Raw genomic sequence first — 144179 nt, 5'->3', positions numbered from 1 at the left:
GCCATTTTCTTATTAACGCCCCATTACCACGCGGATCAATACGACCCCATAGGCCCTCTCAATTTCCAAACCACTATTTCCAAAATATATGACTATCTTTGTCTGAATCAGTTGTATCCGAAGATGTTTCGCAATTTTTTATGTATAACACATTTAAATTTCCTCATTGTTTTTGCACTGAATACCACTGGCGTCCTCAAGACCACTTCTATAGTGTTTTTTTTCTTTTCTTCTTATTTTGCTTATAGAATGTAATATTGATGAAAACACAATTATGATATTTACTCTGAATAAGTGTAACGTAAATTCCTTGCTAGTGGTTTTATGACGCCCAGTGGTACTGTGTGAAACGCAGAATTTCTGATATTAGAAAGGTTAAACCTCCGTCACTGTCTCCACTCGTAATTCACCATTCAGAACTCTGTACTCTCTTACAAAACACAAACTTCTGACTGTAGTTTCATTCATTAGCTTTTTCAAACGCTGGCTGAATCCATAGCGCCCTCGACGGTGAGAGTTCATCAGAGACAAGAGTATCATCAGTAGTGCTCCAGGGAAGTGTGGAGGCACTCCTGTTTCTTATATATATATATATATATATATATACCGACACATTATATATCTGCGACTGTTCGCTAATGATGCTGTGGTGTATGGGACAGTGTCGTGCTAGAGTGACTGTAGGACTATACAAGACGACATGGAAAAAAATTTCGAGTTGATGCGATCATTGCCGTTTAGCTCTAAATGTAGGAAAATATAAGTTAATGCATATGAGTAGAAAAAAGGAACCCATAATCTACGAATACACAATTAGTAGCGTGCTGCTAGAGACAGTCACGTCGATGAAACATCTAGGCGCAACTTTGTAAAGGAATATGTGTTTGGGATCCACACCAGGTTGGATTAAAGAAAGAAATCGTGGCAATTCAGACGCAAACTACTAAATTTATTACCGGTGGCCTATAACAACATATAAATACTACGGAGGTGCTTCGGTAACTAAAATAGGAAGCAATGGAGGGAAGGAGACATTATTTCCTGGAGCACTATTTAGAAAACCGGCATTTGCGGCTTACTCTGAACGATCCTACTGCCACCAACGTACATTTCACGTAATAACAATGAAGATCGGCTTAGAGACATTAGGGCTTGTACGGAGGAATACAGGTAGCCGTTTTTCTCTCTGTCTATTTGCGAGTTCTCTGCCTCGTGATGACTGGGTGTTGTGTGATGTCCTTAGGTTACTTAGGTTTAAGTAGTTCTAAGCACTAGAGGACTGATGACCATAGATGCTAAGTCCCATAGTGGTCAGAGCCATATGAACCATTTTCTATTTGCGAGTAGAACAGAAAAACAAATCACTAGTAGTGGTACAAGGTACCCTCCGCCACGCACCTCACGGTGGCTTGAGGAGTATGTATGTAGGTGTAGATGTATACATGTATTGTTGCCAAGCCCTGTGTAAAGCACGTGCTCTTTTCTGTGTTGGAAAACTATATAAATGAATGTCAGCTGTCCGCCGCACGATGTGCTAATCACTACTAAACAGTTCCATTGCTGTGTTTAATATGTCCTGTAACATTACACATTTTTCGCATATCCACTCAGTTCCAAAGTTAAGTGTAAAGTCCACACCGGCGTCTCTGGTAGTGTTCTCGATCTGCATTCAATGCGCTTTTCAGATGGTTCAAATGGCTCTAAGCACTATGGGACTTAACATCTGAGGTCATCAGTCCCCTAGACGTAGAACTACTTAAACCTATTTAACCTAAGGACATCACACGCATCCATGTCCTAGGCAGGATTCGAACCTGCGACCGTAACAGCACCGCTGTTACGGACTGAAGCGCCTAAAACCGCTCTGCCAATATTTTGTTGGCGAATATTTTGTCGGAAGTGATTCAGGATCTCCGAGGGCTCAGCATTTCGGTTGATTTATCATCCCCACTTATGAGTGTATCTGATTTGTTAGGTAAATCATTTGACGACGGTGTTGTTTGTAAACAAACTCGTTTCCGTCACTCACGGTACTTGATGTCGGCAGTGCTAACGTACACTTCATTCTTCGCCATAAAGTTGCATTCCGTATTGCCCAGTCGTGTCACCGTTTCGTTTTTCCCGTAGTGTTCATTTTACGACATGGTTCAGTACGGACAGGGTTAACCAGCTGTAAACGTTACAGATTTGAAAGAACTATAACGTGGATGCCGTCGCGTCCGTAACTTCTGATCGTACCGTCTCGACCGCTCATACATTGCATTCAGTAAACACAGGCAGTGTAAGAGGTACGTAATTGTGAACTCTTCGTTCAGTAAAGGTATGCATCTATACTGATGTATATCACTGCTGCCGCTCCAGCCTTCTATACTGACGGGAAAAAATTGCAACACTGAGAAATAGTTTATGTAGACTAATGAAATTTCAGGTACACATTTGTCTTGGTAATATATTTATGTGATTAACAGGCTAATGCAAGTGCGAGATAATCCATTGTGAATGTGAAATCCATGTACATTAATAACAAGTGTAGTGGCCAAAATGTTAAATGTAATCAAGGACAAGTGCCTGCACTGTGTTGTGCAAGAGCTGAATTTCAGTTTGTGGGATAGTTCCATGCCTGTTGCACTTGGTCTGTCAATACAGGGATGGTTAAATCTGGTTGTGGATGGCACTGTCCGATGATGTCCTATATGTGCTCGACTGAAGACAGATCTGCTGATCGAGCAGGTTAAAGCAACGAGTAGAGCATGTTCGGTTGCAACAGTGGTATGTGGACCAGCGCTATCCTATTGGAAAACAACCCAAAGAATGCTGCCCATGGCCGGCCACGGTGGCCGTGCGGTTCTAGGCGCTGCATTCCGGAACCGCGGGACTGCTACGGTCGCAGGTTCGAATCCTGCCTCGGGCATGGATGTGTGTGATGTCCTTAGGTTAGTTAGGTTTAAGTAGTTCTAAGTTTTAGGGGACTGATGACCTAAGATGTTAAGTTTCCATAGTGCTCAGCGCCATTTGAACCATTTGAACCAATGCTGCCCTTGAATAGCGGCACAACAGGTCGACTCCTCACACAGGCATACAAATTTGTAGTTGGAGTGTTGTGATAGTAATGAGAGAGCTCCTACTGTCATCAGAAGTTGCACCCGACACCATAAGTTCAGGTGCAGGTCCGGTGTGCCTACAACGAAGAGAGGTTTGTTGCAGGCCCCCAACTAGCCTCATTCTAACCAGTACTCGACCGTCACTGGCACCGAGTCAGAAATAGTTATCGTCAGAAAACACAACAGATCTCCACCCTGCCGTTCAATGAACTCTCGATTGTCGCCACTGAAGTAGCAAATGGCGGTGGTCTGGAGTCAGTGGAATGCTTGGTATAAGGCTTCTGGCTCGGAGCTGCCCTTGTAACAGTTCTTTGTGTCACTGTGGAGCCAACTGCTGCTCAAACGGCTACTGCAGTTACGTGCGATGCGGCAGAGACATACGAGCTGCGACAATAAAGTGATGAGACTGATTTTCTTTGCAAGATGTGGCAACCCTGCAGGCTTGTGTAGGCACAATATCTTTGACGTTGGTCTATAAGCTGCTTCAGGTGCAAGCAGCACATCGATGCAACTGCTCAGTCGTGAGTTGTGCTGTAATAAGTTAACACGTGTTTGTGTCTCTCGTCACGGAAATGGAACAGCATGATATTGCGCAATGGTATGACATTTCTTTTTGAGTTAAATTTGGTGAAAACCTGATCACAACCTACAGTTAGCTTCAGAAGACTTTTGGAGAGGAGATTATGTCAACAGCTCAAGTTTTGGTTGGCATAAAATGTTTAGTGAAGGCAGAACGAATGTTGAAGATGAAGACCGCAGTGGATGACCATCAACCTCACGAACGGATGTCAACTTGGCCAGGGTGCGTGAACTCGTACGATCTGATCGAAGATTATCCGTGCAAATGATTACAGAAGAACTGAACATCAATCGAGAAACGGTTCGTCTAATAACAACTGAAGAACTTGGTAAGAAAAAGATTTGTGCAAAAATGGTCCCCAATAATCTCACACTACAACAGCGAGAAACACTAAAAAATGTGGCATCCGATCGGTTAGAGCCAACGGAAATAAGTCCATAATTGTTGAGCTGTGTTATCACTGGTGATGGAAGTTGTCTTCTTCAGTACGATCCAGAGACAAAATTCCGAAGTTGGCAATAGTGCTCAAAGGGGTCGCCCAGACGAAAAAAAGCTCGAATGGCAAAGTCAAAAGCGAAATGCGTGCTACTGTGCTTCTTCGATTCCAAGAGAATTGTTCAGAAAGAGTGGGTGCCTCCTGGACAAACAGTTAACCAATATTACTACAAAGAAATTTTAGAAAGACATCGCAAAAGGGTTCTTCGTCTCCGTGCCAACATTGCTGGTAATTGGATTCTGCATAAAGATAATGCGCCATCCAATACTGGTCTCTCAGTACATCAATTTTTAACCTCAAAACAAATTTCAGTACTGCAACAGCCACCTTATGAACCAGATACCGTTCCGTGTGACCTTTTTTCTATTTCCAAGATTCGAAACGGCGGTCAAGGGACACCATTTTCAAATAACACAAGACGTCCAAAATGCTTTGACGAGGGTCTTGGAGGATATTACAGAATATAAGTTCCAGAAATATTACCATCAAAGGCAGAAGCGGAGGAAAAAGTGTGTGCAATCAGAAGGGAACTAATTTGAAGGAGACAACACTAAAGTTGACTAAAACGGTATGTTGTTGTTGTCTTCAGTCCTGAGACTGGTTTGATGCAGCTCTCCATGCTACTCTATCCTGTGCAAGCTGCTTCATCTCCCAGTACCTACTGCAACCTACATCCTTCTGAATCTGCTTAGTGTACTCATCTCTCGGTCTCCCTCTACGATTTTTACCCTCCACGCTGCCCTCCAATGCTAAATTTGTGATCCCTTGATGCCTCAAAACATGTCCTACCAACCGATCCCTTCTTCTAGTCAAGTTGTGCCACAAACTTCTCTTCTCCCCAATCCTATTCAATACCTCCTCATTAGTTACGTGATCTATCCACCTTATCTTCAGTATTCTTCTGTAGCACCACATTTCGAAAGCTTCTATTCTCTTCTTGTCCAAACTAGTTATCGTCCATGTTTCACTTCCATACATGGCTACACTCCAAACAAATACTTTCAGAAACGACTTCCTGATACATAAATCTATATTCGATGTTAACAAATTTCTCTTCTTCAGAAACGCTTTCCTTGCCATTGCCAGTCTACATTTTATATCCTCTCTACTTCGACCATCATCAGTTATTTTACTTCCTAAATAGCAAAACTCCTTTACTACTTTAAGTGTCTCATTTCCTAATCTAATTCCCTCAGCATCACCCGATTTAATTTGACTACATTCCATTATCCTCGTTTTGCTTTTGTTAATGTTCATCTTATATCCTCCTTTCAAGACACTGTCCATTCCGTTCAACTGCTCTTCCAAGTCCTTTGCCGTCTCTGACAGAATTACAATGTCATCGGCGAACCTCAATGTTTTTACTTCGTCTCCATGAATTTTAATACCTACTCCAAATTTTTCTTTTGTTTCCTTTACTGCTTGCTCAATATACAGATTGAATAACATCGGGGAGAGGCTACAACCCTGTCTCACTCCTTTCCCAACCACTGCTTCCCTTTCATGCCCCTCGACTCTTATTACTGCCATCTGGTTTCTGTACAAATTGTAAATAGCCTTTCGCTCCCTGTATTTTACCCCTGCCACCTTTAGAATTTGAAAAAGAGTATTCCAGTCAACATTGTCAAAAGCTTTCTCTAAGTCTACAAATGCTAGAAACGTAGGTTTGCCTTTTCTTAATCTTTCTTCTAAGATAAGTCGTAAGGTCAGTATTGCCTCACGTGTTCCAACATTTCTACGGAATCCAAACTGATCTTCCCCGAGGTCTGCATCTACCAGTTTTTCCATTCGTCTGTAAAGAATTCGCGTTAGTATTTTGCAGCCGTGGCTTATTAGACTGATAGTTCGGTAATTTTCACATCTGTCAGCACCTGCTTTCTTTGGGATTGGAATTATTATATTCTTCTTGAAGTCTGAGGGTATTTCGCCTGTCTCATACATCTTGCTCACCAGCTGGTAGAGTTTTGTCATTACTGGCTCTCCCAAGGCCGTCAGTAGTTCTAATGGAATGTTGTCTACTCCGGGGGCCCTGTTTCGACTGAGGTCTTTCAGTGCTCTGTCAAACTCTTCACGCAGTATCGTATCTCCCATTTCGTCTTCATCTACATCCTCTTCTATTTCCATAATATTGTCCTCAAGTACATCGCCCTTGTATAAACCTTCTATATACTCCTTCCACCTTTCTGCCTTCCCTTCTTTGCTTAGAACTGGGCTGCCATCTGAGCTCTTGATATTCATACACGTGGTTCTCTTCTCTCCAAAGGTCTCTTTAATTTTCCTGTAGGCAGTATCTATCTTACCCCTAGTGAGATAAGCTTCTACATCCTTACATTTGTCCTCTAGCCATCCCTGTTTAGCCATTTTGCACTTCCTGTCGATCTCATTTTTGAGACGTTTGTATTCCTTTTTGCCTGCTTCATTTACTGCATTTTTATATTTTCTCCTTTCATCAATTAAATTCCATATTTCTTCTGTTACCCAAGGATTTCTAGCAGCCCTCGTCTTTGTACCTACTTTATCCTCTGCTGCCTTCACTACTACATCCCTCAGATTACCCATTCTTCTTCTACTGTATTTCTTTCCCCTATTCCTGTCAATTGTTCCCTTATGCTATCTCTGAAACTCTGTACAACCTCTGGTTCTTTCAGTTTATCCAGGTCCCATCTCCTTAATTTCCCACATTTTTGCAGTTTCTTCAGTTTTAATCTACAGGTCATAACCAATAGATTGTGGTCAGAGTCCACATCTGCCCCTGGAAATGTCTTACAACTTAAAACCTGGTTCCTAAATCTCTGTCTTACCATTATATAATCTATCTGATACCTTTTAGTATCTCCAGGGTTCTTCCACGTATACAACCTTCTTTCGTGATTCTTAAACCAAGTGTTAGCTATGATTAAGTTGTGCTCTGTGCAAAATTCTACTAGGCGGCTTCCTCTTTCATTTCTTAGCCCCAATCCATATTCACCTACTATGTTTCCTTCTCTCCCTTTTCCTACACTCGAATTCCAGTCACCCATTACTATTAAATTTTCGTCTCCCTTCACTATCTGAATAATTTCTTTTATTTCATCGTACATTTCTTCAATTTCTTCATCATCTGCAGAGCTAGTTGGCATATAAACTTGTACTACTGTAGTAGGTGTGGGCTTCGTATCTATCTTGGCCACAATAATGCGTTCACTATGCTGTTTGTAGTAGCTTACCCGCATTCCTATTTTCCTATTCATTATTAAACCTACTCCTGCATTACCCCTATTTGATTTTGTGTTTATAACCCTGTAGTCACCTGACCAGAAGTCTTGTTCCTCCTGCCACCGAACTTCACTAATTCCCACTATATCTAACTTTAACCTATCCATTTCCCTTTTTAAATTTTCTAACCTACCTGCCCGATTAAGGGATCTGACATTCCACGCTCCGATCCGTAGAACGCCAGTTTTCTTTCTCCTGATAACGGCATCCTCCTGAGTAGTCCCCGCCCGGAGATCCGAATGGGGGACTATTTTACCTCCGGAATATTTTACCCAAGAGGATGCCATCATCATTTAATCATACAGTAAAGCTGCATGTCCTCGGGAAAAATTACGGCTGTAGTTTCCCCTTGCTTTCAGCCGTTCGCAGTACCAGCACAGCAAAGCCGTTTTGGTTAATGTTGCAAGGCCAGATCAGTCAATCATCCAGACTGTTGCCCCTGCAACTACTGAAAAGGCTGCTGCCCCTCTTCAGGAACCACACGCTTGTCTGGCCTCTCAACAGATACCCCTCCGTTGTGGTTGCACCTACGGTACGGCCATCTGTATCGCTGAGACACGCAAGCCTCCCCACCAACGGCAAGGTCCATGGTTCATGGGGGGAGGTAAGCAACATTATTTTTTCACATCAGTCTCATTACTGTATTGTCACACCTGGTATGCCAAACACGATGATCTTCCCTCTCAGTAATGCCAAGTGTCCGTCCAGAGACCGGTCCTCTTGCCACCATACATCCTCGTTACTACCGCTGCCAGCAATCACGGACAGTGGCAATATTCCTGCTAAATCTTTCCGCACATATCACAGAGGGAACATCCAGCTGCTAGCAGCCGTATTACACGACCTGGTTCAAACTCAGTGCAGCGTTGTTAATGACGACACTGTCACCTAAAAGACATTCTTAACTACGAACAACTCACCTCTTTCGATCTCACATGTAACTAACGCTCACGACCGTTATAGTGTGCGCTTAAACCAAACCTATTTTGCTTCCTCATAGTGGAGCTACTTACTATTGCCATTCTTATACGACTGGGGCGAAATTTTAATAGGTTTACCTTTCAGATGTTACCAACTTTCGTTTATGTCACACAACTCCTTATTGGTGTTCTGGCAGGCACACATCAGTTTTTCTTCTCCCAGTCTAGCTTTTCCCACATTATCCAATGGCGCGTGCTCTTACTATTGTTAACAGACGTTTTGCCGCTTTACTCTATTTTTGACAGGGTCAACAACAATCTAACTAACTGGATGACATCCTGTCGACAGTGAGTCTGTGTTCTCAGACACGAAAGTGCCGGACATCTCCTGTCTCATTCCACTTCAGAGATACCCACCTTTTTTATTGCTTAGGGTCGAGAAGTTCCGAGAACACTGACTTCATGCTGAGGACAAGACGCAGCAAAGCTGAGTTCTTTCATTCTCAACTTGTGGAGTGTCCATACGGTACCAGCAGCCTGTTTATGTTAAAAACAAAATATATCGGCTTCCTGTCTTTTAGGACGCTACATAGATGGTGCCTCCTTGGCAGGATTTGGCCCACGAACAACATTCTCTTTTGACTTCCTACCTGTACTCTGCCCAACCTGTGCACAATAAATGGTTCAAATGGCTCTGAGCACTATGAGACTTAACATCTGAGGTCAGCAGTCCCCTATAACTCAGAACTGCCTGAACCTAACTAACCTAAGGAAATCCTACACATCCATGCCCGAGGCAGGATACGAACCTGCGACCGTAGCAGTCGAGCGGTTCCGAATGGAAGCGCCTAGATCCGCTCGTCCACAGCGGCCGGCGTGCTCAATTGAACTCCCAACTACATTCAGACAGAACTCCAGAAGAAGAATTTAATATGTAATACGGTTGGAACTTAAATAGTGCAAATATTTATTCACAAGCGATACAAAAGAGTTACTTGTTTGCTCCAGTTATTGTCCTTCAAAGTGGTCACCAGCGGTGTATAGAACCCGTTGCCAGCCATGTGGAAGGCGTAGTATACCATTAGCAGAGCCTATTCTGTTGATGGTGCGAATGGAGAGATCTAAAGTTTTTGTGATTCTAGTGTATGACTATGATGGTGTTGTCCTAACGCATTACGTTCCTCCGCTGCAGCCCGTCAATGCACAATATTAGTGTTTGTTTCTGGAGCATCACCTGTGACCAGCTTTGCGAAAGAAGCGGCGACCTACTATGACGTGCCTTCCCTCCTTCTTCACTAGCCGGGATGAGACGCGACTCGTAACGATGTTCGTCCCCGTCGATATGACGTGGAACAGCACCTGTAACTCCAATAAGAACGCAAATCCTCGCGTGGTTTAGAAATATTCTGTTATCTGTCCGCAACAGTCTGCTCAGATAGTGCGAACTGGTAAACTGCAATCGTTTATTTTTATTTTTATGCCCGGTTAGTTTCGTGATGAAATAATATCTTGATTCTTGATTTCATCATTACGGTCGTTTTTCACATCAAACATAGCGAGGATGAAATTTCGCTGTCTACTATTCCGTCGCTATGCCGTTGCTACGTCCAGTTATTAATAACGATCCAACGTAACTCCCGAGATAACTTATGTTGGAGTAGATGTTTTTTTTAATACGCCGTAGTACTGGTTTAAGCTAATCACTCTTCACTGTCCATGATTCATGTACTCACTTAGTCACTTAAAATGTTTAAAGAGTCAATTAATTTCCACTAATACGCATTGTATTGTCCGTTTATTGAGTTAGGTGACACGTAAGATTTACCTCTTGACTCAGATTTTATTGTTCTTTCTGTAATTAATTGTTTGTCCCTACAATACACGCACACCGGTATGTCATTCAAGATTAACTTCTGTTCAGTTTAGTAATCGTGACGCTCACGACAACTTTTGACTAATCGGCGTACTTGTCTTTCTTCGTGTCTTCGTTTTATTGTGCCCTACTCAAGACTACGAATAGTTTTTCTGTCGTTGATCCATTGCTCTCAAGATGTGTAACTGTTCATCAGTACGAAGGCTAATTCCGATAAACCAATATCACACAGCAGAAGTCTAACACTCGTCTTACTATACCGTCGCTTTGAGAAGATTAACTTTCTTCAGCCGAATGACTAAACAATACTTCAATTCCTATCTCATGAATTATCAAACTTCCAAAACTGAAACAATCTAATAGCGTTTGCATCCAGGCAGCTATCGCAAAAGTACTCTAGAGCGACTCAAGAACACCTAATTAACAGAACATTTCCATAATCGAGCAGCATTGTAGTCGCATTGAATTTCCTTTTCGATGCAGCTACAACTCTCTTCCATGGTAAATGTCATTGTTGACTGAATTAACTTCTTGAATTCAACCTTCGTTCATATGATTTTGAATGTATTCTATAGATGTTAATGGTGTTAGGACAGCAACCAGCCACAAATACTCTTTGAGTTCCTTTATTCAAAGTGTGGGGCGGCGAAGAAGTTGTCGAATGAGTTGTTTGAATGTTCATTTCACGTAACAGACTATTGCCGATGCACCATATGTGGGGCGGCGAAGAAGTCGTTGTTTAATGTTGAATGAAAGTTGAACATTGCCACCTTAAATCACGCGAGCCGGGCAACTAATTTGGTAGCCACTCAGAAAGCGAAGGGAAACTTACTGACCTTAGTTCCCAGTCTGCACGGCCACATTCCTGTACAGCCCAGCTAAACGAAAAATATCCATAGTTCTTCACGGGATTAGGGCTGCTTCAATAAAATTTTAAAGTTCCAAACAAGATTTTATTATCTTAAAGGCTCACACAAATTACTCGAAACTTCTGAAAATGCTAAAGACATTAAATATTGTTAATTCAGCCAATCGTTTAATAGTTCAGAGGCGACTTCTACAGCAAGTTCCTCCCGAATAGTTCATTACTCTAACTAACGGTGCTCTATTAATAGTTCGCAATAATGTTAAAAAAAAAAAAGATTAATGCTCGCCTTAAAAGTGGAGTTAGTCACCACTTGCCACGCGGAATTATACTTCACACGGACGGCACAATAACAGTTTGTTACCGAAGTCTAAACGATCCAGGACGGTGTACAGTCCTCGCGATTTTCAATGTCCGTTTACATTGCTAAGTACGCGCATGTCACAGCCCGCTATGACGTCACCCGAGGCGAGGCGCGATCGGACGTTAAGCTCGCGTGGACTAGGCGTTGGTCTAATGCGGAGTGAGCTTACTACTGCCTCTGCCGCTCTTTTTATATAGCTCCGGCGCGTACCGCCAAGAGAGCATCTGTTCTTTCCGTTCATATGCAGATGCCTGCGGCCTCCAAATGACCGCTATCTCAGGCACATAATCTTAAATATCACATTTAATAATAGCTTTACAAACTTCTCAATTTTTGTATACATACATCTGAGCAGTACAGAAGCACGTAGAAAATCTCAGCCCGCTAAAATTAAAACTTTACTCTCTAGAATTTTTACAATGGAACTAACGGTAGATTGTTACCTCTGAACCATAGCTTTATCAAGACTTGTATCAGCTGTTAATTATGCTACAAGACTAAAACTTGGTGTAGCTTTGTTAATTGTCCTATCTGATCATTGGTCTTAAAGAATTTGTTTTATTATTAAAATTTAAAGTACTTAATCTATAATGCTTATGTACATTTTACTCACAAAAGTAGTTTTTACTAAATTACTAAAAAACTAGAAGAGGTAACTGATTGTGGTATTTCCATTATTATTATTAGGGTGAACTGAAGCATCCTACCAATTTTCAATATTGTAGCTCTATTATTTCGCGCCTCTCATTTTTCCGAAAAACGCGGATTCTGGAGTCAATTTTAGTTTTATGGTTTTGGAAACCAGCACCACTCATTAATGACTTCTTACTGCACCTTCTCACCAAATTTTGGCTTCCTAGCGTCATTATTTAGCGCCTCCTATTTTTCTTTCAAAACGTGAATTTTACGTAAACTACTAATTTTATAACATTAAGATTTGTTACCTGAAACATTATTACATAGAACTATACTTTAACAAAGTTTTACACACAAATCTTAATTTTTACTTTTATGTTAAATGTGGTGCAGTACTATATGCAGGCGCGTTACGATGACGTGACGCTACTAGCAGTGAACTAGGGTAAGTCCCGTGCACTCGCTCGCCTCTGTATCTTATACATGATACAGCGCTTGCTTTGCTTCATCACCCCCTTTTTAATTTTCGTGAAAATCTATTTTTGAACAAAATTAAATTTCTAAAAGAACAAACAAGCGATGGATTACTTTAGTATACCTCTTTCAACTTAAGTTGCTTCTTCTTAGGAAATTCCTTATTACTACATACACAAAATAACCATACTCATATACACATAGAAAACCTAGTACAGAAGACATTCACAAATTATTTACATACATTTACATGGAAATATAAATTTTTCAATGGTTACAAAATAGTTATTTTTTTTCTTTAAAATCAGTCTCTTCCTGAAAAAGAAAATACACACGACTTTTATCACTGCAACGCACTCACATTTTTCTTTTACTATAATACTCGGCACTGTGGTGGGTGTCCTATTGTAACACTCATTTAATTTCACTGATTGACAAAATTGTGGGAGGAAATTGTATTCACTGTGGTTTGCGTCTCTACTTCCAATCTCCCTACCGCTTGTTGTCAGTCATTCATGCAGCCTGCATGTCCCTGAGAAACAGACAATACAGTCTAAGTTTCTGTTTTCAACTTATATCTAAGGTAGGACAAAGTACATTTTATAATTTATATTCTGGCACTATTTTACTAATTGTGAAGTTGTCAGAAAGACATTTAGCACTAAGTCGTATCTGATACAATAGCTCCTACTTTCTTCTTTCATAAATAATCTTTTAGGTTCCTAAATAGTGAAAATTCTTTTAGCAAATTAATATATTAAGATCTTGCTTCAACTTAGAAAATTGAGTAACCTTTTAGTTTTAATGTACTCTGGCTTAATTATCGTATGGATTAGTTCATCAAAGAAGTCATTTGCTGACCAGCACTTTGCTTTATTGTATGAATTACTAAAGAAATTAGTTATTTTCAGTATACCGATTCCAAATTTCTGCATTTTCCAATACTTGTGTGTTTCTGTTGTCTGTTTAACTATTTATTTGCCTCAAGCAAGATTTAGCGTTTTTCACCATTTCACGAGACGTGAGGGAATTATTCTTTAATCCTACATCATTTACTTCAATTTACTTACTTCACTTCTTCACCTTATTCATTTTCTCCCTTTTCTTCCAGATTCAAAATACTTCATTTCTCCACTTCTTTTCTCCCTTTTCCTTTTGTCAGCCTATTGACGTCCTGTTTATATATATTTGGTGCGATCCTCACACCACTTCCACACATCTCCATTTATTTAATTCTAAAACGCCATTGCTTGCCTCTATGAGCATTACCTTCTTACGCTGTTTTCCTTCAGACAACCTTATTTCTAGCAACATACTACCTTCTGCATAATCTCATGGATTATTCATATTCATACCGTACTTCGTATACTGCAAAGTGTCTCTCTTAGTTGTAGTTTCTAACCCTTTACAATTACATGAAATATTTTAATTTATTTATTTTAGCCATGTTTGCCTCTTATTGGTACTCAGACTTTTGTTTTGCCATTCACTAGGTAGATCCTTACTAAGAATACTTAAAACCTAATAGCATATATACAACATGAAGACATATGTGATTCTTACCTGTTATGATAGACCAGAAGAAGGGAATGAAACTTGAAAAGGAAATAAAGTTTCACCCAGCTGGGACTGCACGGTACGCCAAACCGTGTATCCGCCAGAGAGTGGCAGACTCCCTACAGTAATTAATTACTGTTAATTTTAAATTCCTTTAGGATGTGTCTCTCTTCAACCTTAGCACTTTCCTCATTCTCACTGAAAACCAAATTTTCCTGCAAGTATCCTTTATTCTTTATTACTCTAATAGGCAGTTCCCAAGTTTCATTACTACCGCCTATATGACTTCCTATAAAAGACTCTCTTATCACTTTAGAGTCAGGTAAAGTTAAAATTAAGTTGTTCTGATCAAAATTGATCTTTCCCTGGTACTTTGATAAGAAATCAGTACCAATCAACATATCAACACTTAAGCCTAGCACAATCAAACAAGGATGATCTATTACTACGTCATTTATACCAATGGGTATCAAAGCTTCGTGTTGAACTGGTCTAGAGACTTTTCCAGTAGCACCTATAATCTTTAAGCCACTTATTTTCATAACTGTTAACTTCTCTTTATTGGGTATGGTGTCAAAAAATGTTTGTGATAAAGCACTTGCTTCACTGCCACTGTCAAGCAGACAACGCACAGTGACTCCTGATATGTTTACTTTGATAACAGGGTGAGTTATTTTACATTGAACAGGTTGCTCACACACCTCGTCTAATAAATCTCGTTCTATGTTCTTCCAGCTAAAGTAATTCTGAACAGTTGCAATTACATTTACTTTTACATCCTGGGGCTCATCATGCTCTATAATCTTAGCTGCTTTCTCTAATCTGTCCACTAACTTTAAATCGAAGCATCTGACGACTTTTTCTACTTTTGTTTGCTGTACATCAGCCAAACTATCCTCTACCTCTGAGCAACTGCGTCCCTGCGCAATATTGCTGTTCATAAGAATGTCGTCACCTTCAACCATTTGTGGCACGTTTACACAGCTACTAGATTCTTTCACCTCGTTACTATTTCTACCCCCTTCATTCATCATTTCCTCCTCTCTAAAGTTTTGCAGTACTGATTCTACTTCTGCTACTTCTACTTCAGCTTTTGGATTGCCATTTTCATCGAAGATGTAAGCTTTTACTTCATCATTATTCCCATCAGACTCAAACCCATTATCTATTTCTTCCCCATTATCTACCTTGAGTTCCTGTTCTTCCTTGACCCATTTTTCTAGTGTATCCAAAATACTATCCACTATTTTGTGAGAGTGGCTTAACACATCACTGGTATTATCTGTATTCATTTCGTCATCCATGTTGTCTGTCTGTGTATGTTGGCTGATTGTCTGTGGTTCCGTTACTGGCTGTGTTACTGTTACCGCCTGGTGAGCGCCAGTTTCCTCATAGACGGGATTTAGTTTCCCACACGCGGCCTGTTGTGTTCATCTGTGACACCACTAGATATAGTAGCATCATGACTCCCTTCTTGTCTTAATGGCATAGTATTTACTTCTCCACTTTCGTCATAGTAGTTGTTACGAAAGCGTGGTGAGTATCTACCCCCTCTTCCTCTGCCACGGCTTTGGTTTCGATAGTTTGTTTTGGTGTGCCTAACTTCCATATTTCTAACGTTCACGTTTCCATTATTTTGTACGTGATTGTTAGAAGATTTGTTATTCTGCTGCACCTGCTCCTCAGCAGCAGCTACTCTTTCCACTCTTTCCAGATATTCAATAAATTTGTCTATATTATCTCTAGGGGCGGAAATGATCCTCTTCTGCCAGTACCACGGCAGCTTACCTTCTAAACCCATAATGATCATATCTGGCTTCATCTTTTCTGTCAAATGTGACAGTCTTGAAACCCACTTCCTAGCGAAATCCTTTACTGATTCACGCCCTGGGAAAAACTTCTTACCACTCCAGAATTCCCTTAACACATCATTTTGTTTGTTATGTGACCAGTATTCGTTGAGAAATGCAGACTTAAATTCAGATAAAGTTTTACATTTGATCATTACATCCGCTGACCATCGCAAAGCATCACCTGACAAATGACTTCTTATAAATGAAATTTTTTCTCTTTCTGACCAAGTGTTGGGGAGAACATCCTCAAAGTCATTCCAAAATTCAAGAGGGTGAATGTACTTATCAGGATCAAAGCGCAAAAACTGTCGACACCCTATAAAAGCGGCGTCAACTGAAGTCACATGCTGTACAGTAGAATGACTAGAATTAACAGAGGTTACTCTATTTTCTAGGTTAGCAATGTTAGTATTTAATTCCTCTACTTGTGACTCTACTGCTTCTATCCTGGCAGAACATCTTTGTTCCACTGCACCACGAATTTCGGTACAGGTTTCTTTTACTTTCTCAATGTTTTTCTGACAAGTATCTACTTTAATTTGTACCTCTTTAACTTTGTCAGAGCAAAGTTTGGACTCGTTGCTCAATCTTTCGGACAACCTCACTTCCAAAAGTTCATCTGCCTCTTGATAATTTTTTTGAATTTGATCTATTTCACATTTGAAAGTACTATGCATTTTAGTTAACTGTTGCCCTACTTTTACTTGAATGTCATGATGAATAGCATCTATCTTATAATTCAAACTATTCCATTTTGATTGCAGTTCTTCTTTTAGTTCTTTATTACTATCCTCAATTTTAGCCTCAATTTTATTTTCCAACCCTTTATTACTAACCTCAATTTTATTCTCCAACTCTTTATTACTATTTTCAATTTTTGCCTCAATTTTATTTTGGTTTGATTCGAGTTTGGCAAACAGTATTTGCATCCAATCCGGAGCTTCTACCTTGATACTTTGTATCTCTTGACTTGACTGAGCTGGAGATATATTGAGCTCAGTTTCACTACCTGACAAAGTTAGCAACTCTACTGGCTCCCTTTTGACTTCTATTTCACTTATTGATTGCATCCCTGCACTCTCATTTAAATTAAAGTCATAATTTACTGGTGACAAATTACGTTCTAGTTCAATATTTGAGGGATTAATGGAACCATCCTCATTAAACTCAATTCCTGATCCTGAGGATTCTTGGTCAGAGACCGGTTCCCTTCTGAAATGTACACTACTTTCCATATCTTTTAGTTTGTTAGCAGCAGTTAATAAATATTTTAAAAGTCTTTGACTTAACTTAAATGCTTGATTTCGACGAATGATGTCGTCGCGGTGTACCAGCAATCGTGATGCGACGCGTCGCGACGTATTGAAGGCAGCAGCAGCGGCTGTAGCGTCGAGTACCGCCACAGGAATCGCCTACTGCAATAGCTCCAGGGGTGGGGGGGGGGGGGGGGGCAGCAAGGCACCGTTGACCGCTCGGTGCAGCCGGCAGCTGTCTCGCAGATCAGCGCAGCTCCGCGATGACGCACCGTCTTCCTTTAGTCTCAGCGCCGTCGGCAGCCGCGATCCAGCATCGTCGCCTTCCTCACCATCGTCACTAACCAACGTACAGCGGTAGACACTTATTGTTTATACACTACACCCGCCTTTACTGGTAACACTGTTCCCACACTAGTTCAATTCAGTGTCCTGTTATTGCCTACCGAGTTCGTTAATTTATACCAATCGCTTTCACACATCGAGCACTTTTATTTGCTTTTAATTCAGTTTTCCCGGCCGATAAGCACCATATGTGGGGCGGCGAAGAAGTTGTCGAATGAGTTGTTTGAATGTTCATTTCACGTAACTGACTATTGCCGATGCACCATATGTGGGGCGGCGAAGAAGTCGTTGTTTAATGTTGAATGAAAGTTCAACATTGCCACCTTAAATCACGCGAGCCTGGCAACTAATTTGGTGGCCAGTCAGAAAGCGAAGGGAAACTTACTGACCTTAGTTCCCAGTCTGCACGGCCACATTCCTGTACAGCCCAGCTAAACGAAAAATATCCATAGTTCTTCACGGGATTAGGGCTGCTTCAATAAAATTTAACGTTCCAAACAAGATTTTATTATCTTAAAGGCTCACACAAATTACTCGAAACTTCTGAAAATGCTAAAGACATTAAATATTGTTAATTCAGCCAATCGTTTAATAGTTCAGAGGCGACTTCTACAGCAAGTTCCTCCCGAATAGTTCATTACTCTAACTAACGGTGCTCTATTAATAGTTCGCAATAATGTTAAAAAAAAATTAATGCTCGCCTTAAAAGTGGAGTTAGTCACCACTTGCCACGCGGAATTATACTTCACACGGACGGCACAATAACAGTTTGTTACCGAAGTCTAAACGATCCAGGACGGTGTACAGTCCTCGCGATTTTCAATGTCCGTTTACATTGCTAAGTACGCGCATGTCACAGCCCGCTATGACGTCACCCGAGGCGAGGCGCGATCGGACGTTAAGCTCGCGTGGACTAGGCGTTGGTCTAATGCGGAGTGAGCTTACTACTGCCTCTGCCGCTCTTTTTATATAGCTCCGGCGCGTACCGCCAAGAGAGCATCTGTTCTTTCCGTTCCTATGCAGATGCCTGCAGCCTCCAAATGATCGCTATCTCAGGCACATAATCTTAAATATCACATTTAATAATAGCTTTACAAACTTCTCAATTTTTGTATACATACATCTGAGCAGTACAGAAGCACGTAGAAAATCTCAGCCCGCTAAAATTAAAACTTTACTCTCTAGAATTTTTACAATGGAACTAACGGTAGATTGTTACCTCTGAACCATAGCTTTATCAAGACTTGTATCAGCTGTTAATTATGCTACAAGACTAAAACTTGGTGTAGCTTTGTTAATTGTCCTATCTGATCATTGGTCTTAAAGAATTTGTTTTATCATTAAAATTTAAAGTACTTAATCTATAATGCTTATGTACATTTTACTCACAAAAGTAGTTTTTACTAAATTACTAAAAAAACTAGAAGATGTAACTGATTGTGGTATTTCCATTATTATTATTAGGGTGAACTGAAGCATCCTACCAATTTTCAATATTGTAGCTCTATTATTTCGCGCCTCTGATTTTTCCGAAAAACGCGGATTCTGGAGTCAATTTTAGTTTTATGGTTTTGGAAACCAGCACCACTCATTAATGACTTCTTACTGCACCTTCTCACCAAATTTTGGCTTACTAGCGTCATTATTTAGCGCCTCCTATTTTTCTTTCAAAACGTGAATTTTACGTAAACTACTAATTTTATAACATTAAGATTTGTTACCTGAAACATTATTACATAGAACTATACTTTAACAAAGTTTTACACACAAATCTTAATTTTTACTTTTATGTTAAATGTGGTGCAATACTATATGCAGGCGCGTTACGATGACGTGACGCTACTAGCAGTGAACTAGGGTAAGTCCCGTGCACTCGCTCGCCTCTGTATCTTATACATGATACAGCGCTTGCTTTGCTTCAAAAGGAACTTTTGTAACTTCTGAAATGTTATTAAGTGAATTTTGTATGTGATAGTATCAGCTGAAACATAAACAACATTCTGGACGAATTGCTTTCATTATTAATTTTTAATAGACCACATAATTACTCAGTTTTCTTCGTTATATGTCACGTCTACAGTAGACATTTATGAAGATAATAAATTTTTCAACGGTTCATTAAAGTATATACACCGCTCATCATTCATTATTCGTTAAAACTGTTTATGAGTAAGACCCCTTTCCCCATTCCTGCGACTGTTGTTTAGTGATCGCATTATGCAGCCACCAGTGCACGATTTACGAATCAACTCAATCAAGCGTCATACCACTGATCTCTCCCGTTCCGACTTGACAGCCTTGTATACCTTTACAAGAGCTAAGGAAATTCGTGGCAGTTACAACAACAAGACTGGGCTGAAATTCTGCCGGATTAACGACGAGGACAGGTGTGCAGGCTAGCCTAGATGAGGCTCTCAGGTGGTTCCTCACACCTGAGTACAGTGAATACTGGGATGGTACCCACGTCGTGTGTTACGCGATCGCTTTTGGCAAACCTGTCATGTCTCATAATTACATTCCAGTGGATTAATAAGTCAAGCAAGTCTAAATTAACCGCAAGCTACAAAGGAGAGTAGCAGTATGATTTAAGTTAATGTCAAATATCATCGCATCCAGTTACTTGATATACAGAGCAACCACAGCTTGCGCTGTATGCACTAGAATTGTCGTGCAAAATGATGGGTGGTGTAACGCCCAAAGGACAGGAAACCCCCGTTAACAAACATTGTGGAAACAAAGTAGGGAAGTGAGTCATCTTGACAGTGATGGCAACTATTGACAATAAAATCTACACCAGTTCATAATGAATTGCAATGGACTCTTTAAGTCGTTATGATTGATTCTAGTTTTTGTTACATACATCGTAAGTTTACGTGCACCTGCGGAAAAAATTGAGATTTTATCTACATACTTTATGGCAGATGAAGTACGGCCATTGACAGACTACAATGGCTTCGTATTCCACGTGTTGGCCGTAACACATCCGTTTCGATTGTTTAATTTGCGTTCCAATATTTAGAGCAGCACATGGAATGACTGTGTGTTTCTCACTTTAAATCTGTGCTAACATAGCCAACTGACTGGACGTTCTTCCAATATGACAGTATCACTTTCCGATTGCGGAGTACATGGTACATGCGTTAGAAATCAGTTTTACAGTTTACGGTAGTTAAACGAACAATAGTAACTTTACACGACATGCAGATTGCTCATACGTACTGCTTATCCCTTCTCATAGCAGATGTGTCAAACGTAAATTCTTAAATGTTGTACAGTTGTTCCTTCTAGTTAAAAGTAAACTTAAACCATGTATGACAGTGCTTACCGACTTAAGAGTCGATATACAGACAATATTCTTATAAGGATCTGTTGTAACCTATGTCGTTAGCGAAACGTTGCCTTGTTACTTTAAAAATCTTAATGCTGTATTTATAAGTGTAAAAGAATTGTTTTGTGGGCCTAACTATCGCATGCTTAGTTACCTAATATTTTTCGAGAAAGTAATATCTGAACTGAGCTTTAAATCTAACCATTTGCGAAGGGTGATAACCGCTAGAGGGAATGTGCGTGAAGGTTACATTCGCCTGTAAAATATGTAACAGACATCTTAATGTATTGCCGTGCTGTACCCTGAGACGAAACGTACTTAATGGCACAAATGCTACATAGATCTGACCTCTTAAGTCGTGCGTTTATTTTACTTTTTCACTAATGATCTAAGTGGCTCGGTGTTTCCTGAACGTTTCCGACGAGGTATAGCATGAGTTCAAGCTACACAACCATGTGGAATTCCTTGTTTTCTGTCCTATAAGCACTTCTTGTTGTCCTTGTTCATAAGCGCTTTGCTTTGGAAATGACAGTGCAGTAATAACGTCTTTCTACTACCTAGCGTATCTAACGTAAACCATGTTCAAAACAGAGTTGCATCAACCCAGCAAAGCAGCGTTTCGAATAGCTCGAAGCTCCTGGGACCTCACGTGTGGCGGCTGGAGGACATGCGGCGGGCATCCATTGAATTACGGCTGAAGGTGAGAGCAGAGCTCGCTCCCGTAATCACATTTGTGGCGCCTCTGATGCTTCCCTGCGACCTACAGCTCAGTTTGCTTTCGAGTCTTACGCGCTGTTCACTGGCAAAATCCATTTCAGAGTATTTACCTTTGTGAACTACATAGTTAACCGGAAGGCTATATAATATGTATGGCTTTGATCTCCCTGAGCCCCTGTAACCAGTAAGACATTGGGAGCATCGGCAAGCTTACGTATAGCGTATTCTCCTCCATTTGTGTGAGTGAAGTAGAGGTTGAAGGTGTGCTTCAAGTTCGGTCATTACTGTAGCTACTCACCCTTCTGAACCGGGAATAATACGTCGTAATTCGGTTTTCCATTGTCGCTGGTTCACATTGTGCCACAAAAATTATTGTAACTAATTTTATTTCTTTTAAAACGAGTTGTTTGGTAAATTGTACTTCCATCTTTTTTGTATTAATTTCTTGGCTATATTGTTAGAAATATATACCTTTTATTGATAGCAAGTGGCCAACCATTTGGCAAACTTCTAACTTGAATTTTAATGCTCATTCCTGTTACTAACCTGTTTAGTACCTTGTTTAGTACCTTACGAAAACCAATGTTTTCATTTCGTCTTATGAAAATAATAGCCTGTTCCCTGCAATTTCTCCCGTGTATGTGTTCGACACTTATAATGAGCACACTCTGGGGCGACTAGGGGATAGTAAAATAGTAAGAAACATAAGAATATTGGCAATCTTTGACGAGAGCCTGAAAATATTTCTGCGATGAGCCAGAGAGTGATGGAGAACATACTGACGACAATTTCGAGTCTGCAAGCAATCTTTGACGAGAGCCTGAAAATATTTCTGCGATGAGCCAGAGAGTGATGGAGAACATACTGACGACAATTTCGAGTCTGCAAGCCCACATTCTTCTTGTACTCACTGAACGAATTTTTTTCTCTTAGTTTACTCAACGGGATCAGGAAGTATGATTACAAATGAAAGTTTTGAGTTCAAACTGAATTATATTCTGAAAAAGTTCACACGTAATACACAATAATATTTCTGATAATACGAGGGTTTTTTTCTTCAACAATTCTTTAATGAACGTAATGTGAATTACACACACATCCTATTTTTCCACGTAATCTCCATCCCATTTTATGGCTTTCCTCCAGCGCAAAACAAGGTCATGTATGCGCTGTCGGTACCAATCCTTGTCCTGGTAGCAGAGCCAGTGCATCACTGTGTCAACCACCTCCTCATTGTCCTCAAAATGTCTTCCACGTACGGCATCCTTTAACGACCCAAACAAGTAGAAGTTGGAGGGGGCAGGGTTAGAGCTGTAGGATGGATGGCGTAACACTGTCCAACTCTGTTCTGCGGTGTGTTCAGCAGTCCTCAGACTTGTGTGAGGCCGAGCGTTATCGTGGTGCAGCAAAACCTCTCCTGGGTTGCTGCGGCGTCGAAGCCTCCGGAAGCGCATCTTGAGGTTTGTTAATGTGTTGACATATGCTTCTGAATTAATGGTACCACCTCTTGGCATCACATCAATGAGAATTACACCTTCACAGTCCCAGAATATGGAGATCATGACCTTACTGGCGGAAGCAGTGAATTTGAATGTTTCCTTCTGTAGAGAGTCGAAATTGCGTCATTCCATCGACTGTCGTTTTGTGTCGGGCTCACAGTGGAGAACCCAGGTTTCATCACCTGTCACCATCAGGGACAAGAGGGCCTCCCCCTCAACTTCAAAACGTTGCAACAAATCAAAACAGATGTCTTTTTTTTTTGCGATTTCTGATCCACTGTTAGACACTGCAGGTCCTATCGTGCACACACTTTTGAATATCGAAGATTGGGGATAATTGCGTTCACACTGCCTTTGCTGATAGACATACGCAGCGCCGACTGCCGAGTCTGTCCTCGCGAATGACAACATCAGCTCGCTGCAACATGTCAGGTGTGACAGCTGTGAATGGTCTCCCCGACCACGCAACTCGTGGCGCTCCGGCGAAACGCCTTCTGATGACCTCAACCCTCCGTGTCCAGTTACTAACTGGACTTCTGTCGACAGCAGGTGCTCTACAGACTTAGAACATGCGTTTGTGAATATTCCCCAAAGTTTCTTTCCCTACAACGGGAAATTCAATGACTGCACGTTGCTTGCAACCTACATCAACTAAAAACGCCATTTTGAAAATATTCTGCAGCTACATTGGAACTGAGAGTGCGGCATTGTGGCAGAGGCAAGTATTTATTGCATTCGACGCCACATCGGGGTACTGGGGCATCGGAGATGGGGATGAAATGATGATGAGGACAACACAACATCCAGTCGGGAATCGAACCTGGTCCCTTAGCGTGGCATTCGGCCCCGCTGACCACTCAGCTAACGGGGCGGACTGCAGTTACACTATCTGGTAGAAATGACGGCAACTTGGCGTGCTCACTCAGGAGACTTCATATAATACATACGTAACGTTTCGCGTTCGTAGAATTGTTTTCGGCTGAGAAAAAAATACGATGCATTACTTTCTTGGCAACCTTCGTAACAATAGTAAAGTTCCTATCATAAACAGCATTAGTAGCAGTTCAGAGGCGACCTCTACGGTCAGTTCCAATCAAACTATTCACTCGCTCTCACTTCTAATCATCAAAGATAGTTGCTCATCACAGAAGTTGAAAATAATCTAACCACGTGCTAGGCGGTATTGATAACATTGCCAGCGTCACACAATCAGTTCACTTCTTACTTCTACCGAAAAGATGTGTTCAGTTGCAGCCTGGCTGTGACGTCATCCGTGGCAGCGCATAAGCAGGCGTTAAACTAACATGGAAAGAGTGATAGCTCCCTGCGAAGTCAGTAATTTGAAGAAATCTAAATAAACCTGAACGGTGTACAGTTCTCATGAGGTCACTTTCTATTATTGCTGAATATGTGCGATTCGTAACGGCCTGGTTGTCACGTCATCCGAGGCAGCGCATAGACCGGCGTTTGACTGACGGTAGCAGAGTGCGATGTTAAGTATCACTGCCTCTAAGGCCGTATTTAGACATGGGCGCAGTCTACGGCGGTTCGAAAAATGGCTCTGAGCACTATGGGACATAACATCTGAGATCATCAGTCCGCTACAACGTAGAACTACTTAAACCTAAGTGACCTAAGGTCATAAGACACATCCATGCCCGAGGCAGGATTCTAACCGGCGACCGTATCGGTGGCGCGGTTCCAGACTGAAGCACCTACAACCGCTCGGTCACTACAGCCGGTGCGGACGGTGGAAGGAAATACCTGCCGTCAATTGCATTATTCCCGGGTAGCAGTATCTAAACAGCCTCTTTCTCTGAGACATATTATTTAATAACCATGTTGTGTACCCATTCACAATAATCGTAATTTTTATGTGAATGGAGCTAGGTTGACTTTAATTACAGAAAAAGTCTTAGCTCGACTGCATTTCAACATTGCCAGCTAGAATTTTTGGAACGGAATTGACGGTGGAACATGACCTCTGAACTACGGCTCTAAGAGACCTTGTATTGATTGGTATTTGCATCAAAGCCTTCCATCTTGTTATAACGGTATTATTTAAAGGATTTAATCAAGTGCTGTAATCAGAATATTCTATTATTAATACATATGATACTTAGTCTGTTACAAATAGGAACGTGTTTGTCCCAAATTTAGTTTCCGGTAAATTACTCGAAAACTATTAGAGGTAGTTTAATGGGGTCGCATAATTAATGTTTTTATATCGAACTAAAGGTTCATAGGAATTTTCATATTTCTAAGTCTAGTATTTAGTGCCTTCAATTTTTCGTAAAAACGCCGATTGCTCCGATCAAGTTAAAACTTGTAACAGCTGATTTTGACATACATTTGCACATTGTGAAATATTTTTAGCTTCCTAACTTTATTATTTAGTGTCACTTATTTTTGCTTAAAACGATGTATTAAGGAAAACATATTCATCTGATCACTCTGAGATTTATCAATTTTGAAACTGATAAACTGCAACACATATTGACAAAGTTGGGGAAAGCTACTTAAATTTTTAATTTCGAAATGGTTCTCTTGGCTCTAAGCACTATGGGAGTTAACATCTGAGGTCATCAGTCCCCTAGACTCAGAACTACTTATACCTAAATAACCTAAGGACATCACACACAACCATGCCCGAGGCAGGATTCGAACCTTCGACCGTAGATGCAGCACGGTTCCAGACTTACCCACCTAGAATCGCTCAGCCACAACGTCCGGCTTTTTAATTTCATCCTTAGATGAAGGCGCAATACTTATACGCCATGTAAAAGCGCGTTATGATGACGTAACACTAGCCCCGCCTCTCAAATGATACAGCGCTTGTTTCCTCACATCTCCCTCTATGTATGTTTATAAAATATTATTTCTGAACAAAAATAAATATTAGAAACAATCATGTAGTATAGCTGACCTCTTTTAAAATGAAATTGATGTTAGCAAAATTTCTTTATGAGACAGTCATAAAATAACCATATATGTACACTCCTGGAAATGGAAAAAAGAACACATTGACACCGGTGTGTCAGACCCACCATACTTGCTCCGGACACTGCGAGAGGACTGTACAAGCAATGATCACACGCACGGCACAGCGGACACACCAGGAACCGCGGTGTTGGCCGTCGAATGGCACTAGCTGCACAGCATTTGTGCACCGCCGCCGTCACTGTCAGCCAGTTTGCCGTGGCATACGGAGCTCCATCGCAGTCTGTAACACTGGTAGCATGCCGCGACAGCGTGGACGTGAACCGTATGTGCAGTTGACGGACTATGAGCGAGGGCGTATAGTGGGCATGCGGGAGGCCGGGTGAACGTACCGCCGAATTGCTCAACACGTGGGGCGTGAGGTCTCCACAGTACATCGACGTTGTCGCCAGTGGTCGGCGGAAGGTGCACGTGCCCGTCGACCTGGGACCGGACAGCAGCGACGCACGGATGCACGCCAAGACCGTAGGATCCTACTCAGTGCCGTAGGGGATCGCACCGCCACTTCCCAGCAAATTAGGGACACTGTTGCTCCTGGGGTATCGGCGAGGACCATTCGCAACCGTCTCCATGAAATTAGGCTACGGTCCCGCACACCATTAGGCCGTCTTCCGCTCACGCCCCAACATCGTGCAGCCCGCCTGCAGTGTCGCGACAGGCGTGAATGGAGGGACGAATGGAGACGTGTCGTCTTCAGCGATGAGAGTCGCTGCTGCCTTGGTGCCAATGATGGTCGTAAGTGTGTTTGGCGCCGTGCAGGTGAGCGCCACAATCAGGACTGCATACGACCGAGGCACACATGGCCAACACCCAGCATCATGGTGTGGGGAGCGATCTCCTACACTGGCCGTACACCTCTGGTGATCGTCGAGGGGACACTGAATAGTGCACGGTACATCCAAACCGTCATCGAACCCATCGGTCTACCATTCCTAGACCGGCAAGGGAACTTGCTGTTCCAACAGGACAATGCACGTCCGCATGTATCCCGTGCCATCCAACGTACTCTAGAAGGTGTAAGTCAACTACCCTGGCCAGCAAGATCTCCGGATCTGTCCCCTATTGAACATGTTTGGGACTGGATGAAGCGTCGTCTCACTCGGTCTGCACGTCCAGCACGAACGCTGGTCCAACTGAGGCGTCAGGTGGAAATGGCATGGCAAGCCGTTCCACAGGACTACATCCAGCATCTCTACGATCGTCTCCATGGTAGAATAGCAGCCTGCATTGCTGCGAAACGTGGATATACACTGTACTAGTGCCGACATTGTGCATGCTCTGTTGCCTGTGTCTATGTGCCTGTGGTTCTGTCAGTGTGATCATGTGATGTATCTGACCCCAGGAATGTGTCAATAAAGTTTCCCCTTCCTGGGACAATGAATTCACGGTGTTCTTATTTCAATTTCCAGGAGTGTATATATAGTTAGGAAAACATGACGTAATGGATTGTTATATAAGTTATGTACATAAATTATTTAGAAACATGAAACAAAATTTTAGATTGTTCCAAAATTACTTGTTATATAAATTTTTCTTTTTGCCTCTGAAAGACAAAGATAAAAATTTTCGCACTTCATTACTCACGTATTTAATTACAACCTTAGGCATCTTTGTTTCTCCATTTTATCTTCGTCAACGTAGTGACCTTATTATTGCACATATTGTTGGTGTGATTCTCACACCACTTCCACAAATCTCTTTTAACTAGTATCAAAACACTTTTACTTGCTTCTAGTGGCATCATTTTATTATTCCTTTTACCTGCAGACAACCTTACTCCCAACTGAAAATTATTGATTTATGCAGAGCCTGTTGTTCCAACTTTGAAAAAAATTTCAGCTTCTGTAACTTCTCTTAATTCAAAGTATTCCGTATTTTGAAGTTAATAACCGTTTTTAGGGAGCTTATTTATTTACCTTAGCCCTGATTTTTCTATTATTAGTGCTCCAAAGTTACCTAATGTTATTTTAACATTTACAATTTACTGTTGAAAACTACCTCTCATATTGTCTTGTAAGTCATCGTGTTCGTATAGTCATTTTCGGAAACCATCATTACTCACTAGGAAGACATTACAAACTAATAACCTATGTACAACATGAAGACATATATTCCTTAGATAGTATTACAGGACTGAAGTCCGAACCCGGTAGCTGAGTGGTCAGCGCGACAGGATGTCAATCTTAAGGATCTAGGTTCGATTCCCGGCTGGGTTGGAGATTTTTCCGCTTAGAGACTGGGTTTTGTGCTGTCGCAATCCTTTCAAGTCGCCGAAATGGCGTCAAATCGAAAGACTTGCACCCGACGAATGGTCTACCCGACGGGAGGCTCTAGTCACACGACATTTTTTTTATTGGACTGAAGAAGGGAATGAAACCTGAAAGGGAAATGCAGTTTCATCCAGCTGGGAGCGCACCGTGCGCCAAACTGTGTATCCACCAAAGAGTGGCAGACTACCTGCAAAAACTGGTAGCTGTTGTTTTAACATCTTCGGATCTACAGTGTTTCGTCGACCCACCCCTTTTTTACTCTTCGGTTATTCCAAACGGTATGCGTTTTCATCAGGTTTATGTATTGTGTATTGAACCAGGGACCCAGAAACGAGGGAGAGGCTTCGTACCACCGTAACCCTCAGTGGTTCTCAAACCCACAACAGGCCAATCCCACCGCCACCCCACACCGAACCCAGGGTTATTGTGGGGTTCAACCCCTAAGGACCCCGACCCTCCCTGGGAACGTTTAATATCAGATGAGAGTAACCCGAAATGTTTGCGTGCTAGAGTAATTATGGTGTACGCATATGTGGAGACTGGTTGCACATCAATCGCCGACATAGTGTAACTGAGGCGGAATAACAAGAATCAGCTCGCATTCGCCGAGGTAGATAGAGAACCGCCTTAAAAACCATTCACAGTCTGGCCGGCACACATGACCTCGACACTAATACATCGGGCGGATTCGTGTCGGCGACATTCGTGTCGCCGACCACAAAGCCTACCCGTTTGGGAAGACTACGTGGCAAGCCAGGCAGGCTTTTCATGAGGCTTACTACCCAGAATGGTCCTTGATAAACTTGCATAAACGTCTTTGTTTCCGCTGAAATTCTGATAGGTGTTTCTTTATTTTTGATTATCACTAGTTAACCAGGGATAAGACTAGTAGGGGAATTTTTGTTCCATGCCCTCTGTTTCTGTCCAAGGCTCCTTTACGCATGTTTGTCCTAGCGTGTATCTTCTCCTACTCTAAAGAGCTCAGGCAAGGAGAAAAGCCTGTAGCATCATGTTTAAGACTATTGACTATTTCTTCAAAGTTTTTGATATGATCTGTCCAAGTCGAAAGCTCCCTGACACTGTAATTTCTACACAATCTGTTTAACTCACCAAAACTCTCTCGCTCATATTTACCTGCGTAAAATACACCGAGAGATTTATATGGCGAATTCCGGCCTTTTCAAGACATTATCCGCTAAGAGACTCTTAGACGTGCCAATCTTTACAAAACAGTCCTTTTCTAGTTTGTCTACCAGAGTTTTTTCTTTAGCTCTCTTTATCAGGTATTGATTGACATATTTCCTAAAACACCAAAACATGAGTACATCCTGACATGTGGAAAAATCTGGTCTACTGCCGGATGTTTGTGTCGCTCTGGCACAATATTTCGGCCATGTAGCTCGTTGCCTTCTTCAGGTGCTACCTGACACTGCCGTGTTGGAGGATCTTGTCCAGTATTTATGCCCAGAGGGTGCTGGATGCTCTCTTTGCCGTCCGCGCCCGCCTGGCGCTGCTTGTAATGTGTTGTCTCTTCCCCGGTGTTCCCTCGGACGTCCGCGCCCGGCTCGTCCACCATCTGTGGTCGTGGCAGTTGTCTGGGGCCGGACCCGCATGTGGTGTTCCGTTCGTTGTCCGCGCCCGCTTTGCGGTGCTCCCAAGGTGTTGGCACTTCCCTGGTGCTCTGACGGACGTCCGCGCCATCCTAGTCCACCATCTGCAGTTGTGGCAGCTGTCTGAGGCCCGTCTTGCGTCGGGGCTCTGTTCGCGGTCCGCGCCCGCCTGGTGCTGCTTGTAAGGTGTTGTTTCTTCCCCGGTGCTCCCTCAGACGTCCGCGCCCGACTTAGTCTCCGTCTGTGGCAGCTCTCTGAGGCCTGTCCTTTGTTGGGCGCTCCATTCGCGGTCCGCGCCCGCCAGGTGCTGATCCTGCGGTTTTGGCACTTCCCTGGTGCTCCGACGGTCGTCCATGCTCGGCTCGTCCATCATCTGCGGTCGTGGCGGCTGTCAGAGGCCCGTCCTGCGTTGGAAATTACGTTCGCGGTCCGCACCGCCTGGCACTACTCCTGCAGTGTTACTATTTCTTGAGGAGTTTGTTGGTTCATTTCGTTGAGCCCTAATAAGCTCCAGAGCCGGACTCCACGCCGAGCTGAGCTGGTAACCGCTGTCTCGGTTTATTAGGTTGTCAGTGACCTTGATCTCGATGGCCTCCTTTATGACACTGTCCAAAAATCTTGGCGTCTGTGTCAGTTTTGGTGTTGTTGCAGTCCATTGTGTGGCCAAGCTCCAGACAGTGCTCCGCTATGGCAGATTTTGTTGCCTGTCCGAGTCTGGGGTGCCTCTGATGTTCTTTGCACCTGATATCCACCGTCCTGGTTGTCTGGCCAATGTATGACTTTCCACACTGGCACGGGAGGTTGTAAATGCCTGGTTTACGTAGCCCTAGGTCGTCCTTCACACTCCCTAGCATGGTCCCAATTTTGGAGGGTGGACAGAAGATACTCTTTATATCATATTTTGAAAGAATTCTGCTGATCTTTGAAGAAATGGGTCCAGTGTATGGCAGGTGTGCCACCTTCTTCGCCTCCTCTGGCTCCTGTTGTGTACCCTGTGCTTGACTGGTAGTACGAAGTGCCCTTTGGATGTCTTTGGAGGAGAATCCATTTCTGCTGAACACCAGCTGTAGATGTTCTATCTCTGTGGCCAGACTTTCCTTACCTGACAGAGCTCGAGCCCAGTGAACTAATGTTTTCGAGACTCCATTCTTCTATGGCGGGTGGTGGCAGCTACTGACTTGAATGTATGTCAGTGTGGGTGGGCTTACGATACACGCTGTGCCCCAAAGTGCACTTACTTTCATGACAGTTAAGTCACTCTTATTGGGAAGACAATCAAAAAATGTTTGGGACAAAGCATTTGCTTCACTGCCACTGTCAGAAAGACAACACATCGTTGTTCGTGAGATGTTCGTTTTATAACAGGGTGAGTTATTCCAGTTTGACCAGGTTCTTCATAAACATAATCTAATAAGTCCTTTTCAATCTATTTCCAGCTAAAGTGGTTTAGTTAAGTTGCAAGTACATTCACGCATAAGTTTGCGGGGACATCAATCTCTAAATTCCCAGATTCCTTTTCCAACATGTCCACCAGTTTTAAATCAAAGCATTTGATGACTTCCTCTGCTTCCGTTTGCTGCACTTCAGCTAAACTATTCTCTAGTTCTGAGCAACTGCGGCCCTGCGCAACATTGCTATCTATAACACTGTTGTCGGCTTTTACAGTTTGTGGCAAGTCAACACACATAATGGGTTCCTTGTCCTCATTGTTATTGCTAACGACTTCATCCATCAACTCCTCTTATCTTCAGAACCTAGCAAGAATGACTCTACTTCCTCTACCGAAGCTTTAACCTTCAGATTGACATCATTGTCGAAGACGTAAGCCTCTACCTCATCTTCGGCCTTAGCAGATTCAAAACCGTTACTATGTTCTTCTCTATTATCTACAGTGTTCTCTTTCTCCCCCTTGACCCTTTTTTCTACAGTGTCCAAAATCCCATCATCTGTTTTGCACCTCTCATTTCGTCAGCTGACCACCGCAATCTTCTGACAAATGACTTCTTATGAAAGAAATTTTCTGTCGTTCCGACCATGTGTTAGGCAAGAATCCTCAAAATCATTTCAGAGCTCTAATGGGTGAATGTGTTTGTCTGGATCAAAACGTAAAAAATTGATGACATCCGATGAAAGCTGCATCAGCACAAGTAACATGCTGTGTAGTAGTATTACAAAAAGTATCAGAGGTTACTCTATTTTCTATCTTAATAATACTAGTGTTTAGTTCTGCTGCTCATAGCTACTGTTTCCACTCTCTCCGAAAATTTGTCACCAACATCCTCACATACTTCCCCACAGTCAGATTTTACCTTCTTAATATCTTTTTGACAAGCATTTATTTTAGTAATTGCTTCTGAAAATCGGTTAGAGCAGAGTTTGGGTTCATTGTTTGTTCTTTCTGACAACTTCCCTTCCAAAAGTTCATCTGCATCTTTGAAATTTTTTGCGAACTTCGCTAATTTCGCTTTTGAAAGTACTATGCAATTTATTTAGCTGGTGCCCTACATTGACTTCCAGGTCATTGTGGTAACAATTTTACAATTTAAATTACTCAATTTTGTGGACGTTTCATCCTATAATGCTTTATTACTATCCTTCAGTTTTCTACTAATATCCTTTAGTTGTTTGCTGCTAGATTCAATCTTACTGTTTAACTGTTTACTATATGATTCCACCTAACTGTTCATTCTTTATGAAACGATTGAAGTTTAGCAAACAGTAGCTGCATCCAATTTGGTGCCTCTACATTGCCACTTAGAATTTCCATCGATTTTAAAGGAGTTTATAGCATTCCCTACCTTGGCTGAATTTCAGTCATATTGAACTCAGTTTCATTATCTATCACTTCTATCTTTTCCTTTTTGAACCAAACTTCAATTACCTCCGCATCAGGAAATGATTCTAACTTTGCAGTAACATTAAAATTCCTTTGAGATTCTACTTTTGACAAATCACATTCCGATTTGGGATTTATTACTTTGATAGAACCATCCTCATTAACGTCAGTTTCTAATTTTGAGGATTTACCGTCAGTGACTGGTTCCATCTTAACTTTCACATTATTCTTATCAATGTTTTCCATTTTCCGTCGCCTACTGGAAGCAATTAACAAATACGTTAAATATTCTTGACTTAACATAATTGCTTGATCTCGACGAACTGTGCCAGCGCAGTGTACTAGCAAACGTGATGTGAAGCGTCGTGGCGTGATGGCCGATTCCCTTTAGAGGGCGGCAGCGCGGCGTGCGGCAACGGCAGCGGCAAGCGTGAGGCGGTGGTGTGCGGAATTGGTGTTCCCACCTGGAAGCGGCAGACGCTAGCGACAGCCAATGACAGATAGCCAATGAGGTACGGTTGAGAACCCACTGAAAGGCAATTCAACGTATAACTTGGAGGTACGGTCATTCTTCAACGTAGCACGAAACTGTGGCTTACAATGTGCAGTTGCAGTAAATTTATTTCAACATCTCTATGAGTATTTATTAATGAAACAATCATTGAAATAGTATCACCATACTCAATTCCATCTCTAAGCTGCCACTAACATTACCATAGCAAAGACAGACGTAAAACAAAAACCAACCAACCGTAGTGGTACAAGTTTACATGTCTACCAACACCACAGATGATGAACAGTTTGGAAGGTTGTACTATAATATAAAGAAAATTAGTCAGATTGTTAGAGGAGACAAAAATTCCAAATATAATGAAAAACTGGAATTCGGTACCAGGGATAGGAAAATGAATAGCAGAAGAACATGGGCTAAGGGGAAGGAATGAAAGGGGGAGACGCCTGGAAAAATGTTACACTGATTGTAATTTAATCATCGCTAGCGTTTTGTTCAAGGATCATGAAAGACGGATGTGTAGATGGAATACAGTACACTTTTTGAAACGAGATTTTTAATTCTAAAAGATTCGCAGTTGCAGATATAGACTGACGATAATTTACTGCAGATTACAATGGAAGAGACAGATACATGTAGCGAATGAAGAGATGTAACGTAAGTAAGTTAAGACCCACAGTTTGTCGATAATCTTAAAGAGAACATTAGGCAACGATTGACTGAAACATAGGAGGAATATGCAACATGAATGGATATCCTTTAGAGAACAGGCAGTGATAGCAGCAGAAGATCAAAATGGGAAATAGGTACAGTAGAAATCCTTGCATAACACGTTATATTGACTTCAATTGACAACAGGAGAAAATACAAAAAGGAGTAAATCAAGTATGCAATAGGACATACAAATGTTTAAAAATTTGCACTGACAGAAAGTGTAGAATCGTAAATCACCAAAGGCTTTCCAGTTGCACTAGGAAAAGGCTGATGTTGCATGTTGGACGATTAAAGTTAAAAAAATCTTTCGAGCAAAGAAAAGCAACTGTACACACATGAACAGTTCAGATGGCAAGCCAGAACTAAGCAGAGAAGAGAAGGTTGCAAGCTGGGAGGAATATGTGTATGTGATGGGAGGGTTGAGGGGGCGGGGGGGGCGGAAGGCTATACAAACTAAAATGTGCACAATGTTAGAATACTGTTCCTACAATTATCTTAGTAGATAGACTGAAGAAAAACCAAACTACGTTTATTTGTAGATTTAGAGAAACTGTTTAGAAATCTTGACTGAAGTACACTCTTACTAGCCCTGGAGGCATCGGCGATAAAACACAGGGACATAACATTACTTACATCTTGTACAGAAACCAGACTGCAGCTGTAAGACTTTAAGAACTTGAAAGGGAAAGTACTTGCGAAGACAGAACTAGAGAAGATATAAAACATAGACTGGTAATAGCAAGAAAATCAGTCCTGAAGAAGAAAATTCGTTGACACTAATTATAAATTCAAATGATGGAAAATATTTTGTGAACGGAACGTAGACTAGTATGTGAGTGAAATGTGGACTATAAACACTTCTGTCAAGAAGACAATGGATGCTTTGGAAATGTGGTGCTAAACGAGAATGCTGAATATTAGATATGTAGATCGTATAACTGATGACCAGTTACTGAATAAAACTAAAGAGAAAAAGGAATTATGAGACAGCTTGCCTAAAAGAAGCGAATGATGGACAGGACATATTACGAAGCACCACGGAATCATCAGTTAGGTAATGGAAGCAAAATTTTAGAGACAGTGATAAGCAGATTCGAATGGATGTAGGATGCAGTAATTAGATATAGATGAAGAGGCATACACAGAACAGACTACAACGGATCGCTGTATCAATAGTCTTCAGGCTGAATACCAAAACAAACAGATAGACGAATTGTGGTCTCGTTAACGGAGTCCTGCCGCAACTTTGATTGACTAGGTAAGTTGTTCATTTATTTCCAGATTATTTCCTTTAATACAGCAGCTAGTATGTATCACTTGTGCACTTGTGAAGTGTTTGTGCATAATTTCCTAACAACCTTATATTTGGTAAAAAGTTCCAGAGTCTGAAGATACTGAAGATGGCGCACACAATGTTGTATTTGGTACTTAATGTCTAGATGTTTCGCAAGGATGCGATCAGGGATGTAGAGTCTTTTGGTAAAAGACACTGACATATCACAGTCTATACATCCCTCCAATAAAGACTAATTTAGCGATCAATCTCACTAGGTAAAACAGTTTCGAGCATTTATCGAGTGACAGAATACGCGATTCTTTGCGAGCCATCGTTTGCAAAAAAGCACGTTTCAGTATCTTGAACTGTTTTGGAAATTTGATGCTGTTACAACCAAACAAGATTTACGATGAGCAGGGCTTGCTGCAAGTGGCTAACGTGCGACCCGGCCGCCGACATGTCACCCATTATCTTGAGAACGATGATAGCTATCGTACTCCTCTCAACTTTAAAAACAATTGCGATAGGTTGAATAAATAGGCAATACTGTATTACGTAAAATGAACTGTATGCGGGATACTGAACAACATTTCGGGTAGTGGTTCACTTGAAAGTGATACAGCAAGTAACCGTGACGAAATTGTATGTGAATATTTGTTATTTAAATGCTTTCTTTCAATAAGTGAGGACATTGCTTCACTGTATGTGTACATTTAGGTAGAAGTCTGTTGACGTTTCATTGTATTTATCTTTGTTTCACTGTGAAACGTATAAGCTCTGGGAAAAAGCCAATGCAATTATTGTTTGCATCGACTAGCAACGGTAATAGCAGTGCTTGTGTGTTGTAAAATCTTTGGGTAGGGGGTTGTTGTGCAGAGCGCGCGGAGAGAGCGGGAGACGGGTTCCAGCGCTTGTAGTGTGCGTTAAGTGTGGTGTTAACGATCCCGTAGTAGAGAGTACCATTTCGGCGGCATCACTTACGCGCACAATCCAGATGACTGGAAGCAGGAGGAAGGACCGTGAACGGGCGGAAGAGGCTGTATTAATTACGATTGCTCGTATCTGTAATTAGCCGTGGCTCCAGAAGATGCTACCGTCATCAACAATAGCAGCAGTTTCAGCAACACAAATTCGTCGTCGGCTCCGAGTTTCGTCGCACGCACAGCACTGAAGTAAGACTGTTCATTGGTAGAAAGTATTAACGGCCAACCCAGCAGCACAACTCAATGTAATTTGATTAATGAACTTTATTTAAGTAATAATCAGTTAAATTCAGGGCGATTGTGTCCTCATTGCCCCCAGATATTTTTTCCCTGTAGGGTCCTTTCCCTTATAAGCTAACTGAAGATTGAGAATCTATCACTGGAAAAAAATCTAAATCTAAAGAAAATGCACAAATTGAGAATGCGGAAGTTTTATTTATTTTACACATAGCTTGGAGCGCACGGCTGTTTGGTTTGGTACGTATTGTAGTATTTAATTCTGTTCAAGTCAGTAAGAAAGGCTCAGTTGTGCAGACAATAATATGAAATCAAATTTGAAAATTAAGTAACTGCAATGTAAAAAGTGCTTGCCTTTCTCTAAATTTCTTTGATGACGTTATGTTGAGGTCTCTAAAAGTCATTGTTCACGTAACGAATTTTAATACTAACATGCAGTTTAAGTGGATATTTTCAAATCATTGCTCGATTGCATTTTTCAAAATTTAATGACAAACTTAACGTAAAAATGACTTCTCAGTTTTCTTTATCATAACATACTCACTTAAAATTTGTGTAAAAAAATGTGACACCCTTCAGATGCCACGTCAGTGTTTAACAATAAATGTTTTTCTTTCCCATTATCTTGTACAGGATTTTGGATGTAAATCGCCCTAGTGGCCTGGCGACCGTAATTATTTCCTTTTCGTTCATTAGTGTTACTTTTGTATTCATAATCAGTGGTACCTCTTTTCTGTCCAGTGTTGTTAGTGAGTGAATGCACAAAATAACTTTCATTTATCCAAATTGTAGCCCTGTTTAGTTGAATTACTTTTTTTTCTAGACTTTTCTATCGGAAAGATCGGTTGTACACTTTCCCCCTACTTACCGGTATTACTTCTTCTGGAGAGATAGCCTTACAAAATTAGAAAATTTCCATTAGGTATACACGCGGTCCATGGTCATATTTTATATCGCAAGCAGGATACACCGATTAGGTTACAATATAAGACTGTAAGATGCGAAAGGAAAAAATTTTTAACGAATAGGTTCCTTGAAATGGGATGATATGTAATTAATAGTTACCGCCACGTCCGCGCCAGAATTTAGGCGGAAGTTCGTATGGCCCGGTGTTGTGTAGCTGAGTTCACGCTAAGCGCGTTCTGTGATTGGCGGCGCGGACCTGCAGTTCGGCACGCGGCAGCAGCATCGGTTAGACATGAGCAAACCTCGACGCAGAGGCGGCTATGCTGCGCCGCTGAGGGCATTTCCATGGCAACCAAGGCCCTGCCGCTACGCTTTGACGCGCGGCAACCCTAGTGGGAACTGGCCTTGTGTCAACCAGCAGTAGCAAACACCTAGTGCAGCAGCTCCATGTGGCTGGGCATAGGTGAGCGCGGGAGTAGCTTTTAGGTAGCTCGCAGGTCCACGCAACTCCGCGATGATGCACTGTCTTCTTCTAATCTCACCGTCTTCTTCCCTCCTTCTATCAAGATCAAGGCTACTGTGGCTAATACTCACTGTTTAGTATCCACCATCGCAAGCAAATCTTTGCACTGTTCTCGCACTGCTTTCGGTACATCTCGTGTCGGTATCCTGTTAGTGCCTACCGAGTTCGCTGTTTTCTACCGATCACTTTCACTGTTACGCTGTAACATGCCCAGCTGAAAGGCGGGCGGCCCGGGTTCTTTTCCCGGCCGATGCACCATATGTGGGCCGGGGCGTGGCAGTAAGAAATTGAATCAGAATATTTTGTTCGCCGTCTTTTTTACAACAGTCTGAAAACTATTTTTGTGGTCACCGAGAAAGCGATGGAGAACATATTGGTCATAATTTCCATTCTGGAACTCCACATTCTCCTTGTACTCACTGAAAGAAATGTTTCTACTCTCTGTTTACTCAACGGGATCAGGAGCTATTATTACAACTCAAAATTTTGATTTCTAACCGAATTATATTATGAAAAAGTTCACACGCAAAATATAACACTATTTCTGACAACAATAATGAAGTACCTATGATAAACAACACGAGTAGCATTTCAGAGGCGACCTGTACGGTAAGTTCCAATCAAACTAGTCAGTCGACCTGAATTCTACCCATTAAAGTTGACTGCTTGCCACAAAAGTGGACAATAATCTCACCACTAGCCATGTTGTTCTGACACTCTGGGCAGCACAAAAACAGGTACGTTTGTGAAATGTAAGCCATCAGGGACGATGTACGGCCCTCGTGAGTTCACTTCCTACTTGTACCGTGAATATGCGTTCAATTCCAGCCTGGGTGCGACATGATCCGAGGGAGCACGTAAGCACTCGTGTCACTAACCTCGGAAGAATGATATCTCAGTGCGAATTGTGTATTTTGAAGATATCTAAACGATGCAGGACTGTGTATAGTCTTCGCGAGTTCAACTTTTTTCTTTCTTTCACTGGTGCCATGTCCTGCGCTGCCTCAGGTTCGGCAGTGTTAGAAACGGATTTGGCAAGGTTAATGGAAAGGGGAGGCCGGATGCCCTTCCTGCCACCATACCCATACCCTCCAGGACGGAATCAGTGTACCCCTACTGTCTGCGTCGAGTGTAATTAACGGAATATTGCGAGTGTGTCCAGATGTCTGCGAGTCGTGTAACTGAGGCGGAACGTGGGGACCAGCCCGATATTCATTTAGTGGGATGTGGAAAACCGCCTAAAGACCACATCCAGACTGGCAGGCACACCGGACCTCGACGTTAATCCGCCGGGCGGATTCGATCTCGGACCGGCGCGCCTACCCAAGTCCAGGAAGCAGCGCGTTAGCGCTCTCGGCTACCCTGGCGGGTATTATTACTGAAAATATGCGTTAAGTAACGGCGTTGTTGTGATGTCATCCGAGACAGGGCGTAAATCAGCGTTTGAATGACGCGGACCCTCTGATGGCTGAGTGCTAAGTGAAGTGTCACTGCAGACGTAATCGTAGACGCAGCAGCAGGACGAGCTTCCTTAGCTCGGCCTGGAGCATGCTAAGTGTAGTATACTGTTCCTGCGGTACCTGACGGGGTTGGGAGCTGCGACCTGGCGGTGTGAGGGTCATAACTCGTGCTTTTGGTTTGTTCTGACTCTGCTGGGAAGCGAATCATTGCAGCAGAGGATCCAGCGAACGTGTTGTTTGCCGGTGGTGTATTTGGTGGCCCAGGTGCCTCATGAATCTGTTGCAGAATTCACCCTCTTTCTCGCAGAACTTGCGTTCTGTGGACAGGAAGCGGTCCCTTAGAGGCAACATACTGGTGCCTTCATTTAGTGTTTTGTTTAGGATAAGTCCTGGTTAGGCGTAGGGCGAGTTGAAGGGCCCTGTTTTAGAAACTTTGCAGGGCGGGTGTCTTGGAGTCAGCGGCATTACCTCACACCACGGTGGCATACACCAGCACTGAGTGTATCAGTGTGAGGTACAGCGCAATGACGAGGTGAGGAAGCAGGGTCGACTCCAGGTTCGACATAGGATATAGATCGCGTAGGCGGGGTATCCCCCTCTCACTAAGCCAAAGAATGTGAGAATCCCATGCGAGGCACTGGTCCAGCTTGACGCCGAGGTAAACTACAGCCTTGGTCCATCGGAGGGGCCTCAAGAAATGCCGAGTGGCGCAAGGTTCGGCGGTATCCTCCGCTTATTGAAGCTGACCGCCATGCTCTTGGCGGGTGGAGTGTCACTGCCTCTCAGATCGTATTTATGTATGGGCGCAGCGGACGATCGAAGGGAACACCTGCCACCATCTACTGTATGCTCAGGTAGCAGAATCTTTCTCGGATATTTAATAACTCTGTTGTGTATCCATCCATTTACAATCATAATTTTTATATAAATGGAGTTAAGTTCGCTATAATTACAGAAAAAGTTTTAGTTCGACTGCATTTAAACTTTGTCGCTAGAACTTTGAGAACGGAACCGATAGTGGAATATGACATCTGAACTACAGCATTAAAAGATTTGTATTGATTGGTATTTGCATCAAAGTCTCGAAACTTGTTATAGCTCTATTATTTAATGAATTTAACCAAATGATGTAATCAGAACATTCTGTCATTAATATATATGATACTTAATCCATTACAAATAGGGATGTTTTTGCTCCAAATTTAGTTTCCAGTAAATTACTTGAAAACTACACTCCTGGAAATGGAAAAAAGAACACATTGACACAGGTGTGTCAGACCCACCATACTTGCTCCGGACACTGCGAGAGGGCTGTACAAGCAATGATCACACGCACGGCACAGCGGACACACCAGGAACCGCGGTGTTGGCCGTCGAATGGCGCTAGCTGCGCAGCATTTGTGCACCGCCGCCGTCAGTGTCAGCCAGTTTGCCGTGGCATACGGAGCTCCATCGCAGTCTTTAACACTGGTAGCATGCCGCGACAGCGTGGACGTCAACCGTATGTGCAGTTGACGGACTTTGAGCGAGGGCGTATAGTGGGCATGCGGGAGGTCGGGTGGACGTACCGCCGAATTGCTCAACACGTGAGGCGTGAGGTCTCCACAGTACATCGATGTTGTCGCCAGTGATCGGCGGAAGGTGCACGTGCCCGTCGACCTGAGACCGGACCGCAGCGACGCACGGATGCACGCCAAGACCGTAGGATCCTACGCAGTGCCGTAGGGGACCGCACCGCCACTTCCCAGCAAATTAGGGACACTGTTGCTCCTGGGGTATCGGCGATGAGAGTTGCTTCTGCCTTGGTGCCAATGATGGTCGTATGCGTGTTTGGCGCCGTGCAGGTGAGCGCCACAATCAGGACTGCATACGACCGAGCCACACATGGCCGACACCCGGCATCATGGTGTGGGGAGCGATCTCCTACACTGGCCGTACACCTCAGGTGATCGTCGAGGGGACACTGAATAGTGCACGGTACATCCAAACCGTCATCGAATCCATCGTTCTACCATTCCTAGACCGGCAAGGGAACTTGCTGTTCCAACAGGACAATGCACGTCCGCATGTATCCCGTGCCACCCAACGTGCTCTAGAAGGTGTAAGTCAACTACCCTGGCCAGCAAGATCTCCGGATCTGTCCCCCATTGAGCATGTTTGGGACTGGATGAAGCGTCGTCTCACGCAGTCTGCACGTCCAGCACGAACGCTGGTCCAACTGAGGCGCCAGGTGGAAATGGCATGGCAAGCCGTTCCACAGGACTACATCCAGCATCTCTACGATCGTCTCCATGGGAGAATAGCAGCCTGCATCGCTGCGAAAGGTGGATATACACTGTACTAGTGCCGACATTTTGCATGCTTTGTTGCCTGTGTCTATGTGCCTGTGGTTCTGTCAGTGTGATCATGTGATATATCTGACCCCAGGAATGTGTCAATAAAGATTCCCCTTCCTGGGACAATGAATTCACGGTGTTCTTATTTCAATTTCCAGGAGTGTATTAGAAGTAGCTTAATTTCGATATTTCTATGTCTAATATTTAACGTCTTCAATTTGTCGTAAAACCGCTGATTTTGACCAAAATATTGCTCTGATGAAGTTCAAATTTGTGACAGTGGATTTTTACATACATTTGCACACTCTGAACAGTTTTTGCCTTTCTAACTTTATTATTTAGCTCCACTTATTTTTTACGATGTGTTTATGGAAACATACTCTTCTGATCACTCTGAGATTTAATGGTAGTGAAACACATATTGACAATGTCTGGAAGAACTACTTTAATTTTTAATTTCTTGCTCAAATTATGGTGCGTAACTTGTATGATATGCACAGGAGCACGTAGCGCTAGTAGCAGTAAGCTGGGTAAGTCCCAGCGCATTCGCTCGCCTCTGTATCTCTCTGATGATACAGCTCTTGTTTCGCCACATCACGTCCTCCTCCCCCTCTCTGTAACCACCACTCCGTCTGCTCTCTCCATCTCCTACCTCTTTCTATTTCCTCTACCTAGCAATCTGTCTCTGGACCTCCTTCCCCCCTTTTTGACAATTTCACCCACCCTCTCACTCTGACCATATTTTCCTTCTCGTCTGTCTCCCTATTTTCACCTCCCTGTTTTCCCTTTCCACCTGCCCACTACCACTTTACCACTTCCCACTGCCTCACGAACCTCCTCATCCTATCCTCTCTCTGTCCATTTCCTCATCTCCCTTGGTCTGTCCATTCCCTCTTCTCTCCATCTCAACCTGTCCCCAGTCATTCTCGTCAGCACATGTAGGTCTTGCAATTCACATCAGTAAACCAGGCTGATGCTACTCCCAGAGCATGCTTGTAACAAATGGCGGGCTACACGTCTGGCTTGAAATATATTTATTTGCCCTAACATGCTGGATGGCACTCAAAACAGGTCGATAAAGAAGTCCGATACTACACTAACACAACATGAACGTCATACAGTTCAATAGTTCAATCTACATGTCAGGGCCCAGCAAACCCTCCCGTGCGGGTAACATGTAGACTACCCGCCAAAGCAGATTGATTTGCCATGCCGATTCTGTTACTACGCACAACACCTGTCTTGCAGGGCAACCTATACACCAGGGGGCTTGAAAAACTACATTTTGGCCATATATCCACTCCTACTGAATCTAGGAGGCTATAAACCCCACAGTGTTGTTACTCATTAGGACTGCTGTTTCTGTGTCACAATTGGTTCGATTGATGATTTGAGCAGACATGCTGCTGTTTATATACTGTATAATAGGGGTAAACAAAAGGTGGTTATATGGACAAGGGACCAAAGGGGAAAGATAAGGCATCCTGCCCTCCCGTTTCACCTTAGACACACACACACACACACACACACACACACACACAGACACACAGATCTCAAGCAGTCTCAATCAGTCTGGGTTGCGATGTTGCCTCTAATCACTGCTGTCTTAGAGACTACCGAACATTTTGCACCAGTATTTTGAAACCCACTTACTCATGAGGTTCAACCATGGGAAATGAATTGCTGTGTCTGGAACTACAGCCAGTTGATTTCTGTATGTTGACTAATGTTTGTAAAATGTAAAAGAATGATAAAATATTCAGGAAATTTTGAAACGAAATTTATTAAACCAGATTTCGACCGCTTTTCGTGAGAAATGAAAGCTATGTTAAGCAATACATAACATTTTGTCTTGACATCAAGTGCGTTCTGTATGCCCTTCTCTCTGTAATTCGTTAGAACGATCTTTCCAGTTACTGTTATTATGTCTTAACTACAAATATTTACAATTTCGCACTAGCCTCTCGACGTATCTGTTAAATTGTCATCAAAAGCAGCGGTACTGTTTTCCTCGTATCTTGTTGTCAATTGTATGAGGAAAAAACGTACCCGTGAGATGGAACGCCTGACTTAACATTTTCAGTTAATGTTACCTTATTCTGGTGAGAGCTTAAAAGCTTAACAATTTGTCAATTTATTCCATAAATGCCGTAGCGCTGCTAACTTCGCATGAATTTCTACATTCACAACACCAATCCCAAATGAGGATCATAACAAAATCTGAGTGTCTTCCCTTGATAATGTAAATGAAAACTCGTGCTTCACTTCTAAGAGCGGTTCTTGCTTTCTAAATAACAACAAATTTTAACGTTAAGCAGTTCCTCCACGTGCCTATAGCGCAACGAAACGAAATCGTACACCCACGTTTAGCAGCGAGACTAAAGTATCGCTGCCAGCCATCCATATTACCAGTCGGATTTATTAAGTATTACGAGCGATCAGCAAACCATAATTTAGGCGCACACCAGTGACCTACGGACAAATCCCGCATCCTCCTGTTGGAGTCCTTTCTGGAAACAAGCAGTCAATAAATGAAATACACGATCCTTCGAAATGGTTGCACTGAAAAGGAAAGGTTGACAAACATGCTATGTATTAAAAACGCATACATATTTAGTTGTCTACGTAAGCTACTGATCTGCGTATGAATGTGATATGAAATAAATAACGAATAAGCATTCAGCTAAGTGTAAAAAGCGTTTCATTTCTTTTTAAGTTGCTGATCATAGGAGAAACATCTCTGAATGAGCCGATGCTAAGTAGCTGAGGCACGTCTCTTTCAGTGTATTGATATTTGTTAGGGCAATAAAAGTTGGTGCCCAATGTCAGTTACAAAGGTGGTGGGTTGGACCATAAGTTCGTAGCGTTTTTCCATGAGTTCAGTAAACACAACAGATACACACGCAACTTTAGTCATCGATAATATATTGTCCTTCACTATGTACGCCAGTCTGCCAATGCTGCCTTTTAGAATCTGCGACCGTATAAATCTCTTGATTTCGAGTCGAAGAACATGTGGAGCCATGTCTGGAGAGCATTGTCATCCGCAAATTAAGTTCCTTCAAGGTTGTTCGACAGAGAGCGAGAAAAGTGAAAATTGGAGAGCGCCAGGTGAAGTGAATAAAGCGGGTGTGGAATAACTACCCATCCCATCTCCTGTAAAATGTTGTTTATCAGTCTAGTAGAATGCGGGCCGTAGATACCGTGGAGTAGCATCACTTCACACCGTCTTTCTGAGTGTTGTTCTTGGACTGCGTCTGCAAGACATCTCACTTGTTGACAGTAAATGTCAGCAGCGAGGGTCACTCCTTGGGGAAGCAATTGTTGATACATTACACCGTCGCTGTTCCACCAGATGCATAATACACTACTGATCATTAAAATTGCTGCACCAAGAAGAAATGCAGCTGATAAACGGGTATTCATTTGACGAATATATTACACTAGAACTGACATGTGATCACATTTTCACGCAATTTGGGTGCATAGATCCTGATAAATCAGTACCCAGAACAATAATAACGACCTTGATACGCCTGGGCATTGAGTCAGAGCTTGGATGGCGTGTACAGGTACAGCTGCCCATGCAGCTTCAACACGATACCACGGTTCATTAACAGCAGTGACTGGCGTATAGTGAAGAGCCAGTGGCTCAGCCACTGTTGACCAGATGTTTGCAGTTGGTGAGAGATCTGGCGAATGTGCTGGCCAGGGCAGCAGTTCAACATTTTCTGTATCCAGAAAGGCCCGTACAGGACCTGCAACACGCGGTCGTGCATTATCCTGATGAAATGTAGGATTTCTCAGGGATTGAATGAAGGGTAGAGCCACGGGTCGTAACACATCTGAAATGTAACGTCCACTGTTGAAAGTGCTGTCAATTCGAACAAGAGGTGACCGAGACGTGTAACCAATAGCACCACATGCCATCACGCAAGGTGATACGCCAGTATGTCGATGACGAATACACGCCACCAATGTGCATTCACCGCGATGTCACCAAACACGGATGCGACCATCATGATGCAGTACACAGAACCTGGATTCATTCGAAAAAAATGACGTTTTGCCATTCGTTCAGCCAGGTTCGTCGTTGAGTACACTAATGCAGGCGCTCCTGTTTGTGATGCAGCGTCAAGGGTAAACGCAGCCATGGTCTCCGAGGTGATAGTCCACTCTGCTGGAAACATTGTCGAACTGTTCGTGCAGATGGTTACTGTCTTGCAAACTTCCCCATCTGTTGACTCAGGGATCGAGACGTGGCTGCAGCCACGCGGATAAGATGCCTGTCATCTCGACTGCTAGTGATACGAGGCCGTTGGGATCCAGCACGGTGTTCCGTATTACCCTCCTGAACCCACCGATTCCATATTCTGCTAACAGTGATTGGATCTCGACCAACGCGAGCAGCAATGTCGCGCTACGAGAAACTGCAGTCACAATAGGCTACAACCCGACCTTTACCAAAGTCTGAAACATGATGGTACACATTTCTCCTCCTTACACGAGGTATCACAACAACGTTTCACCGGGCAAAGCCGGTCAACTGCTGTTTGTGTATGAGAAATCGGTTGGAAACCTTACTCGTGTCAGCACGTTGTAGGTGTCGTCACCGGCCCCAGACTTGTGTGAATGCTCTGAAAAGGTAATCATTTGCATGTCACAGCTTCATCTTGCTGTCGGTTAAACTTCGCGTCTGTAGCACGTCATCTTCGTGGTGTAGCAATTTTAATGGCCAGTAGTGCATTATCCCTTGTGGACGGGAGCAGGTCTTCTTACGTATTGTTGCTGCTTTGTTTGGCCTCAACTATTCCTTTCTTTCCCTTATGTTAGCATAAAGACACCATTTCTCGTCACCAGTAACGATCCAGGATAGGAATGGCCGGTGTTTTTCAAGAAACAAATGATGACGAGCTAGGAGAGATGTGGCCACCCACTGAGTTTTATGGTTTTGGCTTAGAGCATGCGATACCCTTACACCCGATTTTTGAACCTTCCACATTGCATGTAAGTGTGGCACGATGGTGGAATAAACACAGTTCACCACATTTTCCAATTACCGTATATTCTGACTTCTATTGTTGTGGATTAATGCGCTTGAACGATAATCATCAAACCTCGAAGGTCTTCCTGAATGTGGAGAATCACTAATATGAAAACGATCCTTCTAATGTGTAAGCTCAAATAGCAACAGTGAACTACAAATGAAAAATGACAGCCGGCAAAATAAACCCACAGCAATAGGAATACCAACATGCAAAACAAAAACGCTACCAGCTTACACACCAACCTAATACATCTGTGCTGTAAGCTGTGGTTTATTCAAAACTTCCCTGCACTGCTAATCTGAGCTTAGGTACCTAAGTAAGGAGTAAAATGTTTGTTGTTTTAAGCTCTTCAAGTTTCTAAATCTTACGTAAAAGACAGTGAACGTGCAAAATAACTCATCTGATTTGTCCAGTTGGCTGCCACTAAAACGAAGAATGTTCTCCTTGGTGTAGTTGCTGATTTTGGGCATCATGTCAGCCTTATGAGATAGTTAATGCTTTTCAGATCTCTGAAAAAGTCTTCCAAGCTCTTGGTCTACATTACCCAGCATTTCTTGCTTTAATAAATAGATTTAAATTAACTGAAAAGCTGCTATTCTGCCGATTGATGCTTCATACCTGCTCCTCATTAAGAAGCAACTGAACGGCGTAGCATGAATACAACGTAACGCTCTAATTTAATACCGCAGACGTCTGAGCACCCAGTCTAAGTTACGTATGTCTTCTGTACCCTGAAAGTCACTTCACTGTCCATTATGGGGTAATTTGAGTACAAAAATCAATTTCAGCGCGCCCCTTTCTTCTGGTGCTGATATCGATAGGAGTTTTCTTATGTCCGCAAAAACGTTTGTCTGCAGAGCAAAATTCGTACATTTGAGCAGTCATTAACATGTTTGTATCAGATGCTAACTGAGGTCCTTTCTCTGACGCTTCCTATAGTGTTACATGCGTGACCAATAAAGTGAAACGCCATGAAGTGAAGGAGGAAACACAATGAAACTACACGCGTTAAGACGGTATATTATGTTATTTCAGCAGTTACTAAATCGAGTAAAATTTACAAAGAACTTGGCTTATGGACCCACCTTTAGTGTGACGATGTACCATTATGGCCTGGATGCATTCACTAATTCGGTTGTGAAGGGTTTAAAAAGGCCGTTTTGTCCCCTCCTGCTGCAAACTGGTACACAACTTTCGTAACTCGTCCTCGATATCCCGTATACTGGCAACGGGAGAGCGTTGATGTCCGACATAGTCGCATGGCGACAGATCTGCGAATCTTACTAGCCACGAGAGTACCTCACTATCACTTAGACAGTTCATAGAAACACGTGCCATGAGTGGACGCGTCTTCTCCTGTTCAAAAATGGCCCCACGATACTCTCGAATGAAAGGTAACGCACGAGGATGCAGGGTGTCTGTGATCTTCCACTGTGACGTCAGAGTTCCGTCAGTCATTGCCAGCCGTTACCTGCCATAACCGATATCTCCCTACCCCATGACGCCACCACGAGGCCTCTTCAAAACATTGAAAGAATGGGACGTCACACTAAGTTTATACAGAACCGTGGTTTGTCGCGGAACACAATGCGAAATTATTCGTCACCAATCCCTGCTTCCTGGAATATAATATACCAGACGCGTACGACTATGTTGTGCTGTTAACGGCAGCCTGGTCACGTGAGACATTAACTCCTTAGTCCGGGTACTGCTAGTCCGAAGTAGTGTTGTGACATGAAACAGAATGTCGCAGGGACTCCGTTACTTGTTGCTGGGTGACAGCCGCAGGTGTGAACGGGTTGCGATGCGCTTTGTTCACAATAATCGGAACGGCTATAAGATGGAGATTGATTGGAGCATAGTTAAGTAGTAGGTGTTTTAGGTTCAGTGCTGAAACCACTACTGTTTCTAAGATATCTTCACCTCTCTCCCTCCTCTCTTTCTCTCTCCCCCCCCCCCCCTCTCTCTCTCTCTCTCTGCCACTAGATGCTGCTATTTTCACCGTTAAAACAGTATCGCCACAAAGTGATAGGTCAGCACAAAAATTGGCTTATGACATGTGGAATTATATTCTGGAGTTCCTCGTTCCAGTAACAACTGGTATTTTTGGCTCAGGAATGGCAGTTCGAGTGTAAGATCACAAGTCTGTTATCCACTCTTTCTCGTGAGGCTGAGAAATATGGCACCGAAGAGATTAAAAAAATCAGCCAACCAGATGCAACTCAAATGTTCGTTTAGCCAATGACTTAGGTTTCTGAGCTTATAAAAATTTCTTCTTCAGAAAGAGAGGGCCTTTTTACATCACATGGTGGTAAATTACATAAGCTGCAGCCGAGCGGCTCTTGTCACGTATAAAATTGATATAAGAACGAGGAACATCACTTGCCATGGGTTATGATAGCACCCAGATTATAGTCAGCGTCAGAATAAATAGACAAATGCATTCGCTCACTGACAGAGGCCTTTACGTGTAGGCGAATACAACTGTGCTTTTATAATGACGCTGAATGTAATTGGGTGCTATCTTAAGCCATAATATGTGGTGCTTCTGGTTCTTATATCAACTTTCTATACGACAAAATCCGCTCGGCTGCAGCTTATGTAATTTACAACCTAGTAATGTAACAAGGTCCACTCCTTGTGAAGAATATATTTTCATAAATATCGAAATCATAGTCATGGGCTAAATGAACCTTCGATCTGAAACTGATCTGATGACTTTTTAAACCTCTTCAGATTTATATAGTTGCTGAATCGCAGCCATGCTTAAGATTTTGTAATCTGACACTGTTTTCTCAGCACATAATCCCTTCATTGTTGTTTGTTGTTCACAACATCACCTTCCTGACAAGAATTAGCAGATTTCACACGATTAATACTAGGCAGAAGTATAATCTGCATTTGGATAGCACCTCCTTGACTCTTCTGCGGAAATGCGTACACTATTCCATTAAATCCATTTTCAGTGTGTTACCTCAAGAATTAAAAAAAATTCTAATAATCATCGTGAAACGGCTGTTTCCAGGAAAAGTATCGGTAGTGATGTCGCTGACCAACTCCTCTTACGTGTGATTTCAACAAATCTCTATTGTCCAGGTTCTCATGTGATGCGACGTCACCATTTTCGTTAATAACAGAGTGTCCACTTTACTCGGACAGTTGGTTGGTGACGGATCGTGGACGGAAACAGACGAATATATGAATAGCAGTTAATCCGAATTGGACTGAGGTATATTAGCCTAACATCTATCGACATCTATGCAATGTGTGTGATTGGTCATTGAATGATTGGATAAAATGAACATATCTGTTTTCTGTCTCCTCTTCAAAGTTCGATTTAAAGTAGACTTTCTCGAGTTATGTTGGAGTTAATTCGTCTTTCTCTGTTTTTGTGGATTTGTTTTACTTGATTAGCTAAAGCTCCACATGGTTCCAGAGTGGCACGGTTGTTACTGTGAGCCTTAGTCATTGTTTTGCGTTATGGTTTGATAAAATTTGTAGAGATTCTTTCTCTCTCTCTCTCTCTCTCTATCTATCTATCTCTCTCTCCCCATCTATCCTTATGTATCTATGCTTGCTACCTCATCCTGGGACGGTTGTGTAAATGAGAATCGGTGCGATTCTATGATACATACCTGAACAGTTTCGTATCGACTTATGGCTCCGCGTTTCTTCGCCGGAGTATGTTTAAATTCGTTTCTCAATGGGCTGTTGACCATGTTATGAGCGTCAGCCTTCAGTTCCTTGCTGTGACTCTCAAGTACTCTGACTTCAGTCGATGTTTATGAATTAGTCTATGTATATTTTTCGAGCTAAAAATATGCAATAATTTTATCTGGGGAGAAAAGCGCTTGCACATTACGTTAGGGCACACGCTTTCGTATTTTCGTTAAATACAAATGTACAGTCGTTTACAGCTTGAATCAGTTATTGGCGAGAGCGGCTTACCTTTCTCATGTGATGATGGCGGCCAGGTGGACCACGGAAATATTTTGTGGACTGAAGGCCCGACAAGAATTTCAGTCGTTTTATAGCAAGTATGAGTGCTATTGCTCACAATTTTGAATACGTAAAGGTCAGCATCACGATCTGATGCCCTGTAATTAGCGTACCATCTAAATCAATGTACGGACCTACAAACTTGTCATTTAAAGATAGATGACATAACATATCAGTCCATTTAAAATAACAAAGATTTACTGTTCCAACTCCTCTACCGACCCTGTTCTCCCCTTTAAGCTAGGCAGATTTTGTTTGATTTTCTCTTACCACTACAAGTGGGTGAGTTACTTACGTGGCCTGTCGTGGGTGCCTCAGCCTTATATTTAACTCCACATTCATCTTTCCACATTTTCTAGCTTATCTACCGTATTCAGACTTCTTTTGTTTCAACTTCCTTTCAGTGGTTACCTGACGCTTGGCCATTATCTTCTGGTGTACCAACCCATATTCTTCTGGGAAATGGGAAGTCACCATGGCCCTTCTTCAGTGATAGTGAAGTTTTTCTATAGATAAACATGATCAATCTTGGAACATGTGGTCCTCATTTTGTTCTTAATCCCCATGCTGTTGGTCACTGTTGATTTTTTTAGCTTTATGGCCAGTTTCCTCCCGAACGTAAAAAGATTACCGTGAACCGTTATTCACTTCCCTGCTCCATTTGACCAACCCGTTAGCCAAATGTGCATACCTCCTTGTATGAGAGTTAAATATTCAACGATATATAGGTGTAACATGTAGTGCAATGGCTTCACAAGGACTCCCTAGTTAACTATAGAGCATCTTAGAATTTGAGTTTTCTGCCTTTGGAGTGACTTCCAAGCTGATGTACGTGATACCAGAGATGCACTCTGCGTACAACTGGATGACTGATTATTCTTTGCCCTTCGTCTTTAGTTCACCTTCCTAAGCACTTTTCTTCTAAATTCGTTGGAGACAATCACCTCCTTCAATTCGATTTAGTTACAAACTATAATCAGGAATCCCAAATATATTAATAACAAGTGGAACAAAAGCTACGAAAATGGACAGTACAATTCTAATTTCATGTTGCAAGTTGTCACAACCCTTCATATCTGACCCCTTTCAGTGACGTTTATGTCGTTTTCACTATTTACTTTAAGAAGCAGCTTGTCTCTTGGTCTCATGAGGCTTAGCAGACTCTTTGAAAACCTTGTTCGGCAGCACGTGTGGTGGAAAAATGTCATCTGCGACATTATTACGCATTCAAACAGACCTCCAATAACCAGCTAGTGGCTCACCACACTGACATTGGGATTTAAATATTTTGTATTTCTGGAAATTGTTTTGCTTTATAGCACCACTGTCTAGTAGAACATGTAGTTAGTGAACAAGGGTTGTCGTGGCGAGATTGAATACTGTAATCCCAAAATCCTCGAAAAATAAGCGAAAAATATACCTATTCAAAACAGCAGATAGAAATTCACTTGAAGCCTCCCTGAGAGGCAATCTCCACTCATTCGAAAGTAATAATCTAAGTGTCGACCAGATGTTGCTTAAATTCAAAGAAACAGTTTCGGCAGCAATTGAGAGATTTGTACCAAACACAAAACTGGTTAGAACACAGTTGCAGAAACAACGAAACAAACATGCCAAATTTAAACAGACGTAAAATCCCCAACATGGGCGATCCTTTATAGAAGCTCGAAACTTAGCGGAGAGTTCAATGCGAGACGTCTATAACAGTTTCCACAACGAAACTTTGTCTCGAAACCTAGCAGAAAATCCAAAGAGATACTGGTCGTGAAGTATGTTAGCGGCAAGAAACAATCGATGCCTTCTCTGCACGATAACAATGGAGATATTATCGAAGACAGTGCTGCCAAAGCAGAGTTACTAAACACAGCCATCCGATATGCATTCAGAAAAGAAGACGAAGTAAACAGTCCACAATTCGAATCGAGAACAGCTGCTAACACGAGTAACGTCGAAGTAAATATCCTCGGAGTAGTGAAGCAACTTAAATCACTTAATAAAAGCAAGTCTTCTGGTCCAGACTGTAAACCAATTAGGTTCCTTTCGGAGTATGTTGATGCATTAGCTCCATACTTCACAATCATATACAACCGTTCGCTCGACGAAGGATACTTACCCAACGACTGGAAAATTGCACAGGTCACACCAATATTTAAGAAAGGTAGTAGGAGTAATACACTAAATTACAGGCCCATATCGTTAACGTTGATATGCAGCAGGTTTTTAGACCGTATATTGTATTTGAACATTATGAATTACCTCGATGAAAACGGTCTATTGACACACAGTCAAAATAGGTTTAGAAGACATCGTTCCTTTTGAAGCAAAGCAAGCGCTGTATCATGTATAAGATACAGAGGCGAGCGAGTGCACGGGACTTACCCTAGTTCACTGCTAGTAGCGTCACGTCATCGTAACGCACCTGCATATAGTATTGCACCACATTTAACATAAAAGTAAAAATTAAGATTTGTGTGTAAAACTTTGTTAAAGTATAGTTCTATGTAATAATGTTTCAGGTAACAAATCTTAATGTTATAAAATTAGTAGTTTACGTAAAATTCACGTTTTGAAAGAAAAATAGGAGGCGCTAAATAATGACGCTAGGAAGCCAAAATTTGGTGAGAAGGTGCAGTAAGAAGTCATTAATGAGTGGTGCTGGTTTCCAAAACCATAAAACTAAAATTGACTCCAGAATCCGCGTTTTTCGGAAAAATCAGAGGCGCGAAATAATAGAGCTACAATATTGAAAATTGGTAGGATGCTTCAGTTCACCCTAATAATAATAATGGAAATACCACAATCAGTTACCTCTTCTAGTTTTTTAGTAATTTAGTAAAAACTACTTTTGTGAGTAAAATGTACATAAGCATTATAGATTAAGTACTTTAAATTTTAATAATAAAACAAATTCTTTAAGACCAATGATCAGATAGGACAATTAACAAAGCTACACCAAGTTTTAGTCTTGTAGCATAATTAACAGCTGATACAAGTCTTGATAAAGCTATGGTTCAGAGGTAACAATCTACCGTTAGTTCCATTGTAAAAATTCTAGAGAGTAAAGTTTTAATTTTAGCGGGCTGAGATTTTCTACGTGCTTCTGTACTGCTCAGATGTATGTATACAAAAATTGAGAAGTTTGTAAAGCTATTATTAAATGTGATATTTAAGATTATGTGCCTGAGATAGCGGTCATTTGGAGGCCGCAGGCATCTGCATATGAACGGAAAGAACAGATGCTCTCTTGGCGGTACGCGCCGGAGCTATATAAAAAGAGCGGCAGAGGCAGTAGTAAGCTCACTCCGCATTAGACCAACGCCTAGTCCACGCGAGCTTAACGTCCGATCGCGCCTCGCCTCGGGTGACGTCATAGCGGGCTGTGACATGCGCGTACTTAGCAATGTAAACGGACATTGAAAATCGCGAGGACTGTACACCGTCCTGGATCGTTTAGACTTCGGTAACAAACTGTTATTGTGCCGTCCGTGTGAAGTATAATTCCGCGTGGCAAGTGGTGACTAACTCCACTTTTAAGGCGAGCATTAATCTTTTTTTTTAACATTATTGCGAACTATTAATAGAGCACCGTTAGTTAGAGTAATGAACTATTCGGGAGGAACTTGCTGTAGAAGTCGCCTCTGAACTATTAAACGATTGGCTGAATTAACAATATTTAATGTCTTTAGCATTTTCAGAAGTTTCGAGTAATTTGTGTGAGCCTTTAAGATAATAAAATCTTGTTTGGAACGTTAAATTTTATTGAAGCAGCCCTAATCCCGTGAAGAACTATGGATATTTTTCGTTTAGCTGGGCTGTACAGGAATGTGGCCGTGCAGACTGGGAACTAAGGTCAGTAAGTTTCCCTTCGCTTTCTGACTGGCCACCAAATTAGTTGCCAGGCTCGCGTGATTTAAGGTGGCAATGTTCAACTTTCATTCAACATTAAACAACGACTTCTTCGCCGTCCCACATATGTTGCATCGGCAATAGTCTGTTACGTGAAATGAACATTCAAACAACTCATTCGACGACTCCTTCGCCGCCCCACATATGGTGCATCGGCCGGGAAAACTGAATTAAAAGCAAATAAAAGTGCTCGATGTGTGAAAGCGATTGGTATAAATTAACGAACTCGGTAGGCAATAACAGGACACTGAATTGAACTAGTGTGGGAACAGTGTTACCAGTAAAGGCGGGTGTAGTGTATAAACAATAAGTGTCTACCGCTGTACGTTGGTTAGTGACGATGGTGAGGAAGGCGACGATGCTGGATCGCGGCTGCCGACGGCGCTGAGACTAAAGGAAGACGGTGCGTCATCGCGGAGCTGCGCTGATCTGCGAGACAGCTGCCGGCTGCGCCGAGCGGTCAACGGTGCCTTGCTGCCCCCCCCCCCCCCCCCCCTGGAGCTATTGCAGTAGGCGATTCCTGTGGCGGTACTCGACGCTACAGCTGCTGCTGCTGCCTTCAATACGTCGCGACGCGTCGCATCACGATTGCTGATACACCGCGACGACATCAATCGTCGAAATCAAGCATTTAAGTTAAGTCAAAGACTTTTAAAATATTTATTAACTGCTGCTAACAAACTAAAAGATATGGAAAGTAGTGTACATTTCAGAAGGGAACCGGTCTCTGACCAAGAATCCTCAGGATCAGGAATTGAGTTTAATGAGGATGGTTCCATTAATCCCTCAAATATTGAACTAGAACGTAATTTGTCACCAGTAAATTATGACTTTAATTTAAATGAGAGTGCAGGGATGCAATCAATAAGTGAAATAGAAGTCAAAAGGGAGCCAGTAGAGTTGCTAACTTTGTCAGGTAGTGAAACTGAGCTCAATATATCTCCAGCTCAGTCAAGTCAAGAGATACAAAGTATCAAGGTAGAAGCTCCGGATTGGATGCAAATACTGTTTGCCAAACTCGAATCAAACCAAAATAAAATTGAGGCAAAAATTGAAAATAGTAATAAAGAGTTGGAGAATAAAATTGAGGTTAGTAATAAAGGGTTGGAAAATAAAATTGAGGCTAAAATTGAGGATAGTAATAAAGAACTAAAAGAAGAACTGCAATCAAAATGGAATAGTTTGAATTATAAGATAGATGCTATTCATCATGACATTCAAGTAAAAGTAGGGCAACAGTTAACTAAAATGCATAGTACTTTCAAATGTGAAATAGATCAAATTCAAAAAAATTATCAAGAGGCAGATGAACTTTTGGAAGTGAGGTTGTCCGAAAGATTGAGCAACGAGTCCAAACTTTGCTCTGACAAAGTTAAAGAGGTACAAATTAAAGTAGATACTTGTCAGAAAAACATTGAGAAAGTAAAAGAAACCTGTACCGAAATTCGTGGTGCAGTGGAACAAAGATGTTCTGCCAGGATAGAAGCAGTAGAGTCACAAGTAGAGGAATTAAATACTAACATTGCTAACCTAGAAAATAGAGTAACCTCTGTTAATTCTAGTCATTCTACTGTACAGCATGTGACTTCAGTTGACGCCGCTTTTATAGGGTGTCGACAGTTTTTGCGCTTTGATCCTGATAAGTACATTCACCCTCTTGAATTTTGGAATGACTTTGAGGATGTTCTCCCCAACACTTGGTCAGAAAGAGAAAAAATTTCATTTATAAGAAGTCATTTGTCAGGTGATGCTTTGCGATGGTCAGCGGATGTAATGATCAAATGTAAAACTTTATCTGAATTTAAGTCTGCATTTCTCAACGAATACTGGTCACATAACAAACAAAATGATGTGTTAAGGGAATTCTGGAGTGGTAAGAAGTTTTTCCCAGGGCGTGAATCAGTAAAGGATTTCGCTAGGAAGTGGGTTTCAAGACTGTCACATTTGACAGAAAAGATGAAGCCAGATATGATCATTATGGGTTTAGAAGGTAAGCTGCCGTGGTACTGGCAGAAGAGGATCATTTCCGCCCCTAGAGATAATATAGACAAATTTATTGAATATCTGGAAAGAGTGGAAAGAGTAGCTGCTGCTGAGGAGCAGGTGCAGCAGAATAACAAATCTTCTAACAATCACGTACAAAATAATGGAAACGTGAACGTTAGAAATATGGAAGTTAGGCACACCAAAACAAACTATCGAAACCAAAGCCGTGGCAGAGGAAGAGGGGGTAGATACTCACCACGCTTTCGTAACAACTACTATGACGAAAGTGGAGAAGTAAATACTATGCCATTAAGACAAGAAGGGAGTCATGATGCTACTATATCTAGTGGTGTCACAGATGAACACAACAGGCCGCGTGTGGGAAACTAAATCCCGTCTATGAGGAAACTGGCGCTCACCAGGCGGTAACAGTAACACAGCCAGTAACGGAAACAAAGACAATCAGCCAACATACACAGACAGACAACATGGATGACGAAATAAATACAGATAATACCAGTGATGTGTTAAGCCACTCTCACAAAATAGTGGATAGTATTTTGGATACACTAGAAAAATGGGTCAAGGAAGAACAGGAACTCAAGGTAGATAATGGGGAAGAAATAGATAATGGGTTTGAGTCTGATGGGAATAATGATGAAGTAAAAGCTTACATCTTCGATGAAAATGGCAATCTAAAAGCTGAAGTAGAAGTAGCAGAAGTAGAATCAGTACTGCAAAACTTTAGAGAGGAGGAAATGATGAATGAAGGGGGTAGAAATAGTAACGAGGTGAAAGAATCTAGTAGCTGTGTAAACGTGCCACAAATGGTTGAAGGTGACGACATTCTTATGAACAGCAATATTGCGCAGGGACGCAGTTGCTCAGAGGTAGAGGATAGTTTGGCTGATGTGCAGCAAACAAAAGTAGAAAAAGTCGTCAGATGCTTCGATTTAAAGTTAGTGGACAGATTAGAGAAAGCAGCTAAGATTATAGAGCATGATGAGCCCCAGGATGTAAATGTAAATGTAATTGCAACTGATCAGAATTACTTTAGCTGGAAGAACATAGAACGAGATTTATTAGACGAGGTGTGTGAGCAACCTGTTCAATGTAAAATAACTCACCCTGTTATCAAAGTAAACATGTCAGGAGTCACTGTGCGTTGTCTGCTTGACAGTGGCAGTGAAGCAAGTGCTTTATCACAAACATTTTTTGACACCATACCCAATAAAGAGAAGTTAACAGTTATGAAAGTAAGTGGCTTAAAGATTATAGGTGCTACTGGAAAAGTCTCTAGACCAGTTCAACACGAAGCTTTGATACCCATTGGTATAAATGACGTAGTAATAGATCATCCTTGTTTGATTGTGCTAGGCTTAAGTGTTGATATGTTGATTGGTACTGATTTCTTATCAAAGTACCAGGGAAAGATCAATTTTGATCAGAACAACTTAATTTTAACTTTACCTGACTCTAAAGTGATAAGAGAGTCTTTTATAGGAAGTCATATAGGCGGTAGTAATGAAACTTGGGAACTGCCTATTAGAGTAATAAAGAATAAGGAATTTAAAATTAACAGTAATTAATTACTGTAGGGAGTCTGCCACTCTTTGGCGGATACACGGTTTGGCGTACCGTGCAGTCCCAGCTGGGTGAAACTTTATTTCCTTTTCAAGTTTCATTCCCTTCTTCTGGTCTATCATAACAGGTAAGAATCACATATGTCTTCATGTTGTATATATGCTATTAGGTTTTAAGTATTCTTAGTAAGGATCTACCTAGTGAATGGCAAAACAAAAGTCTGAGTACCAATAAGAGGCAAACATGGCTAAAATAAATAAATTAAAATATTTCATGTAATTGTAAAGGGTTAGAAACTACAACTAAGAGAGACACTTTGCAGTATACGAAGTACGGTATGAATATGAATAATCCATGAGATTATGCAGAAGGTAGTATGTTGCTAGAAATAAGGTTGTCTGAAGGAAAACAGCGTAAGAAGGTAATGCTCATAGAGGCAAGCAATGGCGTTTTAGAATTAAATAAATGGAGATGTGTGGAAGTGGTGTGAGGATCGCACCAAATATATAGAAACAGGACGTCAATAGGCTGACAAAAGGAAAAGGGAGAAAGAAGTGGAGAAATGAAGTATTTTGAATCTGGAAGAAAAGGGAGAAAATGAATAAGGTGAAGAAGTGAAGTAAGTAAATTGAAGTAAATGATGTAGGATTAAAGAATAATTCCCTCACGTCTCGTGAAATGGTGAAAAACGCTAAATCTTGTTTGAGGCAAATAAATAGTTAAACAGACAACAGAAACACACAAATATTGGAAAATGCAGAAATTTGGGATCGGTATACTGAAAATAACTAATTTCTTTAGTAATTCATACAATAAAGCAAAGTGCTGGTCAGCAAATGACTTCTTTGATGAACTAATCCATACGATAATTAAGCCAGAGTACATTAAAACTAAAAGGTTACTCAATTTTCTAAGTTGAAGCAAGATCTTAATATATTAATTTGCTAAAAGAATTTTCACTATTTAGGAACCTAAAAGATTATTTATGAAAGAAGAAAGTAGGAGCTATTGTATCAGATACGACTTAGTGCTAAATGTCTTTCTGACAACTTCACAATTAGTAAAATAGTGCCAGAATATAAACTATAAAATGTACTTTGTCCTACCTTAGATATAAGTTGAAAACAGAAACTTAGACTGTATTGTCTGTTTCTCAGGGACATGCAGGCTGCATGAATGACTGACAACAAGCGGTAGGGAGATTGGAAGTAGAGACGCAAACCACAGTGAATACAATTTCCTCCCACAATTTTGTCAATCAGTGAAATTAAATGAGTGTTACAATAGGACACCCACCACAGTGCCGAGTATTATAGTAAAAGAAAAATGTGAGTGCGTTGCAGTGATAAAAGTCGTGTGTATTTTCTTTTTCAGGAAGAGACTGATTTTAAAGAAAAAAAAATAACTATTTTGTAACCATTGAAAAATTTATATTTCCATGTAAATGTATGTAAATAATTTGTGAATGTCTTCTGTACTAGGTTTTCTATGTGTATATGAGTATGGTTATTTTGTGTATGTAGTAATAAGGAATTTCCTAAGAAGAAGCAACTTAAGTTGAAAGAGGTATACTAAAGTAATCCATCGCTTGTTTGTTCTTTTAGAAATTTAATTTTGTTCAAAAATAGATTTTCACGAAAATTAAAAAGGGGGTGATGAAGCAAAGCAAGCGCTGTATCATGTATAAGATACAGAGGCGAGCGAGTGCACGGGACTTACCCTAGTTCACTGCTAGTAGCGTCACGTCATCGTAACGCACCTGCATATAGTATTGCACCACATTTAACATAAAAGTAAAAATTAAGATTTGTGTGTAAAACTTTGTTAAAGTATAGTTCTATGTAATAATGTTTCAGGTAACAAATCTTAATGTTATAAAATTAGTAGTTTACGTAAAATTCACGTTTTGAAAGAAAAATAGGAGGCGCTAAATAATGACGCTAGGAAGCCAAAATTTGGTGAGAAGGTGCAGTAAGAAGTCATTAATGAGTGGTGCTGGTTTCCAAAACCATAAAACTAAAATTGACTCCAGAATCCGCGTTTTTCGGAAAAATCAGAGGCGCGAAATAATAGAGCTACAATATTGAAAATTGGTAGGATGCTTCAGTTCACCCTAATAATAATAATGGAAATACCACAATCAGTTACCTCTTCTAGTTTTTTAGTAATTTAGTAAAAACTACTTTTGTGAGTAAAATGTACATAAGCATTATAGATTAAGTACTTTAAATTTTAATAATAAAACAAATTCTTTAAGACCAATGATCAGATAGGACAATTAACAAAGCTACACCAAGTTTTAGTCTTGTAGCATAATTAACAGCTGATACAAGTCTTGATAAAGCTATGGTTCAGAGGTAACAATCTACCGTTAGTTCCATTGTAAAAATTCTAGAGAGTAAAGTTTTAATTTTAGCGGGCTGAGATTTTCTACGTGCTTCTGTACTGCTCAGATGTATGTATACAAAAATTGAGAAGTTTGTAAAGCTATTATTAAATGTGATATTTAAGATTATGTGCCTGAGATAGCGGTCATTTGGAGGCCGCAGGCATCTGCATATGAACGGAAAGAACAGATGCTCTCTTGGCGGTACGCGCCGGAGCTATATAAAAAGAGCGGCAGAGGCAGTAGTAAGCTCACTCCGCATTAGACCAACGCCTAGTCCACGCGAGCTTAACGTCCGATCGCGCCTCGCCACGGGTGACGTCATAGCGGGCTGTGACATGCGCGTACTTAGCAATGTAAACGGACATTGAAAATCGCGAGGACTGTACACCGTCCTGGATCGTTTAGACTTCGGTAACGAACTGTTATTGTGCCGTCCGTGTGAAGTATAATTCCGCGTGGCAAGTGGTGACTAACTCCAGTTTTAAGGCGAGCATTAATCTTTTTTTTTAACATTATTGCGAACTATTAATAGAGCACCGTTAGTTAGAGTAATGAACTATTCGGGAGGAACTTGCTGTAGAAGTCGCCTCTGAACTATTAAACGATTGGCTGAATTAACAATATTTAATGTCTTTAGCATTTTCAGAAGTTTCGAGTAATTTGTGTGAGCCTTTAAGATAATAAAATCTTGTTTGGAACTTTAAATTTTATTGAAGCAGCCCTAATCCCGTGAAGAACTATGGATATTTTTCGTTTAGCTGGGCTGTACAGGAATGTGGCCGTGCAGACTGGGAACTAAGGTCAGTAAGTTTCCCTTCGCTTTCTGACTGGCCACCAAATTAGTTGCCAGGCTCGCGTGATTTAAGGTGGCAATGTTCAACTTTCATTCAACATTAAACAACGACTTCTTCGCCGTCCCACATATGTTGCATCGGCAATAGTCTGTTACGTGAAATGAACATTCACACAACTCATTCGACGACTTCTTCGCCGCCCCACACTTTGAAACGCAACTAGCTCTTTATTCACATGAAATGTTGAGTGATATTAACAAAGAATATCAGATCGATTCCGTATTTCAGGATTTCCGGAAGTCTTTTGACACTGTACCACACAAGCGGCTCGTAGTGAAATTGCTTGCTTATGGAATATCGTCTCAGTTATGTGACTTGATTTGTGATTTCCTGTCAGAGAGGTTAAGTTCGTAGTAACTGACGGAAAGTGATCCAGTAAAGCAGTAGTGATGTCTGGCTTTTCAGACGTGATGTTTAATGTCTACTCTATTAGTAAATATACTTTTTGCTTTAATGTAATTTTATGAGTTTTCCTAACTGGTCAGGTCAGTCATAATTTTGGAAAAAATTAGAAACATTTACCTGCGGCTATGTGCTAAAGTTTTGGTGCACGTTTCCTACCTTACGGGCCTCGGGAGCGGTTCGAAACAATTTTTCAATAACCAGATGTCTGTTTACGCAGCATCTTTTACTTCGTTTGCCATTGTTGACTCGCGCTGTTATTCTTTCAGTGTTCAACAGTCCCCTAATGATAAGCACATACTTATTTTGGTGAAAATTTCACAACAGTTTTCTGTTCTACAAGCTGAAAACGTAACGGAGGAGTGGGCTATCAGATGAGGAGATACGGGACTCGTTGGAGCAGTCATCTGATTCTCAAAACCCACGTAGTGGATTAGAGTTTCCTATTCATGATGATAATGAGGTAGATGTCGCTGAAAACTCAGAACTACACGAAGATTGTGACCACGAAGAAACCCTGTAGGAAGATGGACAAAAACGATTTACAGCAAAATTTTGTTGAGTGTGACTTATTGTTTTCTCATAATGGGAATGAAATGTGGGCTACAGCTCCTCAAACTGGAATTTCTGGCAGGCGGAGCAAAAGGCACGTGCAGAAAGAAGACCAGGGAAACACAAGCTTTTAGATTAGGAACTGTGAGAATCTTATTTATGTTACTCTTTCATGTACCCCTCATTGAGAAAGTGTGTATGTGGGCCAACTAGGGAGACTGAATCCTTTATGAGGGCTGGGTGGGTATAGATATGCATGAAATGAAAAATGTCTTGGTGTACGTAACCTTACTGGGTGTTACCAGTCAATAAATGAAGTTATCAGTCAGCTTTGGAGTGCTGAGAAGCACTGAGCACAGTTCAATGGAATTATGTCTCACAATCGCTTCCATCCTATTCTGAGGGTGCTGAACTTTGAAAATGCAGCAGCCTGACGTGAACATAGGTCACGTGACAAACTGGAACCAATGTAAGAAGCTTTTGAGGTGTGGAAATCTACCCTTAAGAATGAGTGTCGGCCAGGTACAATGCGCTTCAAATGGTTTTTACGTAATGAATCACTTAAGATGAGCCCATTTCGGTATGCCGCCATCATCAGATGATCTTACATGTAATGTTGTTGCTGCCATGTCCTCTCTTTTGTTTTTTAAGTATTAGTTTCTCCTTAGATGTACGTTATGGGCGTATATGTGGCTTTAGTCGGTTTTTATGTATGCTACTTTCTCTTCACAGCTTGAATGACAATATATCGCTGATCTACAGTCATCCAAGCTGTCAAAAGAAACATTACATACACGAAAGCCGACTAAAGTATCGTATACGTTTCCAACGTACATCTAAGGAGAAACTAATACATATAAAAGAAAAGACAGGACATGGCAGCAACAACATTACATGTAAGATCACCTGATGAACGCAGTATGATGCATGCGCTGTCGTGAGTGGTTTATAAAATAAAAACCATTTAAAGAGCAGCGTAGCTAGCTCATATATATATATAGTAAGTATGTAACTAGAAAAATGGTTCAAATGGCTCTGAGCACTATGGCACTTAACTTTTGAGGTCATCAGTCCTCTAGCAGTTAGAACCACTTAAACCTAGCTAACCTAACGACATCACACACATCCACGCCCGAGGCAGGATTCGAACCTGTGACCGTAGCGGTAGCGCGGTTCCAGACTGTAGCGCCTAAAAACGCTCAGCCACCCCTGCCGGCATGTCATTAGAGGACATATTTTGGACTATGCGACCCAAAGACAAAAGCTACCCTTACGGATGCTTGCATTCCCGGGTGGGGCATGATCGAGGATGAACAGTCGGTCACATTTCGAAGTCGCCGTCCACTTCAACAACACATCCCATGAAAACCTGGTAGATAGGGAATAACGTTGTGGGCAATCTGTGACAGTGTAACAAGCTACTGCTGGAACAATTAAGTGAATGTGGGGATGGAGAAAGAAACCAGAGCCGTGCGACTAGGAGAGAATGTTGAGAAAACCCTTGTGACTGAACGTGATAAGTCTGGACACAATATAGCCTGTGACAGTCTTCTTATGTGCCTGGATATAGATAATTATTTCATCTCAGAAGATCTGACACTTGTCGGTAATTTCAGAAAAAGCAAGGGGCAACTACCTGCCGATTTTATTACAGTTAAGAACGATAAGTATACTCTACGTTATTTGATTTCCAGCCACATGTGATAAGAATCACTTACGTTCCTGAGTAAAACAAAGTTCTTGTCTTCCTTAACTCTCTTCGTGACCAAGCAACGGTGTCATCATCTCAGGTAGAGAAGCCTGAAGATGTAATGACATACAATGCCACATAGGGTGGTGTTCACACCATGGACCAGAAGATGCGATGCTACAGTGGGAAGAAAAAAAAGGCGATGCCCATTGGTCGTTTTCTTCAACATGAGCGATGTAAGTGTAATGAATGCATACATAATTTGGATGATGTTGGCTACAGATAAAAAACTGAGACTCGGACTTCAATCATCAATTAGGCAAAGCAACTAACAGGGTTAAAGAAGTCAATGAATTCACTAGGAACGGCAGTGAAATCATGAGTCAAGAAGAGTAGAAGACGGGCATATTGCGTAGAGAAGAAAGATTCAAATTACATGTTGTAAGTGCGCCAAATCTGTATGCTCGGGAAATGCAGATATTGTCTGTAAATCTAGCAAATATACATAAAGAATAAAAGCCACCAGTAAAGATATAAAAATTGTTTTCTGTAACGTAAATCGTAAATGAATGAAATTCTTTTAAAAGTATTTATACCTCAAAAGACGTTCTTGCCATGTTGTTGTTGTTGTTGTTGTTCTGGTCTTCAGTCCTGAGACTGGTTTGATGCACCTCTCCATGCTACTCCATCCTGTGCAAGCTTCTCCATCTCCCAGTACCTACAGCAACCTACATCCTTTGTATCTGTTTAGTGTATTCATTTCTTGGTCTCCCTCTACCATTTTTACCCTCCACGCTGCCCTCTAATACTAAATTTGTGATCCCTTGATGCCTCAGAACATGTCCTACCAACCGATCCCTTCTTCTAGTCAAGTTGTGCCACAAACTTCTCTCCAATCCTATTCAATACCTCCTCATTAGTTATATGATCTACCCATCTAATCTTCAGCATTCTTCTGTAGCACCACATTTCGAAAGCTTCTATTCTCTTCTTGTCCAAATATACATAAGCTCACTGCACGAGTCATAATCTCACTCAAGAATCTAACTACCTGCCAAAATTGATGTACTGCTGATTTTTAGTAAACTCTTTCTGAAATAAATGTGTTGATGGTCCTACATCAAATGTTGAAATTGTGTAACTCAGAGAAGTCTTTTGATATGAGCGCGCCTAATAAATTCGTATTCTGACTACCTAATCTCTCGTGATACACAACTCACCACTATATGCATCGCTTTCTAATACATCCACTATGATGCCACCAAAGCCTTAATGCTTAATGAACTTGACGCCTAACTGAGATTCTGAAATATAGACAGAGCCAATGATTAAGAAGTAATGTAATTAATTTTTTCGGCCTCTGTGGCCGAGAGGTTCTAGGTGCTTAAGTCTGGAACCGCGTGATCGCTACGGTAGCAGGTTCGAATCCTACCTGGAACATGGATGTGTGTGATGTCCTTAGGTTGGTTATGTTTAAGTAGTTCTAAGTTCTAGGGGATTGATGACCTCAGATGTTAAGTCCCATAAATATCAGAGCCATCTCAACCATTTGTAATTAATTTGAAAATCATGCATCGTCTGCAATATCACATTCATGCTCCACGTGTCTATCACATAATGAGTAACATCATCCGAATTGCCTATTGCACGTCATAATAACAAAATACACAGTCCAATCACATTGAAGTGTCGTCGGCCTATGTTCGACGTCAGCTTGAAGTAACTACTCGCAGACGACAGGTGACGGTACCAGAAGCGGAGGGTATATAAAGCGTGTCGGAGGGGGACGCTGAGAACAGTGCAGTCGTTGTTGTAACGCAGAAACAGACCGAATAATCTGACGTCCAAAAGGGCATGATCATTGGCTTCCGAGTCAAAGATGGAAGCATTTCTGAAGTGGCTACCTTTATGGCTGTTCGCCTGCAGCCGTGATTGAAATATACCGTTCGTGGCCAAGTGTCGTAATTAAAAACCGGCGCCGAGTTACCAAGGTGCACCGCGGTTCAAATGTTCAAACGAGATTGAATTCCTAAGGGACCAACCTGCTGACGTCTACTCAACGACCTTTCGTCGAACGTTGCTGCGTATGGGCTTCCGCAGCAGGCGCCTGTTTCATGCACTCATGCTGTCTCTTGTTCATCAGCGACGAAGTCTGGAATTTACACGCTAATACCGGAATTGGACGCCTCCTGAGTGAAGGCAGGTGTCCTTTCAGATGATTCACGTTTTACGCTCCACTGGCGTGCAACGTCTGAAAGCAGATACGATGTAACAGTTTTCGAGTTGTCCAGCCAGGTGGCATTATGGTCTGAGGAATGTTTTCATGGCGTTCCCTGGTGATTTCGCCATACGTCTGCAGCTATCATTGTCGGACCACGCTTAGCCTTATATGCAGCTCTTTTTTCTTCTGCGAGATGACGACCACCAGCAAAATAATGAAACGTCTCACACAGTTTGTATGTGGTTCACCATGATAAGTTTACCGGTCTCCCCTGGCCACCAAACCTCCAAAATTTTAATTCAGTCGTGGTGGCAGCAATTTCCTTGAACGCTTAATTAAAGAACAATATAGATCTGCTTGTCAATTTAGTTACTGAAAATACTAATTGAGAGTCACGTTGCTCGAACGGAACCGAGTAATTTTTGATTATTGCAATGTACTGAAAGGCCACCACATCGAGCTGGATAGTAATTAAGGTGGCACAGTACCTTCCATCCCTTGCATGTTGCGGCGTCTACTGGCAATTTCGGCGTTAATTCTAACTATTTTCTCTTGTAATATAGCTACGCCGATACTCACGCACCATAACCTTTCACTGATGTTGCAGCACATGGAAATCACTGGATATGGAGTAATAATGAGCTATTTCCTTTAAATAATTGATTACACTCGGGGAATGCAATTTTAACCACCAAATCATTACTGCCTCCAAACTTAACAACCTGTAGAGAACTTAGTTTGACTATTACACAAACTGATTCACAAAATATGAATGTACTGGTAATGGCGTCGGTATAACCACCACTGTTCATAATAACACACCTGTAAGATAACCTCTAGTTCTTCGATACCGAAGTGAGCTCACCAAAGGAGCTCATCAGTTATTGATATCTCAATACGCCGTTGTATGTCGCTAATGGTCCCTTCACACCTCGCCGTAGGCACAAGCAACTCGTCGCAATTAACACAGCATTGCATCATGCAGTGCCATGTACCGCAGAGCGGGAAACCGTACTATTTTCCCATGCACAGCCCATCTCCGTCGAAATACCGCGTCTTACGAGCCTTAGTGTCCATTTAGCTTGTATCCATACGATAAACGAAGTCCATATCTGTTTTCAGCTCACTTCTAAATGGACTGTTAGCAACGTTACCGTAGCCACACCCCGTAGCCACACCGACAGTCACTTTTACGCCACTTAACACTTGTTCTGCCTCAGAGCGACGCCAACTTACTTCTACCGCCAATGTTACGCACCAACCTGTACACTATTCTCATTCTCGGGGATTCCTGCCACACCTAAACATTATTTTATATTACGCCACTTTCTGTATTTTCAATTAAACATACCATACCATTACAATATTAAATTGCATTTTCATATATTAAAGTAATATTTGTTGTACTTGCTGTTGTGGTCTTCAGTCCTGAGACTGGTTTGATGCAGCTCTCCACGCTACTCTATTCTGTGCAAGCTTCTTCATCTCCCAGTACTTACTACAACCTACATCCTTCTGAATCTGCTTAGTGTAGTCATCTCTTGGTCTTCCTCTACGATTTTTACCCTCCACGCTGCCCTCCAATGCTAAATTTGTGATCCCTTGATGCCTCAGAACATATCCTACCAACCGGTCCCTTCTTTTTGTCAAGTTGTGCCAGAAACTCCTCTTCTCCCCAATTCTATTCAATACCTCCTCATTAGTCATGTGATCTACCCATCTAATCTTCAGAATTCTTCTGTAGCACCACATTTCGAAAGCTTCTATTCTCTTCTTGTCCAAACTATTTATCGTCCATATTTCACATCCATACATGGCTACACTCCATACAAATACTTTCAGAAATGACTTCCTGACACTTAAATCCATACTCGATGTTAACAAATTTCTCAATGTTACTAAATTTCTCTTCCTCAGAAACGCGTTCCTTGCCATTGCCAGTCTACATTTTATATCCCTCTACTTCGACCATCGTCAGTTATTTTACTCCTCAAATAGCAAAACTCCTTTACTACTTTAAGTATCTCATTTCCTAGTCTTAATTCCTTCAGCATCGCCCGATTTAATTTGACTACATTCCATTATCCTCGTTTTGCTTTTGTTGATGTTCATCTTATATCCTCCTTTCAAGACACTGTCCCTTCCGTTCAACTGCTCTTCCAAGTCCTTTGCTGTCTCTGACAGAATGACAATGTCATCGGCGAACCTCAAAGTTTTTATTTCTTATCCATGAATTTTAATACCTACTCCGAATTTTTCTTTTGTTTCCTTTACTGCTTGCTCATTACAGAGATTGAATAACATTGGGGAGAAACTACAACCCTCTCTCACTCCCTTCCCAACCACTGCTTCCCTTTCATGCCCTTCGCCTCTTATAACTGCCATCTGGTTTCTATACAAATTGTAAATAGCCTTTCGCTCCCTGTATTTTACCTCTGCCACCTTCAGAATTTGAAAGACAGTATTCCAGTCAGCACTGTCAAACGCTTTCTCTAAGTCTACAAATGCTAGAAACGTAGGTTTGCCTTTTCTTAATCTTTCTTCTAAGATAAGTCGTAAGGTTAGTATTGCCTCACGTGTTCCAACACTTCTACGGAATCCAAACTGATCTTCCCCGAGGTCCGCTTCTACCAGTTTTTCCATTCGTCTGTAAATAATTCGCATTAGTATTTTGCAGTTGTGCCTTATTAGACTGATAGTTCGGTAATTTTCACATCTGTCAACAACTGCTTTCTTTGGGATTGGAATTATTATATTCTTCTTGAAGTCTGAGGGTATTTCGCCTGTCTCATACATCTTGCTCACCAGATGATAGAGTTTTGTCATGACTGGCTCTCCCAAGGCTGTCAGTAGTTCTAAAGGAATGTTGTGTACTCCTGGGGCTTTGTTTCGACTCAGGTCTTTCAGTGCTCTGTCAAACTCTTCACGCAGTATCTTATCCCCCATTTCATCTTCATCTACATTCTCTTCCATTTCCATAATATTGTCCTCAAGTACATCCCCCTTGTATAAACCCTCTATGTACACCTTCTACCTTTCTGCCTTCCCTTCTTTGCTTAGAACTGGGTTTCCATCTGAGCTCTTGATATTAATACGAATGGCTCTCTTTTCTCCCAAGGTCTCTTTAATTTTCCTGTAGGCAGTATCTATCTTACCCCTCGTGAGATAAGCCTCTACATCCTTACATTTGTCTTCTAGCCATCCCTGCTTAGCCATTTTGCACTTCCTGTCGATCTCATTTTTGAGACGTTTATATTCGTTTTTGCCTTCTTCATTTACTGCATTTTTATATTTTCTCCTTTCATCAGTTAAATTCAATATTTCTTCTGTTACCCAAGGATTTCTATTGGCCCTCCTCTTTTTACCTACTTTATCGTCTGCTGCCTTCACTACTTCATCCTTCCAAACTACCCATTCTTCATCTGCTGTATTTCCTTCCCCCATTAATGTCAATTGTTCCCTTATGCTCTCCCTGATACTCTCTACAAGCTCTGGTTTAGTCAGATTATCCAGGTCCCATCTCCTTAAATTAGCACCTTTTTGTAGTTTCTTCAGTTTTAATCCACAGTTCATGACCAATAGATTGTGGTCAGAGACCGCCTCTGCCCCTAGAAATGTCTTACTGTTTAAGACCTGGTTCCTAAATCTCTGTCTTACCATTATATAATCTATCTGATACCTTTTAGTATCTCCAGGATTCTTCCATGTAGACAACGCCCCAAGCTGTACACTGTTCTCATTCTCGAAGATACCCGACACACATAAACGTTATTTTATACTCCTGGAAATGGAAAAAAGAACACATTGACACCGGTGTGTCACACCCACCATACTTGCTCCGGACACTGCGAGAGGGCTGTACGGCACAGCGGACACGCCAGGAACCGCGGTGTTGGCCGTCGAATGGCGCTAGCTGCGCAGCATTTGTCCACCGCCGCCGTCAGTGTCAGCCAGTTTGCCGTGGCATACGGAGCTCCATCGCAGTCTTTAACACTGGTACCTTGCCGCGACAGCGTGAACGTGAACCGTATGTGCAGTTGACGGACTTTGAGCGAGGGTGTATAGTGGGCATGCGGGAGGCCGGGTGGACGTACCGCCGAATTGCTCAACACGTGGGGCGTGAGGTCTCCACAGTACATCGATGTTGTCGCCAGTGGTCGGCGGAAGGTGCACGTGCCCGTCGACCTGGGACCGGACCGCAGCGACGCACGGATGCACGCCAAGACCGTAGGATCCTATGCAGTGCCGTAGGGGACCGCACCGCCACTTCCCAGCAAATTAGGGACACTGTTGCTCCTGGGGTATCGGCGAGGACCATTAGCAACCGTCTCCATGAAGCTGGGCTACGGTCCCGCACACCGTTAGGCCGTCTTCCGCTCACGCCCCAACATCGTGCAGCCCGCCTCCAGTGGTGTCGCGACAGGCGTGAATGGAGGGACGAATGGAGACGTGTCGTCTTCAGCGATGAGAGTCGCTTCTGCCTTGGTGCCAATGATGGTCGTATGCGTGTTTGGCGCCGTGCAGGTGAGCGCCACAATCAGGACTGCATACGACCGAGGCACACAGGGCCAACACCCGGCATCATTGTGTGGGGAGCGATCTCCTACACTGGCCGTACACCTCTGGTGATCGTCGAGGGGACACTGAACAGTGCACGGAACATCCAAACCGTCATCGAACCCATCGTTCTACCATTCCTAGACCGGCAAGGGAACTTGTTGTTCCAACAGGACAATGCACGTCCGCATGTATCCAGTGCCACCCAACGTGCTCTAGAAGGTGTAAGTCAACTACCGTGGCCAGCAAGATCTCCGGATCTGTCCCCCATTGAGCATGTTTGGGACTGGATGAAGCGTCGTCTCACGCGGTCTGCACGTCCAGCACGAACGCTGGTCCAACTGAGGCGCCAGGTGGAAATGGCACTGTCTCCTGTCTCCTGCATAGCGTTCTTTAATTTAGCTGCCACCAGGCGGAAGCACTTCCGCTTTGCCTTCGATTGTGGCCCACAGATGGCATAATTGTCCATTTTCTCTACCGTTGTGCCTTAACTATGCCTGTCATTCACTACACGGCATGTTGTCACATTAGAAACAGTGTAACTTTAACTACTGGGCTCATTCAGTGACTCAGAACAATTTAATTTCGGGACCCACAGGGCTATCATGGTGACTAATTGGATACAAAAGCTGTCCCAGACGCATCACTAATCACATGTCATCATCTGGGTTTTATACTAAAGTTAGTATTTTATCTATCTTCCGCAATTACAGTTGAACATATCGAAATAATCAGCAACCAGCTGCATCGGAAGGAATAGTTTTTGTTATAGATGGTTCGTCCAAGCATTTGGATACAATGCTACACTCTTTTTTCTAGTGAGTTACGGACCCTTTCAAACACACCCCGATCGCTTTGTAAAACGGAAGGTAAATGAGGAACTGCTACTGAATGAACTGATGCATCTTGTCTATAAAGTTCCAATATGATGTGTGTTAGTTAGGAAAGGACGGTTATTGATGGTAATATCATGCAGATGTAAGTGAGAAGAAGCATGTTCAAATGGTTCAAATGGCTCTGAGCACTATTGGACTTAACATCTCAGGTCATCAGTCCCCTAGAACTTAGAACTACTTAAACCTAACTAACCTAAGGAAAGCACACAACACCCTGCCATCACGGGGCAGAGAAAATCCCTGAACCCGTCGGGAATCGAACCCGGGAACCCGGGCGTATGGAGTAAGAAGCATGGCGTGTTGCAATTGTTTGGGGTTTAACAGGATGTTGCGATATCGTAAATAACAACAAAAGGTAAAATTATTGACTCTGAGCACTATGGGACTTAACATCTGTGGTCATCAGTCCCCTAGATGTTAGAACTACTTAAACCTAACTAACCTAAGGACATCACACACATCCATGCCCGATTCAGGATTCTAACCTGGGGCCGTAGCAGTCACGCAGTTCCTGACTGAGCGCCTAGAACCGCTAGACCACCGTGGCCGGCTAAAATTATTGAAAGTAGTCTGAAGGGATGAATCTTAGCTGATAGGATGGATGAGTAAAAATCAGGAAGGATTTCATTAACTGGTAGACGGATACAAAGACAGAAGGTTTTTATGTATCTAAAAATGAAAACTCAGTTGATCATATTATCTGCTGGGACATGTAAATAAGACATCCGTCCCCTTAAATCTTCACCATACTCTACAATTCACTGCTTCAGTTCTTCAACCATATCAGAGGATGTGCCATACTCTTAACTTCTAAGATGAACTCGGGAAACAAAACTTAGAGCCAGGTCATCTTGGGAGTAGGGCACCAACTCTCTCGGAACATATTGGCGCTTTAGAGTTCATTCACCAACAGTAAAATGTGCTAGTATCCTGTCATGTATCCACGATATTCTCCAACCAGGTATCAAGAGTTAAGTTAGAATTCAGTCAGATGTCAACTGAATCGCAAAGTTTGCATACCGATAGATTTGTAGTAACTACAGCAATATTTCTTATAGAATCAATGTGGGTTTTACCCAAAAATTCGCTATTGCACCCTGTATTCACATGTATAGACACATATTATCATGTTTATCAGTTAATTCCAAATGTGAAATTGTTTCTTTAATAACATTTAAATATTTAATGGAAAGCTCAAGTTTCTAGAACTCTTGAAATGTGCGGTGTGTGGACGTTGCACTTCTAATGGGTTATTCTCTTACCACTGCTAGGCAGGTTTCTGGGCAATAGTTACCTTCAGCTGTAAATCCTGGACAGGTACTGTGTACCGGACGAAACCGATTTCAGACGAAGGAATTTTTCATGGGATAAAATTCATGTCACTAAAAAACATACTGTAAGCAGTTCTCAATAATTATCTCGATCGATCACGAAAGCAATTACGAGTCACATCTCGTACTGAAGTGTTATGCGTATGCATGCTGTTGTTCGATGCACAGAGACATCGAAGTAAAATAAAACTAGTTGGCAGCCAACTAAGCAATCATAATTACAGGTTAGATTATTGGGAAACAGCGATCTGTCAGTTAACTGAAACCAGTAAAAAATCTGTTATTCTAGATCACAAGTATTTAAATTAACCTGCTATGAATGTAAGAAAATGTATATCGGGCAGTCTTGTCGTAATTTTAAATCACGCTTGTAGGAACATGTATATGGTGTGTCACGCAATAAGTCAGTTTTCGGACAAAACCTTACAAATACCAAACATTCCAAGACGTTACTGAAACGAGAGGATATTTCTTTTTCATTTGTCTTTTATTAAATAGTTCCCATATACAGTCAATTTTCATCTTTCGGTGAGTAAATGACAACAAATATTAAAAAGGTCCTGGTTATTTTATGTAAATACGCATGTTTGGTGATATTTATGACTATATTCATACTTTTAGCTTTTTATTCCATTTTTGTTGCTGATATTTATACGTTCGTAGCGCAATTTTATACGTCAAATTTAATTCTTCATTTTCTTTTATTTTCAATTTTGGTTACAGCACAGTTTTAATCAATTGGTTCTCTGTTGCCAATATCGGCCAACGTCTTGCTGTTGGCTACAGAATTTCAACACACTGTTGTTGCTTCTCTTAGCGACGCCATTCTCTTTCATCTTTGCCGATGGGTATCGACCACTGTCGTCGAGGCAACACACAGCGCCCATCGAATACATCTGCCGCAGCTGACTGCATCTTTCACAACCAACAGCCACTTCAATCGCGATTCCCCGTGGAAGCGGAGTGCTTAGGCATTCTAAACGATCCCATAGGGAAGAAATTCCTTCCTTTCAGGTTTTTAGAGATGAAAGTTCAAATCTTAACGTACGACACGTACGTAAATCGCTTCTCATTGTGTAACATTGACGTTATACAGCTCATGCGCTCCCTCTTTCCGTCCGTTGAACCCATGGTTGCTCAGCCATCAGCAGCAGTTTTGAGACTGGGTTCAGCACAGCTGTTCCAAGCGTCATTATGGTCAGCTGGGTGGGTAACGGTACATTATTTCAAAGTATATTTTTCAACTATTTTCTGACTTCCCTATGTAAATAAGAATTTTCAGTTTTTATCCTTAAAGTACATTATCTGAAGATGGGCTACTACTAGAGTCCGAAACCGGTCATAATTTTAGTAAATGCCTGGTTTTTACTAATTTTAACTAGATAATTTAGAACTGATGAATTTTGCCATTTCATTCGCAGTCTTGATCTCACATTTCTGTTGGCTTTGATGTGGAAGACTTAATTTATTGGACATCAATGCTCTGATCTTGCAGGGAATGGTTGTATAGCTTTTTCACCTATAGAAAGGGGACTGGCATACTTCGTACTTTTCTCTCATTCTGCTCCCGAGTATACAGAAGTCTGAAATATGGCTGGCGACGGTGCGTTACAACAAGGTGTGCCTTTCTCTGACAGTGCCTAGGGGTTCCTTTATTGTAGTTCAGAAGACAGATTCTCCTACCGTATCCTCTGGTGAGCACCGTCACAGGCGGAAGACTTAATGAAAACGGGACCCAGGGCCCGGGAAGACGTTTCATCATGGAGTTGGCACCGCCGTCGACAGGAGAATGCGGTGACGTCTCCCCTCTAGCTGCCTCCGCTTTGTGACAGATGAAGGACGACTCCTCTCAAACCGCAGTGTGTCACGCCCGTGGGACATACGTATTACAGTAGATGATACTACAGGCTGTTTTTAACTTACTAAATTATTTCTACTATACCAGAACTCCTACGACAAATATAATTGCACATGGTTGTTATTGAAATGTGTTATACACCACATTAAACGAAAGATGATCTACACTGTTATGCAAAACTTTACGACAGAAGTCACTTTTAAATGATGCGCCACTGCCGAAAAATGTGGCTAGATGAAACATCATACAAAAGAGTGCTACTGTGTAGTATGGAAGATGACTAAAGCAAGTGTGTATCAAGACGAACGGAAATGGGACATTTACGCAAAGACAGTAGCTTCAGTAAAGTCACAGCGATTTATGATGTTCATCTGGACATTACAAAAAGGTGGGACCAGCTTCTTAAATGGGTAGGTGATCACGAGGAACACAGTGAACGATCTACAACGCGCTCCCATGGCAGTCACAAGGTTGCTAAGGCGTTCATGTGCTAGGTCTTTGTGTTCCTCCACTAGGATGGTTGCCAAATGCTGCATGGTCTTTGTGAATGTGTCCGTGCTTCAATACGTATCGCCAACGTTTCGCACGTATGGTTGATGGGATTTAATTCGAAGGGAGCGGGCAGATGGGTCCATTCGCCGAATATCCTCTGGTTCCAAGACCTCCTCCACTGCGCTGTTCGGTGTGATCGTGCATTGTAGTCCAAAAAAAATCGGAGTCGGTGCCGAATACACACCTGAAAATACGGGCATGGGGAAACAGTGGTAAATGTACCATGGTCACACATCTGTACGTCTCTGCAACTCTATGCCTCCCCTAAGCGTAACAACCTAGACCAGCGTGACTTTCAAGTTCCACAGCATTCCTATGCGTATTACGTGATACCACTCTGCTCCTCATGAGGGTACGTCGAGAATCACTACTTAGACTGAATCTGCTCTCATAGCAGAAGAGCAGGCGACCCTTCTTCTCGTTGGTCCACAATCGCAAACGCTGATGCTGATGTATGGGTGTTGACGGAAAACTACTTACTGGTCGCCGAGCAAATAGACAAACCGCTGTTCAATCGCCGTCTCACTGTGGAGCGTGAGATCACGCACCTTGCGGTCATGTTAAACGTCGCTGCAGCTGTACCTGCTGATTAGATTGGATTAGATTCGCTTTTCGTTCCATAGATCCATGCTGAGGAGATCCTCGTGGATGTGGAACATGTCAACCTTCTTTTTTTTAGCTATTACACACTAATAGTATGAATATATACAATACATCATTTGTTTCTATTGAAAAATCCGAACATTAAGTTCACAATGGAAATGGAGAAGGATGGACTACTTCCGTTCTTGGATGTTCTGGTGAAGAGAAAGGCAGATGGCACATTTGGACACAGTATGTACCGCAAACCTACGCACACTGACTTATACCTTCAAGCCAGCAGTTGCCACCATCCGGCACAGAAGAATCGAGTGCTCAAAACACTGGTCCACAGAGCACAAACTCTGTCAGATCCTGATAGTCTGGCCACAGAAATAAAACACTTACAATCAGTGTTCAGCAGGAATAGGTACTCCTCTAGAGACATCCAGAAGGCACTCCAACCTGCCAACGGGCCAAAGGATCCAGAAGAAGAACCAGAAGAGGCAAAGAAGATGGCATACTTGCCATATGCCGGACCTATCTCTACCAAGATCAGCAGGATTCTCCAGAAATATGACATCAAGAGCATATTTTGTCCACCCACCAAAATTGGGGCTGTGCTAGGGAATGTAAAAGATGACCTGGGGCTACACAAGCCAGGTATTTACAACATACCATGCCAGTGTGGGATGTCATACATTGGCCAGACCACCAGAACTGTGGACATCAGGTGTAAAGAACACCAGAGACATACCAGACTCAGGCGGGCAACTAAATCAGCCAAAGCAGAGCATTGTCTGGAACTTGGTCGATCAATGGATTTCAATGACACCAAGATTGTGACACAGACCTCAAGATTTTGAGACAGTGTCCTTAAAGAAGCAATTGAGATTAATGTCACAGACAATCTAATTAACCGTGACTCGGGATACCAAATCAGCACTGCTTGGAATCCAGCGCTTGAGCTTGTGAAAACTCAACGAAGGACACTACAGGATTCTGCAAGAAATATAAGTGGAGACCGAGAGAACAGCCGAGAGACAAGGTGTTGGACATTAGAGACCAGATCTGACACACCCCAGATCATGAACTCGACTTCAGAAAACGGCCAGGCCGGGCGCGGACGGCGGATATAACACCGGCGACCAGAGAGGGACAATGTAGCCATGTCTGGCGGGCCCAGACCTCAGATGGAACCCACGACGCGGCGCGGACCGATTAGGGAGCGCCCAGCACGCAACAGAAGTGGAAACCGTAGTAACAGTCATGAGATAGAGTACCCAACATCTCTGATCGTGTCTGACACACCCCAAATGACAACCACAACCGTTGAGGACGGCCAAAACGGGTGCTGACGGCAGTCGGAACATCCGCGACTGGAGGGGTCTGTTGAAACCGAGTCTGGCGGGCGCGGACCACAGATGGAACACTCAACTCGGCGCGGACCGACTAGGGAACGGCCAACCCCTTCCAGGCATAAACACTGGAGTCGATCGATTCAAGGACCAGTCTCAGGTAGCACCTGAAGAAGAAAGCGAGGCACGCTGTTGAAATATCGTGCGAGAACGACGCGAACATCCGGCTGGATTCCCGAATATCCAAGATGTCAAGAGATATATTATTTAGGACAAATTTCATTAAGGGGTAAATATACTGAGAGGCAGTGGTTAATATGCCCAGTTCTTTGAAGAGGTTTTTACATGACGCCCGTGAATTACTCCACAAATAGTACTTATTACACGCTTTTAGATTCTGAAAACCTTTGTTTGACTTCAAGAGTTACCCCAAAATATTATACTATATGACATTATGGAGTGAAAGTAGGCAAAATATGCAAGGATTTTCATTTTTATGTTGACTATGTCTGCTAACACTCCAATTGCAAATACTTAGGGCGTTTCTACAGTTCTGTGGTGTGCTCCTCCCAACTGAATTTATTATGAAGTAGTAATCATAGGAATTGAAGACTGTCAACCACTTCTATCTGCTCTTCTTAATACTTTATGCATAAGCAACCTCTTACACATTCTCCATATATTGAGTCTTTTCAAACTTTAATATCAATGAGGTGGCTTTAACCATTTATTAATATACATGAAAATATCATTAGCAGATCTTTCTAGAACTACACTCGACATACTATTTATTGCAATAGTTGTGTCATCTGCAAACAAAACGAACTCTGCTTCTGACAGTGTAACTGATGAGAGATCATTAACCCTTTCGCGGCTGGAAGGCTGAGCGTCCTGCCTGCCTGGCCGGGTGACAGGGACGAGCGCACTGCGCGCCTGGCCGGCGGCGGCTGTCGCAGCCCTGTGGCCGCTGCAGGCTACGGCCGCCGCAGGCTTCCCGCGTGTTGCCGCGTGCACAGAACCACTGTTCAGCAGCGCCTTAAAAAAACACTATACTCTGTATGGTCACTTTGGTTATAGTTTCTGATAACAACGAAAGAGAGCTTCGAAAATAGCCAACACTTTCAGTTATATGTTTATTATGGGCTGAAAAATGGTTGGTTTAGAAAAATGATAGGAACTTTTTTAATAGTAATTCCAAAATCCTCTAACTAGAGATTTACACCGTCGATGTATGTGCCTAAAACATATTAAAATTCCACTATCATCACATGAATGTATTTCAAGATATATAGTTTTAAATAGAGTTGTGCGTAGCGAAAACGCCCAAATCTCGAACAATATTCTTACTACGGTCTTAAATAGATAATAATTACAGAAATTTAAAACCTAATTTTGTCATGCAATCGGACTAAAAGTTAAACAAGGAATATATCTGAATAACTCATTTTGCGATAGGCCCTTGCCTTCGTTTGTAATTAAAACCTAAAGTCGATTCTCCACAGTAAGAAATTGGATAGTAAATGCCTACCTTCTTCTAGCTCGCTGTCTTCTTTTTCAGCCCGTCACGTTCAGTACGGTTTACTTTAATGGTTTCCCATCCTCATTTTCGACGCAGGCTTTGGACTGCCGCTGGCTGAGTTAAAAACCATTTTTTTTACTTTTATCTGCTTTTTTTTTGTCCGCAGCTCGTGGTCTCGCGGTAGCGTTCTCGCTTCCCGAGCACGGGGTCCCGGGTTCGATTCCGGGCGGGGTCAGGGATTTTTCACCTGCCTCGTGATGACTGGGTGTTTGTGTCGTCTTCATCATCATCATCAATCATCCCCATTACGGTCGGAGGAAGGCAATGGCAAACCACCTCCACTAGGACCTTGCCTAGTATGGCGGCGCGGGTCTCCCGCGTCGCTCCCCTACGCTCGGTAAACGGAGTATGGGACTCATCATCATCATCTGCTTTTTATTTTTATTTTTTTATTTTTTACTTTTATCTATTTGAAACGTACAAAGTTACTAAAACGTGCTAATATTTCTTTAGCGTGTGGTAATTTTCGAAACATGGCACCATGCAGAGAGCCACATCGCACTTTTTGCATCTTATGCGTGTCATTTTTCGTTGTGAATGAGCAGTGCATACTACACAGCGTCTCTGGGGAATCTCCTTTTTCTCCGTTGCTACGAGGAACCCTGGATAATGTCCCTCTTTATTCTGCAGTCGGAAAGGGCTTTCTTCTTTGGTTGTCCGTGGGATCGCACTTTTACACGTTTGACTATGAAATCTGTCAAGCAATTGACGGATTAGCTCCAAGTGGTATTTCGCTAGTGGTATCTTCTGTTGCTTTTGTATTTCAAAAACAGTTTTAGCGTTCAGCACACACAAGTCAGTCAAATGAAAGAATACTTTCTTGTACCACTTCAGTGTCTTTCGGATGCACTGTACAGAAGATAATAGCATGTCTGTCTTATCCACTGCACCCATTGACTTATTATAGCTGACGACACAGGTGGGTTTCAATTTGTTTTGGCCTGTTCTATGTTCTTTCTTCTGTGTCTCCACAAACTCTGGTCCATTTACGGTCGAAAGCATCCACACTTCTTTCTTGTCCATCCATTTTAGTGCCATTAATGTTCCACAAGATTTGAAATGTACTTCCCCTTTTTTCAGCTTGTTTGGTAACGGTGGTAGATGTTTCCAGTTTTTTCGTACTGTTCCGACGGCGTTTGTACATTTTTTGTGGAGCCATAGAAATAATTCTGGGCTCGAGTACCAATTGTCCAAATAAATGGTATGACCTTTGTTGAGGTATGGCAATAACAAACTCACAACAACATCGCCTGATTTTCCCCAATCAGAATTTCCAGATTCTATTTCCGTGGCAGCACCAGTGTAGATAATATAATCCAGAATATAATTCGTTTCTACGTCACAAAGGACGAAAATTTTAATGCCAAAACGACTACGTTTATTTGGTATGTACTGCTTGAATCGGAGCCTTCCCTTGAAAAGTAGCAAACTTTCGTCGATCACTAGGTTTTCAAAGGGTACTACTGCCTCGCGGAATTTATTTCTTGTGTGACCTACAATGAGACGTATCTTTACAAGAATATCTTGAGCCGCGGTGGAATTGTCACAGAAGTGCAATAAACGCAGAATCAATTTGTACCGGTCCCTGGCCATTATGTTAGAAAATATTGGTGTCTGAAGCAAAGAATCTGTCGACCAATATTCATTCACTTCTAACTTTTTACTTCTAGGCATAAGCAGAGAACATGCTAGGAAACAATAAAATTCTGATGGCTCTATATGCTTCCAGCGTGCTAATCTACTGGGCACTGTCGTCATTTTTTCAGTAATAAATTTATAATAATTATTGATCTGTGTACAAATGGCAGAAACAAATTCCATGGACATGAAGTACAAAAAGAAATCTAAATGACTTGCTGACTCTTCGAAGTCCACCTTTAACCCGCTAAATGTGTTCACAAAACGGTGTCGTTTCGTCACAGGATGATTCTCCGTCCAGTCATACTTTCTTTTTCCTGACGAAGTTTCACTTACTCTATCTTCTTTTCCGTCTTCAGAGGAAGAATCTTCTGTTCGTGATACCGAGGATTCAGCAATAAGTCCAGGAGCATCCAACTCTTCATCGGAAGAAAGCTCCGAAGTATCACTACAATCTTCGTCACTGCTATTCATGAGGATATCCATGATTTCCTTGTCCGATAAACTGTGTCCCGTCATGGCAAAGTCTACACACGCGAACGCTGTCGTCTCACCAGAAGCGAAAAACGGACTGGCCGATTGTTAGACTCGTAAGCAGAAAGTGTGCAGGGGAGGGGAAAACTAAAGTGCTTTCTCACTTTACAAAGAAGACCAGACAATGAAAGTGTTGTCTGAAAAGTGGACAACAGCCAGCAGCCGCTCTATTGTGAACGTTTACCTGTTCCCGAGCCCGGGCGTATATGTATGCCATTAGCCGTCTGGTATTCCCGCCTGCCGGGCGTAGATGTATGCCCGTAGCCGCCTGGACTTCCCGCCGGCTGGGCATACATCTACGCCCGTAGCCGTCTGGTCTTCTAACTGCCGGGCATACATGTATGCCCGTAGCCGCGAAAGGGTTAATGTACACAAGAAGAAGCAATGGCCATAAGATGGATCCTTGTGGGACACCAAATGTAATTTCTTCCCATTCTGATGATGACTTAATTCACTAGTCCCTTGTACTAACACCCTTTGTTTCCTGTTAGCTAGGTATGACTGGAACCATTTTGCAGCACTGCCTGTGACTCCATAGAATTCTAATTAATTTAAAAGGATGTTGTGGTTCACATAATCAAATGCCTTTGACAAATAACAGAAAATACCAGCTGCTTGTAATTTGTTATTTAATGAATTATGTACATTTTCCCTGTAGGTGTAAATAGCCTTCTCGATATCAGAACCCTTCAGAAATCGAAACTGTTCTTGATAATGTGTTATTTGTGGTCAGATGGTTGAGAAGCTGCCTGTATATTACTTTTTTTAAAAATTTTGAGAATGCTGGCAAAAGTATAATCGGTCTCTAGTTTGATGATATGTCTCTATCCCCTTTCTTGCATAGAGTCTTAACATCTGCACATTTTAACCAGGCAGGAAATGTCACAGTTATAATTGACTGGTTTTACAAGTAACTTAGAATTGTACTAAACTCACAAGAATATGCCTTAATTAACTTTGTTGATATTTCATCATAACCACTAGAATGCTTTGTTTTCTAAGATTTTATTATGGAAGTTATTTCTTTTGGTAAAGTTTGTGACATATTCATGTAACTGAAGCTATTTGTAAAAGCTGGTTTCAGATATTCAAGGGGGCATTATTTACTGATCCTGACAATCCCATTCTTTCAGTAACTGATATAAAGTACTTGTTAAATAGATTTGCCACACTATGACCCTCTGTTACTAATGTGTCATCTACTCTATTTAATTTGAGTAATTTTTTGAGGAAAACAGTTTTAAAACATGTTCTGCTGGCTCTGTTCTTATTTGCTTTGTTTTATTATTACTTGCGTAACAACTAATATATGAAATAAAATATGTTACTACGAAAAGAGCCCCAAAATACCTTTAAGTGATGCTGTGCTGTGACTTTCTCTGGGTCATTAATTTTCAACAAAACACAATATATTATGTTCTTATTTTTCTGGATCTGGCTTTCTACTAAAGGAACATTTTTTCGTTACTGTAAATCACATATTCAGCATATGTTCCTTACTTTATAGTTATTGAAAAGGTTAATGAAAATTACTTTGTTATCAATACTGATGTTACAGTACGCAATGATTGTTCAACATAAAAATTATGCAGTGGATTTTTGTTAAAAGTAAAACACCAATAAGTACCATGATTAACACGAGAACATGAGACTATTGTCATAGAAAAAGATGTTTTTACTATAAGGTTTGCCGGACCAAAATTACGCACAGCAAGATTTATTTTATGTTATGAAGGTAGATTATCTTTTTGCACTGTTAGTAATATATTATCAGCAGCCCGCGTCAACCTGTAAAACATATCATAAAACCTGCTGCTCTGCTCTGCAATTCCGAAAGCTTAAAGAAATAATTTTGCTTCACTATTACCTGCCCGCTTCTTTGCAGTATGATAGATTTCACTTAATGCAGTTGGAATGCGCCGCGGCAGCGGCTCGTTCGTTCGTAGCGCAGCTCTGCACCACGAATAATATTTAAATAGCTGAAAATGCCTTAAAGGGATGGGATAAAATACCAGGCAAGCTTATTACAAATCGTAACGCAAGGTGTCACTAAGTAACTCTATTCAAAACGTTTAAACAAATCAATTAATTACACACCTTTCCGAGGATACGTCTAATGGCGTGACCTCTCACAATCTTGACAAAAGAATGCTACGCAAGCGTACAATATATAACGTCACAGGCTCTTCCTACTCACTTAACTCCAAGAAGACAACAGAGAAATTAATGTTCTTTTTTTACTATTTATACTAGTCACCTATTCTCATCTTTGTTTGATATTTAATAAGTATCGTCTGTGGCGGTTTCAGTACTCGCCGACACAGATATAATCTAAATAAAAAAGTACATAATTCTACACAAGAACAAAACATGACACACAATGTTTTCTCCTTATTACATAATATATCTTTCGCTAAGAGACGTTACACATGGTACTGACATTGTTCATGAATGTGTTACATTTTTCATTCATGTCATGAGCACTATAAACATCTTTCCAGTTCATATCTTTGAGCAGTTCTCTAAAACACTCCATCTTTGGTTGACTGACTACTCTCCTGTACTCAGACTTAGCAGTCTTTTAATCTGCTCAGAATTTACATCTAAAACAAGGAGCTGCATGTCATGATCTGATAGTCCATTTATTACAGGTTTTATGATATGATTTTGTTCCTTTTATTTGTCTATAAAAATATTATCAATATTGTCCTTGAGGTTATAGTGGTCCTAGTTGGGTAGTTTTGAGTGTGAGTTAGATTGAAATACAACATTACTAAATGCAGTAAATGTTTACTGGAAGGTTGCATTAGAAAATCTGTATTAAATCCACCAGCAATCAAAATTTCTTTGTTTCTTCCTGTTAAATAACCCAAAAGAGGATGCAGATTATTTATGAATAGACTATAATTTCCTGCAGGTGGCCAGTAAACAGTTACTATTATATAGGATCTGTTATGGAACTCTACTTCTGTTGCACATGCTTCCATATGCTGGTCTAAACAGAATTTAGTAATGTCAATGTTCTTGAATTAATGGCGGTTTTTAATAAATGTGGCAACTCCTCCTCCATCCATATCTACTCTGCAGAAGTAGGAAGCTAGCTGAAATCCTGGAAGGTCTAACATATCTATGCCAGTGGTCACTTGATGTTCAGAGAGGCAGATTATGTCAATTTGGTTAGTTGAATTCATTTCATCAATACAAATGAGTAGTTCGTCAATTTTATTTCTGAGTCCCGGAATGTTCTGGTGTAATAAAGATAACTGATACTGCATACTAATGGGATTCTAACTGCTTTGGCGAAGATGAACTGGCAGTTTCTGATTACTTTCTGTTAAACATTGTTTAAATGGAATCTGTGTGCTAAAATCTGACTCCTGTTCATCAGTTTTCTCAAACTGAGTGTGTCTGCCTATCTCTCTTAAAACTCGTTTTCTTTCCCCCTTCCCTATCCTAGAAAAGGCATTCCTCTGACACCTGTGACCACTGGTATTTTACCACTTGTGACAGTGTCCCCCCTGACGTTTTCTGCAATCAACCCAGACAGTTTTCCCTTCCCTTTCCTACATGAGTCTCTTCCTGCTTGTTGCGCAATATACTCATTTTCCACTGTAGCTGATCGTGGTCGGTCGCCTACTCTGCTTCGAGGAGCAGCGTCTATAATTCGGATCACTGTCCAAACATGAAAAAAAGTTGTGAACGATAACAAGCTCCTGGGCTACATCGTGTTTCATGCAGTTTCCCACAAGCCTAAGTAACCTAAAGACATCACAAACACACCCATGCCCGAGGCAGGATTCGTGGTTCCAGACTGCAGCAAAGCTTCACACACACACACACACACACACACACACTCTTGATATGTCCCTACATAATGTAATATGATTGAAATATTCCGGCTGCGAGTACCAGCGATGATGCGCTACCGTAATTTGAGACGACAACGCTCTTCGTTGTGACGAAAATGCTCAATGCTGCGAAAAAAAACATCGATGTTTTTTGGTTATTGTTCTAAATACGTAATGCCGATAGGACATTGCGGTTTTTTTAGGTCAGCAAAGTTTCCATGTAGTAGTAATTTGAAGTGTAGACGTCAACATGTAATCGAGATTACCAAGAACAAAAATTCAATTTGTGAAAGAAAAAAGGTATATATCGTTTACAAACCTTTATTCGATGTTGGATCCCCGGACCTTCATAAAAGCTATTGGTGTGTTTATCAATAGAGTGCATAGTGATTTCTTCGCGAATTAACATTCCTGGGTGAATCTGCTACTATCACGGTACGAGCGACGCGCAGTATTTCGCCGTCACCTTGTATATTCAAGACGTTCCCTAAGCGACCAGTTTCTAGAAGATATCATACTGCATTGTTGTTCAGTCTTATCATTCTGAAAGTGTGTCCAGAAAATGAAACCTTACTGCGACTGTGAATATTGTTGCTGCTAAGGGAGACGGCGTCTTCATCGCGAGTTGTAGCCGTTTTCTTCGAATTTGCCTGGCAGAAACCTCCGACCGCTAACTCATTCTGTACCTAGTGCATTCTATCCTTAGAGGAGCCACGAAGAAAACACATTCATGTATAGTACAAATTTTTTCACAGATTGTTTGAACTTTACAGGTAAAAACTTTATAATATATGCATCTAGACAAAAATTTCAAAGGAGAGTACCTGTCTTATTTTCGTCAAGGCAAAAGTCAAACAGCAAGTTAATTAATTAATAATTTTTTGTTTTTGCTTAGCAGTTTCGTTTTAATACGTTTGTATTACTCAAGAGCGAGAGGGTGCCACAAAGCTCGGTCTGCTCCTTCGCCTTTTTGACCAGGCCCTTGGTAGAAGGAGGGTGTCTACTGTAGCAGACATCCTCAGTGGCGATTACTGATGACAAAAAACGTTTTGATTACTAGTCAAAGATGCCACATAAAGGCTACTATGACTTCTATGTGATAAATATATTTAAATCCCCGTCAGGCCATCGATATTTAGGTTTTGTTCCTGGTCATTACATGTGGCGGAGGGCTCCTTCCCCCTCCAAGCGAAAAATATGTTGTATCTTTGGTGCTGGACTGACCGTTTATTTTTTATGTACAATAACTTTAATTACGTTCACGAAGTGCCTGTATTCTAATCAGGCTCCGCAGACCACCCAAGTCAACCATCAAAATAATGTGCACCAAAACTGAGTTGTAACCCAACTGCTCAAAAAGAAGATGCTTGCTAGCTATGTCATCTAAAACTGGGTATTGGTTTAAATCGTTGTTTGGCGAAAGACTGGAGAGATGGATGTGCGGCAGATCTATTTGCGACCAGTGGCCATTTTAAAGCAAACATTTTCGACTGAGTCCGTAAACTAGTAACTTCCACATTTTCGGCTGTCAGGGAGTTTACCGAATCCATTACGACAGGAGTGGGTGGTGGCCGGTCTGTCGTGATGGACATTTAGCCTGTGGTCGCAGATCGATGGGAGCAGCTTTCACTGGGTTGCCGTACGTGAGCAACGTCAATGCTGCAAAAAGCTCGTATAGAACGAGTCCACTCCGCAACGTGTCTCATTTCCGTCGAACTGCTTACGTTTATATACCATTACCATGTTTCTTGCAAACATTAAGGCTAAGGGAAGAAATCTGTGATTATTTTAAGGGCCCCAATACGACACCTTACAGAATCTGCGAACGGTGTTGCAAATACTTTTTAAATGCCTTTTACGTTACTATACAATGACGAATAAACCAGTTTTAGAAATTGTTACAACAGCTGCCATCTCTGTCATAACTTAGTACAATTCTTGCAAGGTTCTGAGTAGGGATGATTCGATTTCGACTGAAATTTACTATCGCCCTTCCTCCCGTTAATGACAGTTCTCTTAGTGTTAGGCTGACTACAATTTAAGTTCCGGGTATCATCTTTCAGACACAGTGTATTACACTCCTAACGACGTTGGGCATTGAGACCTGAAATCCGATTCCTGCCACAATACTGTACTTCATTCATCCCCACGGGCGATGACCTTGAAGTTTGCTACTCTCGAAAATGTGCGCCTCCGAAGTTGTATTAGTTGATTCTACAATTTCTCATTCACAGCTTTGTTATGCATCTTTCTAATTTCACCAGTACTCAGAATCTATGGATCCAGATTTCGCTGCCATCTTAGAATCCATTAACCGTGCATTTATGATAAGGCAAGTAGAAAAATATACCGTGATGTAACTTGTTCTGTAATCATGTTATAGAAATCGGATGTGCCGTAATTTCAGCTTGTCCTCTCGTTTCTACTTACTGGCTGTTACGTCCACATGATCTCGGTTTATTTATTAGTGATCTTGAATTTAAAGGATTTCAGTGTGTTCTTAACCCTCACTTAAGGTAGATTCTTGTTCAGAATATGATAGGGAGCGAAAACATGATTTACAATAATTTCATCGATAATAACAGCAATGTCGATGGACGTTAAACCAGATCGACGTTCTGTTATTTATTATTCGTTATCTTTTTTGTTTTATTTTCAATAATCTCTTCATTTGACACAAATGCAAGCAAGAACAATCGTATGTACTTGTTTTTAATGGCGTAAAGGGCCTATACAAGGAAAATGAGCTTTTAGGAAATGTCATAGAGAAGGAAGAGAAAGTACGTGACAGTGAGATGGGAGACATATGATACTTCGAGAAAAATTTGAGATAGCAGTGAAAAACATAAGTAGCGATATTCACGTTTATCAGAAACAGATTTTTTCGCTAGCTGCGCAGCACTTGTGCAACGCCGCCATCAGTGTCAGCCAGTTTGTCGTGGCATACGGAGCTCCATCGCAGTCTTTAACACTGGTAGCATGCCGCGACAGCGTGGACGTGAACCGTATGTGCAGTTGACGGACTTTGAGCGAGGGCGTATAGTGGGCATGCGGGAGGCCGGGTGGACGTACCGCCGAATTGCTCAACACGTGGGGCGTGAGGTCTCCACAGTACATCGATGTTGTCGCCAGTGGTCGGCGGAAGGTGCACGTGCCCGTCGACGTGGGACCGGACCGCAGCGACGCACGGATGCACGCCAAGACCGTAGGATCCTACGCAGTGCCGTATGGGACCGCACCGCCACTTCCCAGCAAATTAGGGACACTGTTGCTCCTGGGGTATCGGCGAGGACCATTCGCAACCGTCTCCATGAAGCTGGGCTACGGTCCCGCACACCGTTAGGCCGTCTTCCGCTCACGCCCCAACATCGTGCAGCCCGCCTCCAGTGGTGTCGCGACAGGCGTGAATGGAGGGACGAATGGAGACGTGTCGTCTTCAGCGATGAGAGTCGCTTCTGCCTTGGTGCCAATGATGGTCGTATGCGTGTTTGGCGCCGTGCAGGTGAGCGCCACAATCAGGACTGCATACGACCGAGGCACACAGGACCAACACCCGGCATCATGGTGTGGGGAGCGATCTCCTACATTGGCCGTACACCTCTGGTGAAAGTCGAGGGGACACTGAATAGTGCACGGTACATCCAAACCGTCATCGAACCCATCGTTCTACCATTCCTAGACCGGCAAGGGAACTTGCTGTTCCAACAGGACAATACACGTCCGCATGTATCCCGTGCCACCCAACGTGCTCTAGAAGGTGTAAGTCGCTAGGTGGAAATGGCATGGCAAGCCGTTCCACAGGACTACATCCAGCATCTCTACGATCGTCTCCAAGGGAGAATAGCAGCCTGCATAGCTGCGAAAGGTGGATATTCACTGTACTAGTGCCGACATTGTGCATGCTCTGTTGTCTGTGTCTATGTGCCTGTGGTTCTGTCAGTGTGATCATGTAATGTATCTGACCCCAGGAATGTGTCAATAAAGTTTCCCCTTCTTGGGACAATGAATTCACGGTGTTTTTATTTCAATTTCAAGGAGTGTACAAAGGAATCGGAAGTGCAGTTGATCGGAATGGTGAGAGTCTTGCAGGAAGGACAAAAGCTAACCAAAGTAATGGAATGTAGACGAATTTATGAGGTGATACTGAAAGAATTAGATTAGAAAAGAACACATTAAAAGCAGTAGATGAGTTTTGCTCTTTGGCTGTAAACTGACTAACGATCGCCGAAGTAGAGAACATGTGGAATGTAGACGGACAATACATAGAAAGACGTTTCTGAAGAATAGAAATTTACTAAAATCGAATACTAATTTAACTGTTAGTAAGTACTTTCGAAGGTGTTCTTTTGGAGCGTAGCCTTATACGTAATTGAAAGGTAGACAATTAGCAGTTCGGATGAAAAGATAATAGAAGCTTTTAAAATGTGTTGTTTGAGAAAAATGCTGGAGATTAATTGTGTAGATAGTTCAACTGATGAAGCGAGTTGGACGGAGAGGAAATTTATGGCGCAACTTGGGTAAAAAAGGAATTTGTTGATAGTATTTACTCCGTGATGTCAAGGAGCCGTTCAGTTTAGTGTTGGAGACAAGTATATGCGTGGGCAGAGGGGTGTACAAATTACAAGGAATAAATACAGGAAGCTGGCTCAATTGGCTGTCAGTTGCAGTAGTCATTCTGAGACAAAGAAGGTGCATGAGGTGGAGTCATTATGAGAGCTGTATCAAACCAGTTTTTCCGCGTCCAAATTTAATTTACCCATGATTTCCCTAAATCGATAGAGGCAAATGTCGTGACATGCCCGATCTCCTTCCCAATCGTTCCCTAATCCGACATTGTGCTCAGTCTCTAATAATCATGTCAACAGGCCGTTAAACGAGCTAACCCAATCAGTTTTCGGACTGAAGCCCACAACAATGACAACAACAACGGTCGCTACATGTGTGTTCTTTCGCTCTGATACACGTTTTAATGTTCTTTGTTTTTATGATCAGACGAAACTACATCGTCCGGCCATAATTATGGGCTCTTTGATTCATCTTGGAGATGCGGCTTATTGGAACCAATACATATGACATATTAATTGACTTTATTAAATGAATCGATATAAAGATTTATTGCATTCAGTCCCTTGCCACACGAGTGTTCGACAATTTACAACTGTCATTGACTATTAAAGCATCTCTTGATGCTCTAATTATCGAACTGTTATGTGGAAGTACAATGTCCAACATTTACAGAAGTACATTTCCATCTGAGACTAGACTAACTATTTAGTCCTACTCGATAATATTGATTGCTTCAGCTGAGGTCACGAACTGGACAGATTCCTTCAATGCTCTGCTCTACGTTGACGTTTGTAAGAGCACGCAGTTGAGCTGAGAGAGAGGACATGTCTTTTTATCCTCTTGCATTGTCTCATTGCTGCTTCCATTAAGGCATCACTAATGTGATACAGTTTTTGAATCTGACAAACAACAGAGTACACCCAATCTACTGGCTCCCTGCTTTTCACTGTAGACCCACCCCTTAAATTCCTCTGCCCATAGATACCTCGGGGAAGATCAGTTTGGATTCCGTAGAAATGTTGTAACACGTGAGGGAAAACTGACACTACGACTTATCTTAGAAGCTAGATTAAGAAAAAGCAAACCTACGTTTCTAGCATTTGTAGGCTTAGAGGAAGCTTTTGCCAATGTTTACTGGAATACTCTCTTTCATATTCTGAAGGTGGCAGGGGTAAAAAACAGGGAATGAAAGCTATTTACAATTTGTACAGAAACCGAATGGCAGTTATAAGAGTCGAGGGACATGGAAGGGAAGCAGTAGTTGGGAAGAGAGTGAGACAGGGTTGTAGCCTCTCCCCGACGTTATTCAATCTCTATATTGAGCAAGCAGTGAAGGAAACAAAAGAAAAATTTGGGATAGGTATTAAAATCCATGGAGAAGAAATAAAAACTTTGAGGTTCGCCGATGACATTGTAATTCTATCAGAGATAGTAAAGGACTTGGAAGAGCAGATGAACGAAATGGATAGTGTCTTGAAAGGAGGATATAAGATGAACATCAACAAAAGCAAAATAAGGATAGTGGAATGCAATAAAAGTAAGTCGGCTGATGCTGAGGGAATAAGGTTAGGAAATGAGACACTTAAAGTAGTAAAGGGGTTTTGCTATTTCTGGAGCAAAATAATTTATGATGGTCGAAGTAGAGAGGATATAAAATGTAGACTGGCAATGGAAAGGAAAGCGTTTCTGAGGAAGAGAAATTTAGTAACATTGACTATAGATTTAAGTGTCAGGAAGTCATTTCTGAAAGTGTTTGTATGGAGTGTGGCCATGTATGGGATTGAAATATGGACGATAAATAGTTTGGACAAGAATAGAAGCTTTCGAAATGTGGTGCAACAGAAGAATGCTGAAGATTAGATGGGTAAATCACATAGCTAATAAGGAGGTATTGAATGGGGTTGGGGAGACGATAAGTTTGTGGCACAACTTGACTAGAAGGAGGGATCGGTTGGTAGGACATGTTCTGAGGCATCAAGGGATCACCAGTTTAGTATTGGAGGGCAGCGTGGAGGGTAAAAGTCGTAGAGGCAGAACAAGAGGTAAATACACCAAGCAGATTCAGAAGGCTGTGGGTTGCAGTAGGTACTGGGAGATGAAGAAGCTTGCACAGGATAGAGTAGCATGCAGAGCTGCATCAAACCAGTCTCAGGACTGAAGACCACAACAACAACAACAACAACAACAAGATATTAATGGGCTCGAAAATGTATAAATGGTTACTATTACGCGGACGACATATGTGTTTATAGAAGAATCGGAGAATAATTCAGTGACAGTGCAATGGAGAACATTGTTTGGGTGGCGAATAAAATCAATTGTATCTAACAAGTGGAAATGAATTACCTATTTGTTAGCCACCACACCGGTTGAGGATAAGTCTACCAACGCATTTAGAATGAAATTGCAGAGAAATTGCTATGAGACCAGTGGCACTGATTAATTTATAATGTTACGGTCAGATTTTATGTTCCTTTGGTTATGTACTTCAGTAGCACCTTGGGCAGTTACTTCGTCTACGTGGTTTCCGCTTCGTAGCTGAACGGAGCATTGCGTCACTGTTCCACTAGTGACAGTGCTATTTATGTAACTTCTGATCTGGAAATTTTTATAATAAACTGCAGCTGCGTCTGTGTTCGGAATTTCCATCTCGCCCGCAGCGGATATGTTGTGTTCTTACTCAAGTAGAGTATGCTGTTTTACGCGTTAAATTGCGTATTTCCCCCTACAACGGAAGTCTATGTCCATGTTTGCTTTCAAAAACCATTGTGCTCGATTAAGTGTATCTTGTAACGTTTCCATTACAGTGATAAATACACAATTAAATTTTGTTGTACACTTAAGAAAACAAAACAAATCATTTACGTACGGTATGAATTCATCCTTAACTTGTTATATATTATTATTGTAAAAAGTAAAAGAAATGTGTAAGAAAGAAGGAAGCCATTAAGCTTGAAGGAGGGTCAGCTTTTTCCCTCGTCATCTATGTTTGGTGGGCGCATTTCCTAAAGGGCAAATGACGAAGTACGCTGACTCGGTGGACAGTGTTGTGGTAGAGCGGCCTTGTCGTATTCCCTTCTGGGAACACCATTTATGTGGAAAAATTTTACCGCAGACAGACAAGCCAGAAAGCAGTGATGCCACGCTCCACAGACTTTGCTATTGGTGCTAACGTTGGAGGAATACGTTTATTAATACCTCGGTACTAACAAATTTTCTCTGTTAATTATTTGTCGTGGTTGCGAAACTTGCCAGAGTTTGCAGTAGGTGTGAAACTTTCCTTCAGGCATGTTTAATATGGATACTCGTAGCGATGCTATTGCCGTATCGTTTTAACCAGAGATGTGAAGAACTGGCAGACGTGTTTTTCGCACCACATTCTCAACAACACTACCCATCACAAGGCAAGCTACGAATATTTAACTGCCAATATTGACAGTTAACAGACTTAATTCAAGTCGTTCTGTGATGAAGTGTATTTTGTTTACTATATTGTCATTTATATCTATGGAGTGTTGCTGTATGATTTCGAATTCCAAATCAGTTTTCTTAAATCTTACATCTATGTGTAATGACGACGACTGTAATGTTGCAATGTTTCCGCAAATTTAAAGAGTCAGAGTATTATGCGACTCTGACGTGTTGCTTTGCTACATTATTTGAGTAAAATTAATTTGCATAAAGTCTCTTCTTGAAGTTTCAAGAATATATTAACTTCATCCGAATGATGAGTATTAACTTAAACAGTATTTTTAAAAGACTTAAAGCACTGAAAAAGTCCTTAAATATCTCGTCAGTTTCACACGGGTTCTCAAAACCAAGTTTCAGTTTTATTAAAAACTAATTTTAGCAGCTTTTGCAAGTTGAATTAACGCTGAAAAGGGAGGGAAATAAAAGTTGTAGAGGGAGACAAAGAGGCCAATACAGAAAGCAGTTTGGGAAGGATGTAGGTTGCAGTAGTTGTTCGGAGATGAAGAGGTTCGTACAGAATAGAGTAGCATGGAGAGCTGCCTGAAACCAGTCTTTGTACTGAAGACCACACCCACAACAATGAATTACTTCGGGATTCACGTCATAACAGACGCTCGACCGCCGGGATAACTTCTGGAAAAGTGACCAGCCAACTGATTCTTCAACGGTCCGAAGAGGCGAAAATCTCTTCGTGCAATAGACAGGCTAGCATGGAGATTACCCCAGTACAGGCCTTCGGAACCGTCGGGATTATTCGTGGTCGGTTACCGTTAAGCCGCAACACACCTTCCGAAAGGATTCCTGTTCATTTCCTCTAAATCCCTCACTACACCCTTTGCAGCTTGTCAATTGGCATTCACGGTCTCTCTGTTAAAGACAAAATCAACCAGATGCTCAAACCATGTGCCTAAAAGTGTGTAGCCATAATTTCTTTCGTGAATATTGTTGTTTTGAGGTGACGGAGGGAGAAGGGTGAGAGAGGAGCGTTCGAGGGGAGAACAGGATGTGTCTCCCTGACATTGAAGCTTATTTCGCTTCAAGTGAAACATGATGCATAGACGTTTCATACCTTGTGACGATTTAGTGCGGGAACGAATTAACTCCCGCATGATACCATATTAAACGTTACGTCACACGAATGTGATCGGCTTTAATTATTTACATTCATTGCAGCATAATCACAGTTACTTTTGGAACATTACACTCTCTTATTAACAACCAGTAGCTGGTAGTGGATACAAGGTTGGGGGTGGTTTCTTTAAACATAAGAACACCACTAACATTTTTCACTTTTACCGCCGACCATATATCTGTCGACGCCTCCACCTTTCAACGGTATTTTGGAGCAAAACATCACAGCATAGCATAGGACTACGTTTTAAGGTTTTTTTTTTTTTTTTTTTTTTTTTTTTTTTTTTTTTTTTTTTGCAGAAACATACTCGCGACGAGTACCGCGCTTCACAGTTCCAGGTGAATTGCACCTTTTGAAGGGAACAACGCGAAAGGCGTCTTATTGCTGTGTTGATGTACATTGGACAATGATGAACACGTAAGTGTTCTAGCCATACTCCTAGAGGGAATGACATGAAACGGCTATTTACCCTTGTCACCATGGTAAGCATAAACTAATATTCACCTCAACTTTCTAACTTCATTCATGTAGAATAAATTGTGTTGTGAAATTGGACGAATCTCTTTCAAGTTCCCTGTATTTCCTCCCACTGTCGCCTTTACATGTGGTGAGAACTTGGCGTTTTGCAAGAAACATTTAATTTTCCTCGTATCTAAAATGGACATTTTTAATGGACAGAGGACAATCGGAGTACGGTAAGAAAGGGAAGACGTGCGCTCCTTCCTGTGGCGAGGCACCAGACAGCCTCATGGTGTGGGAATAAGAGCGGCTCCTTCCTGGAAACTACTGCACCCTGTTAGTCACTAAGAGAGCTTCTACATCTACATGATTACTCTGCAATTCACATTTAAGTGCTTGGCAGAGTGTTCATCGAACCACAATTATACTACCTCTCCACCATTCCACTCCCGAAAACCGCGTGGGAAAAAAGAACACCTAAACCTTTCTGTTCGAGCTCTAATTTCTCGTATTTTATTTTGATGATCATTCCTACCTATGTAGGTTCGGCTCAACAAAATACTTTCGCATACACAGGAGAAAGTTGGTGACTGAAATTTCGTAAATAGATCTCGCCGCGACGAAAAACGTCTTTCCTTTAATGACTTCCATGCCAACTCGCGTATCATTTCTGCCACACACTCTACCCTATTACTTGATAATACAAAACGAGATGCCCTTTTTGCACCCTTTCGATTTCCTCCGTCAATCCCACCTGGTAAGGATTCCACACCGCGCAGCAATATTCTAACAGAGGACGAACGAGTGTAGTGTAAGCTGTCTATTTAGTGGACTTGTTACATATTCGTAGTGTCCTGTCAATGAAACGCAACCTTTGGCTCGCCATCCCCACAATATTATCTATGTGGTCTTTCCAACTGACGTTGTTCGTAATTTTAACACCCAGGCACTTAGTTGCGCGGTGGTCTCGCGGTTCTAGGCGCGCAGTCCGGAACCGCGCGACTGCTACGGTCGCAGGTTCGAATCCTGCCTCGGGCATGGATGTGTGTGACGTCCTTAGGTTAGTTAGGTTTAAGTAGTTCTAAGTTCTAGGGGACTGATGACCACAGATGTTAAGTCCCATAGTGCTCAGAGCCATTTGAACCAATTTGCACTTAGTTGAATTGACAGCCTTGAGAATTGCACTATTTATCGAGTAACCCAATTCCAACGGAATTCTTTAGGAACTCATGTGGATCGCCTCACCCTTTTCGTTATTTAGCGTCCACTGCCACCTGCCACACCATACAGCAATCTTTTCTAAATCGCTTTGCAACTGATACTGGTCTTCGGATGACCTTACTAGACGGTAAATTACAGCATCATCTGCGAACAACCTAAGAGAACTGCTCAGATTGTCACCCAGGTCATTTGTATAGATCAGGAATAGCAGAGGTCCCAGGACGCTTCCCTGGGGAACACCTGATATCACTTCCGTTTTACTCGATGATTTGCCGTCTATTACTACGAACTGCGACCTTCCTGACAGGAAATCACGAATCCAGTCGCTCAACTGAGACGATACCCCTTGATTAGAAGTCGCGTGTGAGGAACGGTGTCAAAAGCATTCCGGAAATCTAGAACTACGGAATCAACTTGAGATCCCCCGTCGATAGCGGGGATATTGTAACTAATATGGCGCCTTAATTGGCTGTATAGCCTATGGGAGCACGAGCGATAGATATTCGTCTTTGTAAGCACTATTGCAAGCCAGAGACATCTGTTGCATTTCACAAGCACGTTCATAAGCAGTAGTCGTCCATTTTTTTCGCGCTCTACATTGAACTTCACCTTTGGAAAATGCTAAACGTTCTGACTTCCACTTGCCCATCAAAATGGCATGATTTACATTCCCAAGTGTTTGCTGTCCCTTGTAGTGTTCACTCTGAATCTTGATCTTGTTTTCGAATCACCTTATGATTTTACACTGCAGTTGCCTAGGTGTACCTTTACCGCCACCTTACTCATATTTCCATGGTCTTATCAAGCACTCCACCTATACCAGTACCACCACAGACTCATCTAGTAGTAGGGTCACACGTGTTCTGTTACCTCATGAAATCTATTGGGGTTACTGTCATGTGGTACTGTTCAGAAAACTCATCATATCGAGAATTGTCGCCTGAATATCCGAGTGTCACCGTCATAAGAGTATGTCATTGAGTATGAGAGTGTCATCTGAGTATGGGAGTGTCATATGTCTATGAGAGTGTCATATGTGTATGAGTGTGTAAAATGTGTATGAGACTGTCATGTGTATGTGTGTGCATACATGCATGTGTGCGTGTGTGTGTGTGTGTGTGTGTGTGTGTGTGTGTGTGTGTGTGTGTGTGTGTGTGTTTGATGGTGTAAGAAGTGTCATCTGAGTACTAGTGTATAATCAGTGTATTAATATGTCTTCTCAGTATGAGCGTGTCATTATTGTATGAGTGTCTCATTTGCGTGTGAGTGTGTCATGTGTACGTGAGAGTGTCATGTCTCTATGAGATCGTCGTCTAAATATGAGATTATAATGCATGGGTGAGATTGTCATAAGCATATGACGGTGTCATCTGTGTCTGGGTACGTCATGTGTGTGAGAGTGTCATGTATGTATGAGACTGACACATGTGTATAAGAGCATTATGTGTGCATGAGAATGTCGCATATGTATAAGAATGTTGTGTGCATACGGGAGTGTCATGTGTGAATCAGACTGTAATCTGAATGAGACTACTATCTGAATATGAATGTGGTATACGAACATGTGTGGATCATCTGAATATGAGTAAGTCATCTCACTATAGTTGGGTTATCTCACTGTCAGAGTGTCATATGAGTGTGTTTCATATGTATGGGAGCGCCCTGTCTATGATACTGTCATGCGTGTATGAGAGTGTCATGTGTGTACAAGACTGGTATGTGAGCGTGAACGGGCCATCTCTGTATGAGTGGGTCATCTCAGTATGAGAGTCATCACAGTGTTAGTCATCTCTCATATGAGTATGAAAGTCGTCATAATGATCTGCTATCTCAACAATGCCACGTAGTGCTTTTATTCAGTGGCAGGCAACAGGAAGTCTAAACATACTCAAATGATATTCCCTTTATTAACATTTATATAAGATCTATGAGACCGGCGAAATACCATCAGACTGCCAGAAGAATATAATAATTCCAATCCCAAAGAGAGCAGGTGCTGACAGATGTGAAAATTACTGAACTGTCAGGGAAGCAGTGGTTGGGAAGGGAGTGAGACAGGATTGTAGTCTCTCCCCGATGTTATTCAATCTGTATATTGTGCAAGCAGTGAAGGAAACAAAAGAAAAATTCGCGATAGGTATTAAAATCCATGGAGAAGAAATAAAAACTTTGAGGTTCACCGAAGGGCAGTTGAATGGAATGGATAGTGTCTTGAAAAGAGGATAGAAGATGAACATCAACAAAAGCAAAACGAGGATAATGGAATGTAGTCGAATTAAGTTGGGTGATGCCGAGGGAATTAGATTAGGAAATGAGACACTTAAAGTGGTAAAGGAGTTTTGCTATTTGGGGAGAAAAATAACTGATGATGGTCGAAGTAGAGAGGATATAAAGTGTAGAGTGTCAATGGCAAGGAAAGCGTTTCTGAAGAAGAGAAATTTGTTAACATCGAGTATAGATTTAAGTGTCCGGAAGTTATTTCTGAAAGTATTTGTATGGAGTGTAGCCATGTATGGAAGTGAAACATGGACGATAAATAGTTTGGACAAGAAGAGAATAGAAGCTTTTGAAATGTTGTGCTACAGAAGAATGCTTAAGATTAGATGGGTAGATCACATAACTAACAAGGAAGTATTGAATAGGATTGGGGAGAAGGGAAGTTTGTGGCACAACGTGACCAGAAGAAGGGATCGGTTGGTAGGAGATGTTCTGAGGCATCAAGGGATCACCAATTTAGTATTGGAGGGCAGCGTGGAGGGTAAAAATCGTAGAGGGAGACCAAGAGATGACTACACTAAGCAGATTCAGAAGGATGTAGGTTGCAGTAGGTACTGGGAGATGAAGAAGCTTACACAGGATAGAGTAGCATTGAGAGCTGCACCAATCCAGTCTCAGGACGGAAGACCACAACAACAACATAAGTTACAACTATCAACTTACGAATTTGTTGCTGGTCATTCAATTTATACTCAGTAGCAATGTTTGTGGTTGTAGGTTCTGTCATACTTTTCTCTCATTCAGGTAGCTACAATCGACAACAATTACAAATTTCCTGAAAATTAAAAAAAACGGACTTGTTTAAAAAAAACTTTCTTGCTGTCTGATGTTTTTCATCTTTCGTATTTAAACGAAAGTATATCTTCCTAAATATCGCTTGACACCGATAGTATTTATCTGTACGTTCCGGTAATTCATTATTGTTGAAGCTGCAGGCCAATTATTTTCGAATGTACTGCTCATTTCAAAACTCAAGACCTTGCCAGATCCTATTGCAATTGGTGGGAAACAAAAACGAATGTCTATAAACACTGAAAGATTTCTTTATATGCTTCTTGTAACGTAAAAGACTCTCAAGACTGTAAACTTGCTTTTAAGGCGACGATTCGCTAGCGGTCTTAGAAAATGTCATCAACAGGCTTGTACTCTAGCAGAACGGGCCAACAGGCGTAATCACAAAAACAGGCGAGGACTTCTACTTGGAGCAATCTCGGAGGGCGGGAACTAGAAATAAGGCACAAAAAACGTGATTTCATTTGGGCTATAGGGTTTGTCCGACATGAGTAGGAAAGTTGATATTGATACCAACGGACGGGAAGTTATGGGCAGGAGGATTGGTGTATCGCAGAAAGTAGTTCATTTTCCTCTCTGTTTCCTTGTACAAGTTTCGGTGCCCGGAATACATCAGGCTTTATTCGCAATTTGGACTATGAAATGTTTCAATAAGGTCAGGCATTTATTAGGTTACTCATATTTTGAGCTTTCTCTTTGTATGCTTTTGAGATACGATGAATCCTTTTGATTGTGACACCATAGGTGACATACATCTATCTAGACTATTTACTTCCTTAGATATAAAATATATTTGAAACCTACACATTTCAGGTTTGTCTGGGGCGTCTTTAGTAAATGAATGGCTGCGTTAACTAGAAAATGCCCCGAAGTCTGTAGATGATGCAGAGATTTTATTTCGTATGATGTATTCCAAATGAGGGCGAAATAAAGTACATCTTAATATTAAGAAGTATTCGGTTATTTAAGGTTTCTATATTTCTTTTAATAGTGCCTGTTGTTAAATTCTATCGCTGTCATTGCCTGAATGTTTCTAGATACATAAAAAAATGTTCTGTGCTGAAACCAATTTAACGTTGCTTGCTATGTGTCGATGAATATCTGTGACAGAATAAGCATACACAGAAGGCAAAAACTTCGACAGTGTGACTTTTCTCAAATTAAAATAGTCTCAGAACACTTATGAAGAAAACACACATGGCGTACAAAGTGTCGCACTAAGCTTCTTTGTAAACACGTGTCTTGTTCCTTCTGCATTTTTACTTTTGCGAATGTTTATTATGAAAATAATCCGAAAAGTAATGCCTCCGAGATTTTTATGTGGAAACTCTTAAAGCTTTTAAAATAAAACAAGCGTTGTTAGCATTCCACATCTTTATTCTTCATTTCTACATAGTTATCTCTCAACGTAGTCGACCTGGCGACACACATATTTCTCGCAAGGAGAATCAATTCTGTTTATCATCACTGTAGAATGTCTGACTTTGTCGAGAGAGCAACATCCTCGCCTCTGCTTACACCACGTCAAAGCTATCTATGTAAGGTTCTCGCAGGTGTTCGTTAAATTTTGGAAACAGATGTAAATCGGGTGGTGCCACCAAGCCGCTACCATGGCGTTGCAGAAAAACAAGGAAAATTTTCCTGAATTGAAAAACGCCTCTATTTGCAGGGACGCATATAGATATTGGTTTATGATTTCAAGGCTACGAAAGACTAAGAAAGGAAGCCGAGGAACAAAATAAAACGGTGTATACTTTACAATGCCTACTGAGTAATTAAGCCTGCGTTTAATGCAGTTTCCCGATTTTAAGTACTACGTCTCCATCAAAAGAGGAGAAGTAATAACCATCTGTTCAGGAATTTAGAGTACGTCTCAAACAAGTAGGAGCAGAGATGCATCGAGTTATCGATTCAAGATAGTTGCATGAAACTTGCGAAATATCAGATAGTGAGATTATTTTTTTTATTTACTAAGCTTTGCACATTCGGTTACTGTTTAATGATACCACGCACAAAGTATCTCTTTACGCAGTACTCAGTTCCGGGTTCCATAAGGGGAGGTTGCCACGCTCGCGAGTGGGGTAATTAAAAACACAGCGCGTACACTGGACGGAGAGTGTTCTGCTGCGGACCAGAACGTCAGTGGAGGGACGTCACGTTAAGTCAATGGGCAGGACGAACAGTTACGGCTCATTAATGGTTTAGACTTCTAAAGCCGTTTGTTTCACGACATCCATTCACTGGCGCTCTTTCTTAAGATGCAGCGTTCCTCGCTGGACAATGAATACTGTGTCGATTTTCTCAAACAAGGTTAATGGTAGCTGTAAGGCAAGAAATTTGACGGTAATCAATTTTACTTAGACGTGCTTTCTGTTCCTCAATAGAGCGTGTTTTGTGGGGCAATCAGTGCTCATCTGTTTCTAAAGGCAAGAGGCTAGCCACTAGCAAAATTAACTGTATAGCATTTCTTTTCGCACTCAGTAACTGTACTCTTGTAATTGATGTTCTCATTCGGTTACGCAACTTGCAAAAAATCATCAAAACGTAAAGGACACAGTAGATACGATTTCAACACAAATGGACACTCTGAAATTTGGTTCAGAAAGACACACTGAGGAAATAAGTACACTATCGGAGACAGTAGCCGAACTTTCGGATAATTCATTAACTTATCTGCAAAGGTAGATGATGATCTGAATGACACAGAAGAGTATGAACAAATTAGGAAATTCAAACAAAATCAGAATCAAATTAATACGCAACACCAAAGAGAAATCCGGGAAGTAGAAGATCAGCTGACACAGGTAATACAAGAATTACGTATTTCAGAGGACACTCGCGCTCCAACACGAGAAGAGGGACTTAGATATACGGAAAAGCCACAAAATAATAACACAGGGCATTTCGGAAATTATGAAAGAAATTGGCAGGGTGCACCGAATTTTGAGATGGAACCACCGAAACGACGTAACAATGACCGACATGCGACTCTCCGACATGATGATTTTATTTATTATTTATTTATTTATTTATTTATGCATTTATTTTACCTGGCAAGATTAGGGCCCTCTCTTACACCTAACCAGGCATACTCAGGTTGAACGAGTTACAGTTTCTACTTAACATTAAGGACATATAGCCTATTATGCAGTATTGATGTTAAACAAAAAAATAGATATTATAACAGTAGTACAATGATAATTATAACAATAAAAAATAATTATAACATTCAATAATAATAATAATAGTAGTAATAATAATAATAATAATAATAATAGTAATAATAGTAATAATAATAATAATAATGACTATGTATATGAAAGTAAACATACTTTTCTTTTCTGAATGTCAGTCCCATTGTTAGTTGGGAATTTTCTCGTTATGTTCTTGCAGCTTGTGAGTTATTCTCATCGAGCAGAGACATAAGACGATAGAATGGGGTGAAAGAGATATATAAGAGGTAGATAGGTTAGAGGAAGAGAAATAGAACGGTAAAATTCGAAGCTGTGATGGAGAGGAGAAAGAAAGAGATGGGAGGGGCACAAGAATGGTGGTTATACCGTCCCTAATATGTAAGCTTTGAGTTCCCTCTTGAATGTTGAGTAGTTCTGGATAAGACGCAGATCACAGGGGAGCGCGTTCCATAGTCGTATGGCTGAGATGGAGAATGACACGGACAAAGATTTTGTGTTATGTAAAGGTACAGCCAAGATGATAGACGTATCCGATCTGGTATTGCGATTGTGGAATGATGATAGGTGTTTAATGTGAGAAGATAAGTATTGGGGGCACCAGTGACTAAGAAATCGATGAAGTAAGCACATCGTGTGGAGATCGCGTGCCGTATGTGGGCGTATCCAACCTAGCTGGGAGTATGAAGGACTGATATGATCATACAACCGAATATTGCACACGTATCTAACGCAAGCATTCATCACTAGCTCGAGGCATCTAGAATTTTCACTATTTGTGCCGTGTTGAACTACATCGCAGTAGTAAAGATTAGGCAAGACTAGTGTTTGGACTAATTTTTGTTTAACATGGGTTGGAAATATTTTTCTAAACTTTTGAATTGCATGTAGGGAGGAGAGCGATTTCCGGCAAGCTGTGACTGTTTGTTCTTCCCAGTTTAGGTGTTCATCCAAGATTATTCCAAGGTCTTTTACTGTTTTCTGGTATGGTAGTTGGGTACCATTGAGGAGTATTTTAGGGACTGTTTCGCGAAAGTACCGGCTGATTAACTTTGGATGAGATATAAGTATGACCTGGGATTTCTTGGGGTTTAGTTTCAGACCTAGGTTCTGTGCCCATCGAGAAACAAAGCAAAGATCTGCGTTCATACTCGCTACTGCGCCAGCAATGTTTTTGGGGCTTGCACTTATGTACAGTTGGATGTCATCGGCATAAAGATGGTAGTTGCAGGAGTGAATCACTGAAGAAATATCATTAATGTACAGTGAGAAGAGTAGTGGACCAAGGACGGAGCCTTGGGGAACTCCAGAGCGCACGCTTTTCCATGATGACTTTTCCGACCCACAAATGACTTGTTGACTTCTGTTTTTGAGGTAGCTGTCGAACCATTGTATTGCGCTGTTTGAGAAATTCAGCTGTTTCATTTTAATTAGTAATATATCGAAGTCAACTGTGTCAAAAGCCTTGCTAAAGTCAAGCAGTGTTAGGATAGTAGCTTCACGTCTGTCCATAGCATGTTTAATGTCATCAGTTACTTTGATTAATGCGGTTGCTGTACTATGGTGCTTTCGAAAGCCTGACTGATATTCGTCATGGATGTTATGAGTTTTGAGGTAATCCGTCAGTTGTTCATGGACGATGTGCTCTAGGGCTTTAGAAATTGCAGGTAGTATGCTGATCGGCCTGTAGTCACCTGGCGACTTAGGGTTGTCAGTCTTGGGTATAGGCTTAATTAAACTTTGCTTCCACTCAGTAGGATATGTACTACTGACAAGAGACAGGTTGAAGATGTCTGTGATAACTGGAATAAGCTGTTCATTACTACACGTACATTCAAAACATTTAACAATTCTGGCAACGACATTCATCCACAAGCGTGGCTTCAGCAGTTCTCTCATTATTTTCCTCCTAACTGGTCATTAGACCACAGTTTAGAATTTATGTGTAGCTACTTGGAGAATGAACCAGCTGTAAGTATGCGATCGGGCATTCACGATTGCCACAGTGAAGGAGAATTTTACCATGCCTTCCTCTTAGCATATTGGTCTCAAGCTACACAAGTCTGAGTAAAACATAGCATCATAATGATGAAACATTTCGAACAATCTGAATTTTCCAGTCTTGTGAAATATTTTGAAGACATGTTGCACAAGAATCAGTACCTGTCAAACCCATACAGCCCCTCAGAATTCATCCGCATTTACTTAATCAAATTACCTGAACATTTACGGCATATTATTTTGGCAGGAAGTTGCAAAGACGACATTGAAGATTTTTAGGGACTCTTACAAAAATTACAAATTGACAGTGACAGTCGCGGAACGCGAAAACAGAAACACAACCATTACAGATCACATCCGTCGCAATTCCACGATGAAATAAATAATAACTGGACACGACAAGGCTATTCTCACAACGTAAATCGTGACCAAAACAGACACCACCCGTATGACAACCGTTGGCAGAGTAAAAATAGTTACAGAGAAAGATCGCATTTCCGTAGTAACGAATATGACAGAGACATCCATAGAAACAGACAACATGGAAACCAAAAGAGTCATTATCAAGGGAGGCAGAATAACGTCAGACGCAACGGTCCACCGTGAAGTGATACTTCAGGGAGAAATTCTCCACCACGTAACCGACAAGAAAGAAACTACAAGAACTACCGACATGACGACAGACGATATAATCATAACAACAGATCTAAATTTCATCAGAACTGGTGGGATTCAAAGAGAGCATGGCACTCTCGACAAGGTGAATTTGTAGCAGTTAGGTCTCCTAATTCCAATAAAGACGTGCGCCAACAAAGAGACAGACAATGACTCGCACCGCAGGCACCCATGTGCGCCGGCTGGCTCAGAGAAAACTAACATAGACGCTAACCTTGAGAAATTTTTTAGCATTCCTTACCGACGTATACAACATGATAGTTACTTGGAAGTTGAAACTCTGCGCATGATTGCATATCATTTCACTTGTAAAACCGTTTCTTGAAAGATAATCTACTTTTTAACTTTGTCTTTGCCATAACATTTTTCACTTCACGCTACTAGAACAATTTGTCACACTGAGAAACTGTTAACATGTAACTATGTTTTAAAGTTAACTATCCAGTCTATAACCTATGGAACATATTTACACAGTGATTAGAAATTCAATGTATAGTGAACAGATGACACAGTGTTATTGTGTGTGTACATTCTTGCTTGTTAGTTGCACGATCACGTAACGACTATCAGGCTTACATACTTAGTACACATACTGGTACTGCTAATGAGATTTTAATGCAACATTTTGGTTTACTTGAAGATACATTCTGGATTTAAACTACTTTCTGTGAGATACCAGATGCCACAGCGGTTAGTTTATATTACAACTACACGATTTTGTCACGACGCTCCTAATGAGTGACAATTTACAATGTTGCTTTTACGGTGTATCTGTTTCATATCTGCACAGTTTTTCTGAATTATTCTGCAAAGTAAAACATGTTTTAGTAGTAACTTTTGTCATATAGCTACAAGGAGACAGCCTTTTCCGTAGCACAACAATACATTAGAGCACAATTCTTTCTTTATCACGGCAATAAGCGTAATAACTAAGATATCTATACGCAAAGCAGTTCACTTTTGTTTATCATGAGGCCAGTACATTGACTTCTGCAGAACTTAACTTTCGGAGGACTATAACTACGACACTTCCACAGAGATTATCTTACAACAAGACGCGCATTTTAGCGCTACAGTACATGTATTTGAGTGATTAATTTTGTACTAAAAACATTTATTTTTAAAGATATTTGAAGTACAATGATACCAAGGTTTTCCGTGATACATTTCATTCCATTGCTGTCATCTGTAAAACCTGAGGGTATAATTACATTAATCCTCATGGGGGTACACGCTTACTTTGTGTACCATATGCATGGCAAGCACAAGGAGCCCTAGCTAATATGGTATTTGCTTATACAACTTTGCACATCGGTACCATATTTCTCTAACACATAAATTACACAGCTATCTGATCATTTAACTGAGAGACAAACATTTTTTTTACTACATCAGTGACACATGTTTACACAATTACACAGTTTGATAACTTGACACTTATGAAACTATTTTGTCTGTACTGTGTAAACTGTTCATATTTTTTCGGAACCATTGTGATACTATGAGAGCTTTGAATGATGTATTTGGTATTGGGTCATGATTTTTAAAGTACGTTTGAGGTAGATGACACTTTTGACATGAGCAGAGAATTTTTTTTTTAGGTTTTGAAATTATGGGAGGAAGCTAAGACGATTTCGAGATTTGGCTGAGGTTTTATGATGACGATGTGTATTACGCTGTTGCGGTATGTTTATGGTCAATAACCTGATGTTATATGAGGAATTTGATTGTGCTACATATTTATTATGATGAAATACTAGAGAAGTGTTGACGAATATGTATATGTGTAATAAGGTAAGGAATAAGGAGTAGTGATTAGAGACTCTGGCTTGTGGAAAAGGATGTTGGAAACCAAGAATCGTACTTTAAGAGTTCTAAAATGTGTTTAAATGCGTGAATGTACCACAATGCCGACGAAAAGTTTTTGGACACTATTATATTTAAAGAATTTAGTTTCTACAGATTTGTAATGCAAATTCTTGACCTGTGAAATATTTTTATATGAGACTGTCACTGTAGTGCAAACTGGTGTTGTAAATATTTCGGTGAGAAACTTAAGTGACCACCTTCACGTAATGCGTCGTGGGCACCCAGCTGCGGGACAATCGCCTCGCAAAAAGCCATTAGTGTGTGCCTTTCAGAGGCACAGGTGGAGGAAAAAAAAGGCCATTATCCTCGCTATTGATATTTCTTTATAGAAAGCATCATTAATACGACACGCTCAAACTTGTAAACATATGATTATACTGTGGAGCTCTTAATTTATGATATTTACTGAAATGAAAGGGTGAGAAACATTTCAAGTCAATTGTCTTGCTAGTTGAAAGATTGTTTACTGCAGTATGAAACTTCCCTTTAGTAAAATTATACATAACTGTGTTTAAACTGACACACAATATTTTTAGCGCAACGCAATCTGACTTTCAAAAATCCGTACAGAAGAATGGCCCTGACTAACATTAACCTATACGTTTCACATATCACTTACCTCACTAAAATCTTCGTTACTCGAACTACTGCACTACAGCGAGCACCACTACTGCCAACTAAATAAAAGATTCAAACTACTGAAGGCACTAACTACTGATAGGCAAAGTTAGCAAATGAAAGATTTTGATAGAGGACAAACAATTTATTTACCTTAATAGTCATAATATATATAGCAGTTCATGACATCCATTCTTACAAATTTCTAAACTCCGACATCTCTCTCACCACATCCACCACTGCTGGCGGCTCACCTCCAACTGCGCAACGCTACGCGCTGTTAACATCCAGCTGCCCAACACTACAATGGTGAGTATTACAACAATGCCAACCAACCACTGACTGCACACAGCACAGCCAGTGATTTTTCATACAGAGCGCTATGTGGCGTTACCAATAAAAAAACCTTTCATACAGAGTACTATGTGGCGTTACCAATAAAAAAACCTAAACAGCCTACTTAGATCTAGCGCGTAGCGTTGCGCAGTTGGAGGTGAGCCGCCAGCAGTGGTGGATGTGGGGAGATAGATGGCGGAGTTTTGAAATTTGTAAGAATGGATGTCATGAACTGCTATATATATTATGACTATTAAGGTAAATACATTGTTTGTTCTCTATCAAAATCGTTCATTTGCTAACTATGCCTATCAGTAGTTCGTGCCTAGAGTAGTTTGAATCTTTTATTTAGTTGGCAGCAGTGGTGCTCGCTGTAGTGCAGTAGTTCGAGTAACAAAGATTTTTGTGAGGTAAGTGATGTGTGAAACGTATAGGTTAATGTTAGTCAGGGCCATTCTTTTGTACGGATTTTTGAAAGTCATACTGCGTTGCGCTAAAAATATTGTGTGTCAGTTTAAGCACAGTTATCTACAATTTTTCTAAGGGGACGTTTCAAGGTGAGTACGTTACAGTGAACTGGAACTGATAATATTTTTGCTATTAATACTCTGTCAGAATGAAATATAGTTATGCACATTTAAAAGAAATTATCGTACACAAAATACCTAACCATGACTCTTATGACCAAGTGCTGTCAAAACTGAACTCTAACAGATATATTTACTTAAGTTAGTCTAGCAGTGCATGTTAAGATATTCATCTACATAGTAAAAGGAGTTGCGTATCGAAAAGTCTCTCAGAATATGTTTTAACTGTGCATTATCTGAAACCAAGATTTTAAAGGTTGCTAGCAATTTCTTGAAAATGTGTGCTCCTTAATATTGGACCCCTTGTCGGACCACGGTAAGTGATTTTAGGTCGTTATGAATATGGTCCTTATTCCTAGTATTGGTATTATGTTTTGAGCTATTGTTAGGAAGTAGTGATATAGTATTTGCAACAAATTTCATTAAGGAAGCAGTGGCTACAATATAAAATTTCTAGAGCAGGTTTCTACAAGATGTTCTTGAATGTACACCCCAAATGATTTTTATTACACGCTTTTGTACGATAAAAACATTTGCTCGGTTTGATGCGTTTTCACAGAATATGATTCCGTATGACTTAATATAATGCAAGTAAGCAAAGTATGAAAGATTTTTTTGTATATATATTTATGTCCTGAAGTAGCCTATGTTATACAGTTTAGTGTTGAAAGGTAACAGACAGAGCTACTTTCACATTTATATTATTCTCAGGTTGGTGCCAACGATCGTAACTTTTTTTCGTAATTTTAATAAACTGAACATGTAAACATAACACATACTTTTAGCTATGAATAATATATTCTCCGTCAATATTTACAACAGTAGGTGAACGGTGGGATAAGTTTTCTATTCCGCTAATGTAGAAATCAAGTGGTTTTTGGCGAATTGCTGGGCTGTCCTGGAAAGCCGACAACCCGCAACGTGGCACGGCTATGCAGGTCATCGCTCATGCTCCGTAGGCGTACCGTCCCAAGTCAGCCGAACTTCGCCAGGCCTGCAGGAAGCCGGTAAGATCAGAGGGCGCGCACAAGAGCAGAAGAGGCCGCCATGCCTGTGCACCTTTGGTGCATCCGCCGCGCCATTTTCATAAGCCAGTGTGAGCCCACATCTCGAGACCAAGAACTACGTGGTAGTCATCCGCCACGCGGCTATAACTGCCCTCGCCCGGCGAGCAGCGGGCAGTTCCGCCTCCGCCAGCAGAATTACAAGTTCGCCAGCACCACGTCGCCGCCCTTACCACTCCTTGTACTGGTTGTGAGAAGGGACTTTAATTTTCTGCCTGCTAACACGACAGTCGTTTTAGTTTGCAAGAGAATTTTTCAGAGGATAGACTCATGCAACGATTTTTCGTTACTTTCCAAGAACTTTCAGCTGTCAGAAAAGTTATTCTTTTACTTTCAATAAGGACTTTTCTTATTTGTTTTGAACTGCTACCAGGTTAAAGAACGTTTATGAACATAGACTGATTGTGTCAATAAATTTATTTTTGAGTTAATCACTGATTTACTGTATAAGTGCCCCAAGCCGGGACACTTAAGTTTTGGGGCGAGAAGCTCTTCGAGTCATGTTTGGAACACATTTTCATCCGGAAACGACGTTCCTTGAAGGTTACTTGATAGAGAGCGGAAACATGGAAAATTTTGGGCACAAGATCAGGTCAACAGTATGGGCGTGGAATGACTTCCACCGCAACTCCTGTATAGCGTTCTTCGTCAGTCTAGCATAACGCGGGCTGTCGTTATCGGTGTACCATCATTTCACTCTGTCTTGCTAATCATTGTTCTTGGATTGCGCCTGAAAGATGTTTTAGTTGTTCACAAAAGATGTCAACAGCGATGGTTTCACCTGGCGAAAGTAATTCGTTGTACACCAGACCGTTGCAGTTCCACCAGATGCGCACTATTAACTTTGTGGATGTACACAAATCTTTGTACAGGGAATTTCAACTGTGTCTGGCCTCAACCATTACTTGCTTTTCCCTTATGTTAGCATAAAGACACAATTTATCGTCACCAGTAAGGATACAAGGTAGGAATGGTCTGTATTGTACACGAGTCAATTGACGATGAGCATGCAGAGACGCAAATGTGGCTTTTCGCTGAAGTTTTGTGATTTTCGCTTAGAGCATGCCACAGCCATACATCCGATCATTTAATATTCCCCATTGCATACAAATGTTGCACGACGGTGGAACTATCACACTTCATCACGACCACAAATGACAGTTCTCCAGTACACTGACGTGGATCATTGTAGACTAATGTATTTAAACCTACTCCATGAAACTCATAAATTCTTCCTGGACGTGGAGAGCCACTGTCAAAACGATACTCCGTGAAACTGGAAACCACTGTCTTGCCGTGCCCAGTCCAATGGTATTATCCTCAGACGCAGCGCTAATGTTTGTGGCTGCTTCCACTGCTGTCGCCCCTTCATTTAAAGAGAGGAATATGTCGCAAACTTTCCGATTTCTTCACCTGGCGCTCCACTTTCTAGCACCCACAACTCCACTCAGTATCTTCAAATGACAAAATGACAAAATTTAATCACGAATAGCAGCAGTGAACTAAAAATAAAAAATGACGATCGATACATAAACCGATAGGAAACGAAATTTCGATAAAAAAACAATACGCTATGATCGTATACACTAACCAAATAGTATGAATGTAATAGTACTTAATCGAAAGATAAGTATGTTCAAAAATTAACAGAACTCTAGAGCACGGACATAAATTTTCCTTCTTGGAAGTCTGAGCAGTCCTCGACCCCACCGTTTTCGGTATTTTCAATACCTTTTCCAGTTTTCTAGCAGAGATTTGACGTAGGTATCAGATGTAGGACACTGCATTTTATATTTTTAGGAAGTTTCTCTTTGCATAAAATTTTCATGTTTAACATTCTGTACTTCATCTACATCTAAATGGATACTCGGCAAACCACATTTAAGTGCCTGGCAAAGGGTTCACCGAACCACCTTCACAATTCTCTATTATTCCAATCTTGTGTAGCGTACGAGCTCTGATTTCCCTTATTTTATGGTGGTGATCGTTGCTCCCTACGTAGTGCGGTGTCAACGAAATATTTTCGCATTCGGAGGAGAAAGTTGGTGACTGGAAGTTCGCGAGAAGATTGCGTCGCAACGAAAAACGCCTTTCTTTTGATGATGTCGAGCCCAAATCCTATATCACTTCTGTGACACTCTCTCCCGTATTTCTCGATAATACAAAATGTGCTGCCCTTCTTACAACTTTTTCGTATACTCCGTCAGTCCTGTCTTGTAAGGATCCCACATCGCACAGCAGTGTTGTAAAATAAGACAGCCAAGCGTAGTGTAGCCAGTCTCCTTAGTAGGTCTGTTACATTTTCTATGTGTGCTGCCGATAAAACGCAGTCTTTGGTTAGCCTTCCCCACAACATTTTCTATGTGTTCCTTCCAATATGTGTTGTTCGTAATTGTAATACTTAGGTATTTCGTTGAATTTATGGCATTTAGATTAGACTGATTTATCGTGTAACCGAAGTTTAACGAGTTCCTTTTAGCACTCATGTAGATGACCTCACACTCTCCGTTATATAGGGTTAATTGCCACTTTTCGCACCATTCAGATATTTTTTTCTAAATCGTTTCGCAGTTTGTTTTGATCATCTGATGGCTTTATTAGCATCTGCAAACAACCGAAGACGGCTGCTCAGATTGTCTCCCATATCGTTTATATAGAAAAGGAACAGCAAAGGGCCTATAACACTACCATGCGGAATGCCTGAAATCACTTATGTTTTACTGGATGACTTTCCGTCACATAGTACGAACTGTGACCTCTCTGACGGGAAATCGCAAAAACTTTACAAATCACCATCGGTTCAATAGACGAGATTACCAAAACACTTATAGTAAGAGTGGTGGCATTTTTCCGTGTTTTTCACGCGCAGTCGTTCTTGAGGCAGAGGTTTTAAACTGATAATTTATCGGCATAATCAGTTTTATGAATGTAGCTGTTGTTGAAGGTTCTGATTCTTAATTACGGCCAGCCTGATGATCTTAAAGAGATTAATTCGAATTTTATGTGGGTAAATGTTTAGGTGCTACAGCCTGAACAAAAATATTTTCAGTTTCTACATCATCCGTGGTTTTGGTAGCAGCCAAAATATGCTCATTAAACACAAATGGATTATATGGTTCGATCTCACATTTAGAAAACATTAACTGTCGCTCCTGGTTTGAAACAGGTAGTGCTGAATAGTTTAAGTCATCAACTTGGCCCCAGTAGACCACATTAAAATTATTTGAGTTTTGGAGAGAGGTCAATAAGAATAACACATAAATAAACAGTGACCTGGAAAGGGATATGGTCTAGCATACACAGGTGTAGCAAATAATTACCAAACCTCGGATGTTATTCCTCCAGAGATTCCGTTTGAGGACTTGAAAGTGTTAGCAATTCTGGCAAAGTACACGGTAATTGTTTAGTGTACACTGAATGGCGATAGCGACTACACTAGGCACGTTTTTGTACCTGTGAAGCGTAAGCAGAACCCCTATGAAGATGCTGACAGGAAGTATAGATGAACTTACTAGTCATCTTCACAACCACTTGACAACTGGTCCCGGAATTCCAAATATTTTCTAGCTGCAGTTCCGTATGTGCTATTTTGTATGTTAAAACCTTAACACTATGTAGCTAGAAGGATGTACAAGGACTAGTAAGCTACTTGTAATTAAGTTTTTTGCCTACATGATATGTTGTGAAAGTTGTTCTTGAAAATTGATTGGTGTGCGCAAGAGCTCAGCTGTAAAATTTGACATGCGTATGTGTGGAAAAGTGTCTCTAATCACCTAACGTGGAATAAAATTTTTAAAGGTGACACATGCACCTCACCAATAGCATACAAGTAATGTAATCAAAAATTGAACTACGTAAGAAGGCCCTAGTGCCTGGGAGTACCACCTGGAGAAATAGAACTGAATAGTTGGAAGTATTTTCATGTGAAGCCACGCTAAGTGACTTACGTGTCGTTGATTATGAATCTGTGTTGCGGATAACCCAACATATAGTCCCCACGTGGAGAAAATTTCATCTCGGCCGGGAAATGAATCGAGGCTCGCAGCATGGCAGTCACTCATCTCAGGGGGAGGACACCGGTTTACTGTACTTTCGGTATAATATTGCAGAGATTTGATAATGACCTTAGCCCGCAACTGCCTAGTAATGTAACTAATATGCATGCTACAACAAAGAATTAAAACTTATAGGGAAGCAGCTTACTCACACCATATAGAATTCATATGCTTTCCATTGAGTGCCAGCCTAATCAACTGTAGCGGATGTTGCGCAATACCTTAAAAACAGAGTAAATAATCTGAAAAGTTGATAGCATGCTAGGAATGATGCTAAAGTGATAATGTGTTAAGTTTCAGTTTTGTAACTTTAACATTTTTCGAAATCTGGACGATTTACGTAAAAATCAACGGCGCTACAGGAAGGAACTAGAGACATCAAAATTTATATTCGGATTCCTTTTTCGTTGTAATTTAATGGAAACAGCATACTGGATCATACAAAGTAATATTTTGGTTGAAATTCATAATTTTCTCTTTTTGTGTCCTAAAAGTTCAGAAGCAAGGTAGATTACGTAAGTGATTAGATAAAGCTAGGATGTTTAGATTTAGGCAGAATGGAGATACGCTATAATAACAAAGATGTGAGAAATTTCAAAAAGGTAGCTATAAAGCCACAGCTGTAGCGTCTCCCCAAAGGGCAAATTCCGAGCTCATCTATTGCGTGCAATACAATTAAAATAATTCTCTCGCCAACAGTATTTCACGTAGCCACATCAGAATTTTATTACAGATACTTCCCTGTGTGCTGATTGGACAATTAAATCGAGAGCTTCATTGGCCTTCAGCAAATGAAGCAATTGATTATTTAGTAACTTGAAGTGGTGTTTTGCTAGCCCAGCGGCTAGTCAGTAAGGCAAATGTTGTCGGCTGCGCCTTCGGCGTTCCGCACCGCGGCTATATAAATAAGAGCGTACGACCTAGACCAAGGCCCCATTTCTCTTCTAGATTCGTATCAGCGCGCACTCCGTGTCGGAAGCCGTGTGGCGTCTTTGCAGTTGCAAAGAACAGCTTGGGATGCCGTATTATGTAACTCGGTACGCACGTAACAATGAGTTCGCATTAGGGTAAAGTGTTAATAGCGGAACGACTCCAGTGATTTAATCTCAGTATGTGTATGTCGTATTTTCACGTGTCGCCGCAGGACACACTTTCTACCATTACTTAGCGTGGCATTTGTTGAGTATTAACATTAAATTTTGGCGAGCATTCACTTTGAAAAATTACATCGATATTGGTTATTGAACAGTTTCATTATCTAGGGATAATAAGATCCGAACAATAGTCGCTGAACAGCTCTGATATTACAATAGCTGATGTGGGTAATCATTTGTTTGGAATTTTATGCTTTATCGTTTTCAGAATATAGTTCAAAATGTTGAAATGAGTGTGAAATCTAATGGGACGTAGCTGCTAAGGTCATAAATCCGTAAGCTGACACACTTCTTCACCTAAATTATCCTAAGGACAAACAAAGACAGCCATGCCCGAGGGAGGACTCGAACCCTGCTGTGACCTGCGGCACAGTCCACGACTGCAGCGCTCCAGACCGCTCGGCTAATCCCGCGAGGCAGAATATAGTGAAAATTGTTATAGTAAACTGCATTTTCTATTAATCCCAGACAGCATCCTAAATCGTGAGAGTAATGAAATTCAATAATTAACAACTTTTATTCTCCATCAGAGCGTGCACAGTAAACTCTAATTACAGGCATCCCGTTGTTGCTAATCACTTCAAACTGGTTCAAATGGCTCTGAGCACTATGGGACTTAACATCTGAGGTCATCAGTCTCCTAGAACGTAGAACTACTTAAACCTAACTAACCTAAGGACATCACACACATCCATGCCTGAGGCAGGATTCGAACCTGTGACCGTAACAGTCGCGCAATTCCAGACTAGCGCCGAGAACCGCTCGGCCACCCAGGCCGGCTGCTAATCATTAACTGGCTGCTAACATTGTAGTTGGAGAGCCTGTGTTGAGAACGGCGACCAACTAATAACAACAACATTTAATAACTAAAAATTTTCCACCTGCTGCCCTATAAACAGACTGTCTAAAGTGGTTAAAACGGTTCCACCATTTACCAAATTATTGTTTTCATTAAGAACTAATTAACTGCATACTTTTATTATTTTGTTTAGTCTTAGTGGCAACATAATAAAACCTGTTGCTCTTTTGTTCTTTGTATAAGAATAATCATTTGTAATTATGAATACAATGTTTAGAATAAAGACAAATTAGACGATAAATCAGTCGAAAAGCAAATACGCAATTACTCAGTGAACGTCCGCAACTCGTGGTCGTGCGGTAGCATTCTCGCTTCCCGCGCCCAGGTTCCCGCGTTCGATTGCCGGCGGGGTCAGGGATTTTCTCTTCCTCGTGATGACTGGGTATTGTATGATGTCCTTAGGTTAGTTAGGTTTAAGTAGTTCTAAGTTCTAGGGGACTGATGACCATAGCTGTTAAGTCTCATAGTGCTCAGAGCCATTTGAACCATTTTTAATCGGTGGAAGAAAATTGGGTTGCGCTTTCTCTTTTCAAGTCCTACATAAAATACTTTTTACAGTTTATCTTAGGGTCTAAGTTCTTGCAGTGTGCTCCCTGCCGCCGTTGGATAAGCAGCTGCTGCAGCAAGTCGTATAACCCTAGCTTACTTATTTGTTAGATAGTTTAATTAATTTCTTTGCGTGTTTTTGGGTACTTGCATTGTTTAATTCATATATTTCGGGCGTATTATAGTATTTGACTGTTGTAGCATCGCGCTTTAGTGTTTACTTCGTAGATTCTTATTTAAATTGCGTGTGAGTTTCGTATAGGAGGTGCAATTTCGAGTTTTAGTTACTGTAATCGTAAATTCAGCAGATTGTAGTGCAGTCGTTAGGCATTTGTACAGGTTAGTTGATACATTCTTTGTGTGTTCCGCTTGCGTTAGCTAGGCACGGACTCGTGTTTCAGTAACTGTTGTTAAACATCAATTAGAATGGACAGGGACTGCGATTGCTGTGTTCGGATGAGGGCTGACTTGGCATCCCTTCGCTCACAGCTGCAATCGGCGCTGACTTCGGTCGCGCAGCTTGAGGCTGTTGCCAATGGGCACCACTGTGGGGAGCCGGACTCGGGTATCACGGGGATGTCAACCTCATCCCGTCTGTCCCCAGATCGGTCTGCCGCTGTGGTTGCCCCGGTTGCTGCCCGCAGTGGGGCTGAGCCCTCGCCTGTGGTTGATTGGGAGGTCGTTCCAAGGCGTGGCAGGCAGCGAAAGGCGTCCCCGGAGGCTGATCAGAAAGCCTCCCCGGTGCGTCTGACAAACCGGTTTCAGGCACTGTCTCTGGCTGAGCCAGATGCAGCTGCCTGCCCTGTTTCAGAGGATCATTCTCAGCCTTCAAGGTCCGGGCAATCGCAGAGGGTGGGCTTATTGGTAGTTGGGAGCTCCAATGTTAGGCGCGTAATGGGGCCCCTTAGGGATATGGCGGCTAAGGAAGGGAAGAAATCCAGTGTGCACTCCGTGTGCATTCCGGGAGGAGTCATTCCTGATGTGGAAAGGGTCCTTCCGGATGCCATGAAGAGCACAGGGTGCAGCCAGCTGCAGGTGGTGGCACATGTCGGCACTAATGACGTGTGTCGCTTTGGATCTGAGGAAATTCTCTCTGGATTCCAGCGGCTATCTGATTTGGTGAAGGCTGCCGGTCTTGCTTACGAGATGAAGGCAGAGCTCACCATCTGCAGCATCGTTGACAGAACCGACTGCGGACCTTTGGTGCAGAGCCGGGTGGAGGGTCTGAATCAGAGGCTCAGACGGTTTTGCGACCGTATTGGCTGCAGATTCCTTGACTTGCGCCATAGGGTGGTGGGGTTTCGGGTTCCGCTGAATAGGTCAGGAGTTCACTACACTCAGCTGGCGGCTACACGGGTAGCGGAGGCTGTGTGGCATGGACTGGGCGGTTTTTTAGGTTAGAAGGCCTCGGGAAAGTGCGGGATGGGCTGCAATGTCAAAGGGTGCTTGGCAATTACAGGACGTGCTTGGATCAAGGAACAGTCGGAATTATAGTTGTAAACTGTTGTAGTTGCGCTGGAAAAGTCCCTGAGCTTCAAGCGCTAATAGAAAGCACAGAAGCTGATATCGTTATAGGTACAGAAAGCTGGCTAAAGCCTGAAATAAGTTCTGCAGAAATTTTTACGAAGTCTCAGACGGTGTTCAGGAAAGATAGATTAGGTAGAATTGGTGGTGGAGTGTTGGTGTCTGTCAGTAGTGGTTTATCTTGTAGTGAAGTCGAAGTAGATACTCCGTGCGAATTGGTGTGGGTGGAGGTTATACTTAACAGCCGAATTAAGTTAATAATTGGCTCCTTCTACCGACCCCCAGACTCCGATGATACAGTTTCGGAACAGTTCAGAGAATGTTTGAGTCTCGTAACAAATAAATACCCCACTCATACGGTTATAGTTGGTGGGGACTTCAACCTACCCTCGGTATGTTGGCAAAAATACTTGTTCAAAACCGGTGGTAGGCAGAAAACGTCTTCCGAGATTGTCCTAAATGCATTCTCCGAAAATTATTTAGAGCAGTTAGTCCACGAACCCACGCGAATTGTAAATGGTTGCGAAAACACACTTGACCTCTTGGCCACAAACAATCCAGAGCTGATAGAGAGCATCATGACTGATACAGGGATTAGTGATCACAAGGTCATTGTAGCTAGGCTCAATACCATTTCTTCCAAATCCATCAGAAACAAACGCAAAATAATTTTATTTAAAAAAGCGGATAAAGTGCCACTAGAAGCCTTCCTAAAAGACAATTTCCATTCCTTCCGAACTGACTATGCGAATGTAGACGAGATGTGGCTCAAATTCAAAGATATAGTAGCAACAGCAATTGAGATATTCATACCTCATAAATTGGTAAGAGATGGAACGGATCCCCCGTGGTACACAAAAAAGGTCCGAACACTGTTGCAGAGGCAACGGAAAAAGCATGCGAAGTTCAGAAGAACGCGAAATCCTGAAGATGGGCTAAAATTTACAGACGCGCGAAATTTGGCACGTACTTCGATGCGAGATGCCTTTAATAGGTTCCACAACGAAACATTGTCTCGAAATTTGGTAGAAAATCCGAAGAAATTCTGGTCGTATGTAAAGTATGCAAGCGGCAAGACGCAGTCAATACCTTCGCTGCGCAGTGCCGATGGTACTGTTATCGACGACTGTGCCGCTAAAGCGGAGTTATTGAACGCAGTTTTCCGAAATTCCTTCACCAGGGAAGACGAATGGAATATTCCAGAATTTGAAACACGAACATCTGCTAGCATGAGTTACTTAGAAGTAGATACCTTAGGGGTTGCGAAGCAACTCAAATCGCTTGATACGGGCAAGTCTTCAGGTCCAGATTGTATACCGATTAGGTTCCTTTCAGATTACGCTGATACTATAGCTCCCTACTTAGCACTCATATACAACCGCTCGCTCACCAATAGATCTGTACCTACAGATTGGAAAATTGCGCAGGTCGCACCAGTGTTCAAGAAGGGTAGTAGGAGTAATCCATTTAACTACAGACCTATATCATTGACGTCGGTTTGCAGTAGGGTTTTGGAGCATATACTGTATTCAAACATTATGAATCACCTCGAAGGAACGATCTATTGACACGTAATCAGCATGGCTTCAGAAAACATCGCTCTTGTGCAACGCAGCTAGCTCTTTATTCGCACGAAGTAATGGCCGCTATCGACAGGGGATCTCAAGTTGATTCCGTATTTCTAGATTTCCGGAAAGCTTTTGACACCGTTCCTCACAAGCGACTTCTAATCAAGCTGCGGAGCTATGGGGTATCGTCTCAGTTGTGCGACTGGATTCGTGACTTCCTGTCAGGAAGGTCGCAGTTCGTAGTAATAGACGGCAAATCATCGAGTAAAACTGAAGTGATATCAGGTGTTCCCCAGGGAAGCGTCCTGGGACCTCTACTGTTCCTGATCTATATAAATGACCTGGGTGACAATCTGAGCAGTTCTCTTAGACTGTTCGCAGATGATGCTGTAATTTACCGTCTAGTAAGGTCATCCGAAGACCAGTATCAGCTGCAAAGCGATTTAGAAAAGATTGCTGTATGGTGTGTCAGGTGGCAGTTGACGCTAAATAACGAAAAGTGTGAGATGATCCACATGAGTTCGAAAAGAAATCCGTTGGAATTCGATTACTCGATAAATAGTACAATTCTCAAGGCTGTCAATTCAACTAAGTACCTGGGTGTTAAAATTACGAACAACTTCAGTTGGAAGGACCACATAGATAATATTGTCGGGAAGGCGAGCCAAAGGTTGCGTTTCATTGGCAGGACACTTAGAAGATGCAACAAGTCCACTAAAGAGACAGCTTACACTACACTCGTTCGTCCTCTGTTAGAATATTGCTGCGCGGTGTGGGATCCTTACCAGGTGGGATTGACGGAGGACATCGAGAGGGTGCAAAGAAGGGCAGCTCGTTTTGTATTATCGCGTTATAGGGGAGAGAGTGTGGCAGATATGATACACGAGTTGGGATGGAAGTCATTACAGCATAGACGTTTTTCGTCGCGGCGAGAGCTTTTTACGAAATTTCAGTCACCAACTTTCTCTTCCGAATGCGAAAATATTTTGTTGAGCCCAACCTACATAGGTAGGAATGATCATCAAAATAAAATAAGAGAAATCAGAGCTCGAACAGAAAGGTTTAGGTGTTCGTTTTTCCCGCTCGCTGTTCGGGAGTGGAATAGTAGAGAGATAGTATGATTGTGGTTCGATGAACCCTCTGCCAAGCACTTAAATGTGAATTGCAGAGTAGTCATGTAGATGTAGATGTAGATGTAGTCATGTAGATGTAGAACAACTGAAAATGCGGGCTGGTGAAGTGACGCATTGGTTCCCGCAAACGGCCACGTGGTACTGCTCGTTTTGCGCACTGGATACCCGTATTTGGGACCGTTGTCGTCGACGCTAGTCGATACGCGGTTTAACCCGATAGACGCACTCTGGCAGTAACAGTACATCGATCTACGTATCCGGTCAAGAGAGGACGGCACAACTCAACACCTACAGAGATGTTTTACGTGGTTTGTGGGAAGCGGAGCGCTAGTGGCCGCTCTGTGACCTGAGCTGTGCCGGCAGTGCTGGCGGGTCCGTGCGGTCTGTGCCGGAGTGCTGCGTGTGGCGGGGGCTGCCACCGCAGCACCACCTGTGGCCCAGTCCCTCCCCAGCACGGAACGGCGCCAGCCTAACCGCAGAACGGCGGCCTGCATTCGGATCGCCTCTCGCAGCCTTCGTGCAGCGCATTGCCAAACGAGGTCCTAGTATCCCAGCGAATCGAACATCTACATGCCCCATAGCGTGAACTTTTTGTGTGAAGACTCTTAAAGTTTTTCATATAAACCAAACGTTTTTAAAATTATATATCTTTATTACTTTTGAATACATAATGGGAGTGGCAGTGATCTATGTGTTACAAATATTTACTACTAAAAACAGACTTGATCACGATTTATTTATCAAGGTGACCGGTTTCGACCACTACTGTGGTCATCTTCAGACCTACAAGTTGTATACAAAGCTATAATTGGAGGGCTACATACATTAAAGAAAATACATAAAGTTATAAAGCAATAAAACGATGAATTACCATTGAGTAGAAACCTCTTACTGTTGGAGAATCGATACTGGAGAAAATGGCTCTGAGCACTATGGGACTTAAAGTCTGAGGTCATCAGTCCACTATAGCTTTGAACTGATTAAAGCTAACTAAGCTAAGGACGTCGCACACATTAATGCCCGAGCCAGGATTCGAACCTGCGACCGTAGCGGTCGCGCGGTTCCAGACTGAAGCGCCTAGAACCGCTCGCCCACTTCGGCCGGCGCTACTGGAGAAGCCAGTGCACGTCTTACTATATACAATGGAGGCTCCGCCCACTTCTGACGGCATGATGTCATTACTAACCAATGAGGTATAAGTCGAATAACAATGTAAAATTTCTTAGTTAAAAGAACATTGTCAAGAATTTAAAAACAAATACATACTAAACTTAGCTTATTAAACAGCTATTGTCAATTAAGAAGCGTTAAAAATGTTTAAGTATGTAGGATAAATGAACTTCGGTTAGGCAGTATATGGGTTGCCCTCTCAAGGCCTGTTAGTGAACCATTTGGAACCACTGGTTGCCATGGTGAAGCTAGATTCCGTTCCAAAGATGAGGCAGCAGGCTTCTTTCCACGGAAGTTGTTGTAAAGTCGATAGGCGTACTAGTGGTAGCCATGGTGAGGATAAACACCAGTGCAAAGATGTGGCCGCAGGCTTTTTTCTAACGAAGTTGTTGTGAAAGTGGAATGGCGATGACTGTCACGTCAGACGATGTATTATTGAGCAGCAACATGTCTTTACTGAAACGATTTTCAATGAGTAGGCTGCAATAATCTTTAGCTGACATGTATACTACATGCTGCACAAATACGATACGAAGTAGTTTATGAAATATGGTCGATGAAATTCGTATGTAATTTATTGCTTTATAACTTTATGTATTTTCTTTAATGTATGTAGCCCTCTAATTACAGCTTTGTATACAACTTGTAGGTCTGAAGAAGACTACAGCAGTGGTCGAAACCGGTCACCTTGGGAAATAATTCGTGATTAAGACTGTTGTTAATAGTAAATATCTATATCTTTATTCTTCATGTCTACGTATCAATTTCTCAACACAGTCACCCTGGTGACTGACGTATTTCTCCGAATGAGAAACCAATGACTCAACAAGTCCTTCAAAGTCCTCTGCAGAACTGTTGAGCCATGCTGCCTCCATATCGACCCACAACTGCCAAACTGTTGTCGGTGCAGGATTTTGCGCACGAACTGACCTCTCCATTATGTCCCATAAGTGTTCGTCAGGTGTCCTGTTGTGTGAACTGGCTGGCCAAAACATTCTCTCTAATTGTCCACAATCTCCTTCAAACCAATTATGAAACATTGTGACCCGGTTACATGGTGCAATGTTACCCATAACAATTCCATCGTTCAATGGCTGCAAATGGGCTCCAAGTAGCTGAACCTAACCATTTCCAGCCAATGATAATTTTACTTGTGCCAGCGGACCCCGTAAATTTCACGTAAACACAGCCCACACCATTATGCAGCCACTAGCAGTTCGCACAGTGGCTTGTTGACAACTTGGGGTCTACCCTACCATCAGATTTCATCAACGGAAATGTGGACTAATATGACTAGGCTACGGTTTTCCAGCCGCCTGGGATCTAACCGATATGATGACAAGTCCAGAAGACGCACTGCAAGCGATATCGTACTGTTAGCAAAGGCACTTTCGTCGCTAATGTCTTGCCATAGCTCATTAAGCCACATTTCGCCGCACTGCACTAATGGATACACAGTGATCTATGTGGTTATTTCATAAAGTTTTGCTTGTCTGTTAGCACTGACAACTCTGCACAAACGCCGCTGCTGTATATCGCCAAGTCTAGGCCATCGGTCACTGTCTTGTCCGTGGAGACAGATAATGTCTGAAATTTCGTATTCTAGGAACACTCTTGACAATGGGATCTCGGAATACTGAATTCCCTAATGATTTCCGAAATGGAAATTCTCATGTCTGTAACTTGTGTATGTGTTACAAACGCCATCTGTATATGTGCATATCGCTATCCCATGGCTTTCGTCACGTGTAGAACGTTCGATTTTTCTTACAGAGTCACAACGTCACCTCTGCTTGCGCAAGTTCCCCACTATGAAAGTGAAGTCCCCGAAGTTCTTCCTTAAATTCTGGACAGACGCGAAAATCCTGGACGGAGGATGATCGATGACACTGAACTGAAGGCGTCGAATTGTTGTAGATGTCGCGGCGCACGTGTGAGCTCTCACATTTTTACGCTGAAGGAGAGTGTGGTCCATGTGTGGACGAACTCTTCTAATTCCGAACCAGACTCCAGCACTGTCTGTCTCACGCAGCGACGTAAATACGTTACTCATCGCTATGGTACACGCTACACTTGTGAGAGGCCGCATATACACTACTGCCTCTTAAAATTGCTACTCCAAGAGGAAATTCAGATGATAAACGGGTATTCATTGGACAAATATATTATACTAGAACTAGAAATGACATGTGAATAGATTTTCACGGAATTTGGGTGAATAGATCCTGAGAAATCAGTACCCAGAACAACCACCTCTGGCCGTAATAACGGCCTTGATACGCCTGGGCATTGAGTCAAACAGAGCTTGGATGGCATGTACAGGTACAGCTGCCCATGCAGCTTCAACACGATACCACAGTTCATCAAGAGTAGTGACTGGCGTATTGTGACGAGCCAGTTGCTCGGCCACCATTCACCAGACGTTTTCAATTGGTGAGAGATCTGGAGAATGTGTTGGCCAGGGCAGCAGTCGAACATTTTCTGTATCCAGAAAGGCCCGTACAGGACCTGCAACATGCGGTCGTGCATTATCCTGCTGAAATGTAGGGTTTCGCAAGGATCGAATGAAGGGTAGAGCCACGGTTCGTAACACATCTGAAATGTAATGTCCACTGTTCAAAGAGCTATCAATGCGAACAAGAGGTGAACGAGACGTGTAACCAACGACACCCATCACGTCGGATGATACCCCAGTAAGGCAATGACGAATACACGCTACCAATGTGTGTTTACCGCGATGTCACCAAACACGGATGCGACCATCATGATGCTATAGAAAGAACCTGGATTCATCCGAAAAAATGACGTGTTGCCATTCGTGCACCCAGGTTCGTCGTTGAGTACACCATCGCAGGCGCTCCTGCCGGTTGTTGTTTTACAAACGCCCCAATCTGTTGACTCAGGGACCGAGACGTAGCTGCACGATCCGTTACAAGTATGCCGATAAGTTGCCTGCCATCTCGACTGCTAGTGATACGAGGCCGTTGGGATCCAGCACGACGTTCCTTATTACCCTCCTGGAGCCACCGATTCCATATTCTGCTAACAGTCATCGGATCTCAACCAACTAGATCAGCAATGTCGTGATACGATAAACCGCAATCGCCATAGGCTACAATCCGACCTTTATGAAGTCGGAAACGTGATGGTACGCATTTTTCCAACTTACACGAGGCATCACAACAGCATTTCACCAGGCAACGCCGGTCAACTGCTTGTTGTGTATGAGAAATCGCTTGGAAACATTCCTCATGTCAGCACGTTGTAGGTGTCGCCACCGGCGCCAACCTTGAGTGAATGCTCTGAAAAGCTAATCATTTGCATATCACTGTATCTTCTACCTGTCAGTTAAATTTCGCGTCTGTAGCACCTCATCTTCGTGGTGTAGCAATTTTAATGGCCAGTAATGTACGTAGACATGAAGGATAACCGTGTTGAATGTTAATAAGTTTGTTTTATTTGAACAACCCTTAAGAGCTTTCACATAGAAAACTCGGAGGCGTTACTTTTCAGCACGCTGTCACATAATTTCTACAAGAAACGGGACATGTTTAAATTTCTAAGCGAAATACTGATTCTTTGGAGTGCTTGGTGCGTGATGATAGAACACCCTCAAGGTTGATAAGCATAAATTGGTGTGACATGCTGCCGTTATTAGTCATATCAGCACTAGTAACCTAATTAGCTCTGGAATGCTTCGAAATTTTTTACAGTTCTTCAGTTGGCGATTTATAAGTTTTTGAAATCAATACATGAGTAAATTTATGGTATAGAACTGTATTTTACGACCTCACTAATTCTTTGATGTCCATAGCTTTCTCTTCGTTGCAGTCAGTAATCGCTGCAAGTAATGTGTACTGTAGAGCTCTTTCGTGCTCACACCGAACGAATGGTACAGCTAAGGCAGCTGACTTTTTTTGCTCCGCTGATCGGAGTTTCTGGCCTGCAAGAATGTCGTAAATAGAAGGCCGCAGCTCCATTCACCACCCACTCTGCGAAAGACGCAGAGTCCGTTTCTGCCGTCACACAATGACTCACGATAACTCTTGTTTAAAAGATTGACAGTCATTGGCATCTGAAATTTCACTCGAAACAGTTCCTGTTTGGTACGATTTGCGTTGATTCCCAGGTAAAATTACTGGAAGAAGAAACTAATCGAACACACTGTTAAACAAGGATGTTTTACGGAGTCAGCCATTCCACCTACTGGTAAGGTTTTTGTGATTGTTATCAGTGAGGATTACTAGAACAAGTAGCAAGCAATGAAAGAAAAACAATAAAATTAGGGCTCCGTTTTTGTCCTTAGCATGGCGCCATATGACGATAAAATAATAGTGTAAATCATATTATAACATTGTTAGCCGTCCAAATCAGCAGGTATATTTCGTTAATGCTTCACAAGTTTCACAGATATTTGTGTGATAATCTGACGCTAGCAAGTCTTAAGCAAGCTAGTGTACAAAGTATCACAGATAACACTAATCAGAAAATCCATACACTTCTTGTGTTTCTTTACACGCACGCGAGGGAATGGCGCTGAATGTTTCCTCCTCTGTTTCCTTTCCACCTCTTAGAGACTTCTAATTTGTTTTTACCTATACATATTTTGTCCAGGGACCCGTGGAACAAACAGCAGTCTTTTTTGAAACTTCATTAGAAAAATGTGTGTGAATTCTTAAGGAACGAAACTGGTGACGTCATCAGCCCCTGGACTTCCACACTACTAAAAATAACTTGTGGTAAGAACAACACGCGCACACATGCCCAAGGGAGGACTCGAACCTCCAGACTGGAGGAGCAGATCAGTTCGTGATATGGCCCCTCAAACCGCGCGACCGCTCCGCTCGGCACAACTTTATTAGCAATTGTGATGCAGGCATGAATTCTTCCTTGTAAAAGTATGCTATTTTGGCGCCATCGTAGCAGATCTCGATGAGATAAATTTAGTAACATTTTGTATATCTGATGATAAATCATGGAGTAAAAATGTATTGAATGTAGGCATTTTAGCATTGTTTTTCTTGGTGTGAAATGGACTCGCACCGGAAATTAACGGCACTTCCAGCACCGTCTCTGGCACTGAGACGGGAGATACTTCGTCAATTGTTTGTTTCCCTTCAGACCGAATATTCTTCCACACAAGGCACTTACAGTTGTGTGCCCCCTCACCGCCCCCTCTTATCACCCATACTTGCAGTATCAATGCGTGATGCTTATAACAGTTTCCACAACGAAACTTTACCTCGAAATCTGTGCAGAAAATCTGAAGAGATTCTGGTCGTATGTAAAGTGTGCAAGCGGCAACTCACAGTCAATGCCCTCTCTAAGCGATAGCAAGGGAAATACTATCGACAAGACTGCAGCGAAAGCAGAGTTACTAGACACAACTTTTTTGAAATTCTGTCACCAGAAAAGACGAAGTAAATGTTCCAAAACTCAAACCAAGAACAGCTGCCAACACGCGTAACTTAGAAGTAGATATCCTCAAAGGAGTGAAGCAACTTAAATCACTTAATAAAAGAGACTCTTCTGGTCCACTCTATGTATACCAATTAGGTTCTTTCCGAGTATGCTGAATCAATATCTCCATGTTTAACCATCATCTACAACCACTCACTCGACGAAAGGTCCATACCCGAAGACTGTAGTTGCACAGGTCACACCAATATTGAAGAAATGGAGTAGGAGTAATTCACTTAATTACATGCCCATATCGTTAATGCCGATACGCAGCAGGAAGCCCATTAATCGTCGGCCGTTGTTGTGTGTCGATGATGCCCTCAGTTTGCTAAAGGAGTGTTTTCATCTGTGAGAGCCTCATCTTTACAGATAATCGCCTACACTGGGTTTCCTGAAGTCGGCGGCTAGACGTTTGGTTGGTACTTCTGTGCGGCACATTACGCAGCCATCTCGTCCTGGGTATGACGATGGACTTAATCCCACAGGTCGACTACATTTGTCTACAGTCAGCGATGTGAATGGAACTGTTGTGATGGATGGCTGACGTCTCATATAGTAATAGAAAACTCTCTTCCTCTCTTTGCAGTGGCGTACAACCTGTGTGAATTTTCCATAGTGGAAAGACTACGGTACCTTGTCCTCTGTCCCACAGAAGTATGTTCTTCTACAGAGCGTTATAATTTGCGTCTGAGTTGGTTGTGCCTTTATTGGTCTAGTACTGGTATCTTGTTTAATGGCTTTGCCATAACTCCGAGTTGGCCGACACCATTCTTTACGGAATGTTTGGCTGTAGTTGGAGATTGATGCCAAAGGTGGATACACCTTATTTTCTATTGAAATATTTGGTCGACGTTCATAGCTGCCGTCTCTTGTCGACTCTGTCCGACACTTTTGGCTGCCGTACACTGCGGTATCTCCTCTATTACTGTATGGCGCATTAGTAAAGCGAACTCATGGTGGTCCACCACATTTGCCGCTAGGACCCGATTCGGCAGTCTTTCACACATCCTTTGTCCGACTATAATGTTGCATTTTTCAATGAGCTATCACCACTTCATGAATTTCTCGATAGTTATGACACCATTTACAAGAGAAAGTTGGTACATATCTTCTGTAACTCCTTTAATTAACTATGAAATTTAGTCTACTTTTGGAACCACGATGTTGCATAGGATTACAACGTTCGGCTTGTAAAACACTGCGTTTCTCCATGCTGTTGGGCGCTGTTCTCCAGTTGTTGACTGTCACCAAACGTTTCTTTCACTTTGGCCTGGAATTTATCCCAAGTATAAATTTGTCCCAAGTACTGGATTTTCTGTTGATCTTTCACGAACTGCACTATGCCACCCAAGTACAAGTACGTATTTGCGATAGCATTAATCTCGTCATGTGGCGACTCTGTCAGATTACTTCATCCATTTCTTCGGGTCTTCACCAGCGTCTCCGGGAAAGACTGATGAATGACTGATGTGTTGCTGACGGACTGCTCTTATCGAATCCATCTATCTCCATAACAACCACATGTGTTCCAATTCCTTTCCGTATATGCGACGGCTCCTACGTTTCCGAATCGGAGTCACGCTGATGTAGGCGTTTTGTTGCAAGCGGCTTCCTGCAAAACGGTGTCACCTCGTAACCAAAGTCCAAAGGCGAAACCAGTGTCATCGGCGAAATACAACACTTAGCACTGAAAGCAAATGTATTACGAACACCAACGTACAGCCAGAGCAGAAGTCACTTTCTTGATGGGCAGTGCACCTATTTATAAAAAATAGAATTTTTACATTAAAGAAACGTAAGATACTTAAAAGATCTTCCAGGGCGATAAACACTCAATAGTTAATAATACTTCGGGGCTGGTATTGAGCTGACGATCTGCCGTACGTCAATTTCTTACGCTAAGCACGACACTACACTGCTTGGACAGCAGTTCACGCCAGTATGAAAGTTTCTTGTGGTAGTTATGGCACAATGATACATTTTAGAATTCGAGCCAGGAACAAATCGCAGGTATGAGGATAGGTCAAACACTTCGTGCCGAAGTAAATCAAACTATATTGATGAAAGGACAGACACTAATACTGGATCATGTGATTTACAATACAATAGGAGGACCATACGTCGATCCACCCGGAAAACCGCGCGTGCTAAAGGCCCGCTTCCTGGACGGGAACGAGCCACGCCCCAAAACGAATCTACTCGACGGATGACATCGGAAGTTCACTGAGGCTTTTTGCAGATGATGCTGTGGTGTATCGAGAGGTTGTAACAATGGAAAATTGTACTGAAATGCTGGAGGATCAGCAGCGAATTGACGCATGGTGCACGGAATGGCAATTGAGTCTCAATGTAGACAAGTGCTATGTGCTGCGAATACATAGAAAGATAGATCCCTTATCATTTAGCTACAAAATAGCAGGTCAGCAACTGGAAGCAGTTAATTCCATAAATTATCTGGGAGTACGCATCAGGAGTGATTTAAAATGGAGTGATCATATAAAGTTGATCGTCGGTAAAGCAGATGCCAGACTGAGATTCATTGGAAGAATCCTAAGGAAATGCAATCCGGAAACAAAGGAAGTAGGTTACAGTACGCATGTTCGCCCATTGCTTGAATACTGCTCAGCAGTGTGAGATCCGTACCAGATAGGGTTGATAGAAGAGATAGAGAAGATCCAACGGAGAGCAGCGCGCTTCGTTACAGGATCATTTAGTAATCGCGAAAGCGTTATGGAGATGATAGATACTAATCGCGAAAGCGTTACGGAGATGATAGATGAACTCCAGTGGAAGACTCTGCAGGAGAGACGCTCAATAGCTCGGTACGAGCTTTTTTTAAAGTTTCGAAAACATACTTTCACCGAAGAGTCAAGCAGTATATTGCTCCTTCCTACGTATATCTCGCGAAGAGACCATGAGGATAAAATCAGAGAGATTAGAGACCACACAAAACCATACCGACAATCCTTCTTTCTACGAACAATACGAGAGTGGAATAGAAGGGAGAACCGATAGAGGTACTCAGGGTACCCTCCGCCACTCACCGTCAGATGGTTTACGGAGTATGGATGTAGATGTAGACAGATTAACAACAAGCGTCGGCTTTTCAGCCAGCCTTGATGTGTTTTCTATTTCCCATTACGTGAATAACGGGCTAATACTCAAGTTACACGATTTGCAAACACCTAAAATACTTCCGTTCACTTAAATGGATAACACAATTTGGTGTCAGCTGTACTACGCTAGGCATGCCAACCCTGTGGCGATACTGGACAAAGTCACGAGAAAATGAAGATTAAGAGTACGTTTCCAGAAGGTAAAGGTGGGAAGCGCAGGTTTGACGTCGAATTTTACATGATTTTTAAAATCAGCATTTGTATTGCTCACACATGGCTACTCTCCAAATTCTTGCATGTCATAGAGTACTGCAAAACATTTCACATCTTTAACTACTGTACGAACAAGCATTCAGAGTTACAATTCCAAGTAACCGCCAAGAGTACGATCCGAGAGTTGCCCACTATGGTGGTTGATCCAGCAGTGAGAATCTCTACCCTCATTTCGCACGCTCTCCTAAAGCCCTTCCATCGCTTCCAACGGCATCCTTTTACCTCCTTTGCACAGAGGGTCTGCCCTCCAACCAATTGTACCGTATCGTTACAATTCTATCGGGTCCACACAGGATGTTTAGGGTTGGGTTGTTTTGGGGAAGGAGACCAGACAGTTAGGTCATCGGTCTCATCGGATTAGGGAAGGACGGGGAAATAGTCGGCCGTGGCCTTTGAAAGGAACCATCCCGGAATTCGCCTGGAGCGATTTAGGGAAATCACGGAAAAACAAAATGAGGGTGGCCGGACGTGGGATTGAACCCCCGCTGCCGGCCGCTGTGGTCTCGCGGTTCTAGGCGCGCAGTCCGGAACCGTGCGACTGCTACGGTCGCAGGTTCGAAGCCTGCCTCGGGCATGGATGTGTGTGATGTCCTTAGGTTAGTAAGGTTTAAGTAGTTCTACGTTCTGGGGGACTGATGACCACAGCAGTTGAGTCCCATAGTGCTCAGATCCATTTGAACCATTTTTTTGAACCTCCGCTCTCTCGAATGATAGTCCAGTGTCTAACCAATGTGCCACCTCGCTAGGTCAGAATATTTCAAAAAATAAATATTTTCAAACCGATCATCTCTCTGTGCAAAAACTGGGCAAGCCCTAACCTCTAACTCGCCGCAACCGTGGGGAGGGGGGGGGGGGGTGGTAACTTTTAATTTTCGAATGAGAACATCCCCCTCCCTTTTTATCGCAGACTAGCTATACGCCCGTGCTTCGCAAAGTTGAAGAATGGCCTTTGCGTAATGTCGCGTTTTAGGATTCCGTACCTCAATCGGTAAAAACGAAACCCTTCGAGCTTCACTTAGTAAATAAATTCTTTTCTCTTAGCCAAAAAGTGAAATATAAATGAAACCTTTATTTTAACCGTTACGGTTAGTGAACACCGCAGCTGTTCTCGTAAATTACGAGTAAAATCTAGAAAATATTGCAATCAGCCACAAGTTCTTTACAAATTATCATCTTGTACTTTACTGTGTTCGGGTCTGGGTTGTCATCAGATGGTAGCGTTGATTTCTTGGCATGTTCTTCACTTGTGTCCTAAATTATAGCAGAGATTTTGTGATAATGCAGCGGACTTTGAAGTCAGGGCAGCCATACCCTGGATATATCATTTTGAAAAGAGGAGACCACTCCAGCTTTAAGTCCTTCATTTACAGGTGCAGGTGCAATCTGTACAAACAGGGAGTCAAAGATTCATGTAATATAGGAAGAAAACGTAATAAAATGAAAAAGTATATAGTCTATGAACAAAAAAAAAATTAAGCCATGTTCCAATGTTCGGTTTGAAAAAAAGGAAGGGATCTCCCAGCGCTCAGTCAGCAAAATTTCGCTAAATAGCGACTTCAAAACTAAAATCACATAGAATGCTCCTTTGATACTCATAAAGATGAAAACCAATAAGAAGAAATTTCTAATAATGCATATCAGTAACGTATAATGCTATTAAATTTCACCCACCAAGAATAACAGTATCTGGTGAACTACTGGGATCCCCAAATGCCGACTTGATCCTCAAAGCACAGACCGCAGGGAATTACCTTCGTAATAATGTAAAAATTGCGTAGCTAACAATCACCCACATACTTAAAAGGTATTAAAAAGCCTATTCGCAAAATACCAGTTATTCTGTCTGGAACTCAAGACTACGAGTCATCGTAATTAATCTCCCTCTCCCCCAGAAGTATCCATCATAAAACTGTTTAAAGACGTAGCACTCAAGTGACATGAAGTAAATAATGGTATTGAACATCATCTCGTACCTAAAAAACTCATTCGGCAAAAATAAACTCATTGAGAGGAAAGATGGCAGGTGGTGAAATTACCAACAGTAAACATTTACTTGGTATTGTGTACTAAACAGTAAGCATGTTAGGAAACACGCGATAGTGACATAGCTCGGTGTCATGTGGAGTGTGTATGCTTATTCGCGAATAACTAGCGAAGTAGAATGACGGCTGAACTAATAGGAAGGCCGGTAATCCCTTACAACAGGAAGAAAAGGCGTAATTTAGTAAAAAAATTATGAGTACCGGTGTTGTAAAAGTTAGACCATGGAAAAGCGGGGCGTTAATCGCTGCAAAATGAATTCAAGACAGAAACTATTTAAATGTTGTAAGCCATGACATGTGATGTAATTTATGAAAAGAACCAGTAAAAGCCGGAATATGGGCTTGCGTAATGCACTGTACAGTAATTTTGCTTGACTTAAATTTCAGTAAAAGCATGAAACATCAACAACACAAGTTATCTGAAATACCACAAAGCGAGGCCAGGACAAACACACATACCATACATAAACTAGCCGAATAAAGGCCATTGAGAGGGTTGTATGAAAGTGAACCTTCGAAACAGGATGATACAGGATTAAAAAAAAAAACATAATGGAAAATGAAAATACACGACTCATGTCACCATGGGTGTAAGCAGTCGCTAAACACTGTGTCAGTCGAAATCGCCTAAACAGTAAATCTCCATTCGTTTCAATTCTATTGTGAAATTTATTTGTGGTATCAGAGCTGCAAAAATTATTATGACCTGTTAGTTTGATTGTTTTTAGTTCTTGTACTTTATCTTCAATGTCCAAGAAGATTACATTCCGTTCTGTTGAGCATTGCTGTATAATACCGTTTTATGTTACTCAGAGTAACAAGACGAGTTGTTGATTATGATTATAGTGGATTTTCAGTATATTTTTTATGAAATAGTGGGAGAAATTGATCAGTTTGCATTAGAGCTTCAAACAGTAAACAGACATAATATTTACTGTCGAGCATAAAACTGATAATGGCATACATTTCTTTGATGTAAAAATTAGTATGTACGATGATAATCATAAATTTGAAATGTATAGAGAGCACACTACAACCGATGACGCCATTAACAGCTCATCTTGTCACCCAGAGCAACATAAAATGACATTTTATAGGGCAATTCTCAACAAAATGGAAAAAAATCCCATTGGGTAATGACGATAAACTACAAGAACTAAAAAGCATCAAACTAATAGCCCAAAATAAGATTTACGGCTCTGACATAAAAAACAAATTACACAAAAGAACTGAAAGCAAATACAGTAACAAAGATAGCTCTATGTCCACATCAAACACTAGCTCCTCAAACACGTCAGAATAGCATGCACTGGCAAGGTGTAGTATCAGATTGCAAACTTATTCTGTGCTAGAAATATCAAAATTAGTTTTTCCACAAAAAATAAAACGAAAGATAAAATATTTTATAACTTAGATTTAAGGAATGAAGTACACCTCAGGTTGGGTATTTATTAATTAATTGTTATGCATGCTATAAATTTTAATTGGCCAATCTGGGAGGCATTCAACATTGGATATCAAGAACATATGGATGCCCTCAGACCCAACAAATTAAATAAATCAACATTGGCTGCTCACTTGTGCAAACACGGAATCACAGAGTTGAGCACCAAAGGAAACTTCCAAATATTACATTCTGGCGAAAAAGGAGGAGAAAAGAATTTATTAAAAGATTTAGAGATACACAAACACATTCATAATAAACTGAACTCCATCCAGAATGATTAACTAGCATTAAGACACCAAATGTAACTTCAAAATTACATACAGTTTTTATAATTTGATAAGGTAGAAACAATAGTTCACTGACTAAGGGAATATTCTTCACTGGCCATTACCAGCAGCTTTCAAACCTAAACATTTAAATGTATAACTTCAAAATTATCTGCACCACAAAAAAATATATTTGCAGAACCTGAGAGCATCGCCATATCTGAATACATGTCATTTTCTTTAGCACATCAAGTCAGCAGCCTATGTAAGCAAATGTATCTACAGTCTTGTATTTAGTTAAGGTCATGGATCAGAATGGATCGAAAAGGAGAATCAGACTTATCTCTTACAACATGGAAAGCAGAGCTTTACATGAAGTAAGTAGAGGGTAAAGCATTTACTACCGATATGGAATATTATGTTAACTATGTTCTATCACACAAAATGAAATCATGTTATAAACTTCTGAAGCACAAATCTCTGTTATATTTTATGCAAAAATGTTAAACTTGCCAAGAAATAAACGCTGCCCTTTGTAGATGGGATCAGGCCTGAAATTATTAACAGAACAATAAAATCATTTCTAAAATAGCTAGAGGCTGGTTGCAGTATTTCTTATACGGTAATTTAGAAAATAAAATCTATTGAAAGAAGCGAAGAAATTTCGGTAAATTTTTAATACACGCAGCTAAACTAGTAAAACAATAGAACATAGCCATATACATTCAATGCTAATTTGTACTCGTAAAGATCAGATTGCGCCCTTAATTCTGTCTCGGATGTAAATTTCCTAAAATACGCGCCATCCGTTGGTTCTTTCGTGTAATGTGAAAGTAATAGGGTTGCCTATTGGTTCTTTGTTGCAGTGTGCCGTCAATGAGGTAAACATGCTACTACTAAGCCGAGCAGACTCTTAAAACTTGATAACGTAATAGCCTTTTCTTCGTAATCCCATTTTGATGAAATAAAGCCTATAAGTTGCGCCAAACTACGTTCAAGTTACCTATGAAAAACCCATGAATATTTGTCCATTATTTTGGGAGATTAGCGTATTCAAACACACATACAGGCAGGCACGATGATTTAATGGTATTATTGTTAGTATATGTTAGGAGGCTAATTCAACCTTAAAAAAGTACTTGGGAAACATCTTAAACAAATCTTTTTTTTCCAAAGGTGAGAGATGTCACTGTAATTGGTGCTATAATTACAGCGGTTGGACGGAAGGAATCCATCGAAATCAGTAATGAGATTATGTGACACAAAGAAAACAAGTATCGTGATCGTGTGTGGACCTACTGCAATCAGTTCCAGAAAAGACTAGTAAACGACATTATATGACTTTCTTGTTGTTGTTGTCATCAGTCCAAAGACTGGTTTGATGCAGCTCTCCATGCTACTCTATCCTGTGCAAGCTTCTTCATCTCCCAGTACCTACTGCAACCTACATCTATACAGTAAAGCTGCATGCCCTCGGGAAAAATTACGGCTGTAGTTTCCCCTTGCATTCAGCCGTTCGCAGTACCAGCACAGCAAGGCCGTTTTGGTTAGTGTTACAAGGCCAGATCAGTCAATCATTCAGACTGTTGCCCCTGCAACCACTGAAAAGCCTGCTGCCCCTTTTCAGGAACCACATGTTTGTCTGGCCTCTCAACAGATACCCATCCGTTGTGGTTGCATTTACGGTAGGGCTATCTGTATCGCTGAGGCACGCAAGCCTCCACACGAACGGCAAGTCAGAATTTTGAATATCTAAAGTGAAAATTTTTAATGCACAACTAAATTTGCAAGTGTAAATTAAATTTTTAACAGTAAGATCAGCTGCTTATAATAAAGTATTTTGATTTTGATCGAAAACGTAAAATATAATCAAATTAACCATATCTTAATGGAAAAACTGGAAAATTAAATTTTTTCCTTAACAGTGCCATCTACCACAGACGGATTTTTTTTTAATAATCCATACATATTATTATCGTACGGATCGAGTGATCAGCAAAGGGTGGGAAGGGGGGAGGGGGGGGGCGAGGTTCCTATTTGAGAATAAAAATTTGACCCACCCTCGGTGGGTGGGCTAGTTAGGGTCTGCCGGGAAGACAAAGGTCCTTGAAATTATTAGTTTATCGTCTGGAACATTTTTTGTACGTTGCATGTTTTGAAGATATTTTGTTGACCAGATTAAAACTAAGTAACTTTAAAATGTCCGAAAATCAATTGAGGCGCTGACTGTTAACAAAATCTGCATGTTAACGAAAGCCACTGCTACTGACAAACAATACGCTTATCGCTTGGCTCTTTGGGAATTTGTATCATATCATTGTAAATGACGGAACAATGCACTTCCGCTAGCCACTTCGTTCAGATGTTTTGCATGCTGTTGAGCTCCAAACCACCTGTTTTGAAGCGGCGATGCAATTTCGTGCCATTGTATTTTCACCCGGGTGTCGTTCTAAAACAGCTTCCGAGCCACGAGCTTTATTCCTTCGACACGTGTAACACGACACTATCTGAATGAGATATCGGTAACAAGGGGCAACTGTCACGCGAGATACACACCGTAGCAAGGCGCACGGTGATGTATCGGCTGAATTTACGCCTTAACCAAATAACCGATGCGCAGGTTTATTTTTGCTATTTTCCGTATCGTCGGCATCTGTGTCACTGGCAAAGCAGTTTGTCATCTTCCGGTAGCGAGTTCATTTTTCACCGTTTTAACTTAACAACTTTGTAGAGGTGCTATGGAAAATCAGCTACAGAGGAAGAATAATGTCTCTTAGTGTGTTGCACTGTTCGCCGTCCTATTTATGGTAGCTTAGTGTTTCGTCATCGGACGTCGTATGGATACTGAAGGAATGCCACGGTATTTGTAATACAAATGTCCCTTAGAGCTCAGTGGCACGGATTGAAACGATTTTCTTCAGAATTGCAGGATCACAGACATCCAGACGCAGAGGTTGTTGGTAGATGCAATACTTTTCTTATGTCTCCCAGAGCTAAAAATTGTCTCATCACTTTTATGCAGACTTGAGTTACTTCTGTTGAATTATTATCAGTAGTTTTTCCTACTTTTAGCATAAAAATAAGTTGTATACTGAAGGATAAATGTGTTGAGAATGGTGTAACCATCAGATTTCACCACATTTTTTTAGTGGCACGTATCTTTACCTCAAATTAGTTTTTTCTTTGTAGCACTGTCTTGAGCATAAAACGAAATGCCTCTTGAGGCATAGCTACATTTAAATAATTCCTGGATCTTCAAATGGCGAATTGTGCCCGTTGTATGTAGGGTTTCGCAACTTATACACACAGAACGTTTATTTTCTGAGTCAATTGTGAAATGTTCTGAAATTCACGAATTTCTGTTCCCTGCCATCAGTACGCAGTAAAACTACTAGTTGTAGTACAGCTTTCTGACAAACGAACGATATCAAAAATAAATTGTACAAAATTTCCTCGCATGTTATTCGGCTTTGGAGGCCTACCAGTCTGGGCGTATAATATTCGCTGTGAATTCTGGCCACACCTGTTTAAGTCACTTCTGTTACTCAATTATCACATGTAACCGTTGGACCCTACACTTATTTCTTTTGATTATTCTGTGCGTAACGCCAAAACATAAGGGGTTTTGGTTACTGTTCTATTCTTTAAATGTTTGCGACAGACATGGATTAGTAAAAACATTCAAGTGAATTTTAAATGGAAGCTTAAACTGGATAAAGCCGGAGGCGCGTGCGTTTCAGACAGAGCAGGTGCGAAGGAGTGCAGACGCGATACCATCGGAAACCAGGAACATCCACGAATTTTTTTTTTTTTTTTTTTGTTTTTGTCAGGGAGTGATGGAGAGCATACCCTGAGGCCGTTCAGGACAGGACTTCAGGAGGCTATTACGATGACGTCCACATTCCGTGGATTACATGCAAAATAGCAGATGCATATGAAAATAGTTGTGCACACGAGATATCTACGTGTGCGACAGCAAAAGTTTATTGTAGGTTATAGTTAATTTGTTTTCTCCTTATTCGGTAATTGTCGTTGTTACTTGCCTCAGTATTTATTTATAAGGAATTCTCGTGAGTACAAATATGAGGCCGCTGTATTCCAACATGGCTATGTCAGTCTTACTTTAGATCAATATAATTACTGAATACCATAGATAGTACTCAGATCAGTTTCACTTCTGAATGTTCAGTCTGGAGAAAACGGCGTACAGCGTCTTTGTGAACCGTTTTGTCATTTAGAAACATCTTTTGTTTGTCCACTGAACGTTTGAATCAGAACACCGACAACAATTAATTCTTATGTCTCCAAACCGGACAACCAAGTGTTTTACTTGCGTCACAATGCCACAGTGACTGGAGTGTACACAAATGCTGATGATTTAATGTTCGTTCAAGGCGTATACCATAGCTTATTCAGACTGCGACACAGTTACTTTGCACCGCCACCTGCCACCGTTTCACTTTTTATTTATGTCAAACAGTCTTATCTGCCCACAACACAATTAGTTGTCAATACGGAAACAAAGAAATATATTATCTCCTCCTCGCCTTACTTTCATGAGCATTTACGTCTTGATCACGAGTAGTTGACTATTATTTAGACACGAGTTCATCGATGCTCTCACATTGTGTTAAAAATTAGGCATTTACAACTTACTTCCTCTGTGCACGGAGGTCATCTGCCTAATCCAAGTATTTATATTTCTTGCTTCAGTTCCACTCAAACAGAAATACAGATTAGTACATATAGTGCTCTCGTCTGTTGTACCTAGCAGGATAATATCATTCATTCATTGAAAAGTGGAGCAATAAACTAATGATACGCGAACGAAATCATTACAAGCATCAGTATGTACATATGTACGTACTCGTGGGAGTAAGAGATAGTTTAATCATCACAACTCTGTACTTATCTTAAGTTCTTAATCAGAAATATAGTCGAGGTATATCAAGCATCATATTACATTTTCTTGCTCCTTAACATCAACTGACAAATTCCTTATTACGAACTTTATATACAGGACTGAAAATAATATTACTCAGTCAGCTTATTTCTATAACATAATAGACCTTCATGTACACATAATTTTTCATTTGTAGATGTCTGTGTTAATTTAGTGCTATATAATACTACACTTACATCTTCTAAGTAGAGCATAGCTCACTCGCAATAATTATAATGACTGAAGTGTGTTTTCACTACCAGCACAAGTTGTTTATTGTCAAGGTTGAAAAATGGCTCTTAGCACTATGGGACTTAACTTCTAAGTTCATCAGTCCCCTACAACTTAGAACTACTTAAACCTAACTAACCTAAGGACATCACACACATCCATGCCCGAGGCAGGTTTCGAACCTGCGGCAGTAGCGGTCGCACAGTTCCAGACTGTAGCGCCTAGAACCTCTCGGCCACCGCGGCCGGCTATTGTCAATGTTCATTACAAATGCTTTCGCGGCTTGCATTTATTAATATGAGATTTACCCAAATAATTAGAAAAATAATCCTTATAGCATTACAAGAACGCATTACATTAATTATATTACACCAATTGTACTTGGATATGTATTCTTATCATTACGTACTGAAAAGTTTTCTTTGCTCTGTATCGTAGAAATGGAATATTTTCCAAAAAGGGCTGTAAATGAGCAATACTTCGTGTTTTATGATCGAGACTTCAGATTACAAAGTTCATATTTATTTTATCAGTTGACGCAGCTAAACTTAGATCCGTATAGGCGTCTGTTACCGCATTACTGATTCATTCAGACATCTGAGCTGCTAATATTTGTATTTTTGCTGTATAGGTAGATAACCTTACCTGTTTCTCATGACAGAGTATATATATTGTTATGAGCTCATTTCATAAAACTGCTTGCACATCTGTTTACATGGCCATTACTTAAATGCCGTTCCTTATGGGAGGTCTATCCCGTCGTCGCTTTCCGATATTACATACTAACAAACCAACCTGGACCTGGATAATTTTTAAGGCCCTGTTGTCTGACACTGATTCATTTTTACCAACTTATCCTATAAATAACTGTGGTCGTACACGCATGTGGACTTACCACAACGAATGTAATAACAGCAACTAGCCACAAACGTACGCTAATTACTGACAGCATAGTATTAAGGTACATTTAATAGGTCGTAGGTAAAGCACCTCAAAGCCAGCCTAGGACGTTATTCACTTCGTAAGTGTCTTCACTTTTATTTTGCCCTAGTTCAGCCTTAATTTTAAAGTATTCACCAGCTCCTAACTGAATAAGTAATGAAAATGATCTCATATATAGTGCTGCATTTTCGAATCCTGTTTTTCATTCACTTTCTACATTTGTACTTGATGAAAGTATTTCTTAAGGTCACTATGTGAACCAAGTCATTTAATCTGATTGGTAATGAGGTACGTCGACAAATTACTGTCGTAAGTATTTATTAAGGTCGCTGTGTGAACCGAGTCATTTAATCTGATTGGTAATTAGGTAAGCCGACAAATAACTGTCACCATGTGGAATTAATTTGCCCCCACCAATTGTGGTGGATCGATGTGTGTGTAATGCGTCATAGCACGTGTAATATGTCATGTTCAGAGTATGTTGTCATCAACTGGAGGACGATCACCATTTCGGCCTCCGTCAAATGGCTGTTAGCACTATGGGACTTAACATCTGAGGTCATCAGTCCCCTAGAAGTTAGAACTACTTAAAACTAACTAACCAAAGGACGTCACACACATCCATGCCCGAGGCAGGATTCGAACCTGCGACCGCAGTGGTCGCGCGGTTCCAAACTGTAGCGCCTAGACCCCGGTCTCCGTCAGTCTTGTTTTATTGATACAAGGCAGGCTGCGCTCTGCGATGCGTGTATAACATAGTGGACACGTCATCGCTTGCGTCACCGAATTGACGCTTCCGTCTAGTGACGTATAGAGGCAAGTGAACTTCACATGCAGCTGCGAGAAATAACTGTCACCGCAACTATTATTGTACTTTTGGTCGTTGTTATTATGCTTGTCATGAAGATGAGCTTTCGAAGCTGTTCGTGCCTGAGTAGTGTTTTGTGTAACAAAATAACATGTAAAGATGGTTCTGCCCCGTACTCTTACTTGTATGTTTCAGTCCCGACGGATTGCTACAGTACATTTAATCAAGATAATTATTTTCATTGTTGGCGGACTGAGACAGACATCGCAAGTCCCACGTACGTAAATTGCCTGGGACTTATCACTCCTAATTTTTTGTTTTCTGCGTTTAATGCTTCTTCTGCTTAATGGAATTTATTGTCAAGCTGAGATTGAACAGCCACTTGCTACTGAGGCGAACATTGTCTCAAGATCTGTCGCAGGTGCGCTAATTCATGAATAATGGCTTGTACTGAGGTGCTCTGTTGATAATACACATCTGCAATGGTTTGCTGCGTGGCTTTCTTTAATTATGATTCTAATGTTTCTGTAATTCCTCCGTCCTACTTCTTCAAAAATTTACTTACTTTTCTTGTATGATCTGTGGAGAGATCCTGTACGTCAGTTATTACCTGTTGAAGGATAGATTTCGAAGTTTCTTGGTCTAGCTGCAAGGTACTAGAGTTTTTAGTCAATTTATCTACAGATTCAGGAACATCTCTAATTGTGGTTTTCAGGTGTGAAATCTAGTTAGTTAAGGTTTGAAGACCGGCTCGAGACTCGTTCTCAGGACTTGCAACCTCATTGTTTAACCGCTCTCTCTGATTTTTTACCTGTACATTAGTTCGTGCGGTGTGACTAGACAAAAGTTTAGTTGTTTCATACTCAGAGTGGTTACATTACTATCTGTACTTTCTTACCTTTGATTCATAGTACTTATTGAATTATTTAATTCTTGTAACATTAACATAATAGGATCTGGTTCCGTACTAACAGGTACAGCAATGGTCTTGTCTGTAGCCGGTGACGTAATTTCACTTGTCACAGCTATCGTGCTGTTTCAATTTTCAGTGGCGAATACCTTACTAGAGCCAGTTTGTGGATGTGAAGAAGCCATGACATTGAACTGCATTTTCTTTAATACCATACTAACGTGCAATACAGTTTGTCAAGTCTATTTCTTATCGTAATTTAGCTAACATTTTACAGATGATATTTCTGCGTGACTCAGCAATTTCTTTGGAAAACAATTGCTAATAGCTGCTACAAGCTGTGTGCACCTAATTATGATTATATGCCATATTGAGGTCTTCTTTACAATATGTGGAGCAATTAAATAATAATTAAAAAATTTTCTAATAATTAATTCTTTCAATCTACAAACCTCAAATAACACATTTTATTGCTACCAAGGCCGGGACTAGTACTACGATTGAATGGGTAGTGTATTGTCTTACTTACTGTTGTAGCAGCAAAATATTACCTTCTAATTTCTATTTGTTTTATGCCCTTTTCCTTTGTATTATTGGTTTCAAATGAAATGTGTTCCCTTTATGTAACCGACTTAACACACTTTCAAAAATCACAGATCGGATTAACGTTGCTCGTATTTGTCGTTGGCATACATAAAGAAACAAAAGGGCAATCGTGATACACAGATCTGGTGAACTGGTGTACCAGCCCATGAATCCTGAATATTGCCGTGCCCACTTTCATCACGTAACCTGCTTGCCCACCGACTAACTGTACTGCGATCGACAGCAGCGTCCCCATACACGCTTTTCAACCTCTTATGGATGTTTCCCACTGTCTTGTTTTCACAGCACAGGAATTCTATGATACCCCGTTGCTTCTGATGAACGTCAAGTGTAGCAGCCATTTTGAAGACATGCTGTGATAGCGCCACTCACGGGATCAGGTTGAACTGAGCTTGAAAAGAAGTTGGAAGGATGTATCTAAACATTGTAAAACTTTCACACATGCAGAATGAAAACTTTATTTTTACAAAAACAATGTCCATTTCTTTTGGAGTGACTCTCGTATCTGTTAGTCTTACCCAGGTGAAACGAGTATAAATAAATTACAGATCTGGTACCTACGACGTGTTTTACAATCAGTTTCAAATAAAATTCGGAGGCATTATTTTTCAGCATGCCCTCGTAACAATGAATATACTGCATATGTCAATACACTTACCCGGTACAGTTTCGTTAGAAACGTTACTTTTAGATTCATTTTTTAGATTCACATCCATTGCACTTACAATGCAGAGTTTTTGTATAAATGAGCTTCAGGGTGGTAGATGAGACACACATCTGATGCATACAATGTGGTTCAAATCGCTCTGAGCACTATGGGACTTAACCTCTGAGATCATCACTCCCCTAGAACTTGGAACTACTTAAACCTAACTAACCTAAGGACATCACACACACCCATGCCCGAGGCAGGATTCTAACCTGCGACCGTAGTGCTCGCGCGGTTCCAGACTGTAGCGCCTAGAACCACTCGGACACCCTGGCCGGCCATACAGTCTGGATAACAACAAAGATCAGCTGCACCACACGTACTTAGGCTCCGGCTATTTCGTAATTTTGCTACCCTGATTTACTAGTAAGTAGCTTTCTCCGACTCTGAGAGTTTTTTAATTTTTTTTATAAATGTATGCTTCCCCTTGGGTTTGTTTGACTATGACGCGTCAGATTACACAACGATTGACTAAGGACTAACCTGTTGCAGCTGGTGGACAGTGAATTTCAAACTACGCCTCCTCCGCAGGTTGGGAGCCGTATTTATTGTCAGTGGCCCGGTTCCGCGGCGACCTCCCGCAGATTGCCTGACAAATCGCATTTGGCACCTGCGGCTCGCAGATTGCGCTGCAGGGAAGGCGAGCTTAATGTCGCCCGCAGGAAATTCACGGCGCAATCCAGACGTAAACTAGTTCCCGAGGTGACGGGCAAGGCGGCACGCATTTCCCTCCAGCAGCGACACTAAGCCCCCTTTCCTCATATCTCCTGTCGCTTCTATTATTAGCTAGTCATGTGTCGTTTCTTTTGTGGTCTAGTTTCTTAGGATATATGCGACTTAATATCTAAAACTGGCCTCGTATCTGCCACAGTAGTCAGATTACGGGAGGAGTACGCTTCTCATACGACTTTTTTCCTTCCTTTCTGTGTCACTGTTGAACACTCCGAATAACAATACAAAATCATTGTATATCTGATGGTTCCTTCTTAAAGGGAGAAGCACCTTCTGTCCCTGCCCTGA

The sequence above is a fragment of the Schistocerca gregaria genome, chromosome 2 (assembly GCF_023897955.1).
Source record: "Schistocerca gregaria isolate iqSchGreg1 chromosome 2, iqSchGreg1.2, whole genome shotgun sequence".
Taxonomy (NCBI): Eukaryota; Metazoa; Arthropoda; class Insecta; order Orthoptera; family Acrididae; genus Schistocerca; species Schistocerca gregaria.
The sequence above is the reverse complement of the archived record's forward strand: the minus strand, read 5'-3'. Positions refer to the sequence as shown.